This window comes from Grus americana, chromosome 22 (assembly GCF_028858705.1).
Source record: "Grus americana isolate bGruAme1 chromosome 22, bGruAme1.mat, whole genome shotgun sequence".
Classification (NCBI taxonomy): Eukaryota; Metazoa; Chordata; class Aves; order Gruiformes; family Gruidae; genus Grus; species Grus americana.
The window spans coordinates 5,795,382-5,937,810 of record NC_072873.1 but is presented as its reverse complement, the minus strand read 5'-3'; the positions used below and the strand labels follow the sequence as shown (position 1 = coordinate 5,937,810).

The following is a 142,429-nucleotide window of genomic DNA, read 5'->3' as shown; positions in this document are numbered from 1 at the left end:
GGGAGAAAAAAACCCCCAACACAGAAAGAATGGAGTGGCTTGTTAAAGAAAACCCAGTTTTGCTTTAGGATGTCTTTATTTCAAAATTTCTCTAGTGGTGGAAGTTCCAAGCGACACTTGACATCAGGGCACCCCAGCTGTCCAACAGCAGTCCACTCAGTAATCCACTACCTGCAGCTGCCAAGATCCTATACTTCATCAGTTTGGCATGTCTGAGAAGTCTTGCTGACAACACAGGTTCGGTCAGGAGCAAAGATAGATGGGAAACAGTGATTGTTCAGGATTAGGTCTCTTACTCTTATTTACTTAGGTAGGCAGGTTCTAAGAGCTTTTGTGAGACCTGAAAGCTTTGCGGATATTGGAAACTAGTCCCTGGATGAGGGATATCGGCACTAGCATGTGTTCTTCAATATGGTTTTCACCAGATCTTCCTACTGTGGCTGCACCCAACATTTACGCTGGAATTCCAGCTCCCAAAACTCCTCCCAAGCACGTGCAATTTTCCAAAGCACATACAATACAAAGAGTCATCAAAGATAGTAAATGAGATAAACTTGCCTAGGAGGTTTTCATGGGATGATGATAACACTCCTTCTATAATACCTTCTTTCCCAAGACACCCTGAGGAAGATCAAGTGGAGAAAAAAGCACAAAACCCAGTCATGTTAAAGAAACAGATAGGTGGCAACCTACAGGGCAACTTTTTACTACAAATGCAGGTGGACATTTCTACCTGGGGTGGAGAGGGCATCATCGTTGTGGTAAGCATTAGTGCGGAATACTTGCCTCCAAATGCCTTTTCTATCTCTTTGCCCAGTTCAGCACAGCTCTTCATTCTCGCCTCCTTCGTTTTCGTTGCCCAAGTATTAGACATTTCAAGGCACAGTTGGTAGGATGCACTTTTTCCCTTCTCTTGTTAAAAAGAGAGAAAAGAAGAAAAGGAAAATAGGAGAATGCACAACAAAGGAATCACCTTTTGTAAAACCAGGTTACTGAGAATGCACGTGCTTAGAAATCTCAGCATCATTCACTTGCCTGACAATATATTCAACAATTTGTCGAAGACTTCCTTAGGATCACTCCCACTTACAGCACACAGCTGAAGGTCTAGTAGAAGAAGAGTGGACTGATAAGCCATGAAGGTATCTGAAATACTCTCTAAGAAAGATAAGAGAAAAGTTACATCAGAATGGAATTTATCTTACCAAACAACTGATGAGGCAGTAACTGACATGGGAATTAGCGAAGATGTAGTCCCGGCATTCAGTGGAATCTGTAGAAACACACTGACCTCATTCCTCTTATCCTAAAGAAGTTGTTCAAGCCGGTGAGAGGAACCGTGTGCCAGAGTGAGTATTTCTGTCTGTTGACAATAAAAACACCTAACACTGAGCATTCACATCTGGACAGCTGCGCAACCATACCAGGATTCAGATGGCCTTTGTGTTCATCTTGGAAGAAAAGTTCCATGAAACAGAGTAGCAGGAGGAGGAACAGAAACACAAAGTTTGGAGTAAATGGGGATTTTCTAATATGCCTCAAATACTACATTCCCATCTTGAATTAAAAAAAAAAAAAAAAAAAAGTGCATAAAGGAATAAGAAAAGTGACGATGATTTGAGTCAAGCCTAGTGTGATTTCTTCAAGCGTTAGCAAGAGAGTACTGTGGGAATGCTTTTTCTGTTTTACAGTCATTAAAATCTAATTTTTCCAGGTGAACATTTCCATATGGAAGAAGAAAACAAAGAAACAAACAAGCAAACAAACAAAAATTCTGTGGGAAATTTGAATTTTACAAAAGGGGAAAAAACAGAATAACAGGTCCATGAAAGGTGCCATGTTTAATATTCGCTTTCTTTTCCTTGAAGTCTACTGTCAACCAGCCACGATGGTTAGCACAAAATGATTTATCTTTGGCTAAAGTAATGTTTGGAAGAACATATGTGCTGACTTGCACTTACTTCAGGAAGTGTAGCTGAGCCGTTCCTGATCTGGATTTTTATGTCTAAAGTGTAGGTCTAAGTTCTCACACCAAAAGAGCTACGGACACTCGCATACAGTCTGCCTGTAGCGGCAGACATGAAGGTGAGCAAGATCTGCTCTTTCACTCCCTCTGCCACCCCTGCTGTCCCCAAGCTTCCCAGGTGGAAAGCCATCTGGCGTATTGCAACCGAGAGCCAAGGCTAACTCACAGGCAGTGTGGACAAGCAGGAAGTTTGGACCTGAATGTGAGCGTGAGCCTGGAAGCTGCGTGGTGCAGGCTTCGCTTGTACTCCCTGGCCACAGCAGCTACACAAGAGTGCAGTAACATCACCTTCCCAGAAGCCCGTTACTAAAGGGTGTCTGACATGAGTGAATCCCTCCAAAATGCCAGGGTGGCTATTTCAGTTACATGCTCAAGATCTCACAAATCGTTACGTATATGAGAGACAAGGAGGTCTGGATTTCCTTGTGCCTGCTGACACTCCTGTCAGTCCCCTAAGGAAAACACGGGGCAAGCAGAAAAGAATGTCAAATTTAAAAATTTAAAACAGAACAGAACAAAAGAAAACAAAAAGGCGAAGAAGCACAATAACGGACCTGGTCCATATGAGGTGAGGCCTTTCAATGGGTGCAATGTTCCTTGTGAGAACAAGCCGAGACTCTCTGGGAAGAAATAAAAGGATAATTAAAATAAGGATACCCCTTCCAATAAAATAGTCATTGTCTGCCAATGAAAGACATCAGGAAAGCTAGCCATGCACCTAAACATAGATGTACAGTGCTATTTTAGATTCCTTGGAGGATCTCACCCGCCTTGTGGCTGACACTCCAGAAGAGTACTAACCTCTTGCTGGTTCTGTTCATCACTCGTAGCTCTGTGCTCGCATTCTCAGACACCTCATGGCATCTCAGTCACCTCTATTATTCCCCCAGCAGTTTTGATAGCCTCCTACCTCAGAGTTTAACATGTCATCTCTGATGATACGGCAGAGGGGCTGGAACTGGATGATCTTTAAGGTCCCTTCCAACCCCAAACATTCTATGATTCTATGATTCTAATTTTGGCTCTTCAAGCTGCACAGTCTTGGGTAAGATCTGGACAAACTCTGTCTGGGCATCTCTGAAGATGACAAATGGAGTGCCAGTGGAGCTTGTGTTAGGCATAGCTGTATTTCTGTTTGGAACTAGAGCACTGCAGGGATTACTTGAGGGTAATGGGAAGTATGTGCTCCGTTTCAGCGGGTGCAACAACTGATTTGAGCATACCAGCAACAGAAAACATGTAGTACCTCGTATAAACTTCAGATTTTCTTCCATGCTTCCAATAGCACTCCCCCATAAGCCTGGGAAAGAAAAAAAAAAAAAAAAGAAGGGCTTAGAGTGCTTGCTTTATAAGTTTCGCTAAGAATTCAAGTCTGCCTTTCAGCAGTACACTTCTCTTACTAAACTTTCAAAATCTGTAAGACAGATGTCTAAATTGAAACTCCTTGACTCATCCTCCCTTACTGCCTACTGAAAGGATTATACACCTCCTGAAATTATTTACTCCCTCTTCCTCCTGCTAGGTCTGCCCATGTTTGTGGACCAGCTTTTTATGTTACTTAAGGGCAGAACCCCATGGAAACCACTGGGTACTCTCACACTGCAGAACTCTTGGGCGAGTGCTTCCTTGGGCCAGCCCCACACATGAGCCTGGAGGCATAAGTACCCTTCATGGATGTGTTGTGTTTATTTGTTTTTCCTTCTGAGTGAATTGAATAGTACGAACTGGAGTGCTGCTTTGTTTTTTCTTTTTCTCCCCCCATAGCATGATGTGTTTTGAGGTGTGTTTCGAGGAGACTGGGGCATGAAGTCGTTAAACACAAGATCTGTTTAAGGATTCCAGATATGTTTAGTCATGTCACAGACAAGTGAGATGAGATTAGATTTGCAGCTATACCACTTTGGTAGGGAATGAAAGAACTTTGGACGTGGACTGAAACGGAGTGAAACAAACTAGCAAAATAGGAGCTACCAGTCCTCACAGTAGGATGTCTCTAGTTTGGGAAGCACCTCTCCCTGTAAAGTCAACATGCTGGGATTATAGAAGATTTAGACATCCAGGTTGGAACTATGTTATTAACATCAGCAATCTAAAGATTAGGTCTCTCACTTCCCATAGAAACCACAAAAAATTGGTCAATGTAGACAGTGGAGTGTATAGAGGCATTCAGGTGTTCCAGTTTGAATGTTTAGAGTGAGACAAACTACTCTCCAGAATTCATATACTATTATGTGTGCATTCATGGAACAACAGATGCGTCCTTGTTACCTACAGAAAGATCCAGAATAGCTAAAGCTATATTTTTCTTTCTACAAAGCAGAATTAGGAAGATTCACCTTGCATGTAACAAATGGATTTCTTCTTCCCCTTTTTCTTCAGCTCACCCTCCTCAAATTCACTTCCAAAGTGTTTGGTACTCACAAAAGCACCCAAGGCAGTATATCCAGCCTCATGTGGAGTGAATTCAAACCAAGTCCCTGAGAAAAATCAAACAGCTTTGTCACTCAATATTCGGACGCATAGCTGGCCTCACTGTCCCAAAGTAGCCTTTAGGTTGTTTTTTCTTCTCTTCTAAAATCACCTGATATTAGCTGACAAAGATGAATTTGCATATGGGGAACAAACTAAGTTGCAAGCGTGCTGCCACCTGCTCTTTGATACGCCCTTGGTGTCCTTCCTATCTTGGCCTCCAGCTGCCACACCAGAAAGGTCTTGGTTTCCCACAGATCATGTGTCACATTGTACAGCTCTGTGCAGATCTCCCAGAAGTGTTAGGTATCTCAAGGGCCTCTCGATGCTTATGCGTAGGTGACAGAGTCTGCCTGCCCTACTATTCTCTAGAGCCAATGAAGAGAAGAGACTGGGCTTGATTCACGTACCCACAGATATGTACCTAGGAACCTACGGTGCTAGGGACCTATGGTGAACTGAGTCACCTGCATGGGGGCAACAGTTATGACTCAGGACTGAAATAACACTCATAGTCCTTTAGAGAAGTAGGTGAAGCAGGCAGAGTATGGTAAGGCACGTCAAATGGAACCACAGGCCTCTGTGTGGACAACTGAATCAAGTCTATTTGCTCCAGAGGGACAACAATTATTCTAACAGGTATGGAAAATATAATTTGATAGCAATGGTGAAACTTTTTGTTGGCCGTGACTGTTATCCCACACCCACGTGCCTAAACTGCAAAGCCACCTACTCTCCATTTCGTAATCCCTTCCTTGATCACATTTCCTTTCCAGAACGAAGCCCTCAGCTCTCGCTCAGACCTTCCAGGATTATCACAATTCCTGGCCGGCTTGTGCTTTCTAAATCAAGTCCCATCACCTGAAGTCAAAGCCTCCCGCTGGTAAGTGGAAGGAGGTGATCTGTCCTCTGTGCAAGTAGGGGAAGGAGAGACAGTCAGAGTTTTAAATTGTAGCGAGGGAAAAGTCAGTGTAATGGGATGGGGTAAGAGTAGTTGTTTGAAAGTAAACATCCCCATGTGAAGGCCTGCTCCCTAACTACTGAAAAGGGATCTAGTTGCCTCGTTCGGTTCTAGAAGCACTGGATTGTCTTGGAGCTCCACATAGGGCTGACAGACATGATAGAGCATTTGCAAGAGATCTGCACCCTGCTGAACTCAGATGGAGGCCGAGGAGATCGATGATGGCACTAAATGCCTATATTCAGGCTTCTACATTTTGAAGATCTATTTTATTGATGTTTTATTTAATCTGTTTAGCCCATTCTATTCTAGGGGTGCCTCACCTTATCCTATCATGAAAGCCACTTTTACAGAATGTGATTCATCCAGCCTGGAAGTGAATGTTTTTCTCCATTATCTATGAACAAAGACACAGACTGACAAACTGCAATTGGATGTCAGTACAGTTGATGCCTGCCATCGAGATAAAGGAACCTTATGCATGCTGTTTAAGATACAGTTAGACTAGGAGCCCATATTTTACCTGGAAAGAGCCCGCCTTCTTCACTCAGTTTATCCTTATCCACTGCTGCATAAATCGGGTAAGGGTTTATTCCAGTCTCTGAGGCCTCCTTGTGGTCAGCCAGCTCTTTCTCATCAAACTGGAAGGTAAGTATGGACTTCTGAAGGAACATGAAATGCCCCTCCCCTCTGCTATAGCACTGAGGACACCCCCACTTAGGAGACTGCGTTAACCAAGGCGTTGGATTAACCACTTCTGCCTTTCCATATCTAGAGATAAGATGTCATGCTCTGAAATATTGCTTCAATTTATAGAGCTCCACAAAAAAACATCCACTGAGGTCAAATTTTGTTGCAACTACTCGGAGATCTTCAAGACACTCCCAAGGTGTTTGAAGTTAGCTCCTTACCTGCTGCAGTATTTGGTACACAAGAAAGGAGGCCCAGAAGTCGGTGAGTGAATAAAGTTCATCTTTTGATGACTCCTGTAGGGATTCTCCTGCTTTCGTAATATGCCAGGATGAATTACTGAGTTGTTCACACAGCTTGTCTTTCAAGGACAACAAATTTTCTGACCATTTCTCATCTCCATACAGGAGGGACATGCACCTTTAAAGGAAAAAGAAAAGCCCTATCTCTAGCACAGGGGGAAGCGAATGGGGCTTTGCTTTTTTTGTTTGAATCTGCATGCAGATACAGGAGTGTCTTTAAAAACATATGGGAAGAGGAAGAAGTCCCAGGCTTCTACAGAAGCAAGGCACTTTACATCATAGAAAGGTGTCACTTACTGCTCAGCTGCATACTGATAATGTCATTTAATTGGTTGGGTGACCTGAAGCTGAGTTTCAGCTGGCTACGTGCCATATACTAAGGCTCAATTGCTGCAGGAATGCAGATTTTGCAGACAGCGTTTGTGGGAAAGGTGTGAAATCTGCCAAGACACAGATAATCCATCAAAGAACTCGGAACAAACTTTGACACATAGAATCACGTCATCATTTTGCACTAGAGACTTGTGACATCTTTTTGTCTGTTACTAACTAGGACCAATAAAGCTGGTACACATGCAGAGTGACATCATCTCCTACTGAGCTTACAGCTCTCAGCTCGTGCTAGCTGCCTGCAGAGATGTAAAGACTCGCTCTGTTCCAAGACCAACTCCACAGCCTAATTCAGGTATGAATTAAGATGTACAGCATTCCCTTCTTCATCTAGAGCAGCATGTGTCTTGACTCTGTGCAAGGACGGAGATGTTCTGGATTACTGCAGACACCATATATGGTACCTAACCATAGACAGTGACACTTGAGGTGGCCTAAAATGTCCAGGACTTCCACCCTCATGTGACTGACAATAACACAAGATCTGAGGAATTCTTGTGTCCTCTTGAAACAGCTGCTGAAAACCACACGGGATTTCCTCCTAGGGCATCTGAACTGTCACTGGAAGTCTGTCTTTGGAGAACATAAACCTATCCCCTTAAGTAAAATGGAAGGAGAGGTGTGTATGTCCCATCTAGATACACATACGGAGATGTCTAAATTTAGACAGAGTTCTGTCCTTACAGAGTAGATGTCTGTACACAACCTATAAGCTAGAGTGCCTTTACAGTCGCTTGAGTGTAACAAACAATCCTGGCACGACATTGACATGCTGCATGTGGGCCTTAAGGTAAAATGGCTCATGTTCCTGAATGTCATTTCTTTTCAGTGAAGTAAGTGAAGTATAAACATTCAGATCATAACCTTACATGGGTAATGCCATTTAACTGCCACAAGGATGAGTGACATCACCACAGACCTTTATTTGAATCACCATTAAGAGGCACTAATTTCTTCGTCTCTGGGGATGAAAGGTCAGTCTTGCTGAACTGTAGCGAACGTTGCCAATATTCCCTGTGCCTCCCACCATTGCACCGGCAAATATCTCATCTACCACTGAGTTCATCTGTTGAGAGCCCAACAGAGAGTTCTGAACAGTGATGAAAGTGTCAAATTACTGTTGAATCTGTGGAGCAGCAAAAACATTCACCATCACACCAGACAACAGGCACCTACCAAGTGGATCCCGACACCCCACACAGATACGTGACAGCATCCAAGAGATTCTGTTTCTTCAGCTCCACCAAGGTTCCTAGCATGGCTATCATGGCACGCAGGCCTCCGCCTGATCCCAGAACAACAATATTGGGCACTTTATTCTGGGGAGTGGAAGACAGAGAACATGCTTCTTTTAGAGCAAAGGCTTAACAAACAGCAAGGATAAAGGCTATTGCAACGCTCACCTGACCTGCTTCCTTGCTTTAGGACACATTCCATAATGTGCCTCTTTCCCCCTATTTCTCTTTTTTCTTTACATCACAGTCACTGAATGGGTTCTCCTTTGTATTGTGCTATCACTTGTCTTCCTGGTACTGAAATTTGCTGTGGCCGTGGTTTTGTGCTGTAGCTTCAAAATATCAATAAACCTTGAGCCGTATTCATTGTGTTTCTCTAGATGTCATCTCTATTCCCTTTTTGTCACCAAGAACTTGTTTTTCCTCCCAAAAGAGGAAGGTAGACCTATTACAGCCAGCCACAGAAATTTCTCAAGAAACACGTTGCACTGGAACTGGCTGGAGCAGAGTCAACTTTCTTCACAGCAGCCCATATGGTGCTGTGGTTTGGATCTGTGGCTGTCAGTGCTTACCTGGTCACAAGGAATCTGAAGGGTTTTCAGGCACGACAGGACTTTTTCTCTTCTCTGCTGAGTGGCTTTTTTCTCACCTTCTGAGAGGTCGTGAGACAGACGGACTTTGTTGTCACCCTGGCATACAAAGTGAAACACATTCAGGGGAAGACTATTTCTCACTGCAAGAAAAATCAATGTATGGGATCCACACAGCTTTCTGCAGACTAGCCAATGTCCACTCTGAGTCAAGACCTCACAGCATTGTAAAGAAGATCAGGGAACTCATTTCTGTGTTTATTACACTTTAAATACAGGATGAAAGAGGCAGTATTGATGAACCTGATGGAGAAAGTGAAGAGGAAGGAACACAAACAAAAGTTTCAGTTCTTCCAGATTAAAAGGCCCTCGAGCTCCCGACTGAACAAAACAGTCCATTGTCTCAAAGGAAACATTGTTGTGCTTGTTAGCGTTTTTTCACAATAGTAACTGTAAATCTGAAATATTTTTTCTTCTTGAAGCAATTTATCAAATCTGGTGAAATTCGCTAGTTGATTTCCTCGAGCCAATGGTGTATTTTTCAGTTAAAAACAAATGTCTAACTTGAACTAATGTTCACAGTAGCCTGAAGAAATGCAACTTTCCTAGGTTTGTATTATAGATCAGGTATATGCTGGTGGCAGCATTCAACTCATTTCTGCTTCAACTTCAGCCTGAAATCTACAGTCCCCTCAACATCCTTAAACATCAGTGGAGAGCAAGAAGCATTTCTAGAGGACCTTCCCGAAACCATATTTCAGACACCCCAGAGGTGCCTGTGTACCTCCACTATGAAATGCATCCACGACTAGCTCATATGTAGAAATCTCTAATGCAGGTGTCTAATGCCAGGTGAGACGAATCCTACCCTTGTTCTGATTCATGTCCTGGAGGACCCTCTTTAGCTATCGTCTAGAGAGGAAGGCTCAAATAATTGAAGTTAGTCCTTACAAAGACTTTTTAGAATAGAATTAGTATGAAGTACAGAGAACATCCATTTTATAAAACAATGTGGACAACGAAGCAACTAGAAGAGGAATTAGGAAATAGAGGGGGAACCCAGGGTAGAAAGAGCATACCTCAGTAGCCATTGAGTTGTCTGTCTTTGCTTCCTGGAGACCTAGTGAGAAGGGAATGCACAGCAATGTGTTAGTGCAGAGTAACTTTCAAACGACAAAGGAGGTGAATTTATTTTCCCTACTATCCTCTTCCAAGGTTAAAAAAAACCAAACCCAAAACATGTGTTTAAAAGAAGGACTGAGTAATTATCATCTTGCATCATACCACTCATTACCTAGGATTAATGATTCACAGCCTGATGGCTATGACTGCTCCACCTTGTCAATATTGCCAATATTACCATAATTTCCACAGAATGCTAGCATACGAATATGAAATAATTGATGCCAAAAGAATTTATAAGTATTGTGTATGTCCAAAGACAATCAAATGACCATCATTAGCCTAAACAGTTACACTACCTTTGGCTGTTACTGCTTACTTGACTCAGTCTGAATGGTAGCATATATATAATCTGATAATTTATGTAATGTCGGGGGGAACTTCGATATCAATAGAGACTGGAGGATGAATGGATTGAGAGCAGCCCTGCTGAGAACGACTTAGGGATACTGGTGGATGAGAAACTGGACGCAAGATGGCAATATGCGCTTGCAGCCCAGAAAGCCAACCGTATCGTGGGCTGCATCAAAAGAAGCGTGACCAGCAGGTCTCCCCCTCTACTCTGCTCTGATGAGACCCCACCTGGAATACTGCGTCCTGCTCTGGGATCTCCAGAACAAGAACAACATGGACCTGTTAGAGCGGGTGCAGAGGAAGGCCATGAAGATGATCAAAGGGCTGGAGCATCTCTCCTATGAAGACAGGCGGAGAGAGTTGGGGTCGTTCAGCCTGGAGAAGAGAAGGCTCCGGTGAGACTATCTTGCATCCATTCAATATATAAGGGGGGCTTCTAAGAAAGACAGAGAGCAAGACTTTTTTTCCAAGGCCTGTAGTGACACGAGAAGGGGCATCAGTTTTAAACTGAAAGATGGTTGACCTAGATTGGACATAAGGGAGAAATCTTTTATGATGAGGGTGAGGCACTGGAACAGGTTGCTCAGCGAGGTTATGGATGCCCCATCCTTGGAAGTGTTCAAGGTCAGGTTGGGCGGGGCCTTCAGCAAGCTGACCTAGTGAGAGGTGTCCCTGCCCATGGCAGGAGGGTTGGACTAGATGATCTTTCAAGGTCCCTTCCAACCCAAACCTTTCTATGATTCTACGAGTACTTTGCCAACCAGTAAATATCATATTCACAGACAACTCCTGGGACGGCAGCACTGTAAAACAACATCTACCTAATTCCTCCTTCCACCATTAGAGATGGGCTTAGGACACAGGTTAACTGCTTACAAGTTGTATTGTCTAAAGCACTAGATCGCTATGCAGGTGCCTCCTGGTTTATGCCCACAGTCTCAGAAAGTGCCCATGCACACTGAATCCTGAGTGCCCAGCACAGTGCTCAGCACAGCCAGTAACTTTCGTAAGTGGAAAACAACAGATGCACAATTCAGAGGAATTGGGAGATCTTAAATAAAAACATGCTCATTTTCCTCCGTGATTATGTAAGGAACATCAATATCTCCATGATTCTATGTGAACAAAATAATTTTCTTGGGGTCGGGCACTTAGTGAAAAAGTAACCAAAATGGATGTATAGGAAGGACAATGAGACCACAGAGTTAATGGTGATGTGAATTCTTATTTCTGTGTACTAAAAATTCTCCCTAAAAATAAGTCTATTTCATCTTTGCTATTCTTTCAAACTTTGCCAAGCTTTAAATGTTGTGGTATAAATGTTAAATGTTGTGATGAAAATCACCGCCTTTCTCAGATTCATGTTGGTTTTCAAAGTTGCTCACTATTTCCAGAATCTACAACGGTGAGAAATAGGTCGTATGGACAACATAGATAATTTTCCAGTAGGAGGTGAGAGACTGTCCTAGAGCTATCTAAGAACACAAATATGTGGTATAACCTCTACTGACTGGAAGCTTTTGTTCACGTTCTAGGGTGTGGGAAATAATATTAATGTCACCTCAACAGAGTGCCCTTGATGACCTTAGTTAATTGCACAGATTTCAAAGAACGTTGGATGAATCAGCTAATGCCCTTGGAACTGTCCCCATTGAGCGGGAAGGAGAGAAATTAAACAGTTATGTAGCATTGCTTTTTCCATGGTATCACATATTAAACAGCTTTCCCTCACTGGCGTGTATATGCATACCAGACTATTAACAGAGAGCTGGTGAGCAGAGATGTATACCCTACTTTTTAAGTTATTGATGTTAATTCTTCCACGTTGGAACAGTATTAATGCAACAGAAGGGCTGGTGTGCACTTCAGTCTTTGGTGGATTTTTCTCCTGCCTACGTGAGTTTCCTCACCAAAGTATCTTGTGCCTCACGAGAAAAAAAATTCCTCAAAGATCACTCTGACCATTTCCAAAACATTATTACTGAACAAGGCCTCAGATATCAGTTGTAAAAAAAGGCCATGCATCCACCTCTCTATTTCACAAAATCAGGTTCTACTGAATAACACAAACTGTTTGTACCACTGTAACATGAACCTTGGACCTACTGACAGTTTGTACTGGTTGGGATCTGGTCAGGTAGAGAAGCCCTGCTTCTTCCAGGCCACGGAAGGGACAGTGCCTGAAGTAAAATCTCTGGCCAACGAGGATTGTAACCAGAGGATATCTTGTTCAACCTACCTGCCTTTCAGTAATTCAGCGTGACAGCTGTGTGGGAACTGAATGGCCCCAGGTTTTCTCTAGGTCTACGGGGAAGAGGAAGAAACCTGCTTAAGAAGCTCACACCAGTTCTCTCAGGCAGGGTGCCAAGCTAGTGATAAGGTGCTTATCTCCCTCCTTTGAATACATATTAACCTACCAGTCCCAAGCAAGCTGGTGTAAATATATCAGAGAACCATGTTGAACAGAGGTACTAGGTGGACCTTATAATCCAAAAAGATACCTCGCTGAGACTGCTCAAGGACCAGTAGAGAAGAACAAGGATATGGCTAACACCAAAATCTAAATGATAACACATTGAGGTACTATTGCTCTTAAATTGAGTATTTAAGAGAAAACAAGTACAAACTTATTGCAGAAGACATCAGGAAACTCATCCGGAAATTACAGAACACCCCGGTGAAGTCACCACATATCAATTAACACACAGCTACTGCCCGGTCTCAGTTTGACTTTTGTTAATGAAGAGCAACATCATAACACTGAGTTGAGTTGCTACCATTTATTCATAAGTGACAGTAGCCCTCTGGCGGGTGCCCATTTTTATTAATTAGCTGTAAAGCAAGTGGCTGCAATGCAGAGAACTGTGAATGGCCAGAGGAGAATGGGGCAAATGAATCCTAAACCAACACCCTCACAACATGATCCCACCACGGTTTGTTGAGCCAGGACTCCTCCCTCATTTCATGTATCCTCCAAGCCGAAGTCCGCGTAAGAGCTGGAAAGGCTCCCCTCCCAGTCAATGGAGGCATTTTTGGTGTAATTAATCAGAGCTAGTTCCAGTTCCACCTGAGCCTAACCATTCCGCCATTGCATTGCTCTTGGAATTCCAGGCTTCCACCTGCAATACCAGAGTGTCAGCCACACGTGAATGGCTCAGATGCCTTAGGGTTCTTAGAAGGACACCGTACACTTGACACACACCCTTAACATTTAGCCAGAAGAACCTCAGCCTTTATGCAAGCATCAATAAAATAAATGAGAAACAATTGCTTTTGTTTGCATTGCCAGGGAGATGTTTTCAGTGCAGGGTTTTTTTCATTTGCACACTCTGGTGTGTATGTTACCAACCACAACGGTTGTACTGTTATCTTGGTACAATTAGGTAGATACTGTACAGATATTCAAAACATGAACATTTCCCCCTCCTTTCCCTTTGAAGATTGCTGTCGGTCTCCACAGAGCAAGGCAAGACCTCAACTCTGTTTTGAGAATAGAGGGGTTTATTCATCACAGCCCTTGCAACTGCTTTCTTCGGTGTGATGAATCCTGAGTCAGATATCCCCAGATATGCCACCTGTTAGATCATGAACACTGCTTACTGTCACTTGTAGGTTCATTACCCACAAGTCAAACAAAACCACATTCAAACGAAGAAGGTTGTGCCTTCCTAAGACCAGCAGGGGTTGATCCTTGTGGGTCTTAGATAGGCACGGGCTTTTTCCTCCCTGCCACAAGCTTTCCATTTTTTTCCTATGTGTTAATCTTTCATGCATTCCTCTGAGCAGTGCACATTTAAGAGAGAATATTTTTGTCTGTTTTCAGCTATTTGGTGCACAAAGTTATGAAAAAAATGTATATGTATTCACAAAGAGAAGAAAAATACTCATTCAATGAAGGATGGCAAATGAGAGAAGTTGTGGAGGCAGATAAGCTATGGCAGGTGGACACTAAATTTATTTGCCTAACGTTTAAAATAGTCACAATAAGTTTCTTCTCTAGGCAGCACTGATACATTAGATGCTGACTTCAGGAGGAGGCGCAACTCGCTCTGGGTCTATCTATTTCTCCCCACTGCCTGTAAAAGAACCCCTGCAGGCAAGATTCATCTTTGTTTTGATGCCAGGTTAAGATCCCCCGAGTTCTTGTCCAGGCAACATTTCTATGACTGTAACAATCTCAAATACAGAGGAATAACTTCTGAATGCTGAAAGTGAGACAAGGCAAATGCCAGAGTAAATACTTCTTATGATTTTTATCCTAGACCCAGCCTTACGCTTTTAAGATAGGCCAATTGCTTGGAGATGCTGCACATTTACACTTGAGTCAACCACAGAATCTTGCGTGGCTCCATCCATTCTTTAGTCCCATCTCCTGCCTTTGTGAAGGGCCATGTATGACAGCCCCTGAAAGGCAGTCATTTGGCTGCTCCTTGAGACCTTTTTGAAGTAGATTCCATATGATCCTCTGACAAACCCTTCTTTCCCCTTTCTCCCTTCATCACCGCACTGCACAATTCTTCCAACTGGAAGGATTTGCTTTCTCTCTCTTACATTGAGAACTCAACTTCATTGGACCATTCCATCAAAGAGCCGATAAAGGAATTCATGGCCATCTTCTTTATCTCTCTGTGTATAAAAAGATTGGTGCGGGTATGATATTGCCTCCTCTGCCTTTCTATGGCCACAGTCTTTGACTAAAACATTCATTCTTCTAATGCTCGCTCCGATGGGGTTTCTTCCCTCTTTTTCCTCTCAAAATTTGCAACATATTGCTTTCTACAAATGTGCTTTCCAAGTGAAACTGAGGAACATATCATGGGAACACCAGTGTTTTTTCCAGTGACTTAGAAATCCCAATAGGTTCTTGCTGTGACATTTTATTTTACTGTCCAAGTGCAGAAAACTAGCAAGATGATAGAGAACAGACTCATGATGGCAAGTTATGCCTAAAAATACAGCCATTTGGCTAGGTCCCTGCCATTCACCCTTCAGGGATGGTAATCCCCTTATCTTCCAGATGGTCAGTGATGTGATAATAAATTCTTTGGACCTCATTGGAGGAATACTCTTCAATTAAAATGTCATATATTGATATACTATCACCCCTGGTTTCCAGTGGGATTTGTGCTAGTTTCTGAGCTAAACCCTGATTTGATAAAGCAGGGCTATGTCTGAATCTTTGATGCAATTGGGTAAAAGTGTACTGAATTTCCCTCTTGACTTTCCAGTTTTAAGGGGACAATGAAAATTCTTTGTATTCACAGCAGCCATCCAAGAATGGGTCATTTGCTTTATAGTAAAAGCAAGATACGTGATAGATGAAAAGGCAGCATGTAGCAGTCCACTATTTTTATTCAGTACTGTGAAACGCCAGGTGCTGTTAGGTTTATGAACAGGCCATATGGGGGAATTATATGGGGAATGAGTTTTCTGAATAATATCCCATCATTTTAAATCCTGAATAAGAGTAGTTACACCTAGTATGTATTTAGTGCTAATGTAATATTGTCATACATGAATCAAGGCACTTTGGGGTAATTTAGGTGCGGTCTGTAATAGGCAGTAGACCCCTCAGTTGGTATTTTACCTTTAGAAACTACAGAATTTTGAATCCAAGCACTTGGCACACAATGCCTAATGCAGTACTAATGCTCTGGAACTTTAATATACCCATACATAATATATTTAAAGTCCCTACTGTCACTGTGAGTCTCAGTGTTCTTCCATTTGGCAGGGTCAGTTTTATTATAGCTATTGGGAACTTTGTCTTTTCCCAGTGATCCTTGTTATATAAATCTTTTCTTGAGTTATCTGGATCAATCCAGAGGTTTCCCTAGCTTTAACGATGAGTATTGAGGCTCCTGTGTCCATGAGAAAAGGGAAAGAATATTTATCATTTACCACCAAAGGTATATGAGGACTTATACTAATATTAATTCCAAAAATTTCAGCCACTGCAGATAGCTCATCAAAACTCCCTGGACTGGAAGTTCGGAGTTCCTCCATTACTCCCCCAAAGGCAGGGACAGGGCAGCAGACACAATTTCCTCTAGCACCTTCCCAACATTCAGGCTGCAGCTGTAGTCCCTTTCACCATTATCTTCTGTTAAGTGGGTATAGGGAATCTAACTTGCCTGTCATAAACCCTGTTTTTTGGGAGGAGGCCAAGGATCTCGCTCCTGTCTGAAGGGTGTCTTTTCGTGTGAGATTGATACCTGTTAACAGAGGTCTTACAATATTTTGTCCTGATTCTTACTATTCTGACCTCCCTTTGACATTTGGACCATCCTTACCTGCCCTTCCTTTTGACATACCACCTTCTCAGGGGTTCCCATAAAGATTGCCTAATTCTGCAGCCCTTGAGCCATCATGGTTTTTCAGTCATGTGTTTCACTGTGTAACATTGTCAGGATTTTTGTCCCCCCAGCAGCTGCATTTTGCAATAGCTTTGACTTCCCTCCTGCTGTTGCTATCATGGACATCGTATTCTGGGGTATAGCAACTTGTTCATTAAGGACATCCTGGGCAGCCAGCATCAGTATCCACTTAGCTAGTCCGTTGGGAGTGTTCTAAAGAGGAGGACGGTTATAACCTCATGGTCCTTACAGTTCCTTGAGAGCATGTGTTATTAAAGATAATAGAGAAAAAGTGTTTTGTCCAGACCCTGGCCTGGGGTTTTGAAGAAATATCCCTGCTCCCAACATTATCTGACTAGCCTCACTCCGATCAAGAATAATGAGTACAGCAGGGCGGTGCCACCCATCCTAACCAATCCTCAGCTGGCTTCTTCCCATACTGTAATGACATCTGCCTTAGCTTCTTCTGCATTGTATGACACAGTGGTTGTAGTAACCTGAGGCAGGGGTGAAGGATGCCTCCTGTGGCTCTGGCAGGGGCTGGAGGTTGTATTGTGGCAGTGTTAATAATAGGGTGCAAGAAGGCCACTGGGGTGGCATGTGTTACAGGTAATGCTGTGGCTGAGGTGGGGACAAAAGGCCCATTGTGATAGTCAATAGCGGAATCATCCTCCTCTTTATCAGCTCCCAATACATAGATCTTTTGAATAATCTCACTCTTTGAGACTGATTGTGTACGCTCTCTCTCTAGCTTTTGCAAATCAGAGGTCTAAGATTAGTTCCTAACCACTGAAGTTGCTGGTTCTTTCCATGACTACAAGATTCAAAGGCTCATGCCTCTGTATCCTTAGCTCGCTGTTCAGCCTCTTGAACTCACTGCTCAGCACCTTTTAGCAAAGTACCTTTGGCCATTAACATCTCTGTGAGAAGCTCAGTGAAGGGTCTCTTGCCTTCTTTTGCTTTATGTTTGGAAGTTTCCTGCCATTTCTGAAATTCTGTTCACAGCATCTCTCAGTCAAGACAATTTTTAGTGATACATTTCCTGTCCCATCTCAATGTTTTCCATCCCTTATTCTCTTGCATTTTAACTGTTCTTCTACAGTGTTCTCCATGACCTGTGTATTTACAGAATCCCTCTTCTGACACTGGTTGATGACATGGTCACAACCTATGAGGGTTACCTGACCCATGGGTATGTAAAGATTGAGACAGTGGGTTCATAGGATTCTGTAATACACAAGTATATGGAAGCTTTTTTTCCATTAATTACATTATTACAGATTACTACTAGTTAAGCAAGTATATGTTGTAAGTTACTACAATATTACCACTAGTACAGCAAGTATAAACTCATGATCATTTACCTATATGCACACCTATATATATATTGTTTGAGGTGTTACTGGTATGGCACTCACCAAACAACTCCCAGGCACGGAGAATATTGGCGATAGAGAAGACTCACTTCAAAGATGATCCGTGTCACAGAGTCCAGAGTCAGCCAGGCATTGCAGACGAGGGTCTGGTCTGTTTGGGAGATCTCACACAGAGAAGCTCACTCCGGGTAGACAGTGAGTTACTTTTATAGCTTTGGTGTAGATACATAATTGGGACACCAGTTCTTGGAACAGTTGTTGCTGACTTCTGCTTTCCTAGAAGGTCAGTTTGTTATTGCAGTTTCTTTGTTTTGTGCTTATCTCAGACTCTGAGCTGTGCATATCAAGGACATCCCAGCCTCCCAGTGAAGCAAATACCCTTCCCTGTCAGTATTTTTTCATTATCACTGAGTTGCCTTTAGGGATGGTCCATCCCTGGACCAGGTTTGTTCAGTCCTAAGGAAAGAAGGCTCAAGAGGACCTTATTGCTTTCTACAAGTATGTAACAGAGGAGTATGAAGAAAGTAGAACCAAATCTTTTGTTAAAACCAGAATAAGATACAGTAATATAATCATAGAATCATAGAATGGTTTGGGTTGGAAGGGACCTCAAAGACCACCTAGTTCCAACCCCCTTGCCATGGGCAGGGACACCCTCCACTAGACCACATTGCCCAAAGCCCCATCCAACCTGGTCTTAAACACTTCCAGGGATGGGGCATCCACAACCTCTCTGGGCAACCTGTGCCAGTGCCTCACCACCCTCACAGGGAAGAATTTCTTTCTAACATCTAATCTAAATCGACCCTCCTTCAGCTTAAACCCATTACCCCTTCTCCTGTCACTACACTCCCTGATAAACAGTCCCTCTGCAGCTTTCCTGTAGGCCCCCTTCAGGTACTGGTAAGCCGCAATTAGATCTCCCTGGAGCCTTCTTTTCTCCAGGCTGAACAATCCCAACTCTCTCAGCCTGTCCTCATAGCAGAGGTGCTCAAACTCTTTGATCATCTTCATGGCCCTCCTCTGGACTCACTCCAACAGCTCCATGTCCTTCTTGTACTGGGGACCCCAGAGCTGGATGCAGTACTCCAGGTGAGGTCTCACAAGAGCACAGTAGAGGGGCAGGATCACCTCCCTCGACCTGCTGGTCACACCTCTTTTGATGCAGCCCAGGACATGATTGGCTTTCTGGGCTGCAAGTGCACACTGCCGGCTCATGTTGAACTTCTCATCAACCAACACCTCCAAGTCCTTCTCCTCAGGGCTACTCTGAATCCATTCTCTGCCCAGCCTATAGTCATGCTTGGGATTGCCCCGACCCACATGCAGGACCTTGCACTTGGCCTTGTTGAACTTCATGCAGTTCACACAGGCGCACCTCTCCAGCCTGTCCAGGTCCCTCTGGATGGCATCCCTTCCCTCCAGCGTGTCACCCGCACCACACAGCTTGGTGTCGTCGGCAAACTTGCTGAGGGTGCATTCAATCCCGCTGTCCATGTCACTGACAAAGATGTTAAACAGCACCAGTCCCAGTGCCGACCCCTGAGGAACGCCACTCATCACTGATCTCCACTTGGACGTTGAGCCATTGACTACAACTCTGAGTGTGACCATCCAGCCAATTCCTTATCCACTGAGTGGTCCATCCATTGAATCCATGTCTCTTCAATTTAGAGGCAAGCATGTTGTGTGGGACAGTGTCAAATGCTTTGCACAAGTCCAGGTAGATGACGTCTGTCAGTCTTCCCTTATCCACCAACACTAACCCCATCATAGAAGACCACAAATTTTGTTATGCACGATTTGCCCTTAGTGAAGCCATGCTGGTTGTCACCAATCACCTCCTTATTTTCCATGTGCCTGAGCATAGTTTCCCAGAGGATCTGCTCCACGATCTTGCTAGGCACAGAGGTGACACTGACTGGTCTATAGTTCCCCGAGTCTTCCTTTTTTCACTTTTTAAAAATGGGAGTTAGGTTTCTTATTTTCCAGGGGAATGTTTTGTGCACAGTTAAGATGAAAAATTGCAGTGGATCATGTATGTGCTGGAGTGAGCAGAGAGGGCCATAGAGCAGCTTGATACAAGAATTCAGGAGAAAAACATTTTTGGGAGTCTCATCCAATCCACCTGAAGATTCACAGATTCGCAGACTGGTAGGGATTGGAAGGGACTTCTAGAGATCATCTAGTCAAACCCCCCTGCTAGAGCAGGATCTCCTAGAACAGGTTGCACAGGATTGTGTCCAGGCGAGTTTTGAACATCTGCAGAGGAGACTCCACAACCTCTCTGGGCAGCCTGTCCCAGTGCTCAGTCACACTCAAAGTGAAAAAGTTTTTCTTCATATGCAGATGGAACTTCCTGTGTTCCAGTTTGTGCCCATTGCCCCTTGTCCTGTCAGTGGGCACCATAGAGAAGAGTCTGGCCCCTTCCTCTAGACATCCACCCTTTAGATATTTATAAGCATTGATAAGATCCCCTCTCAGTCTTCTCTTCCCCAGGCTAAACAGACCCAGCTCGCTCAGCCTTTCCTCATACCAGAGATGCCCCAGTCCCCTAATCATCCTCATAGCCCTCCACTGGAATCTCTCCAGTAGTTCCCTGTCTGTCTTGATCTGGGGAGCCCAGCACTGGACACAGAACTCCAGATGTGGCCTCACCAGGGCAGAGTAGAGGGGGAGGATAACCTCCATCGACCTGCTGGCCACACTCTTCTTAATGCACCCAAGGATACCATTGCCCTCACTGGCCTCGAGAGCACGTTGTTGGCTCATGGAGAGCTTGTTGTCCACCAGGATTCCCAGGTCCTTCTCTGCAGAGCTGCTTCCCAGCAGGTCAACCCCTGACCTGTGCTGTTACATGGCATTATTCCTCCCTGGGTGCAGGACTTAGTGAAATTCATTAGGTTCCTCTTCACCCAGCTCTCCAGCCTGTCCAGATCTCGTTGAATGGCAGTGCAGCCTTCTGGTATATCAGCCACTCCTCCCAGTTTTGCATCATCAGAAAATTTGCTGAGGGAACACTCTGTCCCCTCATCCAGGTCATTGATGAATATGTTGAATAGGACCAGACCAAGCAGTGACCCTTGGGGCACACCACTAGATACCGGCCTCCAACTGACTCTGTGCCGCTTATCACAACCCTCTAGGCTCTGCCATTCAGCCAGTTCTCTACCCACCTCACTGACCCCTGATCCACCCCATGCTTCCTAAGCTTGCTAAAGAAGTTGTTATGAGAAACAGTATCAAAAGCCTTGCTAAAGTCAAGGTAGACAACAGCCACTGCTCTCCCTTGATCCACCCAGCTGATCATGCCATAATAGAAGGTTATCAGATTGGCCAGGCATGATTTCCCCTTGGTGAATCCATGTTGACCACTCCCAGTAAGTTGCTGCTGCAAAGATTCTTGCAACAAAGCGTCCCATCACCATCTGGACAGGGACAAAGCATCCTTTCTGGGAGATTTTGATTCACCTTCTGTGCGTAACCCTTCACAAATATCCCCATTTAGTAGTAGTAGTGGTAGTAGTAGTATCATTACTTTCATAAACACTCTGTGACCATCTGTACAACATAGTCAGTAGAGGGTGTCCTGGGTCTGGCTGGGGTGGAGTTAACTTTCTTCAGAGCAGCCCATACAGTGCTGTGCTTTGTATTTGTGGCTAAAACAGTGTTGATAACTGTGTATTAGGTTTATGGAGGGGGGCGAGGGAGTAGGTGAGGCTGCAGGTTTAGCCGCTGTGAGAAGAGGTCAGGTTCTGCCCCCGTGCTGGACACAGACAGTTCCAGCCAGCTCCACAACAGTCCCATAGCAGGGCACATCTGAGCCCATCAACCAAGCTGGTGGTGCCCCTGGGAAAACACGTGTAAGAGCAGAAAACCTCAGACAGGCAGAGGAGGAGGGGCAAAAAAGAGAGTGAGAAACCACCCTGTGAACACCATGGTCAGAGGAGAAGGAGGGGTAGGAGAAGGTTTGCCCCTGCATCCCATGGAGGACCACATGCCAGAGCAGCATGATGTTTCCTGGAGGAATTGCAGGCCATGGGAAGGACCTCACTGGAGTAGGGGAAAAGTTGAGAAGGAAGGAGCAGCAGAGAAGAACTATTATATACCGACCATAATATCCCCTGTGCCGCTTGGGGCAGTGCTCCAAGTAGGGCACAGGAGTCAGGTGTAATGGAGTGAAGTTGAGCCTGGGAAAAGGGGAGAAGGAATGTGTGCTTCTAATTTTTTGTGTTGGATTTTCACTGGTCAAATATGTTTTAATTAGCAGTAAATGACATTAATTTTCCCCAAGCAAAACCTGTTTTGCCCATGACGATATTAAGGTGAGTGATCTCCCAGACTTTACCTTGACCCACGCAATAACACACCAACATTCTGGCACTTACTGAACAGCACTTGTGCAGCATCAAGGTTTTCTCTCTTCCCCGCCTGTCCCCATGCGCACACAGAGAGTAGTCAGATAGCAGGACAGCTGGCCCAGACTGACCAAAGGGATATTCCATGCCCTATGACCCCATGCTCAGCAATAAAAGCTCAGGGAAAGGAGGAGGAGGAGGAACATGCTTGTTTATGGCATTTGTGTTCCCAAGTGACTGTTACATGTGCTGATGCCCTGTTTTCCAGGCATTGGCTGCAGATGGGAGGTAATAAATGGAACTTACTTTGCTTGCACACACAGCTTGTGGTTTTCCCATTAAACTGTCATTATCTCAGTGAATCTGCTCACCTTCCTTCCATTTTCTCACCATCCCCTGGGGAAAGGGAGTGAGAGGCTGCGTGGGTGTTTGGCTGTTGGTCGAGTTAACCCCCACAGAGCGTTAATTGATACAGTCAGTGGAGTCTGGAGAATAAACAAACTCAGTTAGAAGCGGACCCTCACTTGGTCAGCTGAGGTGATCTTTATACATGGCTGAAGGTATTGAGTAAGGGCTGCATTCAGTTTCCCACATGTACATAACTGTTGCCTCCGGGTACCTCCTAGGACATTTCCTCTGGTGTCTGACTATACCTCTAAGAGGGAACAAATCTACCTCTATACTCCATCCATTATCGCAGGCAAGAAACTGACTTTTCTAAAACATGTTCACAATGAGGTAAAGAACTTTAGTTGCTAGACCTGCCCATCAACAGAAATCTTCAAATCTGTAAGATGTCATTTTAGCAAAACAAGTCAAATTTCCTAAGCCTTCATTCCTTTTGCATAAAATCATAAATGGGGTTGAGAGAGAGGCAAGCTAGAGAGAGATATTATTTTGATTTTTGTCATGTATGAAGATGTCTAAAAGCCCCCAAAGCAAGCCCTGGAAAAAATATCAATTTTATAGACAGAACTATTTGAGCTTGTAGTTAGTTTTCCCCCGTGTATTTGCCTGTTGAGATTAGTTCTAGAGATGCCCACATGTTCCTCTTGGAAGACATTCACCAGGACTCTGAAGGCACAGCAATGTTCTAATTGTCCTCATCGGTGTCATCTGGGATCTCCGCCCATGCATCCTCTTGTCCATAGGTCTACCAGCTCCAAACAAGCTCAGGCCTGGACATCTCCCTAACACACACACACACACACACACACACACACACATTCTGAATACATGCTTTCTGCTCTTCACAGAAAATTTCTAAAAATTCAGCTTAGTACATCTAATCAAAGAGTATCAGATCTTAAGTTTGGATTAATCTTTCCAGCCCTGCTTTTTAGACGAAAAGTTACTTACACAGTAGAATAAATTTAATTTGATACAAATACTTAATTAAAGAATTATTTTTTTTTTTTGTTACTGTGGGAAAAAGTTGTAGGAGCTAGTGGCAAGCTGATTAGCAAAGCCATTAATGGCAAAGCCATTAATTTTAATGAAAGCACATTTGGTTAAGATATTTTCTGAAAGACAGCTCCTATATTACATAGTAGAGAAGTTTGTTGCCTTTCTGGACAACAAGATAATTTCTTTGCAATTCTGTCATAAAACTTTGGCTCATTTTCCACCAAAATGAAGAATTGTGTCATATGCAGCACAGATGAAGTCTTTCAGATGGCTTCTGGTGGTGTTGTGCTTCCAAAGTTAACATATTTACTAGTGTATCTCTTAATTAACAAAAGTAGCAGGTTCTTAGCTCTTGCTTGGTACCACCATCTTGCCATGGTTTGTTGTCATGGTTTTACCCCAGCTGGCAGCTGAGCACCATGCAGCCGCTCGCTCACTGCCCCCCCCCCCCGCCATCGGGATGGGAGAGAGAATTGGAAAATTAAAGTGAGAAAACTCGTGGGTTGAGATAAAGACAGTTTAATAGATGAAGCAAAAGCTGCGCGCACAAGCAAAGCAAAGCAAGGAAATCATTCACCACTTCCCATGGGCAGGCAGGTGTTCAGCCATCTCCAGGAAAGCAGAGCTCTGTCACGCCTAACGGTTATTCGGGAAGACAAACGCCATCACTCTGAATGCTGCCGCCCTCCCCCTTCCCCCAAGCTCCTTATAAACTGAGCATGACTTCATATGGTATGGAATACCCCTTTGGTCAGTTTGGGTCAGCTGTCCTGTCTGTGTGTCCTCCCAACTTCTTGTGCACCCCCAGCCATTCTGTTGGCAGGGCAGTGCGAGAAGCAGAAAAAGCTTTGGCTCTGTGTAAGCACTGCTCAACAATAGGTCCATAGAACAAAAATATCTCTATATTATCAATGCTGTTTCCAGCCCAAATCCAAAACATATCCCCCTACTAGCTACTATGAAGAAAATTAACCCTTTCAGCTGAAACCAGGACACTTGTCTATTCCTGAATTTCCTCAGTAACAAAGATTTCAAATTAGCATTTTCTGCTTAACTCCATCAAAGTCTTCTTGTTTGGGAATATGCATCTCTTCATGCGAATATTAAGTGTATTCTGTTAAACAATACTGGCTGTATTTTACACTCTTGACCCTCTTTTAACATAGGAAGGAATTTAGGCAACGTTTTCCATGAAGTTTCACTTGTTCACTTTTTTCTTTGGTTAAGATTGTAATAAATAATAAATAAATCAATGCATAAAAATGTAGTGGGTGAAACTTTCTAATATTTCCAACGTGCTGTACTACACAGGAAAATTGTCTCTCAGAAGTGGCTCAGGGATGAGATGCATATAGGTCCTGCATTTCTGACATTTCCATGCCATGGCTAACAAGGAGGAGAGATTGAGAGATTTTTATTTTCCTGAAATGGAAGCATATGCTTAGGGGCTCTGCAGAGCTCTGGCCTTGGGCTGAGACTGCAAAGGACCTTGCTGACCTAGGAGAGAGGTTCGAATCTCTACAGAAGTCTTCACATTGACTGGACAATGTCTGCAAGTGAGCTGAAGGGCAAGACCAGATCTGAAAATGACCTTGGCAAATTGGAGCAAAACAGACTTATTTGTTCTCCATGAACACTCTGAGGAAGGGATAAGAGATGATCTCAAATGGCAGCCAGCAGGATTGATGTTAGAACAACCTTTCTAAGAAGGATAGCGAATCACTGGCACAGACTGATCAGGGCTCTGCTCTCTTCCAGGCGCTGCAGTTTTTCATTGTATCATTCAGTTTCCTAACACAATCCTGCTGGGTGTGGTATAGCCTGCCTGGAAAATAATGGTCTGCATGGTAGTTCTAAAGTATCTCTCTATCCAGGTGATTAATGCAAGCTGCCATGGGAAAGTGGTGCCTTATCTTCAAAGTGGTGCCGCCTTCTTCCAAGATTTAAGCATGAGCTACCAGGTGGAGAAGAATCTGCAGAAGCATCTGTAAAGTTTCACTGGGAAAGGCAGGTGAAAGAACCAGAAAAGAAACATTACAGTAATGTCTTGTTAGAGTAGACTTCTAAGAAAGGTTGGGAAGTTTTCCTTCTCTCCTAAGGGGAAAGTGACGACTGCCAAGGATACAGTGCAATGGAAGGATACAGCAGAAAGCACTTCTTGTGTCACTATTTATCCATTCTGTTACATCTCAAGTAATTTGGAACAGAATAACATCTCAGTTCAAATTTGCAACACTACAAATTGCAGGATACAGCTAAGGGACACTTTCCCACTATACTCCATGCCTCAATGTAAATTGCAAACTGCTTATGTGTTTCATGAGATTTTGCAAAAAAGGTGTTAAACCTAGGAAAATACCTTAGTGTCCTGAACAGATTCCGCCTTTAATTGCAAGCAACAAAGGGATCAGAATAATTCAAGGAACCAATTAATTTGAATTTGATGAGAAAAGCCATGTAGAGATTTTTGTGCAAGCCAAGACTTGGAAACTGCCCAAAATCTTAAAGACAATGTGTGCAAGAAATCAAAGTTGCTGTCATATCACAGATATGAGCACATCAGCATGTCATTTCTTCCTTCAATTGTCACAGATGCATTTCAGAACTGTTTGGGTTTTGTTGGTTTTTTTGTTTTGGGTTTTTTTTTTTTTTTCATTTAATTTTCACAGGGGATCTTCCCAAAAAAGACTTCTTTACTTGACAGAGGATTTCTCCAAAAAGTGTAAGCAGCATCAAAAGGCAGAAGGAATTTGAGCAGAAGGCTAGTCAAAAAACCCCCTCAAACCAAAAAAACCCCACCACATTCCACCAGGCGGCACTCTGGGAGAAATGGATGAGCTTTGAGACAATGTTCTGGTACTTACAGAATCATAGAATCATTTTGGTTGTAAAAGACCATTAGCAACATCAAGTCCAACCATTAACCTAGCACTGCCAAGTTCAACCACTAAATCATGTCCCAAAGCACCACAACTACACCTCTTTTAAATACCTCCAGGGATAAGGTCTCCCCTCAGACTCCTTTTCTCCAGGCTAAACAACCCCAGTTCCCTCAGCCGCTCCTCATAAGACTTGTGCTCCAGACCCTTCACCAGCTTTGTTGCCCTTCTCTGAACACGCTCCAGCAGCTCAATGCCCTTCTTGTACTGAGGGGCCCAAAACTGAACACGGTATTTGAGGTGCAGCCTCAGCAGTGCCAAGTACAAAGGGACAATCACTTCCCTAGTCCTGCTGGCTACACTATTTCTGATACAAGCCAGGATGCTGTTGGCCTTCTTGGCCATCTGGGCACACTGCTGGCTTATATTCAGCCACCTATTGACAATATCCTCAGGTCTTTTTTCGCCAGGCAGCTTTCCAGCCACTCTTCCCCAATCCTGTAGCGCTGCATGGGGTTGTTGTGACTCAAGTGCAGGACTTGGCACTGAGCCTTGTGGAACCTCATACAGTTGGCCTTAGCCATCCAGCTTGTCCGGATCCCTCTGTAGAGCTTTCCTACCCTCAAGCAGATCAACACTTCCACCCAACTTGGTGCCTGCAAAGTTACTGAGGGTGCATTTGATCTCCTCATCCAGATCACTGATAAAGATACTAAAAAGAACTGGTCCCAATACTGATCCCTGGGGAACACCACTTGTGACCCGCTGCCAACTGAATTTAACTCCATTCACCACATCTCTTTGGGCCCAGCCAGCCAGATTTTTACCCAGCAAAGACCTGGCTAAAAAGACATGGCCTGTCCAAGCCACGAGCAGCCAGTTTCTCCAAGAAAAACTTGTCAGATGTTCCCCTTAGACACAGTTTCTGTAGTAACATTAAAAGGCTACTAACACAAGGCTGATTATGTACGTTGGTGCGAAGAATTACTTCAGAATTAAAAGTCTTTTATTCTGTTCCTTTAGATATCAGTGAATGTGTTTTTATTTACTTTGGGAATGTTGTGGCATATCTATATGTTACAGCTCGAGATTTTCTCTCTCGCACAATTCTGTGTTTGAACTCAATTAGTAGGACAGTCCTAATTCTTCCTTTGAACTGCCATTTGATACAAAGGAAGGCAGAGAACTTGTGAGAAAAGGACAGGCAACAACCTCCTCCTGCGCTCATATAAGCTCATCCTACTGTTTACTTTTGGTCAGCCACCACTATGTTCAGGCACACATACGTCCATCCCCCCAAAAAAGATGCAGTCAAGTGTTAACCGTGCCCTCAAGCCAGACACAAACCTGCTATCCCAGTATCTAAAGGCTGTAAGGGGGTAAGACAGGTACATAATATGCTTGGTGTCATTACAATATCATGTTTAACTGCAGAAAAGCATAGTCATATGGAAATTAATCTTAAAAGATCTCTTCCAATGTGTATTTGTGAAGGGTCTAGAGCCCAAGTCTTATGAGGAGCAGCTGAGTGAATTGGGGTTGTTTAGCATAGAGAAAAGGAGACTGAGGGGAGACCTTATAATTCTCTACAACTACCTGAAAGGAGGTTGTAGCGAGGTGGATGTCAGTATCTTTTCCCAAGTAACAAGTGATAGAATGAGAGGAAATGGCCTCAAGTTTTGCAAGGGGAGGTTTAGATTGGATATTAGGAAAAAAATTCTTCACTGAAAGGTTTATCAAGCATTAGAACTGTCTGCCCAGGGAAGTGGTTGAGTCACAATCCTTGGAGGTATTTAAAAGAGGTGTAGATGTAGTGCCTAGGGACATGGTTTAGTGGTGGACTTGGCAGTGCTAGGTTAACAGCTGGACTCAGTGATCTTAAGGGTCTTTTCCAACCTAAATGTCCTGGTTCTGGCAAGGACAGAGTTAATTTCACAAGGAGCCAGACCAGGTGACCCAAGCTGGCTGGGGGCTATTCCATACCATGTGATGTCATGCTCACCATAAAAGGGGGCTAGTCGGGCAGGGGAGGGGCGGCGTGGTTTCGGTGGGTTCCGGGATGGGCTGAGTGTCTGGTCAGTCAGTCGCTGGATCGGTAAATTGTTCTCTGTTATCACCCATTGTGAATATCTGTTGTCAGTACTGTTGTGTTTTCCCTCTCCCTTGCTGTCCCAGTAAACTGCCCTTATCCCAATCCTTGAGGCTTTGCCGTTATTTTTCCGTTCTCCTCCCCATCCCGCTGGGGGAGGGGTGAGCAAGCGGCGCGTGGCACCCAGCTGCCAGCTGGGCCTAAACCACGTCACTAAATGATTCTGTGATTCTATGATCCTACTTTTTAACACTGAATTATTAATTTTGGAGCTTAGTTTAAAAGATGAAAGTGATTATATTTTTCAGAACGTAGTTTCCATTTCTATCTGCTTGAGGAGCTGCTAAAATTTTTACTTTTGCTAGGCATTGTTTATGCTAGAAAATTGTTAGGCTTTCCAAGGATGGAAAACAAGGAATTTCTTCTTAGATAATTGGTCATAATAGTGTTTGTAGGCACTATAATCTTTCAGTTGTGCTCATTGACAACAAGGTTCATAAGAGAGGATGAGAACTGAAAACCAAAAAATCAGCCCCTGCTTCACCCCTAAAATCCACCCTACCCAACCAGATGAGAGTAATACTGCCTGTTGTTGCACTTTTATGGTCCTCCATGGAATAGACTTCCTGTCTGCACGGAAGGACCATAGACATCTCTATCTGTTTTCTGCTGAAAAGAAAAAAAGGAAAGAAAAGGCAGACTGGGTGGAATACAAAGATGGGAGAGAAAGAGAGAAGATACAGAGAGTCCAGGTACTGGAAACATTTTAAAGCATTCAAAGAATATCATTGCTGTCATTTGAAGGAGCTGAGGTTTGAAGATCTTCAAGTCTTAGTAGCACTGTTACATCAAAAAAAAGAATAAGTGACTGTTGTCTTCATGCTTTATTGCTCACTGCTTTGAGAGGAAAGCTGTCAATAAAGAAAAAAAAAAAAGCCCCATATATCAATGTGTACCAATCTGCAGCAATCTGCATGCATTGATCATCCCTCCCTTGAAGTTAGGAAACCTCATACTAATTTTCTTGGTTTGTATTTGAATGCAAAGTTCTCATAACTAAATGAGTTGAGATAGTTATATCCAGAATTTATGCAGGAGCAGAACTCCATGCAGTCTTTTAATTTAGTTTACCTATGTTAGTACAATCAATACCATATTTTTTAATAATGTTTTTATAAGCCTAGTATGACTTCAGAGGAACACTCTACTCAGTACAAGGGATTCCCAGAGCCCTGGGAAGAATGCTAAAAAATTTAGGAGCACAGGTATTGTTTTCCTCAATCCTCCCAGTAATGGGGGGAGACTTCAGAAGAAACAGGCACGCCCAGGATATCAATACCTGGCTCCAGGACTGGTGTCTCCACCAAAACTTTGGAGTTTTAAACCATGGAAGAACCTTCAACACACAAGGCAGGCTGGGCCCTGATGGGATCCACCTGCCCCAATAGGGAAAATGCATCTTTACGTCTAGGCTGGTGGAACTGATTGAGGGATCTTTAAACCAGAATCCATGGGGGAAGGGGGAAAGGGATACCAACAGGATTCTAGTAGGTAAGCCAAGGGTTGGCATGGCATCACCTGAGGGTGGCAGTGCTAGTGGGAACATTTACACTGCTCCTGGGAGCACAGAGGGCTCAGGAGCATATTTGAAATGCTTGTACACCAACGCACACAGTATGAGAAACACACAGGATGAACTGGAGGCGTTGGTCAGCTCCCACAGTTGTGATATCATTGGTATTAGTGGACTTGGTGGAATGAGTCCCATGCCTGAAGTGCTGGGATGGAGGGCTACACACTGTTCAGGAGGGATGTGTAGGGCAGGCGAGGTGGAGGTATCGGGCTATATGTAAGGGAGAGGTTTGATTGTACAGCCCTTAAAGCTAGTGATGATATGGTTGAGAGCCTCTGGGTGAGGATTAGGGGGATGGAAAACAAAGGAGATGTAGTGGGTGTCTACTACCGATCACCCAGACCGGATGTAAACACTGATGAGTTATTCTACAGACAATTAGGAGAAATTTCTGGATTGGTAGCCCATGTCCTTAAGGGAGATTTCAACTTCCCAGACATCAACTGAGAACACCATACTGCTGTGATGAGCAGGTCCTGGAAATTCTTGAAGCTTGTAGGAGATAACTTCTTGTCACAAGTACTCAGTGAGCCAAGCAGGAAAGATGCCTTCCTAACATGCTGTTTTCGAATAGAGAAGGACTCGTTGAAGATGGGCATCTGACTAATAGGGATGAAGAAAAAGCAAAGGCATTCAATTTTTTGTTTGTTTGTTTGTTTTTTGCCTTAGTCTTTAATAATACTGATAGACCTTGGACAGCCTGGTCCTCTGAGTCAGAGGACCATGAGTGTGGGAACCGTGACTTTCCATTTGTGGACACTGAATTTGTAAGGGATCAGATGAATGTTCATAAGCCCATGGGGCTACATGGGATTTGTGCCAGAGTACCGAAGGAGCTAGTGGATGTTATGGCAGGACCCGTCTCAATCATCTACCAAAGGTCTTGGGATTCTGGGGAGGTCCTAGCTGACTGGAAGCTAGCCATTCTTATCCCAGTTTACAAAAAGTGTGTGAGGGAAGACCCAGGAGACGACAGACCTTTTAGTCTAACCTCAGTTCCTGGGAAAACTGTGGAGAAGATTATACTGGGTGCTGTTGAAAGGCACAGTCGACATGGGTTCACAAAGGGAAAGTCCTGTTTAACTAACTTAATATCCTTCTATAACAACGTCACCTGTCTAGTGGATGAAGGGAAGTGGTGGATGGAGTTTTTCTGGGTTTTAGTAAGGCTTTTGTTACCATCCCTCACAGCATCCTTCTGGACAAGTTGTCCAACTGTGAGATGAGCAGGTATATGGTGTGCTGCGTGAAGAACTGGCTGAACGGCAGGGCTCAAAGGGTTGTAGAGAATGGGCCTACATCTGGCTGGTGACCAGTCACCAGTGGTGTTCCTCAGGGTTCAGCTGTAGGGCCAGAACTGTTCAATATATTTACCAATGATATAGATGAAGGAGTTGAATGCACCATTATCAAGTTTGCTGAAAATACCAAACTGGGAGGTGCTGTTGACTCTCTTGAGGGACAAGAGGCCTTGCAGAGGGATCTAGATAGATTGGAGCATTGGGCAATGATTAATGGGATGAAATTTAAGAAGTCCAAATGCCCGATTCTGCACCTAGGATGGAGTAATGCTGGGTACAAGTATAAATTGGGAGAGTAATGGCTGGATAGCAGCCCCGCAGAAGGGGCTCTGGGGGTGCTGGTCAACAGGAGGTTCAATATGAGTCATCAGTGTGCCCTGGCAGCCAAAAGGAAAATCCACATCGTGGGGTGCATCAAACACAGTATAACCAGCTGGTCAAAAGAAGTGATTATGCTGCTGTATTTAGCAATTGTATGGCCTCACCTTGAGTATTGTGTGCAGTTCTGGGCATGGCAATTTAAAAAGGATGTGAAGGTCCTTGAATGCATCCAGAGAAGGGCAGCAAAGGCAGTGAAAGGGCTGGATGGAATGTCCTATGAGGAGACGCTAAAGAATTTGGGTTTGCTTAGTTTGCAGAAAATGAGGCTGAGGGGTGATCTCTTCTGGGAACCCAGAGGACAACTCACCCCAAGCTGCAGGGACCATCACAGACAGGATCTAGGGCCCAGCCCAGTGACTCTGAGAGGCAGCTGCAATGAGTCCTGCTAGGTTTCCCCGGGCAAGCTGGGCCCCTCCAGGCACATTCACATGTGCACCCCAGGCATGACTACACCTTCAGGCTGGCCACATAGATCAATGTGGATAGAAACACTCTGCAAATGCTGATGGCACCAGGAGCTTCATTCAGTTCACCTCCGATGATCAGGACAAGGATCTGTCAGTGGGACATACATATGTGTGCAAACACATATATAAACCAGATCTCCTAGTCACTGCTCTAGGCGCTCAGGGTGTGCAGTGCCTGCTTCTGGATCCCCAGTTTCATCACTGAGGTCCAGCACCACTACGACTGCTGGTACAGACCCTCCTGCCTCACCTACACCAACCTACCACCATCATAGTTGCTGGCACCCGTGCAGGCAAGCCCGTGAGGCCCCCAACCCCACTCCAGCTGCTGGGACACAGACCCACTTGCACACACAAACACATCCACAGACACAAATGTGTGATGTATCCCCCCAGTAAACAGCCTTAGACATAGGAGCCTACACAGCAGCTGGCCCTTGGGTCCTCCCATCTGCACTCGCCTCACGCACACACCCACACACACACAAACGGGTCTCTCAGGTGATGTCCAGACCTCATGGTGTCTGCAGCGCTTGGCTTGGTACACTGCTGGTCCCTCCAGTAGCCACCTCTTGAACCCTGGCGGTATGCCTGGTACCCAGCCCAAACTGGTGGCCACTTCAACACCTGGATAACAGGTCCCTTGCCCTACTCAGGCAGGCTGCCTGGCCTCTCCAGTTCCTGGCACATCAGCCACATGGGGCCCCGTGACTCACGGTCCTCTGCTCGGGTTGCTGGCACTCAGACAAGACCTTAATCTTTAACCAACCCTTAACCAATCTTCCACCTCTGAGCAGTCAGGATTTCCTGTAGGGTTTCAATGACTGAAGAGCACCGTGCTGCAGCCAGGAGAGGGTAAAAAGGCACTGGCAAAGCAAACAGCTTCCTGTGGAAGACCCACGCCCAGCTGACAAGGTTAGGCTTTATCTTAAAAAGAAGGCAGGTATTTCTAGTCTCATTCTAAGTTGAGTCTGGAGGAGTTGTCAGCTTTTACATTTTGTCACCAGGAAATGAAGTTGTCAAAAACCCCTTGTGTCTTTCTTGGAAGGATCCATAGATTGTAGGAAAGTGACACAAGTCAAAAATCAGGGAAAAGGAGGTTTTTTCCACCCTCTGCAGGTTGATCCAGCCCTTCTGTGTCTTTTGTATCCTTTCCACCTCCTTTTGGTTGTTGAGATTGCATCAGCATACTCTCCCCCTTGTGCACTGTAGGAATGATCGTCCTCCAGGTTTCACACCAAATTTGTGCCTCCTCGATTTCACACCCAGCCAGAAAACACAGAAACTTGAAAAAATCAACATAGTGTTTGATTTCTCACTTTGGATACAAACACCAATGGAGTGTGAAAAGCTGTGGAAATGATTGCAAATGCTGAAAGGAAGAGGCTGACATTCTTCCAGGAAAAGTAAGTATGTGTGAGGTCAGGATGGTGATTGTCTGAATGAGCCTTGCAGTCTAGTGCTGGGGGAGCGAGGAGCGGCAGCAAGTCTGGTGCAGCATGTATATGTGGTCTGTCGGTTCCCACAGAGCTGCGACAGAAGCACATTTCCTGCTCTTCTCATGGGCTTGGTGCTAAAATAGTCGTTCTCAAAATCATTAGAGAGGTGGAGTTTCATGAGAAGACGAGAGGAGACTGTGGTGATCAGGCAAAGCGCATGGCCAGACAAGCACACTGATGAACCAACCGCCTGTTTATACACCGCCAGCCCCTTTATGTCCTCATCCCCCCCTTTCCCACACATGTTTCCACTCAGGCCACCTTGATCCTTCCCCTTCCCCACCTTTAACCCTTGCTTTAAACATCCCACAGCATCTTTTGTACAATCCCAAAATGCTGCTCCTGGCATCCCATAATTAGTCCCTTCAGCCTGCGGACAGTAAAGTTCCTCCGTCTGCAAGGGGCCAAAATCTAAGACAAAGTCAGGTGAGACGAACTACAGGTCAGAGCTGGCTTCTCAGCTTAGCCATCGGTTGTGTTGCTGTTGAAAGACAGTGTCTGCTGCTTCTGGCACAAAGCCCAAAGCCCAAAGCCCAAAGCCAAGCACAGAGACTTAGTGGAAGGGCCCTTCTCTATGCACCACGTATCCCCAGTCCTAACAGGTAATGATGCTTCCTAGCGCATGGAAACCTGGGAGGCCACCTGGCTGAGCTCTCACATTTCAGAAGGAATGAGAGCCGAACACGTGTGTCCTAATTTTCTGGTTCCTGTGATTTCCTTCTATGAAGGTGTCACTGTAGCTCTGTGACTTTGAAGTTTGAATTCAATGTTTCGGTGTGGGGCTTGCTGTGGACACGACTGGACCGCCCACCCTCTGCTCGAGTAGGGGAGCCAGACCCCTTGCCGTTCCTGGAAAGGCAGAGGCCTGGACAATTTAGAAGTGTGAAGAAACCCATAGGGTTTCAATGCTTACAGGCAGTGTGCTGCAGCCAGGAGAGTGTAAAAAGGTATGTGAACAGGCAGGAAGTGGACTCACCCAAGGGCAGCAGGACCTGGAGTCCCATTTGGAGCTCTGTCTGCTCAGTCTCTCTCCTCCACCCTCTGCCAAAGCTACTCACTGCTCTGCCACTTGCAGGCATTAGGAGAAAGACTTTCCCTTCTGATCACAACCAGGGGAGGACGTCTCTGCCTCTGCTGTCTATCAGCTGCACTCCCCTGGAGCTCTAAAGGTGTCCTGTCCTCAGTCAGTACTTCTAATGACCACTTGCCTTTCAATTCCTTTGCAGCAGTGGAAGGATGTGCCTGGATTAATCTTGCTGAAGTTCAGTCTTTGAAGAGCCATCTGCCTCTGGTACACTCTACTCCACTCATGGCAAGGGACAGACGTTGTGTTTTCATTTTTCAGGGAAGTTAACCTCCAGTTCATGCTCAGGTTCTGGTCCTCTGAGCACCCACAAAGCATGGGCACGTGCTCAGTCTGTGCTTTACAGCAAATCCAGCAGGCACCTCCGAGCTGAGATTTCCCCATCACTCTCAGAGCAGCCAGTTCCAGGGACGCCACCAGGTAGCTGGTGTGAATGGGACAGCTCAGGTTTGTGTGTCTCTGCTTTTCACAGTCCTCTGTGATTGTCTGAGTGGGTCTTGAGGCCTCAATCACTTCCCATATGCCTCCTGACACATCCTGAGCATGCTGGTTTTGGCTGGGGTAGAGGTAATTTTCTTCACAGTAGCAAGTGTGGGGCTCTGTTTGGGATTTGTGCTGGAAGCAGTGTTGATAACACAGGGATGTTTGAGAAATTGATGAGTAGCGCTTACACAGAGTCAATGTAAACAGACAAATGTAAACTCTGCTTACACAGAGGCAACAGTAAACTACAATGCAAGCATGTCCACCCTGGCCCTTCCGGCATTTTCAACAGAAAAAGACACGAGTGCCTAGAACAATGATTCTAGAATGGCACCACCATGCAGGGCTCCAACATGCCCCAGCCCATATGCTCAGCAGTGTGGTTGCACAGGCCCATTCAAGAGCTCACAAGCCTTGCAGCCTATCTTCTCGCTTGGGAAGACACAGTCTCTTACTTTAAAGCTGTTTGAGTGATCAGCCAAGAGGGGAAATGCTGAGAACAGGAGCACTTTGCTGGGAACGTCAGAACACTGAAGAAGGCTGTGGGTTTGCTTGAGTGTTTATTATCATGTACTTCTACAGCTTGGTGTTATCTGAAATGTCTCCTTAGTTTGGGTCTGTGCTCCTCCGATAACACAATCTCATACATCTCAGAAAGCAAAGTGTTTGCAGTTTTCTGCTTTATCTCTTGGGGGACAGAAATTGTGTGGTTAAAAAGCTTCCAGGAAGCAGATTAACCCACATTAGATGTCATGCTGGCAGGCTCTGGAAGAATGAAAAGGTGAAAGGTGAAAGCTGGCAAACAGCAGAAGCAGACATTTTCTAAGCAGCCTGGAAAAATCATGGAGGAACTCCTCTCGTAATGCACACTAGGGCATATGAAGGAGAGGAAGGGGATTGGAACGGTCAGTGTGCATTGACCAAGGGTAAAACAGGCCTGACCAGTGTGATTCCATCCCCAATGATGGCATTATGGATGGGAGGGAGCAGTGAGTGTCGTTTACCTTGACTTTAGAAAGGCTTTTGACATTGTCTCCCACGACGTTCTTCTGTCTAGGTTTGGACGTTATGATCTGAGTGAGTGGACAACTGGATGGGTAAAAAACCACTGGATGATCAGGCTCAGAGAGTAGCGGTGGTGCTTAACAGGCCATACTCTAGCTGGAGGCCTGTAACATGTGGAGTACCATAGGCATCAACACTGAGGAGAGGTTGAGGGGAATGGACTTGCTCGGGCAGAAGAGGAGGGCTTGGGGGGACCGAACAGCAGCTTTCCAGTACCTGCAAGCACCCATCAGGAAGACGGAACCAGACTCTTCACAGCAGCAAGCGATGGGAGCATGAGCAAGAAAGGTAATGGGTAGACATTAAAAAATAAATAGTCAAATAAAAGAGGTTCAGCCTATGTGGAAGAAAAAACTTTTTCACCATGAGAACCATGAAGCATTGGAATCAGTTGCGCAGAGAGGCTGTCCAGTCTCCATCCTCAGTGCAAGCGCCTTAAGTGCATTCCCCATCCTGGAGGTTTGGCTGGCTAGAGTCAGTGCAACTGAGGGCTGTGTCCCTTCCCTCTTGTAACGCCGGAGCCAGTGTTCCCAGGGAGGACTTCAGCCAGGGCTGCGCCCCTTCTCATGGGAGCTGCTTGGAAGAGGAGACTTGGACTTTGGTTCCCACCTGAGCTCCAGCTCCAGCTGTGTCTCAGCCATGCCTGTGCCTGGCCATGTAACCTGCTGATTTGGACCTGAATGCATGGACTGACTTTCCCAGCTTGATGTCAGACTTTCCTCATCACTATGGACTTGTCTGATCATCTGGACCCTCACCTTACTCTCACTATTATCCCCAGGCTTTCCTTGTTCACCTCACTTGAATACTGCTGGACTGGGCCTGTTTTGGCAAAGCCAGTTCTTCTGCCTTCCTTGATATCTCTTGTCTGCTCCCTTCCTTTCACTCCAGAAGCTGCCTTGAGGTACTTGGTGTCTAGATTAGATGTTGTGCTGGCAGGGTCTGGAAGAATGAAAAGACCTGGACTCTGATACCTACCTGAGCTCCAGCTCCAGCTCCAGCCATGCCCGCGCCTGGCCATGTAACCTTCTGATCTGGACCTGGGCCCATGGGCTGACTTCACAGCTTGACGTACAACTTTCCTCATCACTGGACTTGTCTGACCATCTAGAGCACTAGTGCTTGAGGTTGTGAGTCTCCAGTAGGTCCTGTGCCTTAGCTACTCTGACAGGTGATTGCCCAGGGGTACCTCTGATGGCAGTCAGCCCCTCTGATAAGAACCAGGACCTCTGCCTGGCTCTGTTCAGCTCTCACTGTTTCTGTCAGGAGACAGGGAAAAAAAGAAAAAAACTAAAAGATCCCCAAAAATACTCAATCCATATCTAGGATCCAAGGAGGATCACGCCAAGGGTCTACAATGACATATGCACTTCACTGGAGAACAAGCCCAGATCTCTCCAACTTTTGGAGGAGATGGTGACAAAAACAAGAGATTGTGACATGAACCCCTCACCAAACCACAGTCTGGGGTTTGTAAGAAAAGAAGCAACACATGACACAAGCCGATAGCAGGCTGAGGTTTCCTGTATCAGCTGCAAACTTCGTATATATAGAGTGCCATTCGGTACCTGTCTCCTGCCTGGCCATAACAACTGGTTTGGCTCTTCAGGACACTGGTAGAAGATGCTGCTTCTCCTTCTGCTCGCAAGCTCTTTTCTCCTTCTCCCATGGGCTGGGGCTGGTGAGTAGAGAGAGATGGGATTTAGACGAGGACGTGCAAGGGCACAAACGGGCACTGAGCAGGAAATCTGTCGCGTACCTGCCTTGCCTTTTCTCATATCTCTGCTCTCTGCTCTACTCATACCTCTCAGCTCAGACCGTGCCTGAAAGCAGTGACGCATTACGGGTACCAGTATAGTGCCCTTTGACAGCATTTTAGCCATCCAGAGTCAGGTGAGGTCAGTCATCCCCAGGAAGTGGTGCCTGTTTGTCTCTCCATTGTGCATAGGCAATGCACCCATTGGACAGCCCAAGGAAGGAGACCTATTGGCATCGTTGGCATATGCCGTCAGACGATGACCCTCTCTCCTCATGCTGCTCCAAACTTGATGGGAAATTGTGGCATACGTGACATTAACACTTCTCATCTCTCTTCCAGGAAGGATCATTGGCGGATGGGAAGCTAAGCCCCACTCCAGGCCCTACATGGCTTATTTATCAATTCAAAGTGAGTTAGGTGACTTTGCATGTGGAGGATTCCTGATTCGCCCAGATGCAGTGCTCTCAGCAGCTCACTGTGTGGCTGGGAAAAAGTAAGGCCCTGTCTTTCTTGTCCATGGGATTTTCCAAGTCTCACACAGTCATGAAGTGCCGCAGCCCTGGTCTGGGGTGAAAGAGCACTCCGTGTCTCTTCAGGCACAGCAGGGCTCTCTGTGAGCCGAGCCATCCCCTGTGAGCTGCAGGAATTGTCTGCCAAGGGCTGTGTGCCTGGGACAGCACTCCTCGGCAGAGTTCTCCTGGTCCATGGTTCCTACCACGGGTCAGAGCTAGTGTTGGAGAAGGGAGGCTGGTGCTCCCAATCCCTGCTGCCCTTCTGTCTTCAGAATGGGACACCTCAGACTTGTGTCAGCATGGGGTAAGGGACCCTCAGCTGACTTGTGGAGGGATGCCAGGCTACAGGGGGAAACTTGTTGAGAAGTAATCTCTGGGGAGGCGTATCCCACCACCACCTCCCACAAACCACGTGCCATGGGGGATGTGTGGCTGTGGTCAGCATAGCTGTAAAATGGTGGTGTTTCCTGGCAGGAATGTGAACATCACTGTGACCCTGGGAGCCCACAACATAAATAAGAATGAGCCGACCCAGCAGGTGTTCCATGTTGGACACTGGGTCATCCACCCCAAGTATTCAGGATATACCAGTGAAAATGACATCATGCTGCTGAAGGTACGCCCACACACATCCTTGCTGCCCAAGGGATTGCCTATGACCTCATGAACTTGTTTCCATTCCTTTGCCTGCTCTGACCCTACGTTCTCTCTGTTTGGCAGCTGAAGCCAAGGGCCAAGCTGACTAAGTCAGTCAGTTATATCCCCTTCGCCAGATACAAGGAGCGTGTGGAACCGGGAACTATGTGCCAAGTGGCTGGCTGGGGCAGGACATCGATGCCTGGGGATGTGACTAGTGTGCTGATGGAGGCGGACCTAAAGGTGCAGCGTGAGGAAAAGTGTACCAAGACTTTTAAACACTATCATTCTGTGACCATGATCTGCGCTGGCGATGAGAATGGCAAAAAAGCAGCTTTCCGTGTAAGTGTTGTTTTGTGCTGTAAGCTTGGGATGAGGTTGGGCCTAGACAGTCAGGCTGGTTCTGAGGTGGGGGATTAAAATGAACTACGTTCTTCGAGATGATGTGCTGAGGCTCCTCTCAGGAACTCTGAAGCTGACGTGCTCTCTGAACCCGGGTGTAGTTTCCCAACTGTCAGCGTCATGTGCCTTTTTACATGGCTGGGGATATTCCATCCAGGCTAGCCACTGCTCCAGCAGGCTGCAGATCTTGTGTAAATGCTTTGTCATATCCTCCTGACACAGTGGGGTGGCTTGGATATTCCCACGTGTCTAAAGTAGGACTAGAGGCTTCTTTTCAGGGATATGAAGGCAGTTTGTGCCAGGTGATGAATCTCAGATGGCCTCCAGGCCTGAACTGCTTCACGGATCAGCTTAGAGGAGTAGTGAGGCACCTACAAGCCCTGCAGAGCTGGGTCTGGTGGGAGATGGTCAAAAGAGGAGGTTCTTCACAGGGAGGGAGGCAAGAGGGCCAGTTTCTTCCTGAGGGCAGGGGGAGCCATGCTCTGACACGTCTGATGCCTCCCACTCCTTTTACCTCACAGGGGGATTCTGGCGGCCCATTAGTCTGCAACGGGAAGGCTCACGGCATTGTTTCTTATGGGCCCAAATATTGCATCTTCCCTGAAGTATTTACCAGAGTCTCCTATTTTGAACGATGGATGCGTGCAGAGCTGAGGAAGTTTGCACTCCAAGACCGACCTGACTCTCCCTCCTCTGTCTAAAATGCTCAGTGCCCCGTTTCCACGATGCATCAAACATCTGCTGATGTTCAGAGGCTTCCGGGGCAGCTGAAATGGAGTCAGAGATGCCTTCGTGGCACATGCACAGGCTTCTGAGCTAAGGAATGTCTCCATGGCAAGTTAAAAACGCATGTCCCAAGTCCGCAGAGTTTCCCGTTATTCCCTCCTCCCACTGCTGCCCCACAGTGCTACCTCCTGCTCTGCTTTCTGGCCACCAATAAAAGCATGTTCAAACTTGCTTGTGTGTGCAGCCTTCTTGGGAACGGTGCAATGTCTGAGCGTGAGAATGAGGTGATGACACTCTCTGGGACAGGGTGAGCAAGATGCTGGTGAGGCATGCAATGGAGATCTCGATCCCTGCTGGCTGCAAATGCTGTCCCTCCTCTCCCTCAGCCTCCCCCACTTAGCAAGTACATAGTATGTATTTAGCAAGTACATACTACTGCTTTTCCAAAACAGTTACCCAGCCTTCCAGAAACAGAAGCGTCACAACATCCAAGGGGAGATCATGTGGATTTCTAGTACCAACCTGAAGCCATCTCAGGATCCTTAGACAGACTGTAACACCAGCCAGCCTGTTCCCACCCTTTGTCTTCTTTCCACCTTCTTGAACCTCAGAGGAAGCGTTTCCTTTGTAAAATACAGCCTGAGGGCTGAAATGTGGACATTTTCTCATACTGGATCATCTGAGCAGGATGTGGTTGGGCCAGGATGTGCCCTTGTGGGGTGGTGATGGGACAGAAAAATCCAAAGACGGCAAAGGGAAAAGCAGTCTTGCAGAGAGACAACCCTGACCACTCGCATGAGGGAGAGATGACTTTCTTGTTGGCTGGCTGGCTGGCCGCTGCTCCAGAAAGGTGTCTGTGCCATACCACCAGCTCCGTGGCTTCCTCTGCGATTCCCAAGTGGCACTAGTGCCATGTGCCTCCGATACCCTAGGTGACCTCACAGTCTGCTGCTCATGTTTGTGCACCTTTATCCGCCTAAATACCACTTGACCTTCTGTCTCAGCGTGGACCTGCAGATTTGTGCAGAGCTCAAATACAAAGGCCAAGCAGCAGCACTAGAAACAAACAAAGCTCCAAATAGTCTCCCATCTACAGGCCCACCATTAGAACGGACATGGTCATGGGAATGCCATGGAGGACTAGTGTCTTGTGACAGTCTGGGGGAAAGACCGCTAGTTGCCTACAGACATAAAGCTGTGTGACCATGTCAAATGCAGCTAAGTAACTTTCCACCTCAGATCACTCTGGCCATGGTTCCCTCATGCTTCATACTGCCTGGAGGCTCATTTTCAGCTCTCCTTGGAAGGTACCAACTAATTCCTTTTTGGACAACATCTCCACAGGGATTTAAGGAGACTTCACACCAGGGATTGCTCTTTCAATCTAGCACAGATGAGGTCAGGCCAGGTGCCCAGAGCTATCCCAGCAGGTCTTGAACACTCCATCCCATCCTCATGACAAGGTGCAGCACGTTCAACAGATTATTACAAACAAACAGCATCCTTGGGCAACCACACAGCCCACATGCCACTGCAAGCACTTCCCATTGAAACAATACCGGAAACGAGACATCCGAGCATTTCATTACAGCCAGGAAGCTTCTTTTCATGGGAGTCTGGTGCATGTGACATTGCTCTTCAAAGGACTGGTCTGCAAAAGGCCAGAGAAACCATGGAATTCCAGGATCATCCAGGCACGAAGGGGCCTTAGCAGTCAATTATTACAACCTCAAGCTCAATTCAGGATCAACACTCCGTTAAGACCAGGTTGCTCAGGACTTAGCCCGGTCACATCTTGCAGCCTCCAAAGATGGTATTCCACATAATGATTGTCAGAGCATTTTTTTTTTAAATTAAATTCTCTTAGAACCTCCACTTTTTCAGTCTGTGATCATTGCCTTGTCCTCCCATCATGTACCTCTATAAAGGACCTGTGTTGGTCTTCTCAGTAGCCTCTCCGTTGGTACTGGAAAGCTGTCATAAGGTCCCACTAAGCCTCCTGTTCTCCAGGATCAAGAAACTCCATTCCCCGAGTCTCACCAAATACAGTGTGTTCTTCCAGCACCTTGGCCATCTTGGTCATCTCCACCAGGCTCACCCAAGCTTATGAATGCCTTTCTTATACTGGAGGACTATTGGATGCACTATTCCAGAGTCTGTCTAACTAACCAGTGCTGGGTGAAAGGGAATAAACACCTACCTCCATAGCCTGCTGGCCATGCGCCTCATGACACAGCTCCGTACACCGTTAGTTTTCAAGCGCAAGAATCACAAACAGAAGTGTTGAGCAGAGATCAGCTTTATTGATATCAGTGTTGTCAAGGAGGGAAAGCGAGGAGAAATTTCTCCCCTAGAGTTAGCTAACAAACCCGTCTGGGTCCCACTCCACTGGGCATTTGGTTAAGTTATTGCAGGTCATGAGTTCAGTGCTGAACTAAGGTACCACCACTTGGCCCCTCCTCCTGGGGCATGCTTTTGAGCTCATTCTAGGCTACATTCATGGGGGAGGAGGAATCTCCAGAAGAAACTACCTCGACAGATGGGGCGCATATTAAGATATTGTTTCAGAAAGGCTTGTGAACACTGTTTGTACCTCTGATGAAAGGTGAGAACAGTAATGCTTTGTTGCTGGCTCCTTTTCTATTTTCTTTCCTCTTTTCTCTCTTCTCATAGTGCAACAATGAGTTATATGCCATGTTCTATATTTGTCCGACTCTTTCGGTGTCACAGAACTAACTGTTAGAATTTTAAATTAATATTTTAGTGCCATGATTGTTTATATCACCATCTTCAATTCGATGGAAAATGGATGGAGACTTGCTCCACACTTGTTCATCCCAGTTATGCCTTAATATTGTATGAAAAACATGATAATTGGAGGTTTATTCAACCCCAAGTTAGTCACCATATTCTGCGCTAAGTTTTAATCCAGACAGGAGAGGAAAGGCTGGTGCCTATGCATGGTGATTCAGGTAAACCATCTTAGACTCTTCATCAAGAAATGGGCGATGCTACAGGAGAGTCAGTCTCTCTCCGTTGACACTAGCTGGAAGGGGAAACCACCAGCAGAGTCTGTTTGCAGATCACCTGGAAGTGCAACAAGATGCATTCTACTGAAGTCTAATTCTGTGCCATCAGGCTCCAAGGCAGAAATTATAACTCTGTTTGTTGTACATGAGTATCAGACCCTCTTCTTGGCCATTGGAATGGAATTTTGGATGGTCAAACTTGGGTGGACCAGACAGAACTATTTAAAATCTACTAGAAATGACCATATTTGGGGAGATCTCCAGTTGCAGCTAGCAGTGCTCTTGCTTGGTGAAATGTAGGCCCAGAGACAGCTTCAGCCTTACACCACTGAGTAAATCCTCATGCAGACAGTCTCAGATCTCTCTGGTATCAGCCAGATGCCTGGAGGACAATCACCAGAAATGGTCAGAAATGCCACCCTTCTCTGCTTGCAATTAATAGGTTTGCACCTTCAGTAGCTGAGATCCCTTCACAGCCCTGATCACTCACAGTTAGATAAAGTATGTCGGGTGCATGATGCACAGCTGGTAAACATTGTTTCTCTCATCCTCACCTGAGGATTACCTATCACCCTGCAGTACAATGGTACACTGTTCTCTTTTCCTCTCCTTGCTTTCACTTCTTAAAGGTCTTGCTTTTACCCCAGTGCAGACTCATTTGGTACCCGAACAGCCCTGGTGGAAATTAGGTCTCAGCATCTATGTTTTGGGAATCCTGTGTAGAAGTCAAAGGCCATTCCACAGTCAGGGAAGATCCACTATGTAATGTGATTGATCTAAAATGTCTCTGATACCATTTCAGGGGGAAAAAAAAAAGAAGAAAAAAATCTCCTGATAATCTTTAAAGAAGTGTATGCAGAGATTCATTTATCTTCTTTATCTATTATAATTATTATTGTAATATCTATCATTCTATTCAAGTACTGATGTGACTTTCCTTGTACACTGAAATATTTTCTGCCTTATTTTCTCTGTTGTGGGGTTTTGGTTTGTTTTGGGTTTGGGGGATTTTTTTGCCTTTGGAAACACATCTGTCTCTCTCTCTGCCTTTCTCTGTTTTTAACATTGGATTGAATATTATGTGGCCACAAGGCAGTAATGTCTTGATTTTTATTCCTACGCAGGGGACAGCAAGGCAAATGCATCCATGGAATCACACCAAGGTCTCTGAATTCATCCTTGAGGGTGCTTTTGACAACCCTCACCTCCAAGGTCTCTATATTGCAATATCTTTGTGTCTTTACCTCACTGCTATCCTCAGCAACTCATTTGTCATTATAGTTACCGTTGTCTACCCACCACTTCACACCCCTATGTACTTTTTCATGTCAAACCTGGCCATCCTTGACTTGGTAGGTATCTCCTCAGTTCTGCCCAAGATGTTGGAGAACCTGATCGTGGGCAAGAACACCATCTCCTTTGAGGGCTGTGTAGAACAGATCTACACCTTCACTTTCTCAGGCTCAACAGAGCTTATGCTGTTAACAGTCATGTCTTATGACCGGTACCTGGCCATTCACCAGCCCCTTCACTACATGACCATGATGAGCAAGGGGACTTGCACCTCCTTAATGGCTGGTGTCTGGGCAATTAGTACCATCAACTCCCTCATAAACACACTTCTTGTGGCACAGCTGGACTTCTGTGTGCCAAACTTAGTCCAAAATTTCTTGTGTGAGATACCCCCGGTCCTTGCCCTGTCCTGCAGCTCAACCTATCTCAGTGAAATCACAGTTTACATGGCAGACATCATCTTAGGCATGGGAAGCTTCCTGCTGGTCATCCTCTCCTATTGCCTCATCATCACCACTGTTCTGAAAATCCAGGGCTCTGCAGGGAAGTGGAAAGCCTTCTCCACCTGCTCCTCACACCTTGCTATTGTTGGCTTGTTCTGCTCCACCATCATCTACACCTATATCCAGCCGCCTAGCACTCCATTAAAGAAGAAAAACAGAACAGTGAGCATTATGTACACTCTGGTGACTCCCACTCTGAACCCTCTGATCTACAGCCTGTGCAACAAAGTGATCAAAGCGGCGTTCTGGAAAATTCTACCATTTCGCAAGACAAATTAATACACATAGCCACATGCCCATACTCTTCAGCCCTGCTCTGCATGGAGAGGAGAAATTATCTGGACTGAGGATACCCAGAGCAGGCTAAGGTGAAGTGTACCTTAGAAGTGTTTGTTACTCTGAATCCTCTAGAAAGGGAAGCAAGAGCACAAGCTCAATGGAGATGACTATGTGGTAGCTTTGATCAAGTGTTTATACTTATTTTCATCAGCTGAGACTAAAGTTTATTAGCAACCATAGATCTCTCTTCTGTAGTCATCTGGTGGAAAGCAAACACTGGTGATCTCTTGAGCCAGTCTCTCTTGTTGGTCAGCAGAGAGGAAAAGACACTTTAAGGATGGAATTCATCTGAATTTTCCAGACCTCCCTCTGCTTCTGAAATGGTACCTGAAACATCTGTTTGTCCCTGCTGTAAAGGAGAATGCCCTCCTACAGTTACTTCAGCCTGCCCGTTGATAAACTATCCAATATTTATGTTTTTAATGGTTTTTGATATGAAATCAGATCTTTACTTGAGAGCATAGAAATCATTACTCAAATCATCATTTAACATTGTGAAAAACAAATCACCATGATTGTCCCTGCTCATTGCATGGTGGGGTTGGACTACATGACCTTTAAAGGTCTCTTCCAACCCAAACTATTCTATGATTTGGTGTGCTCAGTCTCAGCCTATTGGTCGTGATTTTCCCTCATTCTTCCCTAGATTTACTTTTTGAAGACACTGGGAAAGAAAAACATAAAAAGAAACAGCCTAAGTAGATAATGATAACAACAGGTTAGAAATACATTATTTTTAAGATATTCCTCTACGACTCTCTGTGTGCCCTTGGATTTTTAAGATGGTGTGTAAAATCCTGTCCATAATTGTCTTCTGAAGGATAGACTGAATGCCTCAGAATACGCTCCTCTCCTCATGTGGTGACAGATATTTGTTCACCTGAGATGGCCTTCTAAATCCTCCTCGCAGCTGGCGGAACTCTGGTTGAAGAAAGTGGAAAAAATGTTAACAAATTTACTTAACACTTTGGGAAAGAAATTTTAGGGGATGTGGGTGCACTTTCAGTACATTGATGGTTACTTCCACTGCTTTATTGGTTGCTTTACCTTTTATTGCCATAATAGAAGGAAGGAAGGAGGGAAGGGAGCAAGGAAAGAAGAATGAGAGACTTCACCATCTAAAACCAAACATTAAAAAAAAAAATGCAAATCTTCTCCTTATTGACTTTGCGTTTTACTTAAGGTTTTAGATAGTTTATCTTCTAGGAGATATGAAAGATAAGATCAGATTCCTCTAATCTTATCAACTATGCTCTTTTGGTTCCAATGGGAAACAATCCCAGAGACAGTCAGATGAAATAAATTTAGTTCAGAATCAGCCACTTTAGGGAAGCTCAGGAGACACCCAGCTGCCATTTCCTCAGAGCCTGTAGGGGTTCTCCCTTACATTTCTTACAAAGATTTCTCACTGAATACATACCCAATCCCAAAGCAAGTAAGTGCACTCTATTTTGAATGGCATGCTGATTTTGATCAGTGGGGTCTTTATTTCTTGCGGCTAAAAGGAATGTTGTATGCTTGTGTTTTCACCTTAAACACTGAATGCTGTCACATGCCTGCAGAAGCTCCTGACTTGGGACTCTCTTCCGAAGCCATGCAGAGAAGGACTTCTACAGAGCAATGCCATGCCAGTCATGTTGGGGACCTGTAACATAGCCTACTGTTCATACAAGGACCCAGCTCCCAAAATGTCACCCAAAACTTCTTTCTGCCCAGTTCCACCTGCTCCCTGCAGCTGAGACACACCTGCCATGTCCTTTATGCTAGATTCTCCAAACTCTTCTTCCACAGGTACACTGTCACTGGGACAACCTCTCCTGATTTTGCCTCATTTCTTCTTCAGTGACAGGAAGGAACCCATCGCTGTCAGAGGGCAGACCCACTTGCTAGTCTTTCATGGCACTGCAGAAAGTTGTCAGACAAAGGATGTAAGTTTTCTTCCAGTTCCTTCAGGCCTGAAGGCCTGGGATCTACAACACTCTGATCTCACCTCTGCATAGACCCAGCTCTGTGATCTCTATCAGCGTCGGTATCTGTCATTCTGTATGGGGATCAGCCTCTCTCCAGTTCAATGAGAAGAGGTGATTTAGCTCACCAGCTTTAATGCTGCCTGGGATCTAGGGCTGGGACTCCTCTCAGCTACTTTTTGTGGCACAACTTAGTTACCTAAAAATAAGCATTTGGTAATGTTTTGGATGACCTGAAGTATTCTCTACAGCCACCAGCTGATGCTCCTCTAGGACATGGGTCTCCTGTGCCTCACCTGCCAGCTCCCATGAGGCCATGTCTCATCAAATGACACCAGATGCTCATACTTAAGCAATTCAGCACAAACCCAAAGAGAGGGGATAATTAAGTCACACAGCTTTACAATTCTAAGAACTACAAAGCAAAGTCAGCCTAGAGCCCTTAAGCTCTCATTTGAGCCAGGGCAGCAAGGCAGGCAGGTCCACCCACAAGGCAGTCACATAACTACATCTGTTTTGGACAGAAACGTTAGAGAAAGGAAACAGTTCTCTCCAGATGTCCATTTCTCTCCGTTGCGCATCAGGGACAAGGGGTTCCAGGTTGACTACTGGCACTTGGAAATAATATTTTTAGCTTTTCTAGTTATACACAGAGCTGAGGTCAACCTCACTGCAAAACTGAAGGTGTGAATTACAGACAATGATCAGGATAGGCAGAGTCACCTCTGATCGTGAGCCAGTCACGGTCTGGCTCTGGAGGCGCGGGATCCACCTGCTACTCATGTTCTCCTCATAGGCGCAGCTGAACTCTGCAGTGCTCTTGGAGAAAGCCTGTGGGCTCCTGAGCACACGGGTTCTCCCAGCCCTCATCCCTGTCTCCATGGGACAGATCTAAAGCCCTGAAGCACCTCAAGTCAGCATCTCTCCATAGCTGCTGAATGGTACCCCAAAGGACTCAAAGATGAACAGCAGACGGGCTCCTTTTCCCACCACGCTTGACAGGTGACACTCAAAGCATTGGTGAGGGAGGAGAATTTAAACCAGAAGCAAAAGGGTTGTCAAAGAGGACTGGAAAGCAGTGAACTTGGTGGCCACCCCACAACAGGCAAAGGCCACCTTCCTTTCTGAACAGATATAAACTTCATCCCATTGAGATGAAAGTTTTGTGTTTCATTCACGGTCAAAGAAGTCATTGTGAAACCTCTTTTTTTCTCTCTCCTTATTTCAGGTGAATACAGGTTTCACAGAAGCTTGCATAGTTTGCAACGCTCAGCACCTTCTCGGGGGTGTGGGGGCAGGGCAATGTGTATGACGAAATGAGAAAACCCCACAAACTAACCCTTCTGAAAGTTTTTATGGGAACCTCTCCTCTCCCCCTTGGGAATTATTCTTATTCCAGCCCTCTTCTATTTTAGAGTCCAAACTAGGTTTTGCAAAAAATGAACAGGCTTTATTTCTTTGTTCCACCCATACTGTTAGAGTTTTTTTACTATCATCTGTGGTACACAATCTAAGCGGTTTTTACTTCGTGACATCTAGAAGGATTGGTTTGTGTTTATGTTTGAACTTCTCAGGGATCAAAAATTAGAGACTTTCTGGCTGGTGAGCCTGGCATAGTAATAGACGAGTGATTTAGCTACGTAACAGACTGACTATGTCCAGGAATTTTTCCTTTTTTTATTTTATTAGTTGAGTTCAGCCTTGGACTAGAGCTACCCATCTTCCTATTCAGTCCTCATTCATCTGTGCTGATGTATTTAATTAAAGAGCGACTACAAATCTATGGACTGCCTGAAACCTTACACTTGATTTCAGCTTTCGGGAAAGACAGGGCATTGGGAAAGAGAAGTACTCTCCATGAGCCAAGCCAGATCGCCCATTCTAAAGAGAAACAAGGTGCTCGTGTGCGATTTCATCCCTTTTTCATTTGCTGGTTGAAACACTGTCTTTTGCAGGAGAGATTCAAGGGTACTGATGCAGAAACAAACACTAAAGAAAGCTGAAACTGTAACTTCCTCCCTTCCCTCACCTAAATTTGACCTCCATAGCTCACAATAATGCAGATAATAGCTGTGACTCAAGACAGACCTTACCGGAAACTTTCAACCTCACCCATACTACAAAATACTCCTCTCCCTAATCATCCTCACCGATCTTGAGCTTAACCACAGATGAGCGAGATGTTTAATTGGAAGTAACTGTAAAGGCCACCTTTTCCGCAGTACTGTTGCTCTCTGGTCTGGGACAATGTGTGGAAGGTGAGGCTACAGGACGCTTAAACTGGAATGATGCCTTCAAACCATGAGGTGGAGAGGGAATTGTCCAAAGGGATTCACCTGGAAACAATGGCCAGAAATGTCTCCATAAGGATCCTTTTCTTAGGCATCTTCCACAGTCAAAGGGCATGGGCAGGGAATGGAATGACAGACTACCGCTGGACGGAACACAGCTCTGAAGGTCCAACTCCCACTTGTGGAAGTGCATCTAAGATGCATCCATGCCTGGGACCACTTCGTGTGGTGGTGATCTTGGACACAGATGCCCAGGTCTGAGAGACCCTGCAAGCCTGAAATAATGAAGTTGCACTGTGTTTGCCTACAACTCTCTCAGATGAAATTGGGGAATCCCCTGCCTGCCCTGCTCTGGACAGGGGATTCACTGGTGGCTGCTGGTGGAAGGAATCCAAAGCAGGAGTAAAGCAGGTCAAGTAATAATCCATGAGAGGTCCATGATGACAGTTGAGGTCCATGAGACCAGGGGAGGAGTAAATGGGAGACTTCATGCAATGCCCAATTTACTGCCACTTCTGAATGGATGCCTAAAGATCCATTCCTGTCATACCAAAGCAGAGGGAGCTGTTGGAGGTGGCGGTGTCCAGAGGGCTGGGGACCTAGAGGGTGCCTTGCTGTAAGGTCGGGACTGGGATCTGTGGGAAGCAGCTACAGCAGTTCCCACCACGTCTCCCCAGAGTGGCTGAGACCTTCCAGGTACACTCAAACTTGCACCCCAGGCACGGCTGCACGTACGCACCAGAGACATGGATCAAGGCAGATAGAAATGCTCTGCATGCACACCAGCACCCACACCTAGGCACAGGGGTCCCCCAGTAACACTAAGACACTCAGCCTTAAACACTCAGTTGACCAGCAACCGCCCTGGATCCCAGGTCTCCCAGTTGCTGGCACCTGCTGTGGTGGTGCAACCCGCCACCTCTTAAGCCTCTCAGTACTTGGTGCAATTTCCCCCCCCCTTTTCTGGGCCACATACCTGAGCAGCAGATCAGAGTGTTAAGGCACCTCCTTAATGTGCCTGGTTCTTGCTTCATTTGGCAACGTTGACGGCCTAATCCGTCTGTATGTGGACTGTGATGTTCTTGCTCCCTTATTGCTTGGGAATATACTTCTCTAAACTTTGATTTAAGATATCTTATAGTAAGTTAGTGTGAATCTTGTCATCTTTGAATCTGTAATTAAGTTGCTGGTTTGATCATAATATATTTTACTGAATTTCTTATAAATCTTTAAATTAGTCAATCACTGAGTGCTGTTAAAATTCAACCTTTGATTGACCTCATATTATTAATAAATTTTGAATTGACTAAATCGTAACCATGTCAAATACCTTCACCTGCAACACTTGTGCAGGCAAGCCCGTGAGGCCCCCAACCCCACTCCAGCTGCTGGGACACAGACCCACTTGCACACACAAACACATCCACAGACACAAATGTGTGATGTATCCCCCCAGTAAACAGCCTTAGACATAGGAGCCTACACAGCAGCTGGCCCTTGGGTCCTCCCATCTGCACTCGCCTCACGCACACACCCACACACACACAAACGGGTCTCTCAGGTGATGTCCAGACCTCATGGTGTCTGCAGCGCTTGGCTTGGTACACTGCTGGTCCCTCCAGTAGCCACCTCTTGAACCCTGGCGGTATGCCTGGTACCCAGCCCAAACTGGTGGCCACTTCAACACCTGGATAACAGGTCCCTTGCCCTACTCAGGCAGGCTGCCTGGCCTCTCCAGTTCCTGGCACATCAGCCACATGGGGCCCCGTGACTCACGGTCCTCTGCTCGGGTTGCTGGCACTCAGACAAGACCTTAATCTTTAACCAACCCTTAACCAATCTTCCACCTCTGAGCAGTCAGGATTTCCTGTAGGGTTTCAATGACTGAAGAGCACCGTGCTGCAGCCAGGAGAGGGTAAAAAGGCACTGGCAAAGCAAACAGCTTCCTGTGGAAGACCCACGCCCAGCTGACAAGGTTAGGCTTTATCTTAAAAAGAAGGCAGGTATTTCTAGTCTCATTCTAAGTTGAGTCTGGAGGAGTTGTCAGCTTTTACATTTTGTCACCAGGAAATGAAGTTGTCAAAAACCCCTTGTGTCTTTCTTGGAAGGATCCATAGATTGTAGGAAAGTGACACAAGTCAAAAATCAGGGAAAAGGAGGTTTTTTCCACCCTCTGCAGGTTGATCCAGCCCTTCTGTGTCTTTTGTATCCTTTCCACCTCCTTTTGGTTGTTGAGATTGCATCAGCATACTCTCCCCCTTGTGCACTGTAGGAATGATCGTCCTCCAGGTTTCACACCAAATTTGTGCCTCCTCGATTTCACACCCAGCCAGAAAACACAGAAACTTGAAAAAATCAACATAGTGTTTGATTTCTCACTTTGGATACAAACACCAATGGAGTGTGAAAAGCTGTGGAAATGATTGCAAATGCTGAAAGGAAGAGGCTGACATTCTTCCAGGAAAAGTAAGTATGTGTGAGGTCAGGATGGTGATTGTCTGAATGAGCCTTGCAGTCTAGTGCTGGGGGAGCGAGGAGCGGCAGCAAGTCTGGTGCAGCATGTATATGTGGTCTGTCGGTTCCCACAGAGCTGCGACAGAAGCACATTTCCTGCTCTTCTCATGGGCTTGGTGCTAAAATAGTCGTTCTCAAAATCATTAGAGAGGTGGAGTTTCATGAGAAGACGAGAGGAGACTGTGGTGATCAGGCAAAGCGCATGGCCAGACAAGCACACTGATGAATCAGCCGCCTGTTTATACACCGCCAGCCCCTTTATGTCCTCATCCCCCCCTTTCCCACACATGTTTCCACTCAGGCCACCTTGATCCTTCCCCTTCCCCACCTTTAACCCTTGCTTTAAACATCCCACAGCATCTTTTGTACAATCCCAAAATGCTGCTCCTGGCATCCCATAATTAGTCCCTTCAGCCTGCGGACAGTAAAGTTCCTCCGTCTGCAAGGGGCCAAAATCTAAGACAAAGTCAGGTGAGACGAACTACAGGTCAGAGCTGGCTTCTCAGCTTAGCCATCGGTTGTGTTGCTGTTGAAAGACAGTGTCTGCTGCTTCTGGCACAAAGCCCAAAGCCCAAAGCCCAAAGCCAAGCACAGAGACTTAGTGGAAGGGCCCTTCTCTATGCACCACGTATCCCCAGTCCTAACAGGTAATGATGCTTCCTAGCGCATGGAAACCTGGGAGGCCACCTGGCTGAGCTCTCACATTTCAGAAGGAATGAGAGCCGAACACGTGTCCTAATTTTCTGGTTCCTGTGATTTCCTTCTATGAAGGTGTCACTGTAGCTCTGTGACTTTGAAGTTTGAATTCAATGTTTCGGTGAGGATCTTGTGGGGATGAGTGTGTTTATTCCAGTGTGGGTATTATTATTGTATTTTATTTCAATTATTAAACTGTTGTCTCAGCCCACGAGTTTTCTCACTTTTGCCCACGTTAAACCATGACACCAAGAGAGCAGAACAGAAAAGGACATGAGTGTCTAAAAGAATAACGCTTTGCTTTGAGCATCAGGTTGTGCTAAATGACCTCCTGATGTCCTGGTCACCTGCATGAGTCTATAACTTGGTGTCATCAGCAACTACTGATGGAAAACCCGCATATATTTCACTAGTGATCAGAACACTACTGCTCAATGTTGTGAGTCTCCGGTAGGTCCTGTGCCTTAGCCACTCTGACAGGTGATTTCTGTTTGCCATAGGGCACCTCTTATGGCAGTCAGACCCTCTGACAAGAACCAGGACCTCTGCCTGGCTCTGTTCAGCTCTCACTGTTTCTGTCAGGAGACAGGGAAAAAAAGAAAAAGATAAAAAAACCTGCAAACCTACCCAATGCTTATCTAGGATTCCAGGAGGCTCTTGCCAAGAGACTCTAATGAGATATGCACTTAACTGTAGGTACCCCACTCATCTCAGTGCTACCTGGGTAATGGGTACTCTGGGTACTCTGAACAAGCCCAGATCTCAACTTTTGGAGGAGATGGTGACAAAAACAAGAGATTGTGACATGAACCCCTCACCAAACCACAGTCTGGGGTTTGTAAGAAAAGAAGCAGTAAACAACGTAAGCTGAAAGCAGGCTGAGGTTTCCTGTATCAGCTGCAAACTTCGTATATATAGAGTGCCATTCGGTACCTGTCTCCTGCCTGGCCATAACAACTGGTTTGGCTCTTCAGGACACTGGTAGAAGATGCTGCTTCTCCTTCTGCTCGCAAGCTCTTTTCTCCTTCTCCCATGGGCTGGGGCTGGTGAGTAGAGAGAGATGGGATTTAGATGAGGACGTGCAAGGGCACAAACGGGCACTGAGCAGGAAATCTGTCGCGTACCTGCCTTGCCTTTTCTCATATCTCTGCTCTCTGCTCTACTCATACCTCTCAGCTCAGACCGTGCCTGAAAGCAGTGACGCATTACGGGTACCAGTGTAGTGCCCTTTGACAGCATTTTAGCCATCCAGAGTCAGGTGAGGTCAGTCATCCCCAGGAAGTGGTGCCTGTTTGTCTCTCCATTGTGCATAAGCAATGCACCCATTGGACAGCCCAAGGAAGGAGACCTATTGGCATCGTTGGCATATGCCGTCAGACGATGACCCTCTCTCCTCATGCTGCTCCAAACTTGATGGGAAATTGTGGCATACGTGACATTAACACTTCTCATCTCTCTTCCAGGAAGGATCATTGGCGGATGGGAAGCTAAGCCCCACTCCAGGCCCTACATGGCTTATTTATCAATTCAAAGTGAGTCAGGTAGACATAGAAGTAAATGTGGAGGATTCCTGATTCGCCCAGATGCAGTGCTCTCAGCAGCTCACTGTGTGGCTGGGAAAAAGTAAGGCCCTGTCTTTCTTGTCCATGGGATTTTCCAAGTCTCACACAGTCATGAAGTGCCGCAGCCCTGGTCTGGGGTGAAAGAGCACTCCGTGTCTCTTCAGGCACAGCAGGGCTCTCTGTGAGCCGAGCCATCCCCTGTGAGCTGCAGGAATTGTCTGCCAAGGGCTGTGTGCCTGGGACAGCACTCCTCGGCAGAGTTCTCCTGGTCCATGGTTCCTACCACGGGTCAGAGCTAGTGTTGGAGAAGGGAGGCTGGTGCTCCCAATCCCTGCTGCCCTTCTGTCTTCAGAATGGGACACCTCAGACTTGTGTCAGCATGGGGTAAGGGACCCTCAGCTGACTTGTGGAGGGATGCCAGGCTACAGGGGGAAACTTGTTGAGAAGTAATCTCTGGGGAGGCGTATCCCACCACCACCTCCCACAAACCACGTGCCATGGGGGATGTGTGGCTGTGGTCAGCATAGCTGTAAAATGGTGGTGTTTCCTGGCAGGAATGTGAACATCACTGTGACCCTGGGAGCCCACAACATAAATAAGAATGAGCCGACCCAGCAGGTGTTCCATGTTGGACACTGGGTCATCCACCCCAAGTATTCAGGATATACCAGTGAAAATGACATCATGCTGCTGAAGGTACGCCCACACACATCCTTGCTGCCCAAGGGATTGCCTATGACCTCATGAACTTGTTTCCATTCCTTTGCCTGCTCTGACCCTACGTTCTCTCTGTTTGGCAGCTGAAGCCAAGGGCCAAGCTGACTAAGTCAGTCAGTTATATCCCCTTCGCCAGATACAAGGAGCGTGTGGAACCGGGAACTACGTGCCACGTGGCTGGCTGGGGCTGGACATCAAGGTCAAGGGATGTGACTAGTGTGCTGATGGAGGCGGACCTAAAGGTGCAGCGTGAAAATATTTGTGAGGACTCCTTCAAAAAGTACTATCTGCAACAGTCTATGATCTGCGCTGGCGATGAGAATGGCAAAAAAGCAGCTTTCCGTGTAAGTGTTGTTTTGTGCTGTAAGCTTGGGATGAGGTTGGGCCTAGACAGTCAGGCTGGTTCTCAGGTGGGGGATTAAAATGAACTACGTTCTTCGAGATGATGTGCTGAGGCTCCTCTCAGGAACTCTGAAGCTGACGTGCTCTCTGAACCCGGGTGTAGTTTCCCAACTGTCAGCGTCATGTGCCTTTTTACATGGCTGGGGATATTCCATCCAGGCTAGCCACTGCTCCAGCAGGCTGCAGATCTTGTGTAAATGCTTTGTCATATCCTCCTGACACAGTGGGGTGGCTTGGATATTCCCACGTGTCTAAAGTAGGACTAGAGGCTTCTTTTCAGGGATATGAAGGCAGTTTGTGAATCTCAGATGGCCTCCAGGCCTGAACTGCTTCACGGATCAGCTTAGAGGAGTAGTGAGGCACCTACAAGCCCTGCGGAGCTGGGTCTGGTGGGAGATGGTCAAAAGAGGAGGTTCTTCACAGGGAGGGAGGCAAGAGGGCCAGTTTCTTCCTGAGGGCAGGGGGAGCCATGCTCCGACACGTCTGACGCCTCCCACTCCTTTTACCTCACAGGGGGATTCGGGCGGCCCATTAGTCTGCAACGGGAAGGCTCACGGCATTGTTTCTTATGGACCCCAAAATTCCATCTTCCCTAAAGTATTTACCAGAGTCTCCTATTTTGAACGATGGATACGTGCAGAGCTGAGGAAGTTTGCACTCCAAGACCAACCTGACTCTCCCTCCTCTGTCTAAAATGCTCAGTGCCCCGTTTCCACGATGCATCAAACATCTGCTGATGTTCAGAGGCTTCCAGGGGCAGCTGAAATGGAGTCAGAGATGCCTTCATGGCACATGCACAGGCTTCTGAGCTAAGGAATGTCTCCATGGCAAGTTAAAAATGCACGTCCCAAGTCCGCAGAGTTTCCCGTTATTCCCTCCTCCCACTGCTGCTCCACAGTGCTACCTCCTGCTCTGCTTTCTGGCCACCAATAAAAGCTTGTTCAAAGTTGCTTGTGTGTGCAGCCTTCTTGGGAACAGGGTGCAATGCTTGAGGTTTAAATTTAGGAGACTCAATTCAATGCAGTAGTGACAGGAAGTGAGCTGATGCCAGCAGGATTTTGTGATCTTGAATGTACAGGATGCCAAACAAAAGAACGGTCTTCTGTGTTATTTCCCTTAGCTGCTCTTAATGACAGAAGGTATGATTAGGAAATCCAAGAGACAAAAGTCCACTGAAAGTTACTGAGCAGAAAGGAGAGAGGAATTAATTTTGCCAGTTCCCGACAAGTGCTCTAAGCTGCCTTTGGTATCATGGGGGAGACACAGACATTTCTGGCACTCTATTGGCAGTTCTATGGCATGAATCCCTACGTGCTAAGCAGACTGTCTTTCAGATGAAAAATGCCATGAACGTGCTTACTTCTCTTTATTACTCAGAAAGTATATTGGGGCAATAATATTTCCTGGGAATTTAGGGCTGGTTTAGATGTCCCAGCCTATTCCTTTTTGTCTCTATCAAGAGAAACACTTCTACTTAAGCCATTTTTGAAGTTCAGAAGAATGGTTCCATTGAGATGTTCCTACTGTACAGGAGCTGAATCTTGTGGAGCCCCTAAGCCCTATCTACTAGCCCTGTTCTGGTTATAGTCCAGAACATCTAAAATAGCACAAGATTCCAGTAAAGGAGAGTTATTCCCTAGGAAGTCAGAATGTCTTTCCTGCCCCCTAGGTGTTCCCTCACCAAGTGTAAGGAAAAGACAGCAGGTCCCCCAACCATGAAGGTGTCAGATACAAGTGTGGTTATGACAGCAACAGGTTTCTTTTCCTGTTCCAAACTCCACTGATCAGGAGCAGGGTTGCTTGACAGATGCGCTGAACAACCCCCATCACATGAGTTGCTTCACCTGACATTCTGTTCCCCTCCCAAGTTCCGCCCCTTTACCACTAGCTACCCCTCTCCAATAAAATTCCCACTTCTGCTTACCCTTTCCTAATTAGCCTAGGTTTTGCTGCCTTTAAAGACTGGTTTAATATTTATGACATGGTTGCTCTGGTAATTTCTACCTCCCTGATCAGTTCGTTAAGCTTGTACTCCCCATTTGTTACTAAGAGTGTCCTGTCATTTCCCATGTGGCTGTTTCGTTAGCGGTGCCCTGAGTCACGTCAACCTACAGACACATTACAGCTCTTTGGCTGTCTGCAGTGCCTTCTAAGTATTTTGTTGTCTTCTTAGCACAGGCCAGGGAGAGCCATCTGTACAAATACCCTAATGTCTATTTTAGATGCCTATACATTGGTCCAAATCAGGTGCTGAATCTAGTCACTGATGTTAGGTAAGATTAGTCCCATCCCACTTCCCTGAAGCTTAAATAAGATGAGTTCCAGCAAGCATGACATGAGTTACTAAAAGCTGTACATGTTACAGATTGGGCACTACGTCCTTCATCAGTGAACAAAACATATACAGTTTGTTTCAGAAAACATACAGCGTTCTTCCCACCTTTACTCACTGGGTCGTAGAGGTAGCCAACACTCTTTATCTGCTGAGGCTCAAATTGAAGTATGTATACATCAGAGACTGATCTGTCACACACTACATATCACTGAGACTCATGAGGATGGAAGGCTCAGGCGTTTGTTCACTAATAGCTGATGACGTTATTTTTCCCTCTGTCCCACACCTTTCCAAACTCTCTGAATCCATTCCATCGAAGGAAGGAACTGTTTCGTGTGTACAAGTGGCTCCTTAAATGACACAGTGATGCTGTTTGCATAAAGCCCTTTGTACTTCCCTTCATTCTTCATGTGCACTTGGGCTGCCCAGTAAGAGAGTGATTTGTGGACTAGCCATCACTACCCTAAATCATTCAACATGGAGAAAAGAAAACCAGAAAGCTCGTGGCAAGAAAAAGGGAGGAGAAAGAACAGAAAGACTAATTTATGTTTCATTAATTTACAAGATTATTGACAATTGTTTGAAGATGGACTGACAAATAGATGAATGCATGGATGGATGGATGGATGAATTTCTAAGGTGAGACAGAAATGTTATAAAATGGTTTGTTTCCCGTTCTCGATTGCATCCACATTCATCACCACCTCAAAGTTCTGGGTGTTTAGCAATTGCTATACTCCATTTGATGCGCTCCCTTAAGGCCTTCTGAGACTGTGTGTTTCTCAAGCTATAGATGAATGGATTGAGCAGAGGAGATACCACAGTGTTCAAGACGGACATCTCCTTGCTGAGGTCGGGTCTGTTGGTCTGGGTGGGTGTGAGGTACATGAAGATGTAGCTGCCATACGTGATAGACACTACAGTGAGGTGAGACATACAGTTGGAAAAGGCTTTCTGTCTGCCAGCCACAGAGTGGATTTTGACCACAGCAGGAATGATGTTGATGTGGGATACAGCTTTAACAGCTAGGCTACTCAGTAGGGTGAACACTGCTGAGATGAAATTCATGCACTCTAGGACCTTGGTATTTCCACATTTGAGCTGAATCATTGGTGTGCTGTCACAGAAAAAATGATTAATGATGTTTGAACCACAGAATGGCATCTGGAAATATACCACTGATGGAGGAAGAACAAGGACAACCCCACCAATCCAGGCAGTAATCACCAGCAGGCTGCAGACTTGTGAATTCATAATGACCACATAGTGCAGAGGTTTGCAGATGACCACGTACCTGTCAAAGGACATTACAGCTAACAGGGGAACTGAAGGAGGGTAGATTTAGATTAGATGTTAGAAAGAAATTCTTCAGTATGAAGGTGGTGAGGCTGGTGAGGTGGAACAGGTTGCCCAGAGAAGCTGTAGATGCCCCATCCCTGGAAGTGTTCAACGCTGGCTTGGATGGGACTTTGGGCAACCTGGTCTAGTGGAAGATGTCCCTGCCCATGGCAGGGAGGTTGAACTAGATGATCTTTAAGGTCCCTTCCAATCCAAACCATTCTATGATTCTATAAAAATGTTTTGAGAGAAGAGAATAGCACAACCAAAAATACCCCACAACAAAAAGCAAGATTCTGCAAGACCTTATTCCTGAATCAGCCAGTGTTCCCTTTTTACTGCGTGTTCTTCCAAAGAGGATTCATTGAGGCTGAGTAAGATCTCCACTCTGAATTGCCTGCTACCCCTCCTCACTGGTTTCTAAGGTGAAGTCTACGCTGCCTTTCTGAGCAATACTCAAATCCACTGTTCAGCATGTAAAGGCAAATGAATCCACTCTGTAGAAGAAGCTCTTGAGTATGAAACAGTGATCCTCCCTTGTTCTGTGTCTGATCTTCCTGGGCTACAGTAGCAGGCTGGTCAGGTAACCTGAGACATTTCAAAAGGAACCAGATACCTGCATGTATGAAACCAAATCAACCATTTAATACTGCCAAATGCCCTAAATTAGATGCCTAAAACATGTGCAAGTTTTGAGTTAATCACTGCAGCTTTTTCTACTCAATTGATGGCAATAAGCATTGGCAGGGATAATTCATCTTCATCTTAAGCAGGTAATGAAGATAAGTCTGGAAATCACCTTCTGGATCTCTCTTCAGTGACAATACACTGAGCTTAAAATACTTTCTCATACTTAGATGTCTAACTTGTAGACATGAATAGTCCTTGGACTCTTGTGCAATGATTTACTGCGATTCATAATTATTATTCTGAAAGAAGTATGAATTACTACTAAAAGTTAAAAAGATTCCTGACATGAATCTATCACATTGTATTGGGTTTGCATGGCAAGGTTTTGGCAGCAGGGGCAGGCTACAGGGGTGGCTTCTGTGAGAAGCTGCTAGAAGCTTCCCCTATGTCTGATAGAGCCAATGCCAGCCATCTCCAAGATGGACCCGCCCCTGGCCAAGGCCAAGCCAATCAGCGCCTCTGTGATAACATATTTAAGAAGGGAAAAGAACAGTTAGAGAGAGCTTTTGCAGCCGGAGATAGGAGTGGGAAGATGTAAGAAACTGCAGACACCAAGGTCAGTGCAGAAGGAGGGGCAGGAGGTGCTCCAGGTACCAGAGCAGAGATCCCCCTGCAGCCCATGGTGAAGCAGGCTGTCCCCCTGTAGTCTATGGAGGAAGGATAAGGGGGTGTAGAGATTCCACCTGCAGCCCATGGAGGACCCCACACTGGAGAAGGTGGAGGCACCTGAAGGAGGTTGTGGCCCCATGGGAAGCCCATGCTGGAGCAAGCTCCTGGCAGGACCTGTGGATCTGTGGAGAGAGGAGCCCACGCCAGGGCAGGTTTGCTGGCAGGACTTGTGACCCCATGGGGGACCCCACGCTGGAGCAGTCTGCTCCTGAAGGTCTGCACCCCATGGAAGAGACCATGCTGGAGCAGTTCATGAAGGACTGTCTCCCATGAAAAGGACTCCATGTTGGAGCAGGGGAACGATTAAGAGGAGTCCTCCCCCTAAGGATGAAGAAGCAGCAGAAACAACATGTGATGAACTGACCGTAACCCCCATTCCCCGTCCCCCTGTGCTGCTGAGCAGGGGAGGAGGTTGAAGCCGGGAGTGAAGTTGAGCCCAGGAAGATGGGAGGAGTGGGGGGAGGTGTTTTAAGATTTGATTTTATTTCTCATTCCTCTACTCTGTTTTCCTTGGTAATAAATTAGATGAATTCCCTCTCTAAGTTCAGTCTGTTTTGCTCGTGACGATAATTAGCGAGTGATCTCTCCCTGTCCTTATCTCAACCCACAAGCTTTTTGTTATACCTTTTCTCCCCTGTCTAGTGAATGAGGGGAGTGATAGAGCGGCTCTGGTGGGCACCTGGCCCCCAGCCAGGGTCAACCCACTACAGTAGGGAAGTGAATCAAAGCTCCACAGTGTTGATATTAAAGGTATGTAAGATGAATCATATCCACTGCTGTCCAAACTTTTTACCTCTTGGAATGAACCAGAAGCCCGGTTAATTGAGTAAGCCAAGAAAGAAGGCGTGTTTGTGACAATTACACTCCCGGAAGACCACAAAGGATCATTCTAGGGAGATCATCACATGTCATCTTGGAGAGGGAGAAAACTAGAATAAACCAAATTAAATAGTGCTGGTGTAATGACTCACACAGAAAAAGCTCTAAGAAGCTAAGTCAGTATCTCTTAAAATAATTGCAAAATGGAAGTGATGTTAAATAAATTATTTTCTTTTTCTCCTTCTAGGTAGGTGTTGTTGAACCTTTTAGTAATATATAATGTACTTGGAAAGGCAGGTTATACATGCATATAACCAGCATACATGCAAAAGTTGTTTTTTTTTCTTTTTTTCCTTTTTTTTTATACATATTAGTTTTATAAAAAGCTACATACTTGAAATTTTAGAAAATAAGATGTGATTTTGTCACTTATGAGACCAATCACTGTGACCCTTGTATTGGGTCTGGCTGGGATGGAGTTAATTTTCCTCATAGCTGCCCTCATTGTGCTGTGTATTGGTAGCTAGAAAGGTGTTGATAACACACCAGTGTTTTGGCTACTGCTGCAGTGCTGGCACAGCATCAAGGCTATCTCTCCAAACCGATCCCCCTCCAAAGACCAGTAGGCTGGAGATGGGCAAGATATTGGGAGGGGGACACAGCCAGGACAGCTGAGCCAAACTGACCAAAGGGATATTCCATACCATATGATGTCATGGTCAGCAATAACAGCTAAGAGACATGAGGAGGACAGGGGGGCATTCATTATTAAGGTGTTTGTATTCCAAAGCAACCATTATGTGTTCTGAGGCCCTACTTCCAGGATAGTGTCTGGACATTACCACAAATGAGTAAATATTTTTTTGTTTTCCTTTGCTTACACATACAGTCTTTGATTTTCTTTATTAAACTATGTTTACCTTCATCCATGAGTTCTTTTTTCTCATCTTATTTTCTTCATCCCTGTCCTGCTGAGGAGGGGAGTGATTTGGTGGGCACCTGGCAGCCATCCAAGGTCAACCCAGCACACTCATGCATAAGAAAACCTCCTCAAAAGAGAGAAGGCATCACAAAAAGAGGAGTGTTCCTTGGCTAAAGGGCAATTTCTAGGAAATAGGGACAGAACAATGATGAGCTGATATGATCTCAAAGATATTTCTAAGGGTTTGTAAAACAAAAGATCTTCCACCCAGGAATATTTGATTTTCTTAATCTGCATGGTGAGTACTTCTCTCTTGTTTTATAACAGTACCATAACAAAGATGATGTGAAGCATGGCATAGGATCCAACTCCCTGACTTCCTGAAGAAGATGAAAATATGTCTATTAAGACAAAATATATTGATTTCTCCACAAAAGAAGATGTTTTCTAGCCCTTACAAACTTCTCTAAATGTGCTGTCCAATTAAATTATTAGAAATATTAATTTTATCAATTTAAATATATTAAATTATTACTATGTCTGCTATAACTCACAATTACGTATGTGGTGGGTTGACCCTGGCTGGGGGCCAGGTGCCCACCAGAGCCACTCTATCACTCCCCTCATTCACTAGACAGGGGAGAAAAGGTATAACAAAAAGCTTGTGGGTTGAGATAAGGACAGGGAGAGATCACTCGCTAATTATCGTCACGAGCAAAACAGACTGAACTTAGAGAGGGAATTCATCTAATTTATTACCAAGGAAAACAGAGTAGAGGAATGAGAAATAAAATCAAATCTTAAAACACCTCCCCCCACTCCTCCCATCTTCCTGGGCTCAACTTCACTCCCGGCTTCAACCTCCTCCCCTGCTCAGCAGCACAGGGGGACGGGGAATGGGGGTTACGGTCAGTTCATCACATGTTGTTTCTGCTGCTTCTTCATCCTCAGGGGGAGGACTCCTCTTAATCGTTCCCCTGCTCCAACATGGAGTCCTTTTCATGGGAGACAGTCCTTCATGAACTGCTCCAGCATGGTCTATTTCCATGGGGTGCAGACCTTCAGGAGCAGACTGCTCCAGCGTGGGGTCCCCCATGGGGTCACAAGTCCTGCCAGCAAACCTGCCCTGGCGTGGGCTCCTCTCTCCACAGATCCACAGGTCCTGCCAGGAGCTCGCTCCAGCATGGGCTTCCCATGGGGCCACAGCCTCCTTCAGGTGCCTCCACCTTCTCCAGTGTGGGGTCCTCCATGGGCTGCAGGTGGAATCTCTACACCCCCTCATCCTTCCTCCATGGGCTGCAGGGGGACAGCCTGCTTCACCATGGTCTTCACCACGGGCTGCAGGGGGATCTCTGCTCTGGTACCTGGAGCACCTCCTCCCTCTCCTTCACTGACCTTGGTGTTGGCAGAGTTATTTCTCTCACATATCCTCACTCCTCTCTTCTGGCTGCTGTTGCCAGCAGGTTTTTTTTCCCCCTTAGATATGTTATCACAGAGGTGCAACCACCGCTGCTGACTGGCTTGGCCCTGCCCAGAGGTGGGTCTTTCTTGAAGCAGGCTGGAACTTGCTCTATTGGACATGGGGAAAACTACCAGCAGCTTCTCACAGAAGCCACCCCTGTAGCCCCCCCACTACCAAAACCTTGCCACGCAAACCCAACACACTTACACATAGCTATCTAATGGCAACTTATACCTTAGGGTATGTAGGTTTCTTTTGCGGTTTTGGAAGAGTCCAAGAATCTCAGCCAAAGTCCCAAGCTATCTTCCATGTTACCTATGTTGTCAAATCCAACAGCTGCATGAGCTGCAAACTTAGGACAGGATTAAAGACAGGATTAATTTCAGGTGACAGTCTAAATCCAAGGCAGTGGTTCAGGGAGTGTCTTCAGCCAAGAGGGGAATATTGATCCTTCCAAAGGTTGATTTATACAATAATTTTAGCCATCACGCTTAAGAAACATAAATCACATTCCATAGATCCTTTTTGGACATGCACAAAGCAAACTACTGTAGCTTAGATGTAAAAGTCAGAGGACACGAAAACTTAGGAAGATTTATGCCACTCTTTTTCTTGGCTTTGTCTTAAAGTACCTTTGGTTTTGGAAATGATGCTGGGTTCTAATGATCAGCCAATGGGGGTGACAGGGACATGAAGCACTGAAGTCATCCTAAGTTGCAGAGGGGGGAATCAGCTGCAGATGCAGACATCTGGATTCAGGCATGCACAGTGAAGCTTTGTATCTGTGAGGTGAGTGTCTCAACACCTGATACAGGCAGTGAAGATCCACTTAGTGGAGTCAATTAAGCCAGCAGAGTAATTAATCTGATCAAATGCAGGTCTTCTCTACAGTGACCTGAAACTCTCTCTTGCCCTCAGTGGCTGTACTGACCAGCTCTCCCTCTCCCAAATAGCTGAGGGATCATAAGATCAGAGCTTGGGCACCTCACAAACACAGGGACACCGACATGGAAGACAGCAGAAGTGAGAGGACTCCATTGCCTGAATACTGATGTCTTAATAGTGAATCTAGAGACATTTCTGGACAATCCCACCTGCCCTCCAAATCTTGCTTCAGAGGGTGAGAAGCTGAGACTATCCTGCAAGTCCTGTGTCAGACTCATTTGAAAGTCCTGAATACCATAGGCAGCCCCAAATACCATTACACACCTGTGTTAAGGCAAATTAACGCCACCCTTGGAGTGTGTCTATGCTGCCAGCTTGGATAGCAAATTTTCAGTCCAGGGTTCTGTCCCTCTGACATGCCGCTTTGCAGGAAAATTAGATGGTTCCCAGGATCCCTTCTGCAGAAATATTTCAAGGCCACTCTTGAGATCAAGTCTCAGAGAGTTTTAGTGGCCTGATCAGGCCAAAGACTGCTCAGAGAGGTTGAAGAATTTGCTTCCTGAATTAATTCAGAAATTTCCTCAGCTCTCTCAAAGCCAAGCAAGGCCACAGAGGACCAACAGGCAAGTTAGATCAAGCTGATAACATCCCTGAAGTTAGTCTAGACCTAGGAAATTCATATTTTCAGAAAGTTCTTGGTAGCCCAGGTACAGAGAATCATAGAATCAGAGAATAGTTTGGATTGGAAGGGATCTTTAAAGGTCATCTAGTCCTACCCCCCCTCCAATGAGCAGGGACATCTTCAACTAGATCAAGTTGCTCAGAGACCTGTCCAACCTGACCTTGAATGTTTCCAGGGATGGGTCATCTAATATTTCTCTAGGCAACCTGTTCCAGTGTTTCATCACCCTCATTGTAAAAAATTTCTTCCTTATATCTGACACAGACCTTTACAGTGCATAACTAGCACAGCGCTGAGCAATGCCTTTGGATGAAGTAGATCAGTGGTCTCCAAAGTGGGGTGTGCAAAACAATCCATTGGGGTAGGGAAAGGAAATATTTTTGTACCATTAATATTTAAAATAAAATAAAATAAAATAAAATAAAATAAATAGTGTTTATTTAATCTTTATCTCATCCTTTTTTAATTTCTATTTTTATATATGTTTTATAACGTACATAACACGTTAGTGCGGTAGTATATGCACATAATTTGTAAGGAAATGTCAGGGGTGTACGCTCAAAAATTTTTTACTGATGGAGCACATGATCAAAAGTGTTTTGAGACCACCGAAGTAAATCACGTTCAGGCCCATGACTGCTATGAAGTGCCAGAAATGCCTCCGTTGTGCAAGCGATGCCTGGAAGGTTTGTACATCAGGAAGTACAAAGGGAGGTGTCATTGATACCAGACAGAGATCACTTGAAGCACTGACTGTAAATGTCACCAGACCTCTCCAATGAAAGATAATCATGAAGAGATGGGTAAGAGAGGAGGTAAACATCTGAAATCGTGTCAACAAATAGAGTTCAGATTTAGCTTTAGGCTGAGGGAAAACTTGAAAAAAAAAGATGTTTCAATGTAAACATGGAACTGCAGAGCCTTGATTCAGGTTGCCCAGTCTGGCTTTGAAATCCTCCATGGACATCTTTGGATAACCTTTTTCCGACACCTTACTGCTTTTCAAGGTGAAAAAAGGTTTTGTTTAAATACAGTCTGTTTTAAATTTAAATCTCTTTTTTCCTACCTTCCTGCTTTGCACAACTATGAAAAGCCTGGCTCCCTCCTTTTCATAACATTCATAACATGTACTGAAGGGCTGCTGTTAGGTTCCTTGGAAGCCTTCCTTTCTCCAGGATCAACAAACCCTCTTCCCTCAGCCGTTCCTCACATGACATGTGCTATGGCCACCAACCACCTTCGTGTACCTCCTCTGAATTTGCTCCAGTTCATTTCTCTGGTGTCCTGGTTCTGGCAAGGACAGAGTTAATTTCACAAGGAGCCAGGACAGGTGACCCAAGCTGGCCTGGGGCTATTCCATACCATGTGACGTCATGCTCACCATAAAAGGGGGGCTAGTCGGGCAGTGGGGGGGCGGGGAGGTTCCGTGATGGGCTGAGTGTCTGGTCGGTCATTGGCTCGGTAAATTGTTCTCTGTTATTACCCATTGTGAATATCTGTTATCAGTACTGTTGTTGATTGTTTCCCTCTCCCTTGCTGTTCCAGTAAACTGCCCTCATCCCAACCCTCGAGGCTTTGCCATTGTTTTTCTGTTCTCCTCCCCATCCCACTGGGGGAGGGGTGAGCAAGCGGCGTGTGGCGTTTAGCTGCTGGCTGGGCCTAAACCACGTCATCTGGTTTTCTGAACTGGGGCACCCAAAACTTGATGCAGTAGTCTAGATGTATTCTAATGAATGCCAACGAGAGGGAAACAATCACTTCCCTTGATCAAGTTGTCACCGAAATCCGGGAATAAACCTCGTAACACCAATGTAGTGTTAAAAGGCAGGCATTCTTTATTGCAGCGCTGGATGCACGGGGGATAGCTCCACCCAACGTGCATGCCAGGTGATCACCAACACACAGGTTATATAGAATCAAAATATACATATTCATTATATTTCCAAGAAAAGGCAGTCCTATGATAATCATTTCTGGGAAATCGTTTCCATATTCTCCTCCCCGTCACGCATGCTCAGTGATTTGAGTCGGTGGTCCTCAAGGGTCTCTGGTGGTCGTCAGTGGTCTTGCACCTGTGTCCGCTGGATGACCTCCTTCATGCAGGCGTGCGCAGTACCCTTGTTGTAGGTGCATCTACCCATAGCAACTTACTTCATAAGATTAATACTCCCGGGCCTATTGTCCGGTTGGGTAGGGACTGTACAAGGAACATAGCAGCATTGTATCTTGCCATGGTCAGTTAGCTTCATTACCTATTACCTTGGTTACAAACTAATTTTCCCAATCTGATTCTATAGCTACCTTATAACTTTAAGTTACAAATATAATCAAATTATCCTAACTTTTATATAATCAACTTTTGATTGCTTTGTCAAAATATATGTGACATTTCCCCCCTTTGAAAGTTTTGAAAATTATTTCAATACTTTCATTATACTAATTATTTTCTATGTTGGAGGAAACTCTGGGATTGTTTGTCTTTTTTGCTGTTTTGCAACAGCTTGGACGATCATATGAGTGAAAGAAGCTTCACGAGTAATTTGTTTTCTCAGATATGTTAACCGATTTATCATTTTCCAGGCTATGACATACAATATTGCTGACAAAATCAAACTGATCAAAACCAATATTAAGAGAATCACGATGGGGTGACACAACTTGTTTAGGATGCCTGTAGCAGTAGGTGACCATCCGAAAAGTGTGTCCCACCATCTAAGTTCTGCATCTCTCTGCGCTCTTTCAAAAACTCGGTGTATTTCTTTCACATTGTGATGAACAGTTATTAGGGTGTTTTGTCCGTTTTCCCTAATTTTTTTCAGAATTGCAATCAAATCCTTGTGTTGTAATAATTGTTTTACTAAAGCGAGATTCATTCCAATGGGTATGGGTAATAATTCATGAATCAACATGTAATTGGACTGCAAAAGTTGGTGAGATGTGACTGGGGTCAAATAAGAAAAGTCACATCCATCAATCTTAGTAAAATTACAAACACAAAAATTTGAATGATTTTTAATCTCTACGACTATCTTATCTACATATAAAGAATCACAAATAGTCCTTAAACATACACAGCCCTTACCAATATATATAATAACTGTTTTAGGGTTCTCGTTAGGATGAACCTCAAAATGGCAAATATTTTGTTCACTATCCAGGCAAATATCTTGTGTTTCAATTGCATTATCTTCACAGACAAATCCTTGTTGTTCTCGCACGATGTAAGATTCCAAATTAACAGTTTGCCATTTTTCATTCATTTTTCGGGCCCATACTCTATGCTCGGAAGGATAGAGTATAGTTCCGTTGTGGTTCAACCCTAATGCGACAATGGGATAAATTGAGTATATAGTAGCATTAGATATAGTGAGCACAAAAGTTGTAGCTGTGTTTGTAACGGGATCATAAGTAAAGTTTACCAGGCTCCACCAGGACTGGAGTTCTTTCTCAAAATCAGTAGCACTGTCCCAAACTATTTTCCTAATTTCAGTGGGGAGAGTGCCTTCTTCACCTTCTCTTATAATTGAGGCGGCTACCGACTGCATCCATAATTGAGCCTGGATACAACTAAGAGCCAAAGAGAGGTTATTCTGGACCACCCCAAGTGCGTCTGTAACTAATTTGTGGTCCCTTATATTTATTCTTTCCCATGTTGGCAATATATTTGACAACAGCCACTGGTTAGTTCTTAGAGCCAATAAAGAAGATCGTAAGGGTTGTTGTAATTTAGCCAAATCACTTACTGAAGCTGCCAATTTGTTCATTATTACTTCTGAATCAATGCTATTTAAAACTCCCAATCCTGTTCCCGAAACACCGGTCAAGTCTCTCCGTGTCCTTTTCATAGTAAGAGTTTGTTTCTGTAGCCAGGTTGTCCATCTCTCATATGAAATTTTTAAGAAAGGTGAACAAGCTGGTTGAATATTTGAAACATTGTTTCGCATTGACAATTCAACTCGTTTGAGAGACCATGCCGGGTTAAACAACATTTGTTGCAAGCCTGTATTTCTAATCACATACGGTCCAATTTCAAAGATTTTCGAATTAAGCGCAACAATTGGTTGGGTAGTAGGTATTATGACATCTATTTTAAGTTCTCCCCAGTATTTGGTATTATTTTTACCACATATTACTTTATGGGAGTATTGTACAGCAGTCAAATTTAACCAACAGTCTAAATTTTGATTTTTACACAAAATAGGGCCATGTGGTCCAATTTCATAACTGTTTATAGGTTCAATGCGAGATTCAGTGATTAATCTGCATCTTATTGTGATGTCATTTCCTTGTGGTACCATAAAAGAGGGGGTGACTTCACCTTTACTAGTTAACGTAAAGAGAGTATCTGTATCAGCATGCGTGACTACTGCAACAAGCATCACTAGGGGTTTAGTTACAGCATTTATTTTGAATTTAAATATACGACCTGACAGTCCTCCTGTCAATGGATTAGGTCGTCAGTTGCACACCACATAAACTGGTTTAGTTAAAGTAAAATTATATCAACAATCTCCTTGTTCCTTAATACAGGATTTGGTGATTTCAACATTATTGGTACTAGGGTCTAAAGAGTAGTTACCGACATTCTGTTGGCGGCAACACGTAATGAGCGAATTTTGCTTGTTACATTTCCATTCAGTGGTGGGACAGAGTCTCGTAATATTAGAACTAGGGTCTAATAGGTTTCCGGAGATGGTAATTGAGGAAGCTTTCTCATGAAGAGATCCTTCCATCTTTCTACATCCTACTTGAATTCTTTCCCCAATTGCTCCAGTCAAGACACGGACCCAGTCCTTTCTGTCCCATGCCCACTCAGGTGGGTGGTAAACTTCAGATTCATGCATTATTACAGTGGCTAAATTTGGGGAACGGTCTTTGGGATATGGTCCCACACTCCCGGTATATTGGACAACAGCTTGGGACCATGGCCATTCTGTATTTCTTTGGCTACAAATTAGTGATGAAATACAAAAAAGTGTTATCAGTCTAATCAAACAATTCATAATATTCATAATTCAATAGATAATAGGCTAAAGAAATTGATCCTTAGAATTTTTACACAGTCTAAGTTTCAAAGGTCCCTCTTGCATACATGTCCACTGATCTGGTGGTGCCTTCTTTACTCGAGTGTAGTGAATCCAAGGCTCCACTCCTTCTACCTTGATCGCGGTATAAGTTGTTAACAGTATCTGGAAAGGTTCCTTTCACTTCTCCTGGAGTGGTTCAGAACCCCATGTCCTTATATACACAAAGTCACCCGGCTGGTATGGATGTACAGGCGTATCAAGAGCAAGCGGCCTGGTCAGCACAATATATCTTCTAAGCGCTTCGAGGGTCTTTCCTAAAGAAATCAGATATGTTTTTAAATCTATTTTCCCTGTTATCCTCATGTCCCCTGGGATTAAGGGAGTTTGGTAGGGTTTGCCATATAATATTTCATATGGACTTATACCGTCTTTAGACCTTGGTTGGATTCTTATTCTTAACAGAGCTAATGGCAAAGCCTGTGGCCATTTCAAAGATGTTTCTTGACAAATTTTACTCATTTGTCTTTTCAAGGTCTGGTTCATCCTTTCAATTTTCCCGCTTGATTGCGGTCTCCAGGGAGTATGCAAATCCCAATTTATCCCCAGGATTTTACTTACTTGGACTATTTCCGCTACAAAATGTGGTCCTCTGTCAGAAGATACGCCCAATGGTACCCCAAATCTCGGTATTATTTTTTTTAGTAATATTTTGACCACTTCTCTTGCTTTGTTGGTGCGGCAAGGAAAAGCCTCCAGCCATTCAGAAAACATATCAATCAATACTAACAAATATTTATATCCATTCTGTCTAGGTAACTCAGAGAAATCGATTTGCCAATAATCTCCTGGGGAATTACCCTGCTTTGTTACTCCTAAAGGTGCTTTCCTCTGGTTTAAGGGATTATTTTTAAGACAAATTGGACACTTAGCTATTATTGATTTAATTATTCCTGTCATTCCTACACACACTACAGATGTTCTCAAATTTGTAACCATAGCATCCACACCCCAATGCGTCTGCTCATGTTCTTCCTTTGCAAGCTCTGTCATAATTTGTGGGGTCACTATTATCTGATTCTCTGGTGTTACCCACCATCCTTCCGCATTTTGGGATGCCTTTAAGTTCTCTGCTAGTTGTTCGTCTAGTTTACTGTATCTTGCTTTTAAATTTGGAATCTTTATCTGTTTTACTGGTACTAATGTAAGGATACCTCGTTCTGCAGCCTCTTTTGCAGCTTTATCCGCCAATCGATTACCTATATTTATAGCAGTTTGACCAAACTGATGAGCCTTGCAATGCATTGCAGCCACTTCCTTTGGTTTCTGTACATCTTGCAAAAGTTGAAGAACTTCCTCTTTATACTTTATAGGTGAGCCCTGGGCTGACAACAGTCCTCTTTCTTTCCAGATGGCTCCATGAGCGTGGATCACACCAAATGCATATTTAGAATCCATCCAAATGTTTATCCTTTTCCCTTCTGCCATCCGTAAAGCCTGCTTCAGTGCCACCAATTCTGCTTTCTGCGCTGATGTATTTGCAGGTAGTGTCCCTGACTCCAATACCTTGTCGATGGTAACAACAGCATATCCGGCTATTCGCCTTCCCTCTTGCACAAAGCTGCTTCCATCCGTAAACAATTCCAGATCAGGATCCTTCAAAGGTTTGTCCTTCAGGTCCGGTCTGCTGGAATAAACTTGTTCAATAGTTACCAAGCAATCGTGTTCCAATTTTTCAGTTGGATTTTCTGTTGTTAGGAACATTGCCGGATTTACAATTGCTGTGGCTTTTAATTCCACATCATCTTGTTCCAATAGGACAACCTGGTATTTCAACATTCTGCTAGGGGATAGCCAGTGACCCCCCTTTTGTTCCAAGACAGTTATAACCATGTGTGGTACATATACCACTATCTTTTGGCCCATGGTTAATTTTCGGGCTTCCTGAATCAGCAGCACTGTCGCTGCCACTGATTTGTGGCACTCAGGTGTCCAAATCAAATATCGGTCTTTGGATTCCTTTAAGGCTTCATATAGGGGTTTCACATACAGTCTATAATTTAAACTCCAGAGTCGACACCACCCAATCATTCCCAGAAAGGCTCTCAATTCCTTTGGGCTGTTAGGTTCAGGGATCTGAAAAATGGCTTCTTTTCTTTCATTTCCCAATTGTCTCTGTCCTTGAGATATCTCAAATCCCAAATAAATCACTGCTTCTTTCCCTATCTGGGCTTTGTTTCTGGAAACTCTGTATCCTCCTTGGCCCAGGAAATTCAGTAAACTGATGGTCATTTCAAAACATGTTTCTTTGCTTTCTGCTGCTATCAAAATGTCATCCACATACTGTAATAATATACCTTGTCCTTGATTCTGTTTCTTCCACATTTCTAACTCTTTTGCCAATTGATTTCCAAATATTGTGGGGCTATTCTTAAATCCTTGCGGAAGTACAGTCCATGTTAGTTGCATCTTTCGTCCTGTAGCTGGATTTTCCCATTCAAAAGCAAATATGCTTTGACTTTTTATATCCAGAGGTATGCAAAAGAAGGCATCCTTTAAATCCAGTACAGTAAACCATTTATGTTCCTCCTTTAAAGATGTCAGTAAAGTGTATGGATTGGCCACTACTGGGTGTATATCTTGAACTATTTGATTTATGGCCCTCAGGTCTTGAACCAATCGGTATTCCTTACCTCCCGATTTCCTTACTGGTAATATAGGGGTATTGTATTTTGACTCACATTCTACCAACAACCCATACTCTAGAAATTTTGTAATTAATTCTTCTAATCCCTTCCAGGCTTCCCACTTAATAGGATACTGTTTTTGTCTTACCGGCTTGGCTCCAGGTTTTAAAGTCACCTTTACCGGTTCTGCCAGTTTGGATCATCCTGGAACTTCACTTGCCCATACCAAGGGAGTGACTGCATTGTCCACCGCTTCTGGAATTTGTTCTTCTTTGGAGGAATTCTGTAACATAAACACCCTCGCCTCTATGGCTTTTGATTCTGGTATTAGTAATCTGATTTCTCCATCTTTAAAAATTATTTGTGCATCTAATTTGCTTAATAAATCTTGTCCCAATAAGGGCAACGGACATTTGGGCACGTACAAAAATTGATGTGTTTTACCTACTATTTTCCCAGCTTAAATTTTAACAGTTTCAAGAAAGGCCAGTTCTCTTTCCGCCCCGTCGCACCAACACCCTCTGCTGATTTATGGCTGAGTTTCTCTTTACACATTTATTATTCTCAGTCAAGATTGCCAGAATTTTTCCATCCCTTTGCATTTGTCTGACTTCTTTTTCTTTTTCTCTGTTGTTATACACAGTCCAGGCTACTTCAAGCATTTTACCTAAGTCTCTGGACTCAGCCCCTTCCATTTTCTGGAGTTTTTTCTAGGGTTGATTGTCCCATAAATATAGAGGCCAATTGTATAGCTTCTTCCGTGGTGTTTTTTGTTTGTGGTTTTGTTTGTGGGTTTTTTTGTTTGTTTGTTTGGTGTTGGTTTTGTTTTTTTTTCCTCTGAGTCCAAATTAGTGTATTTTCTAGCAGTCACCTTCAGTCTTTCCATAAAGGCTGAAGGGGACTCATTTAATTCTTGTCTCACAAAGTTTAGACCGATTAATTGCTTTTGGCATTGCATATCTATCACCAAACAAAATCCACTTCTGAGATCTAGTCAGCATCCCTCTGGGTCCCGGCTGATTAGGGTCCCACTCAGGATTTGTGGATGGAAAATTCTGGTCCACTGTCCCTTGTATGAGCATGAGCTCCTTCTACTTGTTTTCTGGCCGTATTTAATACCATTTTCCTTTCAGTATCTTCCAACAAAATATCCAATATTTAACCAATAATTTAACATCATCTTCTTTAAACACATATTTAAAACATCATTTACCAATATCATAAGCTGAGCAACCTTTTCCAAATTTTTATCAGGTTCCTGCCCCTTTAATGCCATTACCACAGAACTAGCTGAAACCAATTCACATTGCCTTTGCCATTCCGGATGATTTCGCAATGTGAAAAACAGATCTACATATGCCATTTCGTTCCATTTACTTTCCCTCTTACAAAATAACATTAATTGCAAAATAGTGTTATATTGCAACGTCCCATTTTCCGGCCACTTTTCCCCATTTTCTAAAGTGTATAGTGGCCACCAATGATTACAATATTCAATCAACTGTTTCCGAGTCAAAGGATCAACATTTCCCAGATCTTTCCAGTGCTCCAAAATGCATCCCAGTGGTGTTTTTCGTGGGATTGGTTTTTTACTCGGAAAAGTGCCCATCTCCCAGGGACTTAGTGGTTGTGATTGTGCACTATCACAAGCACTTAGTCAGAGGGACCCCAACCCGTGTTAGAGCTCCCTCAGGGATTTCCCCTGCCACCGGAAATCCCAGGGATTTCTCCTGCCACCAGAAATCCCAACCTTGGAGGCTTCCCCTCCCCTCTGGGCCCTGCTCCACAGGCTTTCGCCTAGCAGAGACTTTTACCTGAGACGTCTCTCCAGCCCAACTCTGCGCAGCTTTCACCGCGCCTTACGAGCAGGCCTCCCGTGCTCTTCGCGTGGGCCTGTCCTGGTGTGGGCCTGTCCTGGTGTGGGCCTGTCCCGGCGTGGGCCTGTCCCGGCGTGGGCCTGTCCCGATACGGGTCTCTCCCGATACGGGCCTGTCCCGGAGCCACGGGGTCCTTACTTAAGGTACCTTCACATACTTCAATTAAATGAGAATGCCTTTACCTCTCCCAGGGGTCTTGCTCAAAGCTCTTCGGTCCGGGGATCGGAGGTTCTCCCCGAGAATTCCCCGGTGCTGGCTGGAGGTCCTGCGATCCCACGGATCCGTCGAGGTTCAAAAGCAGTGTCCCACCTGGGTCGCCAAAACTGTCACCGAAATCCGGGAATAAACCTCGTAACACCAATGTAGTGTTAAAAGGCAGGCATTCTTTATTGCAGCGCTGGATGCACGGGGGATAGCTCCACCCAACGTGCATGCCAGGTGATCACCAACACACAGGTTATATAGAATCAAAATATACATATTCATTATATTTCCAAGAAAAGGCAGTCCTATGATAATCATTTCTGGGAAATCATTTCCATATTCTCCTCCCCGTCACGCATGCTCAGTGATTTGAGTCGGTGGTCCTCAAGGGTCTCTGGTGGTCGTCAGTGGTCTTGCACCTGTGTCCGCTGGATGACCTCCTTCATGCAGGCGTGCGCAGTACCCTTGTTGTAGGTGCATCTACCCATAGCAACTTACTTCATAAGATTAATACTCCCGGGCCTATTGTCCGGTTGGGTAGGGACTGTACAAGGAACATAGCAGCATTGTATCTTGCCATGGTCAGTTAGCTTCATTACCTATTACCTTGGTTACAAACTAATTTTCCCAATCTGATTCTATAGCTACCTTATAACTTTAAGTTACAAATATAATCAAATTATCCTAACTTTTATATAATCAACTTTTGATTGCTTTGTCAAAATATATGTGACAAAGTGGCTACAGTCCTGTTAATGCAGCCCAGAATGCTGTTGATTTTCTTTGCTGCCAGGGCACACTACTTGTTTGTGTTCAGCTTGCTGCTCACAGGGTCCTCCAAGTGCTTATCCACAGAGCTGTTCTCAAGACAATCAGTCGACAGTCTATATTTTTGCCAAAGGTGAAGGTACATTTGTCCTTGCTAAATTTCTTGCAGTTCCTTTTGGCCCTATTCCTCCTGCCTAAGTCCTTCTGGCAGCCCTGCATTTAGGCGTATTGACAGGTCCCCTCATTTTGGTGTTATCTGTGAAACTGACAAGAATGCACTCCCTTGCCCCTCCTCCAGGTCACTGATAAACATGATGGGTCCTGATATACACCACCCCCCCCCCCCCCCCCCCCCGCCCCGCAGCACTCTACTTACTATCAGTCTCCAAGTTGAATACAACTGATTAGTCACTCTCTTCTGAGTACAGCTATCCAACTAGGTTTTTACATGTCTAATTGTCTGCTCATCCAGACCATAATGACCTAAGTTAGATACAGGATTTTGTGGGAAGTAATGTTGAAAGCCTTGTTAAAGTCAAGGTAAATGACATCCAGTGCTCTCTCCTTGTCCACGAATCCAGCTATTTCATCAAAGATGGTGATCACATTGATCAGGCATGTTTTACGCTTGGCTTTTCACAGCTTGCATACTTCTTCATGTGACTAGAAATCTGTTCCAAGAGGACTAGATCTTTCATTTTTGGGGATCTTTTGTGTCATTCGAGATGACAGCACTTGTTAAAAGACCGGTAAAGTGAATGCAGGACCCAGCAGGACATGCATCATAAAATATAAAGCAATCACTTTTGTCTAGTGCATATGAAAGATAGCTAGGATATAACAAGCCATTTTTCTTGAGTCTTCTGCTTATGCCCTCACAATAAGGGAGTATAAGAGTCTGTGCTGGTGAGGTAAGCATCAGTCAGGAGGGGCAGAATTAGCCTGCACAGCTCCCTGAATGCATCCTTGGTTCAGGGCAATTGAGGGTTATTTGTACACCTGCAGAGTTGAGGTCTGCCACGAACTCCATCAGCACTGATGACATCAGTGATGGACCGAATGGACCTGACCAGCCCTGAATAGCCTGACTTGTGTCCCTCTTTCTATTTCAGATTTTATACCTTTATTGTATGCATCCGCGGGTCTTGAGGGAACTGGCGGATGAAGTGGCCAGGCCACTCTCCATCATATTTGAGAAGTCCTGGCAATCCAGCGAAGTTCCCACCGACTGGAAGAGGGGGAACATAACCCCCATTTTTAAGAAGGGAAAAAAGGATGACCAAGGGAAGTACAGGCCGGTTAGAATCACCTCCATGCCTGGCAAGATCATTGAGCAGACCCTCCTGGAGATTATGCTCAGGTACATGGAAGATAAGGAGGTGATTGGTGACAACCAACATGGCTTCACTAAGGGCAAATCATGCCTGACAGATTTTGGTGGCATTCTATGATGCGGTTACAGCGTCGGTGGACAAGGGAAGAGCAGCTGACGTTATCTACCTGGACTTGTGCAAAGCATTTGACACTGTCCCGCACGACATCCTTGTGTCTAAATTGGAGAGACATGGATTCAATGGATGGACCACTCTGTGGATAAGGAACTGGCTGGATGGTCACACTCAAAGAGTTGTAGTCAATGGCTCAATGTCCAAGTGGAGATCAGTGACGAGTGGCATTCCTCAGGGGTTGGTACTGGGACTGGCGCTGTTCAGCATCTTTGTCAGTGACATGGACAGTGGGATCGAGTGCACCCTCAGCAGGTTTGCCGAAGACACCAAGCTGTGTGGTGCAGTTGACACACCAGAGGGAAGGGATGCCTTCCAGAGGGACCTGGACAGGCTTGAGAGATGGGCCCATGTGAACTGCATGAAGTTTGGCACTTGCACTTGCAAGTTCCTGCACGTAGGTCGGCGCAATCCCAAGCATGACTATAGGCTGGGCAGAGAATGGATTCAGAGTAGCCCTGAGGAGAAGGACTTGGAGGTGTTGGTTGATGAGAAGCTCAACAAAACTTGCAGCCCAGAAAGCCGGTCATGTCCTGGGCTGCATCAAAAGAGGTGTGACCAGCAGGTCGAGGGAGGTGATCCTGCCTCTCTACTGTGCTCTTGTGAGACCTCACCTGGAGTACTGCAGCCAGCTCTGGGGGCCCCAACATAAGAAGGACATGGAGCTGTTGGACCAAGTCTAGAGGAGGCCACAAAGGTGATCAGAGAGCTGGAGCACCTCTGCTATGAGGACAGGCTGAGAGAGTTGGGATTGTTCAGCCTGGAGAATCGAAGGCTCCGGGGAGATCTAATTGTGGCTTACCAGTACCTGAAGGGGGCCTACAGGAAAGCTGGTGAGAGACTGTTTATGAGGGAGTGTAGTGACAGGAGAAGGGGTAATGGGTTCAAGCTGAAGGAGGGTCGATTTAGTTTAGATGTTAGAAAGGCATTCTTTACTGTTAGAGTGCTGAGGCACTGGCACAGGTTGCCCAGAGAGGTTGTGGATGCCCCATCCCTGGAAGTGTTTAAGGCCAGGCTGGATGAGGCTTTGGGCAACGTGGTCTAGTGGAGGGTGTCCCTGCCCACGGCACGGTGGTTGGAACTAGATGATCTTTGAGGTCCCTTCCAACCCAAACCATTCTATGATTCTGTGATTCTATGATTCTATGATTTTTTTTCCTTTCTTGAGTTCTTGAGCTAGCAATGATCACACCTTGACAATTCCTTTTCTGTCTGTAAACAGACAGTACTCTACTTTTTTTTCCTATATATATATATATACTTCCTCACAGAACTATTGTAGTTGTCTGAGCCATGGTTACACAGCTGTGCCATAACACAGCCATATCTTAGAACCTTGATACACTGGTAGCTGAATCCTGGCTGGGGTGGGGGCTTACAGCAGGATCTGCAGACATAAGATTACACCTCTGTCACCTGATGGCCTGGTATCTTCTAAGCATCAGCACTATCACTCTAATATTAGTGTGGTATCAGACCAAGTCTCTGCTTACATCCCTGCTTAGCAGGCTGCAGACACCAGAATAACTAAGCTCTCCTTAGCCGCAGTGTTAATGGCTAAACCCCATCTTACCCCTGCTTCCATAGTTCATTCATGATGCCATTCTGCTCTCTGTACAGGTCTTGAGCTGTAGTGCTTTAGCCTTACTAAACAAGCCAGCTGCATTAACAAACATTTAACAATTCCATGAAAATTTATTTTTTTGGTACATTAATAGTTAAGTTGTGAAAGTCTCTCTCTGGCTTAAGCACATTGAAATGTCATTGTATGTGTGCACAGTATAAAACAGTATATCATACGATAATTTTAAGTACACAAAAATATTGATGTCAAATGCTTGCTATTCAGTGGTAGCAGCATTTGCATTTGCATATGATGTTCTAATGCATACCTAAAATAAATTTGTCATATCTTGTTATAAACATCAGTGACCAATACAAATATCAGTAGTTTGCAAAAATAGCATCAATTCTTTTATCTGTTGAGCAGCTGAGCAGCTTGCCTTATTTTCAGTTACTTCATTCACAGAGCACCAAAAACCTCTCATTCTATTTTTTTTTTTTTCAATTAACTAATATCCCCTCCAATAACCTACAGTTTTCTGAGTGATTTTGTCATTAATTTGCTTATTACCCTTTGGTTTCATCTTTCCCTTATGGCAAATCAATAAACTTTATGTTTAGCATGAAAGAAAAATAAGTTGAAAAGGTCATGGCTCAAGATAAAGACCACTAGATCACTTACTGATTACCATCATGGGCAAAACAGACTCAACTTGTTGAAAATTAATTTAATTTGTTGCTATTCAAAATGGAGTGGAAGCACAAGAAACGAAGAAAAAAGCTTAAACATCTTCCCCCCACCCCCACTTTAACAGGTTGCCCCGAGAAGTTGTTGATGCCCCGTCATTGGAAGTGTTCATTGTCAGCCTGGATGGGACTTTGAGCAACCTGATTTAGTGAAAGATGTCCCTGTCCATGGCTGGGGAATCAGACTAGATGATCTTTAAAAGTCTCTTCCAACTCAAACCATTCTATGATTCTACGATTCTTCCTAGGCTCAACTTCATTCCTTCATTTCCAACTCTAACTCCTACACACTTCTAAGAGGCACAGGAGAGATGAGGAATGGAGGTTGTGGTCAGTTCATAATTGACATTTCATCCGCATACTTTTCCCTGCTCCAGCATGAGATCCCTCCCATGGGCTGCAGTCCTTCAGGATAAAGCTGCACCAGTGTGGGCTCTCTACAGGCCATAGTTTTTACAGGGCATACCCACATGGTCTACTGTGATCTCATCTATGAGCTGTAGTGTGGATATCTGCTCCAGTGTGGCCCACTCCATGTACTGCAGGAAAAGACCTGTTCCACCATGTTTTCTTCCACAGGCTACAGGGGAATATGTGATCTGGCACCTGCAGCACCTGCTACCTCTCTTTCTTCTCTGACCTTGGTGTTCATAGGATTGTTTCTCACAATTTTTTTTTTCTTCACTCCTCGCTGCTGTGCAGCACTTTGCCCTTTCTTAAATATGTAGACTTTAGTAAAGCCTTTGACACCGTTTCCCAAAGCATTCTCCTGGAGAAACTAGCTGCTCATGGCTTGGATGGGTGTACACTTCATTGAGTGAAAATCTGGCTGGATGGCTGGGCCCAAAGAGTTGTGGTGAATGGAGTTAAATCCAGTTGGCAGCTGGTCACAAGTGGCATTCCCCAGGGGTCAGTATTAGGACCAGTTCTGTTTAATATCTTTATCAATGATCTGGACGAGGAGATCAAGTGCACCCTCAGTAAGTTTATAGGCACCAAGTTGGGCGGAAGTGTTGATCTGCTGGAGGGTAGGAAGGCTCTACAGAGGGATCTGGACAGACTAGATCGATGGGCCAAGGCCAACTGTATGAGGTTCCAGAAGACTCAGTGCCAGGTCCTGCACTTGAGTCACAACACCCCCATGCAACACTACAGGCTTGAGGAAGAGTGGCTGGAAAGATGCCTGGTGGAAAAGGACCTGAGGATGTTGTCGATAGGTGGCTGAATATGAGCCAGCAGTGTGCCCAGATGGCCAAGAAGGCCAACAGCATCCTGGCTTGTATCAGGAATAGTGTGGCCAGCAGGACTAGAGAAGTGATCATTCTCTTGTATTTGGCACTGGTGAGGTCACACCTTGTTCAGTTTTGGGCCCCTCAGTACAAGAAGGACATTGAGGTGCTGGAGCGTGTCCAGAGAAGGGCAACAAAGCTGGTGAAGGGTCTGGAGCACAGGTCTTATGAGGAACAACTGAGGGAACTGGGATTGTTTAGTCTGGAGAAGAGGAGGCTGAGGGGAGACCTTATTGCTCTCTACAACTCCCTGAAAGGAGGTTGTGGTGAGGTGGGTGTTGGTCTCTTCTCCCAAGTAACAAGTGATAGGGCAAGAGGAAACGGCCTCAAGTTGTGCCAGGGGAGGTTTAGATTGGATATTAGGAAAAATTTCTTCACCGAAAGGATTATCAATCATTGGAACAGGCTGTCCATGGAAGTGGTTGAGGCACCATCCCTGGAGGTATTTAAAAGACGTGTAGATGTGGTGCTCAGGGACATGGTTTAGCAGTGAACTTGGCAGTGTTAGGTTAATGGTTGGAACTGATGATCTTAAAGGTCTTTTCCAACTAAACCAGTTCTATGATTCTATGATTCTATAATAAAAGCAAGAAACAAGCAATAAATTTTAGAAGGAAATACTTCTTCATTCCGCAGAATTTTTTTTTTTTGATTTATATATTTTTAACTGTAATAAATGTTGCTATTTACCTCTTTCCCATCTGCCTATTCTTTTACTTCTGTTTTTTGTTTTGCTGACAATGGTTCTTTTGGCTATAAATAGTATATGAATTTTAAATAAACAGTTCCAAAAATTACGCTGACATTTCCAAAGAAATTCATCCCTCTATTCCAGCTGAATCCACTGTTCAGATTAGAAATTTCTTTGTTATAACTTCCTATGTTCCCATCATGGAAATGTTGGAAAATGGTGTTAACTTTAGAGAAAAAAAGCCATCCCAAGCAAATGCTCCTACCCATAGCTCTACCCCATTAACTCTGTAACCCAGTCAGTCAAGTCAATACCAGTTGTCCTGTCCATCTGCTAAATTATCTGGCAAGCCAATGACATTCTCTTCCACACAGGCATTCATTTTTTCTTAATTTATTTCTATTCATGCTATTGCTTAAACATTTCATAGTCTAATTGCCTCTGAAAAATTGTATCATCTGTCCATGTCTTCATTGAGCCAGCTGTTTTCAGGGTTCATGGCCTGAGGAAACTGGAGTTCAGTGGGACCAGAGTAAAAGATAGGGATTTTTTTAAATTAAGGGGTTTTTTTCTTTCTTTCATTGAAAAATGCCTTGAAATTCTTTTGCAATGGTGATGAATATTCCTCCTGTTTCTCTGCATGGTTAGTACAAGAGGTAAAGACGGTGCTAATTAGAGCAGGCAAAGGCTTTGCGAATAAACCCTTTGACACTGCTGTGGGCTGTAGCAACAAGAGAATAGACCATAATAATAAAAACTGTCTTATTCCCAGCACACGAATCAAAGTTGCACTCAGAACACTCGTTGCTTGATCACAAAGATACTTTTTCCTCTCTCTGCCTGATTCCCATCAGGATATAAGGCAGAATAATTTCCTTTCAAAATGTCTTCATTTCCATTCTTCTTGTCATACATAATTAAAACAACTGACAAATTAAAATGATGCCATACATGTTCATTGAAACACATCTGGAAGCTCTCTAATTAGCTATACAATGCTTACAGCTCTACGGGGAGTGGCAGAAACTCAAATGCAGAGCTCATTACGGTCGTCAGAATTTTAATGAGCCCCTTGAGGAATGTGGTGCTGCCTCCTGTTACACTGTAGCTGTGGCAAAATCTGGCAAGCTGCCTTGAAGAAATGACAGGCAGACGCAGAAAGAAAAGTTAATTGGAGTTTTAATGGAGCCCAGTGCGAGATGCGAGATCAGAAATGTGGTTGGACAATGTGTTCCCACCAGGGCTCATTAGAGCAGAAACTCACAGACTTTGATTACAGACAGTGCAGAAAGCCATAGACTTCTCCTGTATCAAGCTGCCCTTACAGAAGTCAAACAGCAATCCCCGGGTGCCGGGAAGGTGGTCCTTTCAGTCAGCAATCCCCACACACAGCACGTGGAAAGGAAACTGCCTGTTCAGAAGAGTGTGGTTTTATTATATTTTCTACATCATATTTAGTGGCTTAATGAGAATGTCCAGCTACCCCAGGGCACCTCAAATGTTTGGAGAGGTGAACTGAGCTCTGTACAGCTGTATTGGGCAATCCAAAGATGGGTATAATGATTTGCATGAATTCCAGAAGCTCAGCAGAGTTCATTGCATCCTGGCTGCTGTAATGGTGACAAGTAGACTGCAAGAAACAGCCTAAGATTTATCTTTTCAATCTACAGTACAACAAAGACGATATGCAAAGCATGATGGTGGGGTGGGGATTTTCCTGGTGCTCCCCGCCTTGTCACCCCAGAACAGGAACCGGGGAAATTGACGTAAATGTGCCTGAACCAGACAGATTTATGCGGATAGGTTTTGGGTGGAGGGCAGTCCCTTTCACCTGGCACTTGGCCGAAAGACAGCCAGATATCACTTGAACTGCACCCTCCCCCCAGTGCCTCTCTGGGATTTGCTCTGCATTCATGGAATACCTGTCCCTGCCGTCATTTCTCTCTCCATCATGTTCCCCCTTATTATCTGATGTGTCTCTGCTTGTCCTCCTACAGATCCATCTGTCCCAAAATGGACCTTGTCTCCCAATGTATCCATGCAGCATGGATTGATAACCATGTATTGTTCATCCCAACACAGTCTCAGCCAGCCAGCCAGCCAGCCAACCATCCATCCATCCATCCATCCATCCACTCTTGCTTTCACACCTTCGTCTCTCCATCTCCTCTTGTTATCCCTCAGTTCTCTTCAAGATTCTCCCATGGTGGGGGTGGGTGCAGACCTCCTCAATGCAGAGATACTCCTGGTGACATCCCAGTGCTCATAAACAGGGATTTCTGAATCCCCGGGTTTGCTCTGGCTGTACATGGAGGGTTGGGGCTTCCAGCTATGTGTGTAGGACTGGGGAAATGGCAAGGAATCTTCACCAAATAGGGGCTGCCTGGTGGTTTCTGTGGATCTGTGCTCTTACAGGAGACACTTCTTGTCTGCAGGTCTCCAGAAATGTGGCGTCAGAGCTTTGGACTTCTAGGGAAATCCTACACCCATGACAGTGAGCTGGGGATCAGACAGCTGAGGGATGTTTGGGGTATGGGGGATGCTCCCAAAGGGGGACAAAGAAAGGAGGAGGGTAGGCAGCTGTAGGGGGAAATATCTGCACTGGATCTTCCCGGAGTGAAACAAGGACGGGAATGGTCAAGAGCTCTACAGGAAATGGGTGGGGAACAGAGGTATGGGGGGGAAAGGGAAGCTGGGGGGTGGGGGTCAAACACTGTTCTGTGGCAGGCTCGCACTAGACCTTCAGTAACGTTGGTCACCTAGTCTTGGTTTCCAGGGTGAGAACAGCCACAAACTGGAAGCATCCCCAACCACTTCCTTGTGTCATTCATGTGTGCTGATGGACAGGTTGCATCTCTCCCAACAGCAACAGGATCCTTTTTGCTGGGGAAGTGGCTCCGCATACCCCTGCACACAATGCCTCTGTGTAGTGTTGTGGTGGATGTTGCTGTCCAGGATTATGTGGCTGACGTGGCCTCCGAACTCATCTACCAGAACAAGAGTCAGATCTCCACAGAAATCCTCTTCGTCTTCCCCCTGAGCCCCCACATCACCATCTACTCCTTCCAGGCCCGCAGTGAGGATGCCAAGGTCCAGGCCATGCTGCGGGATGAGGTATCAGCATCCAGGGATGAATGGGTAAAGCACCACAGAAGCACGGGATGAGCAGCCCATGTCCTGCCTGGTGATCAGCTTTCTGTCCCTCCCCTTCCCACCCAGGCCCAGCAGCTGCACAAGGCTACGGGGGGCTGGGAGAATCTGGAATACCTTCAGGATCAGTCTGAGTACGCTGGCGAGGTGTTTGCCTGCTTCCTGGGCACCCTGTCCCCTGGCAGGGAGGTGGTTGTGACCTTGCGCTATGTCCAAGAACTGCCACGGGAGCCAGATGGAGCAGCCCATTTTGTGCTGCCACCCACACTGCATCCCTACACAAAACTCTACGGTGAGTGACCCCACGAGGAACTGGCCTCCCAGTCACACACTCCACAGAAGGGCCACAGACTCCCCACGTACTTTACAAACAGACCTGATGCAACTTCCCTTTGCACCCACAGGGGAACCCACATTTTCCCCCCATACAGCCCCTGGACAGATCCACGTATTCTTCCCTGTGCCCCATGAGGGGATCCACACCTCCCACACACATTTCCCACTAACAGACTCATGGACCCCTACATACGCCTCATTAACAACCCCAATTCTCTCCCTATGTCCTATATATGGATGCCAAATCCTGCCCCCCACCCCCCCTACTCCTGCAGGGAGAGTCTTTGCCCTCCCCAGTGCCATGTTTCTCCTTGCAGCCTCGAATTGTCTCACTAGCAAGCTGCCCTACAGCCTGCTGCTCACCGCCAGCCTGCAGTCACCCCGTGGAGTGGCCAATGTCCAGGCCAACTTTACCCTCACCCCTCTGATCTACACTGCCCAGGACCGCAGCGCTGCACAGGTATGCCCTCCTGAGCATCAGGATCCCGGGGGGAGCTGGGGAGATGTGTCATCACTGGGAAAAGAGGGACACACTAGGGTCAGTGCCTGTGCTCCTGCCCGAATGTATGGTCTGGTGCCCTCCTCCTGTGTATGACCAGGCACCCCTTCTCCAGGTCTCACTGGCTGGCAGCCCCCCAAGGCATCATGATTTGGAGCTGCTGGTGTATTTTGGAGACCCCACTGCAGTCAGTGCTGTGGTGGAGAAGGGAGACCCTGAGGCCCCTCCAGGTGAGTGCAGCTGGGGAGGGAAGATGGATGCACCTCTGGGTTGCAGGAGGCATGGGGGCCTCTGGGAAGGACTGGAGAATTCGGGAGGGGGTGAGATATCGCTGGACACTGGGATGGGAATGGGAGGCATTCAGATGGGATAGTTTGGGTCCTGGGGCTCCAGGGTGGAGTGCTGGGGACACTGTGGTGAGGTATCAGATATAAGCAGCATGCATCCGGGAAGTTCTGTGTTAGGGCTCACTGGGTAGCTCTACTGGCGGCAATGGTCTGGAATACATGGGGCACTGGGCTGTGCAATGGGTGGACAGTACAGCAGGGTATTGAGGTGCCAGTGTGGGGTGTCATGGGCTCTGGGACGGTGGAAGCTGAAAGCACAATGAGAATCAGAACCAGGAGGAGGGGAGGGGTCCCTATCTGGCCTTCATCCCACCCCATACCTCCTCTAGGCTCCCTGCTTGGTGACCCCATGGTGCTGGTGACACTGGCACCCAGCATCCCTGAAGCAGTGCCTGGGCAGCGCCAGTCCGGAGAGTTCATCTTCCTCCTGGACACCACTTTTCTTGGGCATGGACAGGTACCCCCGCAGAGCAGGGACCAGGATGGGGTGGAGGAGCAGGTTGAGGGGAGAGCAGGCCAGGGCAGGCATTTACAGAGAGACAGAGATGTGAGAGGGGCCTGGCGGGGCCGGAAATGGTCCTGAAATCTCTCAGGAGGGGGACTGCCCAGGGAATTCCGGGCACTGGCTCGGGTCATCCAGGGGAGTCCAGAGGCTTTAGGAGGACCAGACTATGGGCAAAGGCATCTGTACCCCGCACTGGTGCCTCCCAAGACCTGCCTGCTGTGTCTTTCCACAGGACTCCCTGCTCTTCCTTCTCAAAAGCCTGCCCCTAGGCTGCTACTTCAACATCTACTGCTATGGAGAAACCTCTGTGGGCATCTATCCGTGAGCAAATATGGAGCAGGCTGGGTGCTATGGGGCTGGATTAGGTGCTGGTGGGTAGGGCTGGATACTGTGGGGCATGGCTGAGTGCTGCACAGCTGGAATGGGTACTAATGGGGCAGGGTTAGATGCTGGAGGGCAGGTGTGCATGCTCTGAAATTGGCTGGTTGTTAGAGGGTAAGGCTGGGTGCTGGAGGGCACGACTGGTCACTGTAGGGCAAGGCTGGGTTCTGGGGATGGGATCATTGTGGCATTATGGGACAGCACTTCCTGGGGTTCTGTTGAGCAGAGTCTTGTAGGAACTCTGAAGCCAGGTCTCTTCAAGAACTACTATGGGGCAGGGGCTTGCAGAGGACCCTAGGGCATAGCTGTGGGGAGTGCTATGGGGCAGGATCTCGGGGAGCACTAGGGCCAGCACAGAGCAATGTGCTCTCCAAACATGCTGTGCTCCCTGCAGGCAAAGTGTTGAATACACTCAGGACAACCTGGCCGAGGCCATGCGGCGCATCCCCTCCACCGGCTCCAGTCTGGGTGACACCAATCTGCTGGGAACCCTCCGCTCAATCTACAATACCCCCCGCCCCCACGGGCATACACGCCAGGTCTGGGTGCAGGGGCGTGGAGGGTGGAGGGAGAGGTGTCCCAGGAGGAGAGAGAGGACATGGGAGTGTGGGTGGAAGGTGCCACCCAAGGTATGCGGTGGTCACAAGGGAACAGGAAGGATACCGTGGGGAGTGGGGGAATGGAGAAGTGGGTCGACATCTTCGGGAGTTTCTGTTCCTGAGTGGATCTCTCTCCCCGGGGTAGTCTCTCTGCAGGGGGCCTCTCTCCTGGGCCCCCCTCTCCATTTCAGGGGCCTGCTTTCCCCATTTTGGGGTCCCTGTGCAGGGCCCCACCACTCATGTCCCCTGTCTCCCAGCTCTTCATCTTCATGGCTGGGCTACCCCCTGACAAGGAAGCCATTGCAGCTGAGGTCTGCCGTCACCGCAACAGTCACCGGTAATGGTCGCCCTTTGATTGTCCAGTCATTTCCATCCCTGATGAGGGCTCCTGTTCAGCAGTGCCTGTCCTAATCCTTGGGCCCCTCCAGTGACCCAAAGACCCTTCCCACCCTGCACAGCTCTCCTGTGCCAGGTCCCCATGTGGGAGTCTTTGCTTACTACTCCCACAGACAAGGCACCCTTCACAGAGTGAGGCATAGGGCTTGTACACCCTGATGTGCCCCCAGGCTCTTCCCCAACCCCACGAGACTGTCCCCAGCTCTGCCCCAAGTCCCAGCTCTCCTCTGCCAGCTCCCTGTCTAACCCCAGCTCCAACCCCAGTCCCTCACTCCCTGCTCTTCCTCCTGCCCCTTTGTTCTGCATCCCAGATTTCTTCTCCCAGCTTTAACTCCAGCTTGTGTTCTCCAGCTCTAACCCAGCATCCTTGCACGTGCCTCTGGCTCTCATTTCTGACACCTTTCCCTGCTTCCCTCATAGGTGTTTCTCCTTCTGCTTCTCTAAGGACAGCGCTGCCCTGGCTACAGCCCTGGCCAGGGAAACAGGAGGTGAAGCTACCTATGTCTCCTCTGACAACAGTATGACAGTCGTGGTAAGAACCCAGGAGCCCTGGCAGGTCCCATGCTATTCCACAGACACACTGACTTCCAAGTACCCCAGCACCTGGACTGCCCACACACAGTAGTCGAGACCCAGCTGCCCCAGGAACCCAGGCACTCAGGCTTCTCTGACCCTACCCCACCACACCATGCCCTGAGAACCCAGGTGCCTGGGCTTCTGCCCCGCTGTAACCCACAGACCTGACTGTGCCCAGGGAACCCAGACGGTGCAGGCTACCCCACACGTTCCACTGTCCCCCAGGGAACCCCGACACCGGGGGCCATGGGCTGAACCCCAGTGGATCTGCGAACTGTGGTGTCCTGCCCTCTGTCCGCAGGTGCTGCAGTGCCTGAAGCAGGCCCTCAAGCCAGCAGCTGAAGGAGTCTCTCTGAGCTGGGCCCTGCCCCATGGCCTGGAGGTTGAGGTGCTGGGGGGCACCCCTCAGTTCATCTTTCAGGGGCAACACAGCCTCCTCTATGCCCGGATCCACGGACAGGCACAGGTGAGAGCTGGGACTACAGTCACCCCCAGTTACCTCCCAGTAGCCTCCCAGTAACCACCAGTAATCCTTCAGTAACTTCCCAATGTCCCCCAGTAACCATCTTGTGTCCCCAGTAACCTCCAGTAGCTTCCCATGTGTTCCCAGGATGCGACAGTGGCCAAGGGGGTCATGACCTTGCAGTACAGCCTGGACGGCCAGGATGTCACTCACACCATTGAATTCCCACTGTGCCCACAAGGAGATGGCTGGTGAGAGTCTGTCCTAAGGGAAGAGGCACGCATCCCCCTCATCTCTAACATGGACTCCAGCTGAGAGAGGGCCCAGACAGCTCATGCATTCTCGCCTTCCACGCACAATCCAAAACTGGCAGAGAACCCAAGCGTCCAAACATGCCCCCCTTCCCTGCTTTGACCTCACAGGGACAGGACCCAGGAACCTGGGCATCACTTCCCTCCAGACAGATGAGGACCCAGGTGTCCAGGTTTTCCCTCTGTCCATCCTCAGCCCTGAAGGGAGAGAGCCCAGGTGTCCTCTCTCTCTGTCAACCTTTCCCCAGCACAGAGACCAGCCAGGTGGTCAGGCCTCACCCCACTCTGTCCCCAGGCTGGCTGGGCATCGTCTGGCCGCGAGATGCTTGCTGAAGTGGTTGTTGCCAGAGGCTGCGAGTGGGTCAGGGGATGAACCAAGGCATCGCGCGGTTGAGATCAGCCTCACTTCAGGGATCATCTGCCCCTTTACCAGCTATGTGGGGGTTCACACATCACAGAGGGTCACCTGGTACCGAGGTAAGGAAAGACACATGTGGGAAAGAGCTGGTGAGGCAGCTCCATGGGATGTTCTCATTCCACTGGAGCTGGAACCCCCGCCACAGGGCACCCCAGTCTCACGGGGCAGGCCCCATCACCACCAGGTGCTCCTTTACCACGGGCTTAATTCGGCTCCTTTCCCTGTTTGCCCTCGAAGGGCCCCTGGCACTGTTGCCACCCCGCCAGTCACTCATGCCCTGCCAGATTGTTGAGCTTCGTGGCTCCAGGAAAGTCTCTTCCTGCTATCCCATGAGCACCTGGGTCCCACCTGGCTGGCTGACAGCAGTGTGTGCATTGTGGCTTGCCCTCCGTCAACTCACCCATGCCATTGCTGTCCTGCCCCAGCGGGGTGCTTGCCCAAAAGGTATGTGATAATCTAATCATGCTGCCCATGGTGTGGAAATCAATGAATTTTGCCTTTAACCCTTCCCTTAGTTATCCTTAAACCTGAAATTCCTTCAGCAGATATGAGACCCAGCTCAGGGACACCCAGGGAGGGGACAGGGACGGTGCTGGATCATAAATACACATTTGGATAATGTGTTGGGGGGCTATCAAGAGGGGTCTTGGGACATGGCTGGGCAGAGATACCAGGAGAAGAGCCAATGGTCAAAGTTGGGGGTGAGTTAGGGGTGTGCAGAAAGGGCTGTGGATGGGGCTGCTTTGGGGACATGCAGGAAGGAGCTTTGACTGCAGGTGGCTACCCAAAGAAGAGCAGAGATAATGTTCTGAGGCATTGCACAGGGGAGCAGAGAGGGGCCAGCTTCCTGTGATTCTCCCAACCCTCCTGTTCACATCTTCTCCCACAGCACGTAAACCACCACCACCACCTATTTCTTCTCTCAACTATGTGGATCCCATGGAATTTGTTTTGTGCTCTCCAGTTTTAGGGCTTTGGTCTACCAAAGCCATTGCTGAGTGCCAGGAGCTGGTGGCATTGCAGAATGTAGATGGCTCCTGGGCTCTCAGCTCAGGACTGGCCTCTGTGCTGGAAGTCGATGAGGCCGAAATCAAGGGAAAGATGCCTGGTGAGGTAAGGGGAGAACCTCTTATGGCGGCAGCGTGTCATCCTGGAGCAGTGGGAACCCCTTGGCTGGTGGCAACGCTGGCATCCCAAGGGCAGCCGGAGAGGAATGAAGGGATCAGAAACCAGAAGCCACAAAGGAAGGGGTGGGAAGCAGTGAGGGGGCAGGGAGGATGCTCAGCACTGCATGCTGCTCTGAGTCATTGTTCTCCTACAGGTCATGGAGCCAAGCATCTGGGCTACAGTGCTGGCCGTGACCTGGCTGCATAGACATGACAAGTGTTACCAAGACCTCTGTGAGCTGCTGGAGGCCAAGGCTGTGACCTGGCTGTGCAGTCAAGCTGGTGAGTCTTGAGGGTCCTTTTCCTGGTGAACCCCACAGCACAGACTCCTCCCTTCTCTCTCCAGTGGGACCTGCCTCACCCCTTCACAGGTCCACAAATTCCTGGGGCAGATGGAGGAGTCCTGTATCCCCTTTCTCCTTTCCATCTATGGACTCTGTCTCCTGCCTGACTCCCCTAGTGCCCCTGTCTCTCCCTGATTGCAGTGTCCCAGCTGGACAAGTGCCTGGAGGCAGCCAACACCCTCCTTGGGAGCAGCGTCAAGCTGAGTGTCTTCAGGCTCTGAGCTCAACACATGCCTTGTGCTACAGACCGGCGGCACCTGCAGAGCTAAAAAAGGCCACAAAGTATAACCTAACCTCACCTAGTGTGCCGGGATACCACTGTTGCTACCAGCTGGGGTCTTACATTACAGATGAATTCTCTTATGTCTTATAGTAGTCGGGCTGAACCTGTATCATGCTGAACTCCTCAAGAGAAAACCTCTAGTTCAGAGTCTCCAGTGTGCTTGGTTTGGGTGGAGGTGGGAGGGGGAAGGAAGCATCACATTCCCCAGTGGTTGCTCTTCCTAAATTCGGCTTTGGCAAAATGTCTACTGGCCTCCACAAAGATGGCACTTAGGGACATGGTTTAGTGGTGGATTTGGTAGTGTTAGGTTAACAGTTGGACTCGATGATCTTAAGGGTCTTTTCCAGCCTGATTCTGTCATTCTATGGTTTCTGTCTTGATAAGAGAGTGCTGTGCACCCTAGAGAAGATGAGTGTTTAGAGGTGTCAACAGCAGGCACAATAGCAGTGGCTCCCAATGAAGGACTCCTACTGCACCCCACTTGCTGACCTCTTTGTTTTACCCCAGAAGTCCAGGTTGTGTCGGGAACTCCCATATCTGCATTGCCATGTAAACCAATCATTCTGGAAGTAAAACTCTCATCAACAGACCCAGACCATCATAATGTCCAAGAGAACTCGTGGGGAGAGATTGATTTGAAAACTGTCAGCATGTTGAAGGTGGAACTGAAGGAGCTTTTGATTAGCAAACCAGTCATGCAATGTACTCCCTCCTGCCCCAGGGCCTTGAATTCATGGGTCTCATTCCATGTTGGCAAAGTCTCTGATTCATTTTCCAATAAACAGTGTATCTTCTGTAAGCCAAAAGGTGTGACATAGCCTTTATTTCAGTTGGGCCTATGATCCTTCCTTCCAGGAGCCATCTATGAGTCACCAGGAGGGGCATGAAGGGATGTCAATACCCAGAGAGCTGTGTATTGTAATACACTAAATAAGGCGCTGCCATTGCTCTTGGAAGAGCACAGACCTCTTCTAGGTTAGCAAGACAGGAGCTGAGGACTCGCCAGGCTTTTTCTAAACTTCTTCTAGCTTGAGTTTATTTCAATTTGATCTTAGTGCTAGCAGCTGCAGCGGCACTTTGCCCAGCAGATAGATGACTGATGTCTAACTTATCCCAGCTGTAACAGAAAAGTTGTCAGGTGATTAATGTCCAACTTGGGTTTAGTTTTAACTTTTTAACTCCATTGGAGCATGCATCTCTGAAAATAAATGCTGTTCTCCCTTTAAGCTTCACCTCTGCTGTCTGGAGCAGACAGCACAAATGTCTGTGTCCACTGGCAACCCCCTGCCTGGAGGTCACTGCGGAGACAGAGGAGTCACCTTCCCCAGAGATGCGAATGCGATGGGGAATGTGCCCTCCCACACTCCTTGGGGTGTAGAAGGAGGAGAGAAGGGCATTGGGGATCTCACATTTTGGAGAGGTGAATCATGACTGTGAGGAAATACTGGTAGTTCAGCTTACTTCAGCCACCAACAAATGCATTGATGATCCAGGGAGAGGTTTTGGCTTCTTCGCTCCAAGAGACTCCCAAGGGCGACTCATCTGATCAAACTTAGTTGGTCTCCATGGCCTGGAGGGAATATCAGACCATGCTTCTTTCTCCCCATTGACCACTGGCAGAGGCTGAAAAGGCAACCTCAGTCACCCATGGCTGCCTAATTCTGAAGGAGTCAATCCCATTAGAGTCTTCTGCAGGATGTGAGCTGAACCCCCTTTCTGGAGCCTCACTGGGCTCTGCTGCATCACTTTGGAAAAGCCTATGCTTGTTGCCCTACCTCAGTTTCTCTTTTTCTCAGAGCAGGCTGAAATGCTTCGGAGGTCTGGGGAGGGACAGCCATTACCTGAGGTCTTGAAACAGTTTGCACCAGCTCAGAGCTCTCATCCTCTGCAGGGATACACTTATGCAGTGCTCCCTCCCTGAAATCCCAAGGGAGACACCCTGCAGGACACTGATTATCTCCATAACACCAGGAAATGGCATTCGGGTGCTTTGGGCCCAGAGCTCCATCTATGGAAGGAAGAGTGAAAGACCTGAGCTTCCTGTTGGCCTGCCTGTGAGATAAGGGTTTTCAGAGAGAATAGGGAGTGAAGTAATATGGGGCAGAATAGGTGACACACAGACCTGAGTCTTCATTCCCAAGCACCATCACAGGAAAGGTCCTCCCACTCTTCATTCACAGCATTCAGTGGGGGAACCTATCCTAATTGCACTTGTCATCAGCATCTCCAGACACAATTCATCCCAGCCTGGGAGAAAGGTGCATTACAGTCTGCGTGCATCACCTTTTTGAGCAGCTTACCCATCCCAGGATTTCTATGGACCGCCTAGGTGCTTTCCTTCAGCATCTCCATCTCCCTGTAAAGGCTCAAAAGTCACGGGGAGGAAATCAGCAGGAACATCATTGTGCTTATCCACAATGTTGGGAAGACCCTAGGATGGAGTCAGGGCAGAGGGTTCTGTTCCTCAAGCATGGACTTTTCCTGAGCATACACTCAGGCTCCTAATGGGTATTTACCACAAGCATGCACTAGATGATGCTCCTTCCTCACTTCACCTTCTGTTCACTCAGTCTCTTACTGGTAACACTGAGCACAGAGCTCCAAAACCAGAGCTGAAAGCTCAGAGGTACTCAATACCTGCAGTGCCAATTCTACTGACAGCATTACAGTGAAAACAAATGTAAAACATGATATTAATCAAGTTGTCATGCTGCTGCAAAAATCCATTGTGTAGCCCTAGCCTTGCTGGTCTAAGGCCAAGCAAGAAATATCTAAATAATGTACCTTTGTCTGATAAGTAGGTTTTGATTGCTAAAAGCTGAAGTTTAACTGATATATTACTAGTTCAGTCAGTAAACCATGAAGAACCATCTGGAATTGCCAAAAGTACCAGGAAACTAGGGGAAAGGTAATACCAGCAGGGGGAATTGCAACCACCAACCCATGGACCACCTACCCCAGTTCCACCACCTACTCAAAAGATAAAGGCGGAGAAAAGAACTGAGCATGCGTTCTAGTTTGCATGCTAGATGAAGAAATCTAAACCAATCATTTAACAGAATAACAATGACCACTGATCTGGAGCTTCAGTGTGCTGTCTTGGGACAAACACCCATATCTGCACAAATATGCAACAAAATACCTCTGTTTTGTGTGTATATTGGTGGATTGCACACCAGGTAAACGAACCCCAAGTTTTGGGACAGCAACAGGAGAAAGGGCGTCTGATTTGATATGACATCAGTTGTGTGTTTTCCTCGGTTATCAGGGAGGAAAGTGTAAAGCGGTATTAGCCAGTGAGGAAAGTGTGACTATGAGAAGTGCATGTGTAGAGATCTGTAATACCTTACACAGACTGTGGCATGTGCTTATGACAATCACGGCAATAGCAGGTGCATTTGTGTCAGTTATGTTTGTTTAAATTTGCCAGTGTGTGACTACAATACAGCTGTGATACATTAACTCTGTCAATTGGCAGTGGATTCCTATCAAAAACTTAGCTGCACAGCCATCGTCACTATTAGCAGTGCAGTGTTATAGTCATGCAGGCCCTTTCAGGTGCCTTAGGACAAGCACTCCCAGATACCTGAGAGCTACCAACCTGCTGAGGTTCACTAGAGCTGCATGCTGGCCCTCAGAGTCCACACTCAGGGCACAGGGGTTTCAAGATCATCCCAGCCAACATGTTGCGGTGGTCTGGAGACCTTTGCCTCCTATTATGCACTATGAGGTGATGGTTCACTATGATCCCAGTAAGAAAAGCACGTAGACCCTGTAAACTATCATTTCAAATGCTATTTATTACAGCTAAATCTATAAAGAAAGAGAGGGTAAGATACATAATTTTATGTCCCTTCAGATGCTGGGAAAACCAAGCTGTAAAACATCAGATGGGTCTCCATCCAGAGCGCAGCACACTGCACAGATCCCACATGTGGAAGGGTCACTCAAGCTACTGGAGGATTTTCTTAAAGGAAAACAACTTTACTCATAATTTCTAATGTCAGAAAGGGCGTTCACATGTTCAAGACAGAATTTCTTGCTGCACATTTAGACACAGGCAAGGACAGGCAGGTGATGTAATTGCAAGCACCGAACATAAGCTGCCTGCGGGCTCCTCTGTTAAAAGGGGCTGCTGAGGTTGTCCTGCAGCTGCATCATTTCTGTGGCACAGACTGATGGCCATGCCCTGAGTGCGACACAACCCAGCCCAGCCAAGCACAGCACAGCTCAGCATGGCCCAACCCAACCCAACCCCACCCAGCCCAGCCCAGCCCAGCCTAGCACAGCACAGGCCTGAGCCTCCCCAAGTGAACTGTTATGTGGCCACTAAGTCCTTAACATGCAACGATCTTCATTCAGGATCACTACACTTCCACAGCATTTTTTTTAGATGGTGGGGTCTTCACTGATGATTTTCCTGCTAATCTCACCTCCGACCTTTGAGCTGGCTTTCTATCCCCTCTAATTTCAATGACCTGTGGCTTTCTGTACATCCTCAGTTTCTCCAGACAGGTTGTTGTTTACTGTCCCTGTTAAGTCAGTTCAGTCTTCCTAAAGCGTCAGCTCTGAGTCTGACCTGGAGGCAATCGGCCACTTTTCCCTTGTTCTGCAGCTGTCCTATCAGTAATGTTATTGTAGTATCCATCCTATGATGTATTAATTAGCTAGATGCACTCATGCAGCAATTCAGCAAGCAATGTTAGCTTCTGTTTCACCATACACAAAGCTAAGTATATTTGTGCTGGTCCGTCTTTCACTTACTGTGGGTCTGAGATTTATATCACCTCTTACACACCGAGTTGTCTTTCTCCTGCTGATAGTAAAAGGAACTCTGTTCCTCATAGCTCTGAAGAGCATACTGGGAATAACTTCAAGCATAGCAATTGGGCTGTTGAAGTCTGAGCAAATGCCCATTCCCTTTTTATTCCATACAGAGTAATAGGTAGCTTCATGGGGCAACTCATCTGTGTGGTGAAAAGGAGTACTCCTAGGACGAGCTCTCTCCATGAACCCGTTCCTCTTGCACTAAGTGTGGAGCCCCTAAAGGGAACATGAATACAGTCTGATGTGTGTGAAACACTGCTTTCTCTCTGGTAACGTTTTCTTTCACAAACGTTCCCTCTCATAGGTGCCCTTTCTGACAAGCAGGGAAAAGAAAGACCAAGAACACTGCATGGAGAAAGGGGAATGGGAAAAACAGATGTCACCAAGAGAGTTTCTCCTGCTGGGACTCAGGAACATACCTGCTTCCAGGTGCCTCTCTTCCTCCTCTCTCATTGTCTGTGCAAAGACTGTGCTTGGGAACATCTTCACTGTTGTGCTGGTGGTGACACACCAGCATCTCTACAGCCCAATGTATTTCTTTCCAGTGAATTTCTCCTGCTTGGAGATCTGCTATAATTCCATCAACCTGCCCAGGCTGTTGGCCAACTTCCAGACTGGGGACAGGACACCTCTGCTCAGAACTCTATGGCTCAGCTCTATTTCTTTCGATCTCTTGCAGTCTCTGAATGTTACCTGCTGGCCACCATATCTTACAATCTGTACCTGGCAATATGTCACCCCATGTGCTATAAAAGCATGATGAACTGGAAGCTGACTCTTGGCTTGGGGAAAATCACTAGTTGAACAATCGTCACATACTTCTCAAGCCGGTTGAAGTTTTGTGGCCCCAAGCCCTTTGACCGCTTCTGTGATTTGATCTCTTTGCTGGAGCTCTCCTGTAGTGACACCAGGCTGCTGTAATGTCCATCCCAGATGTAGTCTTGACATTTTTGCATGAGCAATTAAATAGGTCTAAGATGTGATTCTCATGCTCTTTCTTTCATTTAGAACTGCTTTAGAACCTGTGAGGATGAAAAAGACCAAGTCAACAAAAAGCAACTGATATAAAGTTTAATAAAGCAGAGATTTGAAATATATTCTACATAGTCTATTATTTGGCATGAAATAATTCCTTGGAAAGAGAGTGAATTCTTACATAAAGCTACTGCCACGGCAGACTTATGAAGGCTTTGTATAAACAAAAGGTGATATACATTTGATCTTTGTTTAAGCAATAACATGTTTGGATAACTATTCCCATCTAGCTATCCTATCTTCTGCTGTGGACAACAGAGGAGAAACACCTATGGAAGGGGTGGAAACCTATGCTCAGCTCTCATTTGACTCTTGGATGGGTGGCTTTCTGATTGTTTTTGTGCAAACTGTTCTGGTGTTCAGACTGCTGTTCTGTGGCCCCAGTATCATCAGTCACTTCTACTGTGATGTTGGGCCACTACTGAAACTGGCTTGCACTGACACCCACCGTATTGAATGGCTTATTTTCACTGTTCCTACAGTTGTTTTGTTTACCACTTCCTTCTTGACCGTCACCTCCTACTTTGCTATCATTTTTACTACACTGAGGATCCCATCTGCTTCTGGGAGACAGAAAGCTTTCTCCACCTGCATTGCTCACCTGACTGTAGTGATCATGCTTTATGAGGCAGTCATATTCATTAACATCAGGGCAGGCCTCAATAAATATGAACAAAATGGTATCCCTTCTGAACACCCTTGTAACACCACTGCTGAACCCTTTCTTTTATACCTTGAGGAACAAAGGGGTAGAGACTGTCTTGAAAAAATCAATCACCAGAAATAAAATATTTGAGGTTAAAGAATGAGGACTAAAATGCTGACTTTTCTGCAGGCTCCTATAGCAAACTGATTCTAGAAACCTCTTTGGGAATTACATATCAATAATTTTCATAAAGGCAGATGATTTATATTATTATTATGTAGGCAGAAATACTGCCACCTGACTGTATATTTGACTTACATACTTGATGCTGTTCTTTCACTTGTTTATTCTGAGATTATGCTTTCAAGTCTTTTCCAAAGATTCATTATTTTCATTATGCATCAAAAAAAACCCTAAAAATAAAATGGCTGTCTGCTATTTACTGTATTTATTTGTGACTATGAAAGTTATGTTTCAGGATTACAAAATTTAATTCTTTTAAGTTAAAGAAGTTCAGAGGTTTGTATTCATGTTTGTTGTGGCTCCACTGACCTTTAACACAGCAAAATCAGCATGGATCAGCATAAGCAATCCTACTTGTTATTTATGTTCCGCATCATTTATGTAATTTATGTGATTGATATACAATGCCTCCCTTATTTCTGATATGATTATCCTAATCAAGAATATTGATTTGTTGCTTCAACTGACTGTGTAATTTGAAACACATGATTTCCTTTAATGTCCTTCAAGTTGTGGGGCTGTGCTCTGCCTACAATATAAGCAGTCTCAGCTACTTCTTTTTCCTACACAGAAAATCCCCGTCTTAGTTCTGCTCCAGTTATATTGAGGTTCCTGCATCTGTACATAGTCCTGATCCACACAAATGAAGTGAAGCACTCCAGCACTTCAAGAACTTTTTGTCACAGAATCTCAAATCTGATTATTATTATTATTCTTTTTTGAATGAACAGAAACTCAAGGTCATTTGAGATTTTTGTTTTCTTCTTGAATCCCAGCACTTGCCAACAGAGGCACCAGGAATCCTATAAGCAAAGGTTGCTGGAGTCTTCTGCTGAAGGCAGGTTGGCACCCCCTGCTCCTTTGAATAGAGCTATGCTGTATTATCTTGTAACTTGACAATGACATCTAGAAGCTTTTGTGAAGTTGGATCACAGAAACAGCAGGTTGCTGGAGGCATTTACTCTTTCTGACAAACATACTGGAAAAAAGACTAATTCCACGCACTGCCAAGGACAGTGTGTATATAGAGGGAAGAGAATATCACTAGGAAAGACAAAATGACCAGAAAATGCTTGCTTACCACTTGTAGTATCTCTTACTTAATGGAGACTGCTTCAGAGATGCTGCCCACGTGTTGGGACAGGTATGAAGGAAGACAGTCTATGCTGCACCATTGGTAGCTGTCTTACAGCATTTCTGCCTTTTGAATTTTTAACAGAGCTCCAACTCAGTCTTATACTAGGGACAAAAGACAAAGCTTGCATTTTAATTGAAAGCAGATTGCGTTCTCTTCTCTCCCCCCATACTGGTGCAAAAATATTCTGATTTTACAGAAAATGAAAACAAAGTCTCTATACAGTATTAGCTGTGGATTGTTACAAGACAGAATTTCATACCAAAAGTGGCTTTCCTTTTTGATCCTGTGGAAAAAACTGCAATTTGCAAGCAGAAAATAGGAATATGATTATAAGGATTTAGAATGCAATTCTTCACTGACACTAAGGAGTTAACTGTGATGGGGGAAAAAAATACAGAATCCCTGTAGAGTATTCACCAAAGGCAATGGAAAAAGTGCAGAAAGTTCTGGTCTCTACAGTTCTGTGAAATTTCTTTTTGGGAATAAATTGCCATTTTGTAAGGGAAAAGAAAAAAATCCTGTTTTCTTCTGCATATGACTTTTCCTTGTAACAAATCAGATTTTTTTTTTTTAAATGAAAAAAAGGCAGTAACTGTCCATCAAGGAAATGTTGGAGATGGGATTGCATCCCCTGCTGCTCAGAGTAGAGCTCCACTGTATTATCATAACATCTAGGCTCAGGGGCAATGTCATCAATATATACCTGAAGGGAGGGTGCAAAGGGGACAGAGCCAGTCTCTTCTTGTGGTGACTGGTTACAGGATCAGAGGTAGTTGTCACAAACAGGAATACAAGAGATTCCATCTGAACATAAGAACCCTTCTTCTCCCAAAGGTGACTTCAGCACTGGCACAGGTTTCTGAGAGGAGTTGTAGCATCTCTCTCCTGGAGATATTCAAAACCCAGTTGGACATGGTTCTGGGCAAGTGACTGGCTTGATCAGGGATGTTGTATCAGATGACCTCCAGAGATCCCTTCCAGCCTCAAGTGTTCTGTTACTCTGATTCCATGATTCTACAAACCAGCTATCCCCAAAACCTGCCCATGAAAGCAATCTGTCCCAGCAATGTCATCAGCAAAGTTCAGTGCCTAATTATTCCCTAAGCTGCAAGACAGATGTAAATTGTATGACTAACTGGAAGTATAAAATGTGGAGCTGGAGAAAGAAGGCTCAACTGATGTATTCCATGTCAGAAACAGGTAATGTGTGACACTGCATAATTTGCAGGATAGATGGCTGTACTTCAGATATTGTTGTTCCTCTGTTTGGGATCAATGGGCAGGTGACCTTTCCAGTTAATGGAGTGAACTTCCAGCACAGAATTCATCTCATGGTAAAATAAAGTCCTAGAAGGTTTCAGAAGGCACACATAGTGATTGTGAATTAGTGGCTATGAGCATGCTAATGGAAGTTTGAAGGCTTGAGATAATATTGAACTGGGATGAGTTGCAGACTGCTTATGAAATCCTTGCTATTTCCTCAGTGTACCACTGTTGCTTGTTTGTTTGTTTTTTCCCTAGGAATATCTATTAAGAGGAATTAATAAACTAACAAATTACATAAAATAATTTAATAATGTTTTCTCAGGGAATACCAACATTTGCTTTGTTTATGGACAAAAGTTATTCTACTGGTTTTCATTGTGTTTCTAAAATGTGATGAAAAGACCTTGTACATCTTGCTGCTACCTGAAAACTGATGCAGACTGGCAACCTACAGGACTTGGGGAAGTAATTGTTGTTATGTTTCCATAAATACAGGAAAATGTGATTAAAAAGTAGAATAGTAAATCTTGTATTTGTCTGCTAAGTCAGGAAGCCAGCCTGGAAAATAATAAATTAGTCAGAAATGGTAAGGTATGCTTGCAGATCCTAACCTGTGGTACCACAAATAAGACAGGGGAAGATCTAAATCTCATCTCATCATCTAGGGTCAGTGTCTCCAGAGTGAACACATACTGGTACTTTAGACACTCAGCATAAGATCAGCAGAAAGTCTCTCTGGAGATATTGAATCTCTGCCTCTGATAATGCAGGGAGTACTGAGGAATACACTGGTACTTAGACAAGTAGCAATTTCTATGGAAAGATTTCTATGGAAAAGGGTATGCCTTTTTTGGATTTGGAAACCACCCTCAAAGGTATGATAATGTGTGGCCTCTGAGATTTGTAATGGATACTAGTAACAAAGGTATTCAGATTCTGTAAGGTCTTAATTAAAATACCATTTTTTCGAGCTATGAAAAAGGAAAGGGAATAGTATAGATAGTCTTATGTCCCTTCAGATGCTAGGAACCCACAGCTGTGAAACATTGGATGGACTTCTAGCCAAGTCACAGCCTGTGGCACAGATCCTGTCTGTGGAGTAATTCCCCCGCATTATGGTATTTTGAGCTCTTATCAGATTTTCTTAAGAAGTAAAAAATGCTATTCATGATTTCTACTGTCCAGCAGAAGGATGTCCACATGAGAACATGAAGCATCACTTTAAGAAGAGGACAAGAACACGGCATCATCACTGCTGCCAAGTGGCAGCTGCATAAAGGCTGCTTCATCATGATATGCCAGCTATTTGTCCTGTGGCCAAGTGATATAGGCAGTACAGGCAGGTGCCTGCTCAGGTCAGTTTTTATGTAGATCACTCACTCTTCAGCTTACAGTAGTGTTTGGGGTTTGTGTGGCAAGGTTTTGGTAGCGGTAGCTTCTGTGAGAAGTTGCTAGAAGCTTTCCCTAGGTCTGACAGAACCAATGCCAGCCGGCTCTAAGATGGACCCACCGCTGGCCAAGGCCAAGCCAATCACCAATGGTGACAGTGCCTCTGGGATAACATATTTAAGAAGGACAAAAAAAGGAGCAGCAGCTTTTGTGACCAGAGAGAGGAGTGAGAAGATGTAAGAAACTTTGCAGACACCAAGGTCAGTGAAGAAGCAGGGGGAGGAGGTGCTCCAGGCACCGAAGCAGAGATCCCCCTGCAGCCCATGGAGTAGACCATGGTGAAGCAGGCTGTCCCCCTGCAGCCCATGGAGGATGATGAGGAGCAGTGATTCCACCTGCAGCCTGTGGAGGACCCCACGCCAGAGCAGGTGGAGACACCTAAAGGAGGCTGTGATCCCGTGGGAAGCCCACGCTGGAGCAAGCTCTTGACAGGACCTGTGGACCTGTGGAGAGAGGATCCCACGCCAAGAGCAGGTTTGCTGGCAGGACTTGTGACCCCATGGGGGACCCACACTGGAGCAGTCTGCTCCTGAAGTTCTGCACCCCATGGACCATGTTGGAGCAGTTTGTGAAGAACTGCAGCCCATGAGCAAGACTCACGTTAGAGAAGTTAATGGACGACTGTCTCATGTAAGAGGGATCCCACACTGGAGCTGGGGAAGAGTGTGAGGAGTCCTCCCCCTGAGGAGGAAGGAGCAGCAGAGACAATGTGTGATGAACTGACCACAACCCCCATTCCCTGTCCCCCTGTGCTGCTTGGGGGAGTAGGTAGAAAATTTGGGAATAAAGTTAAGCCCTGGAAGAAGATGTGGGAGGAGTGTTTTAAGATTTGGCTTGATTTGTCATTGCTCTACTCTGTTTTCTTGGTAATAAATTGGATATTTTTTTCAAAGTTGAGTCTGTTTTACCTGTGATGGTAATTAGTGAATGATCTCTCCCTGTCCTTATCTCAACCCACGAGCCTCTCATATTTTCTCTACCCTGTGCAGTTGAGAAGGGGGAGTGATAGAGCATCTTTGGTGGGCACCTGGCCTCCAGCCAGGGTGAACCCACCACCAGTAGTCTTCCGGTTAGGATCACCACATGTACCACCTGATTAGGCTTTCATTTCTGCTTCTTGGAACATTTTTAACATCTTTTTTACTATCTTTTAGCTTTCAGAGATGAATCAGTCATCAGTGGTGGACTTCATTCTCTTGGGACTCACTATCAATCACTTTTGTGAGATCATCCTATTTGTCATTCTCTTTGTTGACTTCCTCCTGATCCTCCTTGGAAACATTGCTGTATCACCATCACACTGATGGACCAATGATTTTACATCCTCATGTATTTCTTTCTCAGGAATTTCTCCCTTGTGGAAATGTGTTTCACATCTACCTTCATGCCAAAGGCACTCTACAGCCTCCTCACATGAGCAAAACCAATTTCCCTCTCTGGATGTTTCCTTCAGTTATCCCTCTCCTTCATCCTGAGTATCTGCACTTTCTTCTGCTTAGCTCTCATGTCCTTTTACTGCTATGTGGCCACCTGCCACCCTTTGCATTAGGCACCTTCAGCTAGTGCTGGGCTGCTAGGTGGTGAGTTTCTTCTTGGTGTTCTCCCCACTGACAATTATACTGCATTTGACATTCTGCAGGCCTGACATCATCAACCACTTCTACTGTGCTATAACACCACTGCTCCAGCTGTCCTGCACAGACACAGGCCTTGCTCAGAAAGTAATGCTAGTGACAAGTGTTCTAATATTACCTGGCACCTTATCAGTAATCGTCCTTTCTTATGCCTATATCATCTACACTGTCACACACATCCAGTCTTCAGCAAGCAGGAAAAAAGCCTTTTCCACATGCTCTGCTCATCTCATTGTGGTCACTATTCTGTGCAGCAGCTCCATCTTCAGTTACATCCGACCAAGACAGCGGGGTAGGACGGATTTTGACAAAGTTGTATCTTTTCTCTACTGTGTGATTACTCAGCTGTGTAACCCTTACATCTACGCCCTTCAAAATGAACAAGTCAAACAGGCCTTGAAAGATATGGTGACAAGGGGTTTTGTAGGCTTTGGTGATATTTTGAAATCTGGAGCCACAAAGCAGAGAGTGCATGACAATGACTTCGTAGCAGAGTTCCCAGTACCCTGGGGGTGGGAGGGTGGGGGACTGTGGTGGGTTGACCCTGGCTGGGGGCCAGGTGCCCACCAGAGCTGCTCTATCACTCCCCTCATTCACCGGACAGGGGAGAAAAGGTATAATGAAAAGCTTGTGGGTCGAGATAAGGACAGGGAGAGATCACTCACTAATTATCATCATGAGCAAAACAGACCGAACTTAGAGAGGGAATTCATCTAATTTATTACTAAGCAAAACAGAGTAGAGGAATGAGAAATAAAATCAAATCTTAAAACACCTCCCCCCACTCCTCCCATCTTCCCGGGTTCAACGTCACTCCTGGCTTCAACCTCCACCACCTCAGCGGCACAGGGGGACGGGGAATGGGGGTTACGGTCAGTTCATCACACATTGTTTCTGCCGCTTCTTCATCCTCAGGGGGAGGACTCCTCTCATTGTTCCCCTGCTCCAACATGGAATCCCTCTCACGGGAGACAGTCCTTCATGAACTTCTCCAACATGAGTCTCTCCCGCAGGCTATGGTCCTTCACGAACTGCTCCAGCGTGGGTCTCTCCCATGGGGTGCAGACCTTCAGGAGCAGACTGCTCCAGTGTGGGGTCCCCCACTGGTCACAAGTCCTGCCAGCAAACCTGCCCTGGCGTGGGCTCCTCTCTCCACAGATCCACAGGTCCTGCCAGGAGCTTGCTCCAGCGTGGGCTCCCCACGGGCCACAACCTCCTTCAGGTGCCTCCACCTGCTCCAGCGTGGGGTCCTCCATGGGCTGCAGGTGGAATCTCTACACCCCCTCATCCTTCCTCCATGGGCTGCAGGGGGACAGCCTGCTTCACCATGGTCTTCACCATGGGCTGCAGGGGGATCTCTGCTCTGGTGTCTGGAGCACCTCCTGCCCCTCCTTCTTCACTGACCTTGGTGTCTGCAGAGTTTCTTACATCTTCTTACTCCTCTCTCTGGCTGCAAAAGCTCTCTCTAACTGGTTTTTTCCCTTCTTAATTACATTATCACAGAGACACTGATTGGCTTGGCCTTGGCCAGTGGCAGGTCCATCTTGGAGATGGCTGGCATTGGCTCTATCAGACACAGGGGAAGCTTCTAGCAGCTTCTCACAGAAGCCACCCCTGTAGCCCCCCACCCACGCTACCAAAACCTTGCCATGTAAACCCAACACAGGGATAAAGATGATGCGTGGATGTGGATTAGGTGGTATGCCTGTTTATCTGCCCTGACCACATACAACATCTCTTTCACTTAATCAGTTGGAAATAGCCAGATTTGATCCATTTGAAATGAGGTGTGATAAAATCCAAACCAGACAATGCAGACACGTAAAACAACTCTTTAGATTTCTATAGGAAATTAAAATCAATACTATATATATCTTGGACAAAGATTCCTAACCTTCAGAGCAGATGACACATCATCACACAGAAAGTTCCTGTCATAGTGCCTATTATTTCATTTACAGAAAGGTATGTGGAGGTGTGTGACGGATTCCTCCCTGATTTCTGCAAGGAAATGTTTTGAATGGTGAAAGCTGGAAGTTCATGCCCCACTAAACTGTTTTCCAATGCAAAGTTCATTTTCATGTGTATGTTAACAAACTGTCAGGAGCCTGAGCGAACTGATAGGCCATTATGTCCCTGACCAGCCTCACCTGGGGCCTCCACCCACACCCTTTGAACGTGGATGCAGGAGCCTCATTTAAGCACAGGCCTGGGCACTCAGCCCCTGCCTGACCTACACTGTAGCAGTGCCAGTCTCCATTTCAATTACAGTCATGCCCATGTCCTAAAGTCCACAATGCGAACTATTTATTCTTATCAAGTTCTTACTATAAATTGTTTCTGTGACCATGTCTGCTTCAGTAGAATGGAGCTTAGGAGTTCTCAAGTGTGGTTTGGATCTCCTTGTGTTGTTCCATACATCATCATTGCCTGCTTTTGGTTTTCTACTCAGCTGCTTGGGAAAGAAATTTTATTTTTCTTATCTGCTTGCAGGGGCATGGCCAGAGTGAAAGACTGATCAAAGGGGAGTACTTTAGGCATTTCCACAACATAAAATTTTATTACCACAACAGGAAAAAAAGTACGCAAGAACTTTGGCAGACAGCTATGTTTTATATTTTCATGCTAATATTTGAGCTCATACTCTTTTTTTGAGATTTGGATAATACCTTGGGGAAAAAACTTTTTAGGTCTGACCACTCCTACCATGGATATGCTATGTGGAGGATCCCCTGAGATTCATTCAGAGTTGAGTGTATGGGTACGGGAATAATGTCACTTAGCTCAGCCATATAAAATTAAGAAAACAAAGTCTCAGCTGGCTGTCCAGGATCCTTCCAAAGTCAACATAATACTATGGGTGATTTATTCCATCCTGAGGCAAATGAAGATTTCTTAGTCCTCTTCTCTGACTTCTTTGTCTGTAAGATCTACCTTCAATTATTAAAATGTGATGATGGGGGTCCCAGCTGGGACTCAGAAATGTCTGTCTCAGTCAGGAGTGTTATTCATTATATGTATAAGTATATATGTATGTGTATGCATATGTCCTAACTCCTCAGTCCATGGTGATTTCAGGAGTAGTGCTTGATTCAGGCCGATGTTCACAGAACCTACTACTTTTGCACCTGAAGGCCTACAGCTCCCATACAAGGCAGGCCTTCAGTCTCTGTTTCTTTCCCTGGGGGCAGGTGACTCAACCCGGAAGCCAGTGGAAGAATTAGCATGAGGGCACTGTGGATGGTCAGGAAGTGAAGGGAAGGACAAAGTGCAAACTAGCAGTGCAGAGCAGGTCCTCCTTCCTCTGGTCAAGAAGGGATTTTAACCTTGCACAAACATGAGAGTTGCAAGCATCTATGGCATAGCAGATGTATCATGAGTTATTAGGGTTGCATTTACACTTCCTGTGTGCACCTTCTGCCTGTAGATCTGAGTCTCTTCTCAAGCATCTGGAAACCATGGAGGGGCTTCAGCACGCTTACTGGCAGAGGTTGCCATCTATGCTCTTTCTAGAGACAGCAAGACAGCACAAATGAACAGCCTCCTCCAGAGGCATGGTCAGTCAAACAAGAGAATCCTCTCACATGGGGGCAAAAAATGCCCTCTGGAAAGACCATATCCCAGTATGCCCCTCTCTCCCCTGCCCCTCATTGACTGTAGAGGGGTCTCACCACATTGCATTCGGATGCCTACACTGCAGGTGCCTAAGAACAGGGGATGGGTGAGCTTCACACATAGAGCTGTAAGTGCCATAGAAATTCATCTGGTCTCTTTTCCTTGCTTGCAGTGGATTTTATCTAATTGTGTAGAAAACAGAGTGGATTTTTTGAACAGCTGCAATGATATGCCTCTCCATGCCAGTATCTGATTCGGTATGTGCTCATTCCATCACCATCCAGCCTAATAGAAGGCTTAGGAACAACAATCGATGCTGTGGAAATATCCAGGAAGAACAGGACCCAGAGGGAGAAGTACCTGGCCATGTGGAGGGTGGGGTTTACTGTGACCATGAAGATGAGAAGGTTCCCAATGATGGTGATGGTGTGATTTCACCATTCCCCAGATATTAAGTGCTCTGTCTTTCTGACTAGCAGTGCAACGTGTAAGGACTGTGATAATTGATAAACGGTTGTTGATAGGAAGCCCATGGGGCGACTGGCGTGTCTGTGTGTGAAATAAGCCTTTTGGATGAAGGATTCACTTGTAGTTCATAAACAAGGGGTGCATCTTCCAGTAAATGTGAAGCTTTACAATGCAGTGCTAAAAGATACCAAGATGGCATTATTGCTAATTGCAATTTGCAAAAGATCGAGTGTGGTTTTTCACTATAGTGGAATTCTACAGCTGGTAGAACTGGGTGTGAATTGATGAGGATTTTTGTTTTGTGAAATCTAATGATACTTAGAATTTCATAGAATCATAGAATAGAAGAGAATAATAGAATGGCTTGGGTTGGAAGGGACCTCAAAGATCATCTAGTTCCAACCACTGTGCCGTGGGCAGGGACACCCTCCACTAGACCACATTGCCCAAAGCCCCACCCAACCTGGTCTTAAACACTTCCAGGGATGGGGCATCCACAACCTCTCTGGGCAACCTGTGCCAGTGCCTCACCACCCTCACAGGGAAGAATTTCTTCCTAACATCTAATCTAAATCGACCCTCCTTCAGCTTGAACCCATTACCCCTTGTCCTGTCACTACACTCCCTCATAAACAGTCCCTCACCAGCTTTCCTGTAGGCCCCCTTTAGGTACTGGAAGGCCACAATTAGATCTCCCCGGAGCCTTCGATTCTCCATGCTGAACAATCCCAACTCTCTCAGCCTGTCCTCAGAGGAGAGGTGCTCCAGCCCTCTGATCAGCTTCGTGGCCCTCCTCTGGACTCACTCCAGCAGCTCGATCTTTGTTTTACTGGGGCCCCCAGAGCTGGATGCAGTACTCCAGGTGGGGTCTCAAAGGAGTGGAGTAGAGGGGCAGAATGACCTCCCTCGACCTGCTGGTCACACTTCTTTTGATGCAGCCCAGGACACAGTTGGCTTTCTGGGCTGCAAGCGCACACTGCCAGCTCATGTTGAGCTTCTCATCAATCAATACCCCCAAGTCCTTCTCCTCAGGGCTGCTTTCAATCCATTCCTCACCCAGCCTATAGTCGTGCTTCAGACTGTGCCGCCCCACATGCAGGACCTTGCACTTGGCCTGTTGAACTTCATGCAGTTCGCACGGGCCCACCTCTCAAGCCTGTCAAGGTCCCTCTGGATGGCATCCCTTCCCTCCAGCGTGCTGACCACACCACACAGCTTGGTGTCATCAGCAAACTTGCTGAGGGTGCACTGTCCATGTCTCTGACAAAGATGTTGAACAGTGCCAGTCTCAGTACTGACCCCTGAGGAAAGCCACTCGTCACTGTTCTCCACTTGGACATTGAGCCGTTGACCACAATTCTTTGAGTGCGACCATCCAGCCAATTCCTTATCCACCGAGTGGTCCATCCATTGAATCCATGTCTCTCCAATTTAGAGACAAGGATGTCATGCAGGACAGTGTCCAGGAAGATGATGTCACTCTTCCCTTCTCCACCAATGCTGTAACCCCATCGTAGAATGCCACCAAATTTTTCAGCATGAGTTGCCCTTAATATGGACTTTGTTCCCAGTGTATAAAATGAAAGAGAAACTCCTTATTTTTATCACAGTAAATCTGTGAACCTGTCCTATCTGAGATATAAGTAGAGAATTGTTCAGTACATTCTTTAGTCAATATAATCTGTGTGTGTCAACAGATGGGTCATGGTTTAAAGAAAAAAAAGATAGAACCAACCTATGGTAGAAGAATTGATTGTTCTGGGATTCCCCAGCAATCAGTGTTTGCCAATCACTGTCTTTCTGCTCTTTTCTGTAACACACATGATAACAGTATTGGTAAACATGGCCATCATAGTGCTAGTGTGGGTCTTTCCATTCCTGCAGACTCCAATGTACTGCTTCCTTGGCAACCTCTCCTTTCTGGAGATCTGGTACACTAGTGTTTGTGTGCCCAGAGCCCTTGGAGTATTCCTTGGAAAGAGTCAAACCATCTCCTTCATCACCTGCACCTTGTAAATGTGCTTCATCTTCTCTTTGGGCTATATGGAATGTGCTGTCATGCTTATGGTTGCTATCTGGCTATATGCTACCCTTTATGCTACAGTGTCCTCACGTGACACCTTGTGCACACAGCTGGCCATTGGCTCCTGGATGTTCAGTTTCCTGGGTGTCACTATCCCAGCCTTTCTAATCTCCACCTCATTCTTCTGTGGGCCCAATATCATCAATCTCCCATTTTTTTGTGACAGAGATTCATGGATTTCTTTCTCCTGTTGTGACACTCATTTTGCTGAAATGGCATATTTCATCACCCTCTCCACATCCATACTTGGCTCTTTAGCAGCAACATTCACATCCTACATCTCTATCATTTCCCCTGTCTTGGGGATCCCATGAGCCCAAGCTTTGTGAAGAGCTTTTTGTACATGCACAGATCATCTTACTGTTGTAATTTTGTGGTATGACTCCACCATCTTCCTGTACATCAGGTGCTGTCATCAGACTTCTCTGATTTGAACAAAATTGTGAATAGCCTCAATACTATTGTGACTCCTTGCTGTGCTTTAGCCCCAGCTGACAACAAAGCACCATGCAGCCACTTACTCACTCCTCCCTCCTTCAGGGAATGGGGAGGAGAATGAGAAGAAAAAGGTAAATTTTGTGGGTTGAGATAAGGACAGGTTACTGGGACAGCAAAGGGAGAGGAAAATAACAACAGTACTTAGAATATACAAATCAGGTGATACACAATGCAATTTGCTCACTGCCTGGAACCCAATGCCCAGCCCATCCTGAGCAGCAATGCCCCCGCCCAGGCCAGTTGCCCCCATTATGCATGACATCATATGGTATGGAATATCCCTTTGGCCAGTTTGGGTCACCTGTCCTGGCTGCGTTCCTGTGAAATTAACTCTATCCCAAATACCTGCCTCAACCTTGATGGATAAGAAAAAAAAATTTCTTCTCTGCCAAGGTTTAGCAGTTAGTGTTCTGGACTCCTGTCAAGTTTTCTTTGGCCTTACAAGAATGAAACGTTGTTCATCTTATGAAGAAGAATCACATGTATCACTTAGTCTGATGATTTAAAATATGTGTCATCTCCAAACATCAGAATCAAAATACAAAATTGTTAATTTGAAAGTATCACTTTTGCTTATGAAATCAATAGGCTGTTACAGAGATTAAGTAAAATTTTGTTTTACTAAAATTTTATGTCTGCCTAGGAAATGGGGTCACCGGTGTCTTGACTGCATGGAAAATGCAGAATTTTTACATGAAAAGTGGGATTCATGTCATCTGACATTGGATGTCTACAATGTACATATATAAGTCATCTTTTATAGACAGTGAAGAGACATCCCTTCAGAAAGTCGTTATTTTAATGTCTACAAGGTTGACAGTTTTACTGAAGTGATTTGAGTCTCACTCCTAACATAGTGTCTATCTAAATGTTTCACAAAATCACAGAATCATAGAATAGTAGGGGTTGGAAGAGACCTCTGGAGTTCATCTAGTCCTGCTAAAGCAGGATCACCTAGACCAGGTTGCACAGGATTGTATCCAGGTGGGTTTTGAATATCTCCAGAGAAGGAGACTCCACAACCTCTCTGAGCAGCCTGTTCCAGTGCTCAATCACTCTCAAAGTAAAGAAGTTTGTCATGTGGAGATGTCAGTTCCTGTGTTTCAGTTTGCGCCTGTTGTCCCTTGTCATGGGCACCACTGAAAAAAGTCTGGTCCCATCCTCTTGACACCCGCTCTTTAGATATTTATAAGCATTAATAAGATCCCCTCTCAGCCTTCTTTTCACCAGGTTAAACAGACCCAGGTCTCTCAGCCTTTCCCCATACAAGAGATGCTCCAATCTTGGTTTCCTCCATGTCTGGACGTGAAGAAAGATGAGGGTTCTTTCAAAGGTCAGTTCACCATTTCCCAAGGAGGGTATCTGACATGAGAGAATGAATTATGTTGCTTAGGCAGTCCTACCTGAAATACTGTTGGTTGTGTGAAGAGAATTCTCAAAGCCTCTTTCACTTTCTCATTCCTGAAGGTGTAGATGAATGGAGTTAGCTGACCACTGGGGTCAGCACATTCACAGCCTTCTTAATGTCAAGAGAAGTCCGTGAAATTCTCATGTACATGAATATGGTTCTGCCCTATTATAGAGAGGCCACAGAAATATGAGCACCACAAGTAGAAAAAACCTTTTGTATTCCTGAGGTAGTTGTGATCTTCAGCACAGTGGATATGTATATGTAGGAGATGATTGTCCATGCTAATGAGCCCAGTAACACAATGGTTGTTTTCACAAAGTCTGCAAATTCTTGAAAGCTTATTTCACTGCAGGTAGGTTTTCCTGCCTCAGGCAAATGCCAGAAATGCCATGATAGAATCCAGATTTTTCAGATACAGGTAAGTGAGTAGGAATATTTACCAAACAGGGCAGACACAGAAGATTTTCCTTTTTCTCCTTATTTCTCATCAGAGCAAATCTTATTCTGAATACAAAATTTAAATAAATAAATATTTTTAGTCAAAATTTAGTAGAATTTTCTGCAAAATGAAAGCTGAAAAATCAAGCTCAACATGGAGAAAGTGCCTTGTTTTACACCTGCTGTTGTTTCTGTTGTTTTTTTCTCTGTTTGTTAATTGAAGAGCAAACCCAATGCAGTCAGACTAATACTAAAAGTTACAGAAATATTGGCCCTTAACACCCAATTATGTAGGTCAACATAATAATCAGTAAGCCATATATACAGGATCTGTGCATTTATTCTCTTACGTCTAGGACAATTTACTTGGATGGTTGGCTTTTTATTTTTTCTCCCCTCAGTAAAATTGACCTGAAATGATTTCTGTGCCTTCTCTATAGATTAAATTAAAGTATGTCTGTCTTTCCTTTCTTAGAGCCAAATAACTTCCCACATCTGTTCTCATGGGAGACTTTACACCACCCAGACATCTGTTGGAGGGACAACGCAGCAGGGCATAAGCAATCCAGGAGGTTCCTGGAATGCATTGATGATAACTTCCGTCTCCAAGTGATAGGGGAGCCCACGAGGAGAGGTGCCATGCTGGACCTTGTTCTCACCATCAAGGAGGGGCTGGTGGGAAATGTTAAGCTCAAGAGCAGCCTTGGCTGCAGTGACCATGAAATGGTGGAGTTCAAGATCCTCAGGGCAGCAAGGAGGGTGCACAGCAAGCTCACTGCCCTGGACTTCTGAAGAGCAGACTTTGGCCTCTTCAGGGACCTGCTTGGTAGAGTACCATGGGACAAAGCCCTGGAGGGAAGAGGGGCCCAAGATAGTTGGCTAGTATTCAAGGATTATCTCTTCCAAGCTGAGGAGCAATGCATCCCAACAAAGAGGAAGTCAGGCAAAAACACCAGGAGGCCCCCATGGATGAACAAGGAGCTCCTGGATGAACTCAAATGCAAAAAGGAAGCCTACAGAGGGTGGAAGCAAGGACAGGTAGCCTGGGAAAAATACAGAGAAACAATCTGAGCAGCCAGGCATCAGGTTAGAAACACCAAAGCCCTGATAGAACTAAATCTGGCCAGGGATGTCAAAGGCAACAAGAAAAGCTTCTATAGGTATGTCAGTGATAAAAGGAAGATGAGGGAAAATGGGGGCCCCCTCTGGAATGAAACAGGAGACCTGGTTACCTGGGATACGGAGAAGGCCAAGGTACTCAACAACTTTTTTGTCTCAGTCTTCCCCACAAGGGCTCTAGCCACACTGCCCAGGTCACAGAAGGCAAAGGCAGGGACTGGGAGAATGAAGAACCGCACGCTGTAGGAGAAGATCAGGTTTCAGACCATCTAAGGAATCTGAAGGTGCACAAGTCCATGGGACCTAATGAGATGCATCCACAGGTCTTGAGAGAACTGGCGGATGAAGTGACTAAGCCACTCTCCATCTTAATTGAGAAGTCGTGGCAGTCCAGTGAAGTTCCCACTGACTGGAAAAGGGGAAACATAACCCCCATTTTTAAAAAGGGAACAAAGGAAGACCCTGGGAACTACAGACCAGTCAGTCTCACCTCTGTGCCTGGCAAGATCATGGACCAGATCCTCCTGGAAACTTTGCTAAGGCACATGGAAAATAAGGAGGTGATTGGTGACAGCCAACATGGCTTCACTAAGGGCAAATCATGCCTTACAAATTTGGTGGCCTTCTATGATGAGGTTACAGCATTGATGGATAAGGGAAGGGCAACTGACATCATCTACCTGGACTTGTGCAAGGCATCTGACACTGTCCCACACGACATCCTTGTCTCTAAATTGGAGAGACATGGATTTGATGGATGGACCACTCGGTGGATAAGGAATTGGCTGGATGGTCACACTCAAAGAGTTGTGGTCAACAGCTCAATATCCAAGTGGAGATAACTGACGAGTAGTCTTCCTCTGGGGTCGGTATTGGGACCAGTACTGTTCAACATCTTTGTCAGTGACATGGACAGTGGGATTGAGTGCAACCTCAGCAAGTTTGCTGATGACACCAAGCTATGTTGTGCAGTCGACATGCTGGAGGGAAGGGATGCCATCCAGAGGGACCTTGACAGGCTTGAGAGGTGGGCCTGTGCAAACTGCATGAAATTCAGCAACCATTCTATGATTTTATAAAAATGTTTTGAGGGAAGATAGCACAACACACAAAAACCCCAAAATTGACTGTATTGGACCACTGCCACAAACACGCCAAGGCATTCACTACATATTCACCATGGTGGAATCAACTACTGGTTGGCTAGAAACATATCCTGTAAACCATTCCACTGGCTGAAATACCATCTTAGACCTTGAAAGGTAAATTTTGTGGCGACATGGTACCCCAGAGAGGAATTGAATCAGACAATGGGACTCATTTCCGACATAACCTCATAGACACCTGGACAAAGAAACATGACATTGAGTGGGTGTATCACATCCCCTATCACCCACAAGCCTCTGGAAAGACTGAGAGATATAACGAACTGTTAAAGACTATGTTGAGGGCATTGGGCAATGGGGCATGGAAGCACTGGGATATGAATTTAGCAGAAACCACTTGGCTGGTTAACACCAGAGGTTCTGCTAACCATCCTGGTCCTGCCCAAACAAAACCTCTACATACTGTGGGAGGAGATAAGGTCCCTGTAGTGCATACAGGGAAGTGGCTGGGGAAGGCAGAGTGGATTGCTCCTCCCATGGGAAAAGGTAAACCCATTTGTGAGATTGTCTTTGCTCAAGGACCTGAGTGTACTTGGTGGGTAATGCAGAAGGATGGGGAGACCCAGTGTGTGCCTCAAGGAGATTTAAACTTGGAAAAATGATCTGTAATGTGAGTTGTATGTTGTAGGAAGTAATGTGGCAGGAATGATCTGAAACCAATGAAGAGTGAGTTTCGCGAGGAACCAGATGAGTGTAACGATGACCCAAAGCAAGTTGGTGTTGGTGCCCAACAATCAAACATACTGCTTCTCCTGTCCTGAACACCCATCTTGACAGATGAGGCCCAAGTCATAGCCTGTTTGAGAACATCTGGAGGAATGGAGGAAGACCATTAAACGGGGGAGTAATATGTCTCTGTTAAACGACAGGGGAAAGCAGTTAATAAGAATGTATAAATCTGTATGTTGGGTATGAAGATGGTTTAAGTATGTACTTAAGTTGTAAGTGTTGGTGCTGTTCCAGCGCAGATTTCAATGATCACTTGGCAGGCCTCCTAGTTTCCCTTAGTGCCTATTAGTTCAGGACACATGGCACTATGCTTTCCTGGGAGAAGATTCAGGCAAAGATCATAGAATCATAATAGAATCATAGAACCATAGAATCATAGATTCACAGAATGGTTTGGTTTGGAAGGGACCTTTAAAGATCATCTAAGTCCAACCCTCCTGACATCTTTTACTAGATCAGGTTGTTCAAAGCCCTGTCCTACCTGACTTTGAACACTTCAAAGGATGGAGCACCCAGAAATTCTCTGGGCAACCTGTTCCACTGTCTCACCACCCTCATCATAAAAAATTTCTTCCTTATGTCCAATCTAAAGCTACCCTCTTTCAGTTTTAAATTGTTTCCCTTTGTCCTGTCACTGTATCCCTAAGTCCTTCTCCACAGGACTGCTCTCAATCCATTCATCCCTGTGGTGGGTTCACCCTGGCTGGAGGCCAGGTGCCCACCAGAGCCGCTCTATCACTCCCCTCATTCACTAGACAGGGGAGAAAAGGTATAATGAAAAGCTTATGGGTCGAGACAAGGACAGGGAGAGATCACTCACTAGTTATAGTCATGAGCAAACCAGACTGAACTTGGAGAGGGAATTCATCTAATTTATTACTAAGCAAAACAGAGTAGAGGAATGAGAAATAAAATCAAATCTTAAAACACCTCCCCCCACTCCTCCCATCTTCCCAGGCTCAACTTCACTCCTGGCTTCAACCTCTGCTCCCCCTCAGCAGCACAGGGGGACAGGCAAGGGTTATGGTCAGTTCATCACATGTTGTTTCTGCCGCTTCTTCATCCTCAGGGGGAGGACTCCTCTCATCGTTCCTCTGCTCCAGTATGGAGTCCCTCTCACGGGGTCACAAGTCCTGCCAGAAAACCTGCTCTGGTGTGGGCTCCTCTCTCCACAGATCCACAGGTCCTGCCAGGAGCTCGCTCCAGCATGGGCTTCCCATGGGCCACAGCCTCCTTCAGGTGCCTCCACCTGCTCCAGCGTGGGGTCCTCCATGGGCTGCAGGTGGAATCTCTACACCCCCTCATCCTTCCTCCATGGGCTGCAGGGGGACAGCCTGCTTCACCATGGTCTTCACCACAGGCTGCAGGGGGATCTCTGCTCTGGTGTCTGGAGCACCTCCTCCCCCTCCTTCTGCACTGACCTTGGTGTCTGCAGAGTTTCTTACATGTTCTCAGTCCTCTCTCCGGCTGCAAAAGTTCGCTCTCTAAGTGTTTTTCTTCTTCTTAAATATGTTATCACAGAGGCGCTGATTGGCTTGGCCTTGGCCAGCGGCGGGTCCGTCTTAGAGCCGGCTGGCATTGGCTCTATCAGACACAGGGGAAGCTTCTGGCAGCTTCTCACAGAAGCCACCCCTGTAGCCCCCCACCCCGCTGCCAAAACCTTGCCATGCAAACCCAACACAATCCCCCAGTCTGTATTCATCGTGGGGATTGCACTGACCCTGGTGCAGGATCTTGCACTTGACCTTGTTGAACTTCATGCAGTTCACACAGGCCCATCTCTCAAGCCTGTCAAGATCCCTCTGGATGGCATCCCTTCCCTCTAGAGTATCAACTGCACCACTCAGATAGCATCATCTGCAAACTTGCTGAGGGTGCACTCAATCCTACTGTCTGGGTTGGTGATGAAGATATTAAATAATATTTGTCCCTGGACAGACCCTTGAGGGACACCACTCTAATGGTTTCCACTTGGACATTCCACTAGGCTTTCTCTACCTGTTCCTCCTACCTGAGTGTAGTAACTTTATTCTATGGCTCTGCTGTCTGTGTAGTTAAACCGCAGGATTCTGAAGAGGATTCTGATCTGAAATACAGGGCAGTTAGCTCTAGAGGACTAGTCAAAATTGAGGGCCCACAAACTACATTTGCAGGGCGGATCTACCCCATCAAAACTATGCAATTGTCTCTGATTTTCTTTTGAAAAAGCACTTGACTTCGTGATGACAGAACAGAAATAATGATTTTTATATTCTGCTACATTCCCCCAGCTCCTCTGGTTCCCAATAAACAGTCATAGCAATAATGTGGAAAACATTGTGACCAAACATACTGTACCACAAAATAGGGTGGGAATAATCAGGCATTAACTCAAGTATCTACAATAAAAAGGTGTGCATCTGGACCAGTTGCTTTAGCCTCCCTTTACACTCAAAGGGGAGAAACAGTCTAATTTAAAACATGATTAGTCTCATCTACTTGAGGATGATCTTAAACATCCTGCCATTGACCATAAAAAGATTCTATACAAATAGCCCAAAAACAGATGTTTACATTTTTAGATATCTGAAGGCAGTTCAGAGCAATGACTTTACTGAAATTATTCTTTTCGTAATCTGTAATGTAGAGTTCAAACTTATACTGTGATATGCCTGTATCCCTAGAAATATAAAATATGAACCAGTGAAATTATTAAACCCATGGAAGTCATAACATTTTCTACAAATTTTCCAAGGAGCATTTAAGGACAGTGTCCTGGTTTTGGCTAGGATAAAGTTAATTTTCACAAGGAGCTAGGACAGGTGAGGCAAGCTGGCCAAGGGGTATTCCATACCATGCAACGTCATGCTCACCATAAAAGGGGGCTAGTCAGGGAAGAGTGGCTCAGCACAGCTCTGGAATGGTCTGAGTGTGGGCGGAGCATCCAGTTGATGGTCAGGTCGGTAAATTGCCTTGTGTTATCACCTGTTGTGTGTATTCTGTTTTAAATACTGTTGGGGGGTGAGCGAGCAGCCACGTGGTGCTCAGCTGCCGGCTGGGACTAAACCACGACAGTCAGTCAATGGCAAGATTTTATATCACAGATGTATGAAGTCATTGAGGTGAATGTTAGGTCAGTCACATTCCTGGAAATAAATTGGAAATAAGTTGGAAATAAATTCCAACTCAGTTATAAATTTTTGGTCCAAAATCATGCGTCTGAGAACTGTCAAAAGCATGAGACTTACAGTAAAGAGAACCATGATACCAATTTCCTGTTACTGAGAGATGTTAAAAGGATAGCTGTTTGGTATCCATATGGAGTGTGAGAATGTTTATTTTTCAATAAGATTTTCTGAATAAAGAGCTTGCCAAATTGGAATGATGATAATAAAAGGGAGGGAGTTGTAAACACAGAGACATAAAACCTGACCAATTATCACTAACAGAGACAATAATCATGAATAAACATTGCCACTTGATGAGTTCTCAAGAAACTGCAGGTGACTGGTACTTTGCGCCTAGTGAGGATGCAAACCTGAGGGTCAAGCATGTCGGATGGGGTCAGTGGGACCATGCCAGCTGATGAGGAGATGTTCAGGTTAAGGGAAGCGAGGAGGAAAAAAGAGGGGGATAAACAGAAAAGGGGTCTAAAAGGGGTCTGGCTGAGCCCTGCGCCTGATCAGCTCAGTCTGTCCTGTCTTATTAAATCTTTTCATAACTCTCTGCATATTGTCACTCTATCCTGTGTGTACATGTGCTGCAAGGGCCAAGTACTAGCTACTGGGGAGATTGGTGTGAGTGGATTTGGTGCCAGCTACTGAAGCCAGACTGGTGGTGTGGGCACCCTTGGCCTCTGGCATGAGCTACGAGAGCCAGTGGGGTCCCAGTGCAGCTGCTGGAGCTAGTAGGGTCTCAGCCTACATGCTGGGTGGGCATGTGTTCCCAAAACCAGTTACTGACTGGCATAAGTGAGGTGAGGGAGGGAGGTCAGCACTGGCAGCTGGAGCCGGACCATGGGTGGCAACTCTTGTACCTTGTGCTGGCTGCTGGGGGCAGGAGGGAGTGTCTATGTCTCCCCCAAAGTAGTTGTACATGGGATGTGCATGTATATTCACCAGCAAACTTCAAGGTGGACCAGCCAGTGAGTAGGAGGTCCAGACAAGGGCATCAGATGGGAGAAAGTCTGTGCTGGTGCCCAGGGAGAAGCTGCAAATGTGGGGTACCTGTGGGACAAGTGTGTGAGTGCTGCATGTTTGGTGCATCAGGTTGGAACAGCTGGTGAGTAGGGGACCTGTGGGGTGGGTCAGAGGGCCAGGATCTGGGCAGGGGTACTGGACAGACAGAGGGGTGATGCTAGTACTCAGGCGACCCACAAATGTGTGTGTGCTTGTGAATCATGAGGATGTTTTGTGTGTGCCTGCACTAGTGAGCTCCTGTCTCTGCCAACCACAGAGGCAGAGCTCTTGGAAAAACTCAAAGGGAAGAAGGAAGTTTAAGGTATGTGGAAAAAGGGAGGAATATAGGAATGTTGTCAGAGAATTTAGGGATGCAACGAGGAATGCTAAGGCCCACTTGGAATTAAATCTGTCAATGATGTCAAGGACAACAAGAAGGGCTTTTTCAAATACATCAGCAGCAAAAGGAAGACTAGGGAGAATGTGGGGCTGCTGCTGAATGAGGTGGGTGACCTGGTGATGGAGGATACAGAGAAGGCAGAGTTACTGAATGCCTTCTTTGCTTCTGTCTTTACTGCTAAGGCTGGCCCTCAGGAATCCCAGACCCGGGAGGTAGGAGAGAGAGTCTGGAGAAAGGAAGACCTTCCCTTGGTTGAGGAGGATCGGGTTAGAGAACATCTAGGCAAACTCAACATCCACAAATCCGTGGGCCCTGATGGGATGCACCTGTGAGTGCTCAGGGAGCTGGCAGATGTTATTGCTAAGCCACTCTCCATCATCTTTGAAAAGTCATGGAGAACAGGAGAGGTGCCTGAATACTGGAGGAAAGCCAGTGTCACTCCAGTCTTCAAAAAGGGCAAGGAGGACCCAGGAAACTACGAGCCAGTCAGCCTCACCTCCAACTCTGGAAAGGTGATGGAACAGCTCATTCTGGGGGTCATGTCTAAGCATGTGGAGGAAAAGAAGGTTATCAGGAGTGGTCAACATGAATTCATGAAGGAGAAATCAAGCCTGACCAATCTGAGAGCCTTCTACGATGGCATGACTGGCTGGGTGGATGAGGGGAGAGCAGTGCATGTTGTCTACCTTGATTTCAGCAAGGCTTTTGACACTGTCTCCCATAACATCCTCATAGGCAAGCTTAGGAAGTGTGAGCTAGATGAGTGGACAGTGAGGTGGTTTGAGAACTGGCTGAATGGCAGAGCTCAGAGTGTTGTGATAAGTGGCAGGTTGTGATAAGTGTAGTTGGAGGACTGTAGCTAGCGATGTTCCCCAGGGGTCAGTACTGGGTCCAGTCTTAATCAACATATTCTTCAATGACCTTGATGAAGGGACAGAGTGTCCCCTCAGCAAATTTGCTGATACAAAACTGGGAGGAGTGGCTGACACACCAGAAAGCTGTGCTGCCATTCAGTGAGATCTGGACAGACTGGAGAGCGGGGCAAAGAACCATATGAATTTCACTAAGGGCAAGTGTAGGGTCCTGCACCCAGGGAGGAATAACCCCAAGCACCAGCACAGGACAGGGGTTGACTTGCTGGGAAGCAGCTCTGCAGAGAAGGACCTGGGAGTCCTGGTGGACAACAAGCTCTCCATGAGCCAGCAATGTGCCCTTGAGGCCAAGAAGGCCCATGGTATCCTTGGGTGCATTAAGAAGAGTGTGGCCAGCAGGTCGATGGAGGTTATCCTCCCCCTCTACTCTGCCCTGGTGAGGCCACATCTGGAGTTCTGTGTCCAGTGCTGGGCTCCCCAGTTCAAGACAGACAGGGAACTACTGGAGAGATTCCAGTGGAGGGCTATGAGGATGATTAGGGGACTGGGGCATCTCTGGTATGAGGAAAGGCTGAGCGAGCTGGGTCTGTTTAGCCTGGGGAAGAGAAGACTGAGAGGGGATCTTATCAATGCTTATAAATATCTAAAGAGTGGATGTCTAGACTCTTCTCTATGGTGCCCACTGACAGGACAAGGGGCAATGGGCACAAACTGGAACACAGGAAGTTCCATCTCAACATGAGTAAAAACTTCCTTACTCTGAGGGTGACCACGCACTGGGACAGGCTGCCCAGAGAGGTTGTGGAGTATCTTTCTCTGGAGAGATTCAAAACCTGCCTGGATGCAATCATGTGCAACCTATTCTAGGTGATCCTGCTCTAGCAGGGAGGTTGGACTAGATGATCTCCAGAGGTCCCCTCCAACCCCGACCAGTCTGGGATTTTGGGATTCTGGGATTGTGATTCTGTGAGGAGGGGATGTGCCTGCCTGCACTCGTGTGTGATGTGAGTCTTGTATGTACTGTCTGTGATGATCTGTGTGGCTGGCCATGTCAATTTCATTTGCATGTCTGTGTCTGTGTCTCTGTGAGTCCCAGGGATATGTGCTTAACTTTACTAGTGGTTGAACTTGCAAATAGGATAGCAGCAGCTGCGTCCCTGAGATCCTGAGTCCCTAGGTACCAGGCTGGGCTCCAGCGGCTGGGCAGGAAGGTCCTGGGCCAAAGCTGCTGGAGCGTAAAGCTACTCTTGACATCCTTTAATAATGCTAAAGGTGTTTGAGACTCCAAGGTGCCCTGGGATAGCACCAAAGCCCAGCTTGCAGCTCTCTACTTCCTTAATGACTAATTTCTGAAGAAAACATTTTTTTTGTGCTCCTGTGATTGGCTTTAAAAGGCACTGCATTATTGTGCCGCAGAAGGAATCTTATGATTGAACTAGGATGCAGATGCTCTTGTAGGTTCTCATGTACTTGCAAGTCAAAACGCATGTGCATGATGTAGTTCCATTGTCCCTGTTCCAGGAAACTACCTGATTCTGCTACTACTTCAACTATATTGAAACAACTTTAACAAGTTCCTTTTCTTCTTCTCTGTTAGGCTAGTCTTTGGCAACTGACATTTATGATACCTTTGTGAAGGGGAGATAAATTCCATTTATGGTACTTTGGAGAAAACATGCCTGACATTCCATGGAATATACCATGTGCTAATGTCAGAGACTATTCAAGCTGTAGCAGAAGAGCATCTGCATTTAAAATACAATCTAAAATCTACAATGTGCGCTGACTTTAGGAGCCATCAGCCCAACACTGTCCCTAATGTAAGAAAACAAAGGAAATTCTTCTAGTGAAATTTGCACAATCCCTTTTGGAGGCACTGGATGGCAGAACTGCTGAAGGTAGGACACCTATTTGAAAATGCTTGTTGAATGTTGTGAATACATATAGCAAATCCAAGGAAGAACGAAGACCAAAACTTAAAGGTCCTCATAAGCACTGAACAAGAATTACACAAAGTGAGAGTTGTTGCTGAGAGGTGTTCTGCATTAGGTAATAAAACACTAACCTATGAGTAAAACAATGACTGCTGTGAATTTTATTGACTTTAATTAACAGCTAATGACCAAAGCAATAGTATAAAACTTTCATAACAGATCAAAGAGCAGAGTTAGGTAGATTCTACTTCAGCTACATGGATCTAAGAAGTCAAGAAAACTAGTGTGAATGTGTGGCATTACAAACTGCAGGGACTTTTAAATGTCATTTTCCATTCTGTTATGCACAGGTTATATTGAGGTCTCTCTCAAAATCTGGAGCTTCAAATAACGTAGTGTTCTTTCATTTCTATGTTAATGGAAACAACCAAACCCAGAAAGGTTCCTTTTAAATACAACAGACATTTAAATGCCTGAGAATGTTAGGGTTTCTTTATTGTGCATGTAAGTTAGAATCACCTGTGGCTCCCAGTTCCACAGCTTTCACTTTCATGTTCATGTTAGAAAACCTACAGACAAAACACGTCTTGTGTGAGTTATAGCAGAAAGAGAAAGAGAAATTGGATGGAGTCAGTACAAGGAGTGATTGAATCATGAGAGGGCTGTATGCACTGCTCTTACTCTGATGACGTGTCCTTCTCTATGTGCTGTGGTCTGTTGACCAGATCCATGTGTGTACAGTGGAAAAGGTGCTTCCCTCCTCTGTCCCCACATATGGATACATTTCTGCTGCCAATGTGCATTCTGTGCCTTGAGATTTACCAGTGTAGTTCAACGGTTGGTTGACCCTTTGGTAAGAGACGACGAGTCTGAAGAACGCAGAATTAGTGACCACTTTCTCCTGTGTCAGGCTAATTCCTTCTCTTTCAGTAAGAAAACACGAAGCTGCCACAGTGCTGCATGACTATCCCATCGGCATCACACACACAGCAGTGCTCATCAGGGTAATAAGGCAATGTGAATAATGAAGCAGATAGTACTGAGCTTCGCCCTCTACACTTAGCATTCTCCATGGATATCTTTCCCTCTGATTATTCCTTCTTCCTTTTCCTGTCTGTAGACAAAGGGTATTTGGGTTTGCTTTGTTTCGTTTTGGTTTTGCTTTCTTTGGACTGTGAGTGTTTCAGTTGCCAGTTGGGCCTTCCTCCAGTGGTAAGAGTTGGCTTAGGTCTTCCCTCCTGGCTTCTGCTTCCTCCATTTGGGTGTGCTTTCCCTGGAGCTGGGCTCTGTGAAGTCTTTCTGTCCCACTGGCAGCTGGGGAAGGCTGTGAATATGAGTCAAAGCTTCCCACAGCCTGAGCTTCCCTGGCTTTCATCTAAGGTTGGGTTCCTCTAAGCTAGCTTCAGATGTCTTGGAGGAAGGCTGTCTGCCCTGTCAGTCTGCTCAGTAAAAAAACCTGTGTCCTGGCAGAGTACAAGCATGTTCTAAGAGGAGCTGTGCTCACTGCTCCACAAAGCAGCAAAATGCTTTTGCTTTCTTTGGACTGTGAGTGTTTCGGTTGTTGGTTGGGCTTTCCCTACAGTGCACAAAGCACCTATGGAACCAGTTGACACCACAGACCTGACATTTGAGGGGAGAAGTTGTTCTCAGCAATTAACCCTACATCCATAATGGAGCCAAACCCTTCAATACCAGCTCCTCATAGTGGTATGCTTGGTCACTATCCCAAACTATGAAACTTAGAGAGCACTAACATCACGCGCTTTCAGCACACGCTGCTGTTGCCTTCTTACTTTGTTCACATAAGTCAGCTCTAGAGTTGCACCCTTCAATCCAGTGTCTCTCCAGGGATTCCCAAGAGACTCCTCACTTCAGCAACCGGCTGAAGCACCATGATCTTGGTGCAGTGACTGACAGTGTGTCCATTTGATTCCTCCCAGATGAAGCCAACAGAGGGACCAGAACCAGGAAACCACACTCTGATGACTGAATTTGTCCTCTATGGATTGTCCAACCACCCAGAACTGCAGCGCTTGCTGTTCTTCACATTCTGCTTGATTTACACCATCACCATCATCGGGAACCTTCTCATCTTCATGGTCACAGTACACCCCACCCTCCGCACACCCATGTACTTTTTCCTCCGCGTCCTGTCCTTCCTGGATATTTCCACAGCATCAATCGTTGTTCCCAAGATGCTGGTAAACTTCCTGTCACAGGACAGGAGCATTTCCTACATGGGCTGTGCCACACAGCTCTACTGTGTCATTTTCTTAGCAGCCACTGAATGCTACATTTTGGCAGCCATGGCCTATGACCGTTACATGGCCATATGCAACCCCCTTAGATATGCAATCATCATGAACAGCAGAGTTTGTCTTTCTTTGGTCCTGCTGTCGTGTTGCAGTGGTAACGTTGTCTCGGTGGTGCAGACAGCTTGGGTGTTCACGTTGCCATTTTGTGGGCCCAAGAATATTAACTACTTCTTCTGTGATATTCCCCCCCTCATCAGGCTCTCCTGCACTGACACCTCTTTGTATGAAAAGCAGATCATTATAGCCACAGCGCTGGTCATCTTTACACCATTTTGTCTCATCTTGGTATCCTATGCCTGCATCATCTCCAGCATCCTGAAGATTTCTTCTGTAGAGGGCAGACACAAGACCTTCTCCACCTGTTCCTCACACCTTACTGTTGTAACACTGTATTATGCAAGTGGAACCTCTATTTACTTACGGCCAAAATCCAGTAATTCATAAGACACTAAGAAAGTCCTAGCTCTCATATACACGACTATAATTCCCACATTAAACCCCCTGATTTACAGCCTGAGAAATAAAGAAGTGAAAGGATTACTAATCAAAACTATAGCTGAGCTGATGAAGATATAAACTTATTTGGCTTGAAAGGAATCTTTTTTCTCCTTTTGCTTCATTTATGCTTGACTTTTTTTAAACACCCTAATAACTTGTAACACTTGGAACACAAAATGGATGCCTATCAAACTCTACTTAGAGACATTGTGTTTCTTCTGTCCCATATGATTGTATATGAATCTTACTACTTCAGTATTCATGATATACCATCTTGCATCATTTGGTGGAAAATGAGGTTTCAGTCTTTGTTTCCAAGAAAAAAAAGTTAATATTTCATTCAGTATAGTCACTGTAGCAGAGACTGCAATGTGTGTTGGACAAGTATCTTGTCACCTGGGCCATAGCATCATTTGTATTTTGCACCTCTCTGTTACTAGTTCTTTATGCCATGAATAAAATTTTTTTTGAGAAGTGCCTGAGAGCCTCATAGAAGCTTTCACAGATAAATGACTCCAGGACCTTCAATTCATTTATCTTCTGTCATTTCGAAAGGGGGAGGAAATCAGTTCTAGTTTTGTCTGAGAAAGCAGGAAACTAAATGCAGTCTCCTATATGACCAACAAATTCTCTAGGTCATAAATGCCTGTATGACAGTATGGCATCAGCCTTTATGTGCCATTTCACCTGGTAATGCAGAGAACCTTGGCCAGATTTCCCAAAGTTCTTCTGTCTCATGTGTTAGTACAGTACGTGGGCATCTTCCTTCTTTTTCAGCAGACTCCAGAGACCAAGACTCTTCATTTAGTCTTCCAAGAGTGAGTGGGAGCAAAATGTATTATTTGGTGATTTTGCTTAAACGGAAGAATGATCATAATGAGCAAGACAAAAAACCTCCAATGGGAGTCATATCCACTGAGTTTTGGCTGTTACCTTTTAGGGACAAATACTAGAAACAAACACCAGTGCAGTTCTCTGAGCTGGCTTCTTTTGCAGTCCAGATGGTACAACTCATAACGATGTACTCTGTCAGTCATCTCTAGTGCCAACCTTTTGCGATGACGTCCTGAGGACCAAGAAGCTCCTCAGAGCAACCAGATCTTCAACAGCCTCTGAGTGTGCATGTGTGCACATTTGTGTGTATGTACATACATGTATGCTTGTGTGTATGTGTGTGTGAGACACCTCTTTGCTCAGATCCTATTGAGAATTTCTTGCACGCTTGGGTAGGTGGCAGAAGTGCCTGCAGCGTGCTGGAGATTTGTCTTGGACTGTTCTCAGTGGAAATGGGTTGCCCTTGCCCTTCTCAGCTGGTGCAGGGATGGCCTATCTGCTGTTATACCATCATTTGTCCCAGGAGCAGTAGGCCTCTTGAATCTCTGTGATCCTCCTCCTGCCCTGAGTGATATCTGCGGAAAAGACCGTTCCCTGCTCTCCTCATCTCTCATACTGCCCTCATTCAAGGCCTTCTGCACCTTTGCAACACTCCTATCTTTAGAAAAATGCAGTAAAGACATTTGTATTTTAACTAGCTGTCCTTTTTCTCCAGATAATGAAGAGAAACAGGCACTTCTTGAGAGTAGGTCATCTGTCCTACTTCCTAATTTAGGATCAGGACCTAGCAGAATGCTGTGTCCTTTTCTCTCTGGTGATAGACCCTATTAAAAAGGCCACAGAAGAGCCAATCTAAACTACATCCAGAGAATACAGCAGAAACATAAAAAAAGCTTTGCAGAAAAAAGCTACAGAAAATGCAGTTATTAAAACCACAATTAGACATTAGAGCAGAGAGAGGGGTAGTCATGACCTTATTTAAGTAGCACTTGGGAAACAGTCAAGACTGCAAGAGTGATGAGTTCTCAACACTTTCAAGCTGAGGGGATTGAAACCTGTAGTACCCTTATTGTTACGGTGTAGTGTACACATGGGCTATGGTGTTCTCTAGGCATCCTGCTAAAGCTGAGCTGCGGTGCAGAAAAGACAGAAAAAATAATTTTAACAGTATATTTTTAATTTTCTTAAAGGGGGAACTTAAGGGATAATTTACCTTCTTCTCTGCCAGTAAGTGTAAATGCAGTTTGTTTTGTTTGTGTTTGTTTTCTTCAGCACTTGATACTAATGGAACTCAGTAAAGGATATGTTACTGCAGGTAGTCTTATTTGCTAGGAAAGGCAGGTTGTCATTGTTTATGGACTATTCAGAAGGTTAAACAGCAAGCTCCAAGCCTCTGCAAAAGATGAAAAGTTACATTAGGCATCCTCTTGGTAGGACCTAACTATATTTTACTGAATGAAAGCAAGACTCTCCACATAAGAATGCAGCAGCAGAGAGCCTCAATTAGCTGTTCCAATGCACTCCTATATTTAAGAATAAAAGACTGAATTTCAGTAAGGCTCTGTATGCATCTAAGAGTAATTACGCTTACTATCACTCCTTTTTTGAGACTTTGGTTTATTCATTGTCTTTCTAAAAGGTTGAAGCTCCTTCTAGGAGTTTGAGCCCAATATCTCTGAAAAAAATTGAACACTCCAACCTATCAAGACAAAGATGGGGTGGGAGATGGGGGAAGGATAAAGATGGGCTTGTTCTGGTTTTGTTTATTTTTGTTTGAGGTTTTTGTGTTTTTATCTTGTTCATTTTACATTTCATGGGGGAGGGTGTCTTCTGCTACTGTTGAACCATTCAGATGATGTGAGGATATGTGGAAACTGATTCCATGAAGATTTGTCAGCATTTTAGTAGAGGTGCAATGGAACTGTCAGAATGGAACATACGAGTCTCTAAGAGATCTACCAAAAACATCGACTGAACTCTAAATGTGATTTGTCCTCTGACTGTAGAGGGAGATAAGATCACAACCTGGGAAATAGACAACTTGTAGGTGTCTGGAGATGTCAGGCAGTGAGGAATTCATCTTCCCTAACTTCAGTGTTTAACTACCCACACATAAAGTACAATTTCAGAGCCCCAGGCATACCCTACCTGACCATCAGCAGCCAGTTCAGGAATTTTTGGGTCGCACTTACGCCCAGCACATATCTGCCAGCTCCATGCAATGTGTCACTCTATGGCATCTTAAGTAGCACTGATCAGCTGTGTTTGGGTACTTGAATGCCACTCCGAGAAACTTAATGGAGTCTAGAGAGAATTTAAGCTCATTACATACATTCAGTTTGGGCAACTGAATTGTTACTGAAATTAGGACAGCTTCAGCTAGCTGGCTAAAACATCTAAAGGTGTTCCATGTAGGTGTCTGCATGTCTGGTTGTCACCCCATGACATTCAAAGGAAGTCTCCTGAATACAGTCGGCAGAGTCTTCGTGGTGATGGTTGATATGATATGGTGCATAATGGAAACCTCATTCTCCTGCAGCTGGTTCTCCTTGAATGTTAGAAAAGGGCACTTCAGGACTGAAAACAGCCCTTTAAAGCCATATATATGATACTATTTGAAAACCCATTAAATCCCTACTTAGACATTCTCAGAAAACTTTCTTGTGCTGTAAAGAAAGACTTGAAAGTCCTGGTGGACACCAAGTTGAACAAGAGTCAGCAATGTGCCCTTACCACAAAGGTTGCTAATGGTATCATGGGTTACATCAGGCAAAGAATTGTCAGGAGATTGAAGGAGATGATCCTTCCCATTTATTCAGTGATGGTGTACACACCTGGAGTACCTGGTGAAACCTACAAACCACAAAGACCCCAAGATCATTCTCTGAAGCAAGCTGGTCTCCTGCCTGTACTGGTGGACAGAGGGTCTGTTTCCAGGGGAACCCACAAGTGTGGGGTGCGTATGGGACCAGTGTGTGAGTGCTGCATTTGGTGCATCAAGTTGGACTGAGTGGTGGACCCGTTTGGTGGGTCAGAGGGCTGGGATCCAGTCGGGGGTACCAGGTGGACAGGGGGGCCATGATGATGCTTGGAGGACCCACAAATGTGCACGTGTTTGTGAACCCTGAGCGTCAGAGTCTGTGTCTGCACTAGTGACCTCCTGTCTCTGCCAACCCCAGCAGAGGGGACATGACTGTCTGTGCTTGTGTGTGATGTGGGGCCTGCTGAAGGCACCACCTTGTCTGTGGCAGTCTGTGTGACTGGTCATGTCAATGGTCCTGCATGTGCCTCTGTGTGTGTCTGTGTGTCTTTGCCCCTGTGTGCGTGTGCGTCTCTGTGTCTATGGGGTATGTGCTTAACTTTGCTACTGGTTGCACCTGTGGAGAGGAAAGTGGCAGCAGCGTGCCTCAGCCTGGACATAGACCTTGGGTCCCTTGGCATGGGGCTGGGCTCCAGTGGCTGGAGGCTGCAGCTGGTTATACCATCCCTTAACAAAGCCTGTGTTGAAAGCCTTGCTAAAGTCAAGTAGGTTACATACACAGTTCTCATAATTTCATTATAGAAGGCAATTTTTCTGGACGGGCATGATTTATTGTTGGCAAATCACTGTTGAGTATTCCCAATCAAGTTCTTTTGAAAGAACTTCCAGAAAGAAGTTCCAAGAGGACTTGCTCCATTGTTTTGCCCCAGATTAAAGGCTGACTAGCCTGTAGTTCACAGGTAGTTCTTGCCCTTTTGAAGATGGGTGTAACATTTGCCTCTCTCCAACCATCCTGATGATGGAGAAGACTCACTGGCCTCACAGTGGCATCAGCCAGCCATCTCTGCACCATCAGATACACCCATCCTGGATCTCATGGTCTTGTGTGGGTTAAGATTTGTCAAAAGACTCTTTACTTGATTCTTTCTTACTATTGGTAATTCCTTTTCCTTGGTGTTTTTGCTTGACTTCCTCTTTGTTGGGATGGATCGCTCCTGAGCTTGGAGGAGGTGACCCTTGAATAGTAGCCAGCTGTCTTGGGCCCCTCTTCCTTCCAGGGTTTTGTCCCATGGTATTCTACCAAGCAAGTCCCTGAAGAGGCCAAAGTCTGCTCTCCTGAAGTCCAGGGTAGTGAGCTTGCTACACGCCCTCCTCGCTGCCCTGAGGATCCTGAAGTCCACCATTTCGTGGTCACTGCAGCCAAGGCTGCTCTTGAGCTTCACATTCCCCACCAGCCCCTCCTTGATGGTGAGAACAAGGTCCAGCATGGCACCTCTCCTCATGGGCTCCTCTCTCACTTGGAGGAGAAAGTTGGCATCGACACATTCCAGGAACTTCCTGGATTGCTTGCTCTCAGCTGCATTGTCCCTCCAGCAGATGTCAGGGTGATTGAAGTCCCCCATAAGGACCAGGGCTTGTGAGCGTGAGGCTGCCCCTATCTGCCTATAGAGGGCTTCATCTGCTTGGTCCCCCTGGTCAGGTGGCCTGTAGCAGACCCCCACTATGACGTCCCTTGCCCTAGCCCTCCCTTTAATCCTGACCCATAGGCTCTCGGTCGGCTCCTCATCCATCTCCAGGTGGAGCTCCATGCACTCCAGCTGGTCATTGACTTAGAGGGCAACGCCCCCTCCTCGCCTGCCCTGCCTGTCCTTCCTAAAGAGCCTGTACCCTGTGGGATGCCGGACTAGTCCAGGCTTGTTGGTGCCGAATACAGGGCCATTATGAGCCAGCAGAAGGGGCCCTGGGGGAGTCCAGCTTGGGCGAGAGCAGGGATTGAGCAACTTACTTATCTTGCACTGATAAGCACCGGACCTGATCAGGGGCAGGAGATGAGCAATTTGTTCATCTTAACAAGATGCGGCATCTGACGGGTCTACTCCTCAATCAACTAAGTGACGCCTGGGGTGAGGGGGAGCCTTCACAGCTTGACGTTACTTTGGTAAAACTAAACAGACCACCACTCGTCTGTACTGAACACCTTTGTTCTCTGTCACTTCCCCCCCCGCCCCAGCCCCAATCAACTGCACAACAAGCCTTGTTAAGGGCCAATCGGCATACAATACCTGACTTAGTCCCACCTCGCCAAAAGTATAAATCTGGCATTTAGAATCCTCTTTTTTGAGGACGAGAACTCCAACTATCCGGACGGGTCGACGGGCCTGGACCTCTCTCCTCCCCAAGCAGGGACGTCTCTTTGGTAAGACTTGTGCCTCTAATTATGTCGGATGTTACCCCGGGAAAACTATCATTAACAAAAGCGCTGAACTATTAACTTGAGCTCAAAATTGTTGCAGTAAGTGCATTTATCAACGGCAATTCTGAACTTTTTATATCTGTTGCCTCAATAAATTACCTATTGTCTTTTCAACTTTGCGAAGCTGTTTCAGTGAAAGTCCTTAGTGGGGCTCTGACAGGCAAACGTTGACTCTGATATGTGGCTACACACATAATTCTTTAGACATAAACCGTTGACCAAGTCTGGGACTAAGACTGGACCCAGCTGCACCTAGGCTCCTCTCTGAGAAGGAGTTTAGAAAGCAAGGGGGTCCTTTCTGAACCTCATGACTCAATGGGAGGGCCTCCCTCAGCCACACATCAGACTTGTACCCTTTCACGCGACAACCCTACCATCCCAACACTCCAGTCACAGGAGCTGTCCCACCACATCTCTGTAATTCCAATAAGGTCATAGCCTTGCAGGCACACACACATCTCCAACTCCTCTTGTTTATTCCCCATGCTCTGTGCATTCGCGTAGAGGCATTTCAGTTGTGCCCCCGATGAGGCTGACTTATTGGCTGGGGTGGCTGGAATTCTTTTGATGTATCTTCCCAGTGTTACCCCACTGGTTCCTGTTGCATCCTGAGACCCCGGCTTGTCTCCTCTGGGCTTCGAGCGTGCTGTAGTGCATCCAGCACATCTCTAAGCAGTAGGCCGAGGGCCCTCGCCAGCGCCCCGTCCCTCCAACCTGGGCACATCATCTCACAACATGTCGCTGGCAAGCCTGATGTTATCCCCCTCCCCCCTTCGAGCCTAGTTTAAAGCTCTGTCGATGAGCCCCACTAGTTCCTGGGCAAAGATCCTCTTCCCCCTAATCTGTCCTCTGAGGAACAAGAAGGTCTCAGTGGCCCTCAATAAAATGGAACCCTATCTTTGGATATAGGCTTCTAGAGGATACCCATATCAGGGCCATTTCCAGGTCTGGAGCTTTGGCATTCACTTCTCTGCAGGTGTATGATTCTGAGCAAGCTCAGCAATGTCTACAAGCAAGACGCAAGATGCCCATCCTTTTTTTCAAGGTTTCCTTGCTGGTCCAAGACTGGCTTCCTACCTGTATCCTCTTGGACCTGATGAGGCCCGCTGGAAAAGTCAAGGAAGGGTGTCAAGAGGGCAGGCTGATGAACTTGCCTGAAGTGCCTGTGTGGATGCAGACTTTGGCTGCAACAGTGGCTGGGGAGAGCTCCTGGATACTCAAAGTTTATGGCATAGGCCCTAATGGGAATTCTGGGCTGGGGTGGGGCTGCTCATGGGGCACGGGAGCCATCACTTCTTCCTTATGCACCTCTACACAACCCCAGCAGGAGGCAGTCCCAGATCACCCATTGCTTCTAGTCCTTTCTTGCACATTCTCTTATCCCAGCTCCCAGATACCCCCTGGCAGCACACTGTTCCTCCCCACACCCCACCCCTTTTTCTGTTGCTTTTTCACAACAAGAAGAAGTTATATAATGACTTTTTGTTTTCTTTTTTTGAGTAAGTGATTCCCTTCCAGAAATATCTTACAAAAGTCTTGATCACTTGATAAATAGATAACTTTTGGTTGAGTATTATGTCTTGTAAAGACTGTATCTGTGAGGACCGGAGTTTTTATGATTGTAGGATTTTAGATGTATGTCATCTCCTACAGCAAGAAGTGGTGTGTAGTGATAGTGAAGCTGCAATAAGGTGACTCACTACATGCTCCACTTCTTGCTGCAGAAGATGACGGCCACCTAGAATCCTGCAGTCATAATAATTACTTAAGTCCATGAAATCATGTAGATGGAGAGGACATTGTGAGGTCTCCAGTCTAACTTTCTGCTTTAATTGAAGCCTGTTCAACCAGGCTGCTCAGGTCCTAATCCAGCTGAGTTCAGAGCACTTCCAAGAATAGATACTACAGTTTCTTTGAATTGTTTTCACTGTGTAACTGAAGCCAAAAAAATAGTTCTTTATGCTGAGTCAGAATTTCCCATTATCCAGGCTGTGTCCTTTACACCTTCTCCTTCCATTGTGCACTCTGAAACAGGCAAATCTTGCCTCTGTCTTGTCCACACCCTCCATTAGGTAGGAGACAAAGCAATACAATCTCCCCTTAGTCTTCTCTTCTTCAGGCTGAACAAGCCCTGCTCCCTTAGTGTCTCCTGAAGCAGTCTGTACTCTATCCTCCTAATTATCTTTGCTGGCCTTCCAATGGACTTTCTCAAGTATTCCAATATCTTTCCTATACACACAAGAAAGATATTGTGTATCTGGGCACGCAACTCCAGCTGCAGTCTCATATGTAGGGATTATAGGGGAGAAATTGTTTCTTGACCTGCTTGCTGCACTCTTGATAAGACAGCCAGGGATGTGGTTGGCCTTTGGTTCAACAACACATAGATGACACATGCTCAGGCTGTAATCCACCAGGACCCCAGGACTTTTTCTGCAAAGCTGCTTCCTAGATAGCCCCTAGCCTGTCCAGTTTTACAGCATTATTCTGTCCCAGGTATAGGACTTTACATTTGTTGAACTTCATGAGATTCATTTTTACATTTGTTGAACTTCATGAGATTCATTTTTCCAGCCTGTTGAGGTCCTTCTGAACAGTCATCCTGCCCTCCAGCACATTGACTGCTTTTCCCTAGTCCAAAACCTCTTTGTCCAGGTCATTAATAAAGCTGTTAAATTTTGAGCAAGTCCTACAGGAAGGTAGCCTTGACCTTTAACCCTTAGACTCACAGTTTCTTTCTTGAGCCTCACAGTACTCTTCCTGTCCTCAGAAACTTCTCCAACCACTGGTTTCCACCACTGGACTGAACCTGCATGCAGAAACACACCTATTTATCTGCCTATTGCTACTCCCATACAGTGAGTGGAGAAGAGGTATGCCGTTCCCTACCAAAGCTTAAGCTCCTACTTTGGGAAATGCAAATAGCCCACATGCAAAAACATCTCATCAATTTACCTCATTCATCTCACCAACGACATCTGCATGAATATGAAAAGCAGAATTCAACCCTCAGATACAGACTGTATCTAGTTAATCTGTACCTAGTTCATGGGTGTAGTACAGTCGCCTAAACATAGACACCTAGCATCAGCTGAGATATTCTAGCATATACTGTCTCACCTGTAGCTGTTATTACAGAAGGACATGGTTCGTCCATATGCTGAGTGGGCACCTCAGATGTCACTGGATACATATATGTGGAAAATGGTAATGAGCCTTGGGAGTATATAAATGAAGCAGCATCCAAACTCCAGCTACATTTGAAGATCTAGTCAATACAAAGGAGTAGTGGGTATGATTCAGGTGAAGCAGCAGAGTGGGAGCGTGCCTGAACATGAGCACTTAGTGCTATATGAGATGCGTCAGGGCTACTGAGCCTTTACCTGCCCTTCCAGAAGGGTCTGAGGTTGTAGCTCCTGTGTTGTATCTGCCATTCAGATGCAGATATCTTGAATAATCTACAGCATTTCTTTAATGGCACCAGGCAGTATATGCTAAGATATCTAAAAATAGTACTAGACACATATGCATGGGCAGCTGAATCAAACTGTAAGATACCATTAAAAATAAAATAAAAATAAATAAATGGAGAAACTAATACGACCATGATGATAAAGCATAAAAATCATATTTGTTACATTTGTGAGACCTTGCTACTTATGTTAATTCTCTTGCATCAACTGTTTATTAATTTTCAGATGAGAATTTTACATAAGCTTAGAATGAGCCCTTTTATACTTCATATATTTATTTTATACACTCACCTGAGAAGTGATAAAGCAAAAGGGCTTAACTTACAAAAATAAATCAGCTAATTCACACAGTATTAAACTGGATGCCAGACTTTGGGTAAGTACCTTTTCCAGATACAGATGCATGCATATATAGATGAGTGGTCTAAACCATGACTTGCATTTTAGCCCAACCAAAAGAGGAGACAAAAATTTTTACTTTGCATTTTAATATAAGTGCTTTAATCCCCACACAGTACAGATACATCAAGCATTTGAGAAAAGAGGTTGAAAATTCCAAAACTTAACCTTTGTTCCTTAAGAAAGGTTTTATTATGGCAATTTTCACATCCTTATTCCTTAGTGTGTATATCACTGGATTCAGCAAGGGTGTAATTACTGAATAAACAACAGCCACCACTTTATTGATATCAGACTCATATTTCACTGCATGACAGACATACATAAAGATAAGAGTCCCAAAATAGATGGTGACCACAGAGAGATGTGAGGCACAGGTAGAAAATGTCTTTTTGCATGCAGCACCTGATGTTAGCTTCAAGATGGTCACGATGGGAGGTACGAAGTCATGATGAAAAGGACAGGGGACATTATAATGATGGTGCTGAAAGTGTAGTCCGTGATTTGTATTCTGTACTTGTCATTGCATGAAATTCAGAAGAGCTGATCAGCATCACAGAAGAAATGGTTGATTTTTTTAATGCAGAAGGAAATCCTAGAGAACAAGGTGGAAGGAAATATAGGACAAATGAATCCTGACAACCAACAGATCTTGGGTAAGTTATAGCAGGTCTTTGAGTTCATGATAGTGGAGTAATGTAATGGTTTACAGATGGCCAGGTAGTGGTCATATGTCATGACTGTAAGGAGGAACAGTTCAGTAGCAGCAAAAGAGAAGTAATATTGAGAGATGCAACTTGAAGCAGAGATGGTGCATTTCTCCATCAAGAAGTTGGCTACCATTTTAGGTACTGTGACTGTTGTGTACCAGGTTTCCACTATTGAGAGGTTGCTAATGAAGAAGTACACAGCAGTGTGAAGACGTGAATCAACTAAAATGATGATGAGAATAAGACCATTGCTCACATGTGAAAGGAGATAAATGATAAGAAATAGTGTGAAAAGCACTATCTGTAGATTTGGCCAGCTAGTGAATCTCAGAAAGACAAACTCAGTGACTACTGTCCAATTTTCCTTTTCTATGGGAATGCCTAGACAAAAATTGAAAAACAGATAACAACAAGAATAATCAGAGGCAGGCTTGCACTCGATGTCCTGTCCACAGCTAGCCAGGTCTGTTACAGAAATCAATGAATGTTATGTATGCCTGTCTCTAAAGCTCCTTGAGCAAATGAGCGTTTCAGAATGTTCCCCTTGGGTCTTACATCCCAAACAACACTAATACAGCAATTACATGTTCAGTTTCACTCTCTCATTCCATTTAAAAAATTCAGACTTTCCATTTACCTTCAGTGCATAACAAAAAAAAAGTAAGGAAAAGTAATTGTGGCTTGAAATTTGCCTTAGTATTTGGTTTCATTGATTTATATTTCAGATTCAGGCTCATGTGAAAAGAATGCAAGTGATCCAAAATTTAAGCCCTGAGGCTAGCTTTTATCTGTTATCTTCAGATACTCATGATACCAACATGTACCAGTGATCTAGTCATTACACTTAATCACTCTGGAGGATTTTTATTCCTCCCAGGAATATGGATTATTAATTAAGACCTAAAAAGCAATTAGAGAAGCAGGATTAGTTTAGATGAATCCCAACATTTACCAAGGCTAATCTCAATAAAATTATCCTTCTCTTTTGAAGTAAAATTATCCATTGCAGTTCAATATTAACAAAATCAAACTATCCAGTATAATAGAACAGTAAGGATGAGAAGAGTCTCATGAAATTCTGCAGTTTTATTAGCACAATTGTGATCCAGGAAACTCTAATATGTAATCCTTTAGCATAAAAGTTATTCAACAAAATATTGTTTTCGTGAATGTATGTATGTGTGTATTCACACCTGGAGGAGGGTAATGATTAGTGTTTGAATTACCCAGAGTTTCATCATTTAAGATGAATTAATATCAGGAGAATAATTTATTCACAGAATCAGTGACAGTTCTTTTGGCTCTAAATCATGAGTTCATTTTTGTGACTGTGATTGGTTAGAGATAAACTTGTGAGTCTTTTTACAAGTATATATACCAGTGGCATTCCAACCAGTGTAGGGGCTGGATGAGTTTACTTTCGACTGCGAGTTCTTTCTCTTCATCATATTCTTTGCTTTCTTTACCATTAATTTGGCTAGTTTATTGCAATAAGATTGATGAGGTTGGAGCTGCTCTAAACTATGATATTTTTAAGATTAAATAATTGTAAGTAATCTTGTGATGTTGATGGAACATTCTGGTATTCTCTACCACTGTACAAAAAGAATGGATTTTGGCATACAGATTTAGATAAATTTTAACTTTATATGAGAATAAACTCAAGATCTATCAGTCTAAGCAAAATGATTAAATAATTTTAATTAATAATAATTTTAACCTGGCATGCATTGAATAATTTCCACTTAGTCTAATAAAAACTTAAAACTATTGGTCACAAATAGACAACTGTATTTTCCACACCTAAATTTAGGTGAAGTAAATCTCACCCCATATGTCTATGTCTGATTTCTTGATTCAAAGCTACTTATATAATTCTAGGGAAGGCAGATAGGAACCAGGGAGATGGCAGCTCTTTCCTGTTGAGTGGAGGTTCAGTGCTGTGTAATGAGGAACATTTTGCTATCCAGAAGCTTCCCATGCTTTCCCCAGCTACCCTGTATATGCGTTGCATTGCTACAACTCCTCCAAGAGGGAAATGAGTGCCTCAGCCACTATGTATATGCTTACAGCATGCATATGAGCAACAATGAGAGCATGTTAGCAGGGAGAGAGGACACCACAGGACTCACCAAGAAGGAATGGGAGATTTGGGTGAGGGGATTGCAACTGTGGATTAAACTGAAGAAAATACTAGTTAGAGCACTAGAAATTAGTGGGACTGTTGGCAGAACAAGAGTCACACAGTTTGGAAGAGGTTGGGGAGCTAAACTGAGCATTGCTAGTGCCCTGGACATACTTATGACCAGGCTGGGATTGAGAGGAGAGGGAATTTAAGAACCTGGAGGAAATAAAATTTACAATGAGATCAGAAGAGGCTGGAGATGGACTGTATTGGAGGGGGGTGGGGAAAGTGAAGACACAAAAATCTTCAGGAACATGTTTCTGCAAATGGAAGCTATGGGTCTATACCCTCCTGCAGAAGAGGAGTAATAGTCACCCAGGAACCCATGGCCTTGTACACACAGGCCAACAATCACCTTTCTGGGGCTAATTGGTGACTGGTTAGATGACTAACTTGGGGGTACATCTTCATATTGTTGACATCTGGATGTAGGTGAGATTACACATTGGAGCATAAATGATACAGAAGGATTTTTCAAGAGATTTTATTATCTCTTATTGCCCCCAAACCTAAAATTAAATTAGCCCTTTACCTTTAGGCAGGTAATAGCAAAAGACTAGACCACCACTTGGTCAAAGGAAATGCCTGACCCTTCCTGTCTTAGATGAAACAATGCTCTGAGGAAGAGTTGAATTAATTGAGTTCCATAATTGCTTCTCTCTTTTCATTACTTCTGATGTAGCTTGTGTATCAGAATTATACCTGTGTAGCTAATTTTTGGTGAGGTTAATTCCATCCCAACTAAGTGTACGCCTAATGTGGAACTAAATGAGAGGTACTTTAAAACATCTGGATGCATGAAAGTAAATAAACAAAACTGAAAACATTAATTTTTAAACAGATCCTGGGATGCTGTTTGATAAGGGGCCATCTGTTTTTGTATATATACAGAAGTATTTTGAATATTTTCTCTGCAAAAACACTTTGGAGATTATACATACTGCCATACATATGCATACACACACTCGTCTGTCCTATTGCTGCCACCCCAGACACACAATCCCCAATAGTTCCCTATGGACCCCACATGGTTCCCTCTCCAGTTGCAGGTTTTTAGGCATCCAAACACTTATGCAAGCAGAATATAGAGTCCCTTCACGCAGGAAAACAGTTAGAAATGGAGCTTAAGAAGAAGACAGGAAGGAGTGTAGTGATCAGGCACAGGAAGATATCACCAGTTAAGCATACTGACCACCAGTTTACTTACCCCACTTTCCCTGTTTCCCCATGCTTGCTTGTCCACAATTCACCTTCATTCCCCTCCCCTCCTTTCCTGCCTTTGATCCCCCCTCCAAACACATCTCAGTAAATTTTTCACAATCCCAAAATGGCCTTCCTGGCATGCCATAATGAGCCAAGCCTTCATAGGCAGTAAACCCCCTCAGTCCCTAAGGTGATCTGGGGACATCCTCTCCTGTTCACTCATCTGGTGGGTGTGCAACACTAGGACAACATGGGTTACAGTGCTAGCCCTAAGAGTATCCAGGTCAGCACCTTCTGCTTGCCTTGTCTAGTAACTGGGCATCCTCTGCCTGTCTTTTTTCCTTTGGCAGCCTCTCCACAGCCCCCCAGATCCAGGCCTCCTGCAAATGCCAATTGTCCTTTAATTACAAGTCACTCATATTATGAACTCTGCACTCCATCCCTCCAAATTCAGTTTTAAGTGTTGTTATAAAAATCTTAATATATTCTTGTTACAAACTTCATGCCTTATTCCTGTAAAACATAAAATCAAGAAAATCATAACATTCAGAGTTATTCTCTATACCTCAGTATATAAACAAATGATTGACATTCTACAACAAAAAGCAACATATTTAAGGAATGAACCAGGGCTTCAACAGCAGTATGACTTCATCCAGAACCAAACCATGTCATGAACAATACTTATTTGATATGGTGTAGTCATTTTCCTCATTCAAGGAGTAAAATGCACCAAACAGCCTTGTTTCCCTTAAACTTGTCCCATATCGTGTAACATTAACTGAGCTCTGACCTTTGACCTGTGCTCACAATTCCTTAACTTGCAATCCTAGATCTCTGAAGTCCCACTCTATTATATCCTCCCCCTTTTTTTTCCCAGGAGCTTCCATAAGTACCTGCATGTAAGATGGGAGCATGGAGAACTCCCTCCTGATGTTTCTTTTGATGTCAAGCATAACACTGGACTCTTGGCATTACCCTTGGCTATGCTTCTAATCATATGGTGGCTTTCCAGTATGCACCTCAGCACATACAGGTCACTCTTCAATCAACAGAATGTCCTAATGGTTACCAGGTGATACCAGAAGGGCATAGGTGATTTTTCCTAATCACTGGAGTTTTTAGGCAATTGTATCAGTGATCATGACCTTCACAGCCTCCCTCTTGCCTCACCTGTAAACACACTCCAGCAGCCCAAGCAGCTGTAATCTATTGCCGCCTTCTTCCCAGTCCCTCCACAATGTGTCTCTTTCACGGAGTTGAGAGAATTGGGCCATTGCCCAACACAGCCCTCCATAATCTGGTCCAATAGCCCCCTCCATTGCCCAGGCCAGTGATTGCAGGTGACATAGGTCCCAAACTCCTGAGCTCTGTACTTCCGAGCTATCAGCTGTATCTTCATGGCTCCAGCTTCCCAGCACCTTCCACAAGCCACTGCAAGGGCATTTTGGTATGGTGTTTCCCACATTTCTCTCTGAGTAAAGGGCAGTTTAGCAGCCATCTCTGGGGAACAGAACTCAAATTTCCACAGCTTTGCTCTTTTATTGTAACTGGGGTTGCCTGGCAGGACTTTGTGTTTAATTTGTCATTGAAGTCCTGAATATCCCTAACCCAGCTTTCACTCCATGGCAGTCACCTTAACCACACTGACTGTTCCTGTAGCTACAAACTTCTGAACAAGGGTCTCTTGCACTGTGTTAATGATCTTCTTTTAGAAGATCATTAGTCTGACAGAGGAAGTAATTTCAGTTCTCCATTTGCTAAGTGGACCTTTGCTAAATGGAGCTCTACCTGTAGCAGTTACTACACCTCTGCACTGTCTCATACTAAAGCAGTTGTGCTTTAGCCCCAGCTGGCAGCTGAGCACCATGTGGCCACTTGCTCACCCCTCCCTCCCCCAGTAGGATGGGGAGAAGAATGGGAGGACAAAGGTAAAACCGGGTTGAGATAAGGACCGTTTGCTGGGACAGCAAAGGCAGAGGGAAATAACAACAGTACTTAACAGAATGTACAAAACTGGTGATACACAATGCAGGTTCTCACCCAACGACCGTACAACTCAGACTGTCCCGAAGCCAGACTGTCCCTGAGGCATGCGTCCTGGAGCCGCCCTGCCTCTCCCTGACTAGACCTCCTTTTATACTGAGCATGACATCATACAGCATGGAACACCTCCTTTGGCTAGTTTGCGTCACTTGTCCTGGCTGTGTCCCATCCCAGCTTCTGGTGAAAATTGACTCTATCCTAGCTGAACCCAGGACAGCAGTGCATCTCTCTTCTCGTGCTTTTTATGCATTGTATCATTTTTAAAAGTCCTAGACTAATTCCCTTGGTTTCTGTACTGGGACACAGTCCATGTTCCACTGGCACATGGTCTTGGAGCAGGCACTGTTCTTTCTCTTCCCAACTCTCTTTGAATCCCACTACTGTTTTCTTGGGTCTCTTTGGACCTCAGTTTTCTTGACTGTTTGCAGAATGTTCAAACTCATCCTCATACATATTTTGGATGCAATGCTCACATTGCAGAAAAACAGAAAATCCTAATACCAGAATCAAGGCTTCCAGCATCTCAAAGTTCCTCTAAATATTCAAAT

At 45.5% G+C, this 142,429-nt stretch overlaps 7 protein-coding genes and 2 pseudogenes across 11 annotated transcripts in view; 6 read left to right on the top strand and 3 right to left on the bottom strand.

Annotated features, from left to right (window-relative positions):
- The window catches only part of LOC129195676 (cytosolic phospholipase A2 gamma-like), a 26,281-nt gene extending 8,172 nt beyond the window's left edge, over nt 1-18,109 (bottom strand). The window contains exons 1-12 of one of the 5 annotated variants that reach the window (XM_054801953.1): nt 17,974-18,109; nt 9,743-9,783; nt 8,646-8,762; nt 8,015-8,157; nt 6,368-6,566; nt 5,980-6,097; nt 4,363-4,503; nt 3,273-3,326; nt 2,581-2,646; nt 1,036-1,158; nt 787-912; nt 559-621 (exon numbers count right to left, since the gene is read on the bottom strand). In XM_054801953.1, coding sequence (XP_054657928.1) covers nt 559-621; nt 787-912; nt 1,036-1,158; nt 2,581-2,646; nt 3,273-3,326; nt 4,363-4,503; nt 5,980-6,097; nt 6,368-6,566; nt 8,015-8,157; nt 8,646-8,762; nt 9,743-9,754 — 1,162 coding nt within the window. In that variant the 5' untranslated portion in view covers nt 9,755-9,783; nt 17,974-18,109. Of the gene's footprint in view, nt 1-558; nt 622-786; nt 913-1,035; nt 1,159-2,580; nt 2,647-3,272; nt 3,327-4,362; nt 4,504-5,979; nt 6,098-6,367; nt 6,567-7,757; nt 8,534-8,645; nt 8,763-9,742; nt 9,784-10,427; nt 10,449-17,973 lie in introns of those variants that run through there. The other 4 variants (XM_054801954.1, XM_054801955.1, XM_054801957.1 and 1 more) reach the window with 4 other exon arrangements.
- A 20,040-nt stretch (nt 18,110-38,149) lies between these two features.
- On the top strand, nt 38,150-40,820 carry LOC129195586 (cathepsin G-like). Its single transcript, XM_054801779.1, has 5 exons — nt 38,150-38,258; nt 38,676-38,829; nt 39,323-39,464; nt 39,569-39,826; nt 40,408-40,820. Exons 1-5 carry the CDS (start codon nt 38,201-38,203, stop codon nt 40,585-40,587), a joined length of 792 nt encoding a protein of 263 aa, XP_054657754.1. The 5' UTR covers nt 38,150-38,200; the 3' UTR covers nt 40,588-40,820.
- Nucleotides 40,821-44,780: 3,960 nt separating this feature from the next.
- Nucleotides 44,781-45,716, top strand: LOC129195221 (olfactory receptor 13G1-like). Its single transcript, XM_054801057.1, has one exon. The coding sequence runs from the start codon at nt 44,781-44,783 to the stop codon at nt 45,714-45,716; it is 936 nt and encodes a 311-aa protein (XP_054657032.1).
- Nucleotides 45,717-54,183: 8,467 nt separating this feature from the next.
- On the top strand, nt 54,184-56,874 carry LOC129195585 (cathepsin G-like). Its single transcript, XM_054801778.1, has 5 exons — nt 54,184-54,290; nt 54,708-54,867; nt 55,361-55,502; nt 55,607-55,867; nt 56,439-56,874. Exons 1-5 carry the CDS (start codon nt 54,233-54,235, stop codon nt 56,616-56,618), a joined length of 801 nt encoding a protein of 266 aa, XP_054657753.1. The 5' UTR covers nt 54,184-54,232; the 3' UTR covers nt 56,619-56,874.
- A 2,091-nt stretch (nt 56,875-58,965) lies between these two features.
- LOC129195220 (olfactory receptor 6C75-like) lies at nt 58,966-62,706 on the bottom strand. The gene is made up of 2 exons (XM_054801056.1): nt 62,697-62,706; nt 58,966-59,585 (listed from the first exon to the last, which is right to left on the bottom strand). The coding sequence occupies exons 1-2, from the start codon at nt 62,704-62,706 to the stop codon at nt 58,966-58,968; spliced, it is 630 nt and encodes a 209-aa protein (XP_054657031.1).
- A 5,135-nt stretch (nt 62,707-67,841) lies between these two features.
- On the bottom strand, nt 67,842-75,944 carry LOC129195579 (uncharacterized). The gene is made up of 2 exons (XM_054801772.1): nt 75,498-75,944; nt 67,842-71,068 (listed from the first exon to the last, which is right to left on the bottom strand). Exon 2 carries the CDS (start codon nt 70,104-70,106, stop codon nt 68,175-68,177), a length of 1,932 nt encoding a protein of 643 aa, XP_054657747.1. The 5' UTR covers nt 70,107-71,068; nt 75,498-75,944; the 3' UTR covers nt 67,842-68,174.
- Nucleotides 75,945-84,527: 8,583 nt separating this feature from the next.
- Nucleotides 84,528-92,010, top strand: LOC129195218 (von Willebrand factor A domain-containing protein 5A-like). The gene is made up of 17 exons (XM_054801055.1): nt 84,528-84,612; nt 84,949-85,196; nt 85,302-85,524; nt 85,886-86,028; nt 86,183-86,297; nt 86,744-86,871; nt 87,152-87,240; nt 87,695-87,839; nt 88,157-88,236; nt 88,716-88,827; nt 89,173-89,337; nt 89,482-89,585; nt 89,941-90,122; nt 90,301-90,507; nt 90,953-91,176; nt 91,385-91,511; nt 91,715-92,010. The coding sequence occupies exons 1-17, from the start codon at nt 84,528-84,530 to the stop codon at nt 91,792-91,794; spliced, it is 2,457 nt and encodes an 818-aa protein (XP_054657030.1). The 3' UTR covers nt 91,795-92,010.
- An 11,613-nt stretch (nt 92,011-103,623) lies between these two features.
- LOC129195217 (olfactory receptor 6C74-like) lies at nt 103,624-108,141 on the top strand (annotated as a pseudogene).
- A 16,783-nt stretch (nt 108,142-124,924) lies between these two features.
- Nucleotides 124,925-125,875, top strand: LOC129195582 (olfactory receptor 10A7-like; annotated as a pseudogene).
- Nucleotides 125,876-142,429: the final 16,554 nt, after the last annotated feature.

Bases quoted from the DNA above. Each gene is read 5' to 3' on its own strand.
- LOC129195218 (XM_054801055.1), top strand. From the start codon at position 84,528: ATGTGGCGTCAGAGCTTTGGACTTCTAGGGAAATCCTACACCCATGAC. The intron at 86,298-86,743 runs GTGAGTGCAGCT...TACCTCCTCTAG, and splicing joins AGACCCTGAGGCCCCTCCAG to GCTCCCTGCTTGGTGACCCC. The intron at 91,177-91,384 runs GTAAGGGGAGAA...GTTCTCCTACAG, and splicing joins AGGGAAAGATGCCTGGTGAG to GTCATGGAGCCAAGCATCTG.
- LOC129195585 (XM_054801778.1), top strand. From the start codon at position 54,233: ATGCTGCTTCTCCTTCTGCTCGCAAGCTCTTTTCTCCTTCTCCCATGG. The intron at 54,291-54,707 runs GTGAGTAGAGAG...TCTCTCTTCCAG, and splicing joins TCTCCCATGGGCTGGGGCTG to GAAGGATCATTGGCGGATGG. The intron at 55,503-55,606 runs GTACGCCCACAC...TCTGTTTGGCAG, and splicing joins ATGACATCATGCTGCTGAAG to CTGAAGCCAAGGGCCAAGCT.
- LOC129195221 (XM_054801057.1), top strand. From the start codon at position 44,781: ATGCATCCATGGAATCACACCAAGGTCTCTGAATTCATCCTTGAGGGT.
- LOC129195579 (XM_054801772.1), bottom strand. From the start codon at position 70,106: ATGCTTGTTGCAGTAGTCACGCATGCTGATACAGATACTCTCTTTACG.
- LOC129195586 (XM_054801779.1), top strand. From the start codon at position 38,201: ATGCTGCTTCTCCTTCTGCTCGCAAGCTCTTTTCTCCTTCTCCCATGG. The intron at 38,830-39,322 runs GTAAGGCCCTGT...GTTTCCTGGCAG, and splicing joins CACTGTGTGGCTGGGAAAAA to GAATGTGAACATCACTGTGA. The intron at 39,465-39,568 runs GTACGCCCACAC...TCTGTTTGGCAG, and splicing joins ATGACATCATGCTGCTGAAG to CTGAAGCCAAGGGCCAAGCT.